A 144,179-nucleotide genomic window follows, 5' to 3' on the forward strand; every position below is an offset into this window, starting at 1 on the left:
TTAAGTCTGTGGTCCCTGTTATTGTTCAGTAACAGTTGATTTTCTGGTTAGACCATTATGTGCATACCCATCTAACCATTTAAGTTTTAAAATATTGATCAGTGCTTGTATAATGATATTGTGTTGTATTCTGATGCATTAATATTTCTGGCTGCCTGTAGTTCCATTTATATATTTGTATGTTCTTGTTACCCTTACTTTAAGTATATTGCTTTGTTAAATAAGCAGTGGATTCATTTACCCTAGACACTTAATTAAGTAGGCAAGGCCGTATTATTATATATTTTATAACCACGGCAACGGAGGAACTATACCCAGAGGTCAAGAGACGTAACACTACAAATGTACTAATTACCCCAATAGAGACACACGAATCAGGCGACTCAAACAATTACACAAATGTACTAGGTGTCTCAAACCACATAATGTTAACAGCTGTGACACCCCACTGAACACCTGCAATATGTGTAGAAGGGGCAAGCATCATGCTGCACTGTGCGAATTTGTCAAAACAAATTATATTAATCCTAGAATAGGAGGTAGAGAATCTACACATGTACAGTGCTAAAAGGTGCGAGATGTATACAGCGTAATTTCAATCTCAAGTTGATGCAACCTTGCCAACTGCAAGTAAAGAATAAAGGGATCAATATCATCACTCGTGGACTATTTCATCAAAGATCCCAGAGAACTTTCATTACTCAGAAAGCGGCAGAGACACTCAATTTACAACCAATCAGACAGGTAAAATTAAACCTGTCAGGGTTCATGATAAATCGAGGACCCCAAGAATACTCAGTAGTTCAACCGCTTGTAGGACAAGGTGGTCATGTCAAGGCTATCCAAGCCATTGTTGTAGATCAAATACCTTTTGACCTAAATATTAAAGGTCTGTGGTACACAGCCCACTTCTTGCAGGAACGTAAAATTAATTTGGCTGACAACAAGTTAACGTCTGACCGCCTTAACAATGTAAATGTACTAGTGGGAGCGGACTACTATTACCAGTTCATCATTGGACATGTTAAACGATTGCGCATGAATATGCTCTAATCTGCAGGTGGCTATTTACTGGATGGTAAACTTTTAAACCCGAAGAAGCCTATACCTGCCAACAATAATAAATTAGTTAGCAGTAAATCAATTCTCCAGCAACAAGCTGAATGAGAAACCCAGCTGAGTAATAAACCCAGATTGAATGTAGTACAGTTAGTATTCGCCGAGATGTTTCACAGCTCTCAGTGGAAAACCAGTGGTCCGTACCTAAACAAGTACATGTCACAGCGACCAAGCCACATAATCCATTGTAGACCTAGAATTATTCTCTACAAGTAATAATTGACCACACTCAGTCTCCCTAGGTAATCAATAATATTAGGCTAGAGAATCTTCCAGCCAGCATTTTCTGAATTTATCAATACCACGAAGTTATCAAGCAACTTCTATAACTATAAATTCACTATGACCAAGGTCCACAATACCTGCGCTTAAGGTTTGCCAAGAAAACCTTATTAATTTTTGTTTATCTTTATTTAAGAAAATACAATATAAATTACATATATATATAAGTTTTACAAGGCAATTATACATTACAGTTCATAGTGAACAAGTGTTTCAGTAGTACAGAACAAGATCTTTAAAAAAAAAACCTGAATGTTATACTTATTTACCTATAAACGATTTACAAAAATTGGAGAAGAAATTTACATTAAAATACAGGGGAAATTATTACATTTATATATATTTTATATAATTTTCAGTAAACAAATTTTCCATATCAGCACCGAGCATGAGCCTTAAACCCCAAATGTTATACCTGATCCTGCCTTGCAAGAACTTCAATATTTTGTCTACTGAGTAACCTTCCTGCCTGCCTATCCACACACAAAAAATGTAATCAGAAAGTACAACATAATTAGTGTATTCCTAATTTTCTTGCATTTAATGTCAATATGAAACATTAAAAACCTCATTAACTCCACTCTAATACTTGGTCCACATAAAGCTTTAAGAGTGTCTCTAATCCAGTTTACAAGAACAACTTTCTGCTTACAGAAATAAAATATATGCATATTATTTTCAATTTCAGTACATTGGTCACACCTATTGTTGTCCTTAATGCCCAACATCAACAACCTATCATTACTAGGAAGAGTCTCATGAATATAGCCATACAACAGCTCACGTTGTTTTGGGGCAATAAATTTAACATGAAGGTTCGCCCATATTACTTGCCAGCTGAAGAGTGGATATGCCTCCTCTACTCTAGGAACTATATTTGGTAGTATAACATCATGCACTTGTTTACTGTTCATCATTAAAAAAACCTTCAATATTACAAATCTGCCTGAGAACATCAATTGCACATGAATAAAAGTGCGGTGAAATAAAGGCAAGGTCAGTATACTCTGGCATATGTATCAAATAGCTAACACGTAATTTACAATAGTAATGTCCTAGTGCATTTACACTATCCCTCTGCATTATCTCCTTTCTAAAGGTAACACATAAGATTGCCAATGACTTATGGTACACATTCAGTATTTCTATTCCACCGTTTTTCTTACCTTTACATAGGGTAGTTCGTTTAATTGGTTGGTATCTACCATACCATACATATCTAAAAATAGTTTTGTTAATCACTATAGCACTTTTCTTGTCTATGGGAAAGCTGTGAGACAAATACCACACTTTAGACAAAATTTTGCTGGTGGGTGGATGTGTTTGTCGTCGCTGTTGGCCGGCGTGTTGACGGATGGGCGGATAGCGTCACGCTGGGGGTGGTACATCATGGGCCCCTACACACCTCCACTAAAGCGGAAGGAGCACATAGGACTCAAGTTTAGTTGTCATGCTGATCCCGACTTTGTATCCACGACGATCTTCGAAGTGTTACAGATCAAGCAGGAAGAAATATTTGGTTACCAACCACTGCCAGGGAACAGGGTGGTGATGAAAATTCAACGTTTTCTGCACTAAGAGATAGTGAAAAATATATGCATTAATTTTTGTTTGAGCTGTTTAATTTAGTTTCTGCTTATTACTGTAGGAGCGCAGCACGAACAAACTTGCAAACTTACCAATATGTAAGTGAGTCTACAGAGAACTAATAACCCGTGAAACATTTAGTTTGGGAAAATGTTACAAATTTTCTTTAAATAGGATTAATCGTAGCAGTAATTAAATTTCCAGCAACCTTAGGTTTCTCATCGTTTAATGCATTACCATTAAACCATAAGCATTGTTACTTAACATGCTTAATGAGCTCAATATAGCTCAACCCTGAGTTAGCGTAACAATTGAGCGCTTTAATGTTCCCCATGTTAATACGAGCACTGCTCGCCATGATAATTGAATGCTACAATGCTCCCCGCGCTAATTCGAGCACTGCTCACCAGGGAATCTGCATAGATTCCGTGCTTAGCTATCCTTCAGGAAGGCTCTTGCACTAATAACCCGAGCTGACCTTACAGCTCACCTGTGAATTAGCGTAATAATTGAGCGCTTTATTGTTCCCCTATGCTAATACGAGCACTGCTCGCCATGAAAACTGAGCGCTACAATGTTCCACCTCATTAATTCGAGCTCAATATAGCTCATCCTGTTAACGAGCTCAATATAGCTCACCCTGTTAACGAGCTCAATATAGCTCACCTTGTTAACGACCTCACTGTTAACGAGCTCAATATAGCTCATCCTGTTAACGAGCTCAGTATAGCTCACTGTTAACGAGCTCAATATAGCTCTCCCCTGTGAACGAGCTCAATATAGCTCACCCCTGTTAACGAGCTCAATATAGCTCACCCCTGTTAACGAGCTCAATATAGCTCACCATGTTAACTTTGAGTTATTATAGCTTACAATTTAGCTAGAGAGTAACTCTACTAAGAATTAGTGAGTTGTCACAATTAGCTTAGTCGTCTACTTAGGTAGGTTAGAAAGTTAAACCATCTATTTAGGTAGGTATTAGGGACTTAAGTTAGTGTCAACTGAGTACTAGCCTAGTCTGTACTCACAATTGAATTACAATTGACTATACATAGAGACTGATTTAATAAACTCAATTTTTCATCTAAAGTTGAGGATGTATTAATGAGTTTCCAATGTCAAGCCTATGAGCTGCAATTCAATTAGCTCATAAGTCAGAATGACTAGGCTACTAATCACACTTCGACTCAGAATCATCCTTTGATTTTAATGAATAACCTTTTCAGTTCTATAATATTATATTATCTATAGCTAGTTAGCAACTTAGTTATACTATTAGTCAGAATGAATACTGCACGGCAGTGCATATTAAATTAAATTTCCTCATTTGAGTTTGGGGTGATCATGATGCTCAGTGATGTTATTGTCTAGTAACTCAACAGTTACAAGTCACAACGACCCTAGACAGTGACCTTACAGTAGTATCGGAGTCTCCTTGATCATGAATGATCCAATGAATAATAATTACTGTATAATAATGTAGAATACAACTTATACAATAATGTTATCAGTTCTTGAGAACATTTTCTGAGCTTTCTAAGAGAAACTACGTAATGCAACCATTACATGTCACTGTGAACCTAGTTGTTGAGTCTACTGTAAACTATAGAGAGTTCTTGATTACAGGTAACTTAAATCATTTAATATTTCAAAGTTTAATTCATGTTCCCACAATGACTTAGAGTCTCATCTGTCTCTGACAGATTCGGGACATTCGTTACTTACGAACTAACGTACTAATTTACTAATCCATAATATAACTTCGGAATGGGTACGTCAGTACTCAGAACTGCAACATGTAAATGATCTCCCAAAGGGTATGGACTCATTACTCTCAATGTTTGGTGACGATTCCAAAATTATGAGAAAGATTAACACAGGAGACTGATTGAGGCATCAAGAAGACCTGGACATACCTGAAGGAATGGTCGAACAAATGGTTGTTAGAGTTTAACCCAAGCAAATGTAATGTAATGAAGATAGGTGTAGGAAACAGGAGGCCTGATTCAAGGTATCATTTGGTAGATGAAATTATTCAGGAGTCAGAGAGAGAGAGAGACTCTGGGGTTGATATCACGCCAGACCTGTCCCCTGAAGCCCATATCAAGAGGATAGCCTCAGCTGCATTCCAGGTTGGCCAACATAAGAACAGCTTTTAGAAACTTGTGAAAGTAATCATTCAAAACTTTGTATACCACATATGTCAGACCAATCCTGGAGTATGCAGCTCCAGCATGGAGGCCATATCTAGTCAAGGATAACACTTAACTGGAAAAGGTTCAAAGGTTTGCCACCAGGCTAGTACCCGAACTTAAGGGTATGAGCTACGAGGTGAGACTACGGGAATTAAACCTCACGTCACTGGGAGACAGAAGAGTTAGGGTGAACATGATCACCACATGCAAGATTCTAAAAAGAATTGATAGGGAAGATAAAGACAGGCTATTTACCACAAGGTATATACTCACTAGGGGACACAGGTGGAAATTGGGTGCCCAAATGAGTCACAAATATATTAGAAATAAATTGTTAGTATCAGAGTAGTAGACAAATGGAATGCATTTTGAAGTGATGTGGTGGAGGCTGACTTGATACACAGTTTCAAGTGTAGATATGATAGAGCCCAGTAGGCTCAGGAATCTGTGCATCAGTTGATTGACAGTTAAGAGGTGGGACCAAAGAGTCAGAGCTCAACCCCCGCAAGCAAAAATAGGTGAGTACACAAACAATCCCCCCCCCCTACCCTAGTTTCCTTCTACAGTCACTCAACAGTTGCTGCAGGACTCTACAGTCACCCAACAGTTGCTGCAGGACTCTACAGTCACCCAACAGTTGCTGCAGGACTCTACAGTCACCCAACAGTTGATGCAGGACTCTACAGTCACCCAACAGTTGCTGCAGGACCCTACAGTCACCCAACAGTTGCTGCAGGACCCTACAGTCACCCAACAGTTGCTGCAGGACTCTACAGTCACTCAACAGTTGCTGCAGGACTCTACAGTCACCCAACAGTTGCTGCAGGACTCTACAGTCACTCAACAGTTGCTGCAGGACTCTACAGTCACTCAACAGTTGCTGCAGGACTCTACAGTCACTCAACAGTTGCTGCAGGACTCTACAGTCACCCAACAGTTGCTGCAGGACTCTACAGTCACTCAACAGTTGCTGCAGGACTCTACAGTCACCCAACAGTTGCTGCAGGACTCTACAGTCACCCAACAGTTGCTGCAGGACTCTACAGTCACTCAACAGTTGCTGCAGGACTCTACAGTCACTCAACAGTTGCTGCAGGACTCTACAGTCACCCAACAGTTGCTGCAGGACTCTACAGTCACCCAACAGTTGCTGCAGGACTCTACAGTCACTCAACAGTTGCTGCAGGACTCTACAGTCACTCAACAGTTGCTGCAGGACTCTACAGTCACCCAACAGTTGCTGCAGGACTCTACAGTCACCCAACAGTTGCTGCAGGACTCTACAGTCACTCAACAGTTGCTGCAGGACTCTACAGTCACTCAACAGTTGCTGCAGGACTCTACAGACACCCAACAGTTGCTGCAGGACTCTACAGTCACCCAACAGTTGCTGCAGGACTCTACAGTCACCCAACAGTTGCTGCAGGACTCTACAGTCACCCAACAGTTGCTGCAGGACTCTACAGTCACCCAACAGTTGCTGCAGGACTCTACAGTCACTCAACAGTTGCTGCAGGACTCTACAGTCACCCAACAGTTGCTGCAGGACTCTACAGTCACTCAACAGTTGCTGCAGGACTCTACAGTCACCCAACAGTTGCTGCAGGACTCTACAGTCACTCAACAGTTGCTGCAGGACTCTACAGTCACTCAACAGTTGCTGCAGGACTCTACAGTCACCCAACAGTTGCTGCAGGACTCTACAGTCACCCAACAGTTGCTGCAGGACTCTACAGTCACTCAACAGTTGCTGCAGGACTCTACAGTCACTCAACAGTTGCTGCAGGACTCTACAGTCACTCAACAGTTGCTGCAGGACTCTACAGTCACTCAACAGTTGCTGCAGGACTCTACAGTCACTCAATAGTTGCTGCAAGACTCTACAGTCACCCAACAGTTGCTGCAGGACTCTACAGTCACCCAACAGTTGCTGCAGGACTCTACAGTCACTCAACAGTTGCTGCAGGACTCTACAGTCACTCAACAGTTGCTGCAGGACTCTACAGTCACTCAACAGTTGCTGCAGGACTCTACAGTCACTCAACAGTTGCTGCAGGACTCTACAGTCACCCAACAGTTGCTGCAGGACTCTACAGTCACCCAACAGTTGCTGCAGGACTCTACAGTCACCCAACAGTTGCTGCAGGACTCTACAGTCACCCAACAGTTGCTGCAGGACTCTACAGTCACCCAACAGTTGCTGCAGGACTCTACAGTCACCCAACAGTTGCTGCAGGACTCTACAGTCACCCAACAGTTGCTGCAGGACTCTACAGTCACCCAACAGTTGCTGCAGGACTCTACAGTCACCCAACAGTTGCTGCAGGACTCTACAGTCACCCAACAGTTGCTGCAGGACTCTACAGTCACCCAACAGTTGCTGCAGGACTCTACAGTCACTCAACAGTTGCTGCAGGACTCTACAGTCACTCAACAGTTGCTGCAGGACTCTACAGACACCCAACAGTTGCTGCAGGACTCTACAGTCACCCAACAGTTGCTGCAGGACTCTACAGTCACCCAACAGTTGCTGCAGGACTCTACAGTCACCCAACAGTTGCTGCAGGACTCTACAGTCACTCAACAGTTGCTGCAGGACTCTACAGTCACCCAACAGTTGCTGCAGGACTCTACAGTCACTCAACAGTTGCTGCAGGACTCTACAGTCACCCAACAGTTGCTGCAGGACTCTACAGTCACTCAACAGTTGCTGCAGGACTCTACAGTCACCCAACAGTTGCTGCAGGACTCTACAGTCACTCAACAGTTGCTGCAGGACTCTACAGTCACCCAACAGTTGCTGCAGGACTCTACAGTCACTCAACAGTTGCTGCAGGACTCTACAGTCACCCAACAGTTGCTGCAGGACTCTACAGTCACTCAACAGTTTGCTGCAGGACTCTACAGTCACTCAACAGTTGCTGCAGGACTCTACAGTCACTCAACAGTTGCTGCAGGACTCTACAGTCACCCAACAGTTGCTGCAGGACTCTACAGTCACTCAACAGTTGCTGCAGGACTCTACAGTCACCCAACAGTTGCTGCAGGACTCTACAGTCACCCAACAGTTGCTGCAGGACTCTACAGTCACCCAACAGTTGCTGCAGGACTCTACAGTCACCCAACAGTTGCTGCAGGACTCTACAGTCACTCAACAGTTGCTGCAGGACTCTACAGTCACCCAACAGTTGCTGCAGGACTCTACAGTCACCCAACAGTTGCTGCAGGACTCTACAGTCACTCAACAGTTGCTGCAGGACTCTACAGTCACCCAACAGTTGCTGCAGGACTCTACAGTCACCCAACAGTTGCTGCAGGACTCTACAGTCACCCAACAGTTGCTGCAGGACTCTACAGTCACTCAACAGTTGCTGCAGGACTCTACAGTCACCCAACAGTTGCTGCAGGACTCTACAGTCACCCAACAGTTGCTGCAGGACTCTACAGTCACCCAACAGTTGCTGCAGGACTCTACAGTCACTCAACAGTTGCTGCAGGACTCTACAGACACCCAACAGTTGCTGCAGGACTCTACAGACACCCAACAGTTGCTGCAGGACTCTACAGTCACCCAACAGTTGCTGCAGGAATCTACAGTCACCCAACAGTTGCTGCAGGACTCTACAGTCACTCAACAGTTGCTGCAGGACTCTACAGTCACCCAACAGTTGCTGCAGGACTCTACAGTCACCCAACAGTTGCTGCAGGACTCTACAGTCACTCAACAGTTGCTGCAGGACTCTACAGTCACTCAACAGTTGCTGCAGGACTCTACAGTCACTCAACAGTTGCTGCAGGACTCTACAGTCACTCAACAGTTGCTGCAGGACTCTACAGTCACTCAACAGTTGCTGCAGGACTCTACAGTCACTCAACAGTTGCTGCAGGACTCTACAGTCACCCAACAGTTGCTGCAGGACTCTACAGTCACTCAACAGTTGCTGCAGGACTCTACAGTCACTCAACAGTTGCTGCAGGACTCTACAGTCACTCAACAGTTGCTGCAGGACTCTACAGTCACTCAACAGTTGCTGCAGGACCCTACAGTCACTCAACAGTTGCTGCAGGACTCTACAGTCACTCAACAGTTGCTGCAGGACTCTACAGTCACTCAACAGTTGCTGCAGGACTCTACAGTCACCCAACAGTTGCTGCAGGACTCTACAGTCACTCAACAGTTGCTGCAGGACTCTACAGTCACTCAACAGTTGCTGCAGGACTCTACAGTCACTCAACAGTTGCTGCAGGACCTGCCTCCATATTATGTGTGTGACTATGGACGTCGACGGTGCCTCCTTTACCAGAGGACGTGTCCTGAGTCTTGTCTGTGTAAAGCAAGTCATTATCAGAAGCAGGCACCAAGCCCGGGAGACTATGTAGCGAAATGCTTGATGAATCCTAACCCAGTTCTCTACTTTACAGTTTGGTAATGATGCCACTAAGGTAAGGTAATCCTAGCCTCGGTCTCTACCCCACAGCCTGGCGATGATGCCACTAAGGTAAGGTAATCCTAGCCTCGGTCTCTACCTCTACTGGTGATAATACCACTAAGATATAGTAAGGTATTTATCAAGAAAATCTCTACGCCATTACGACTATATAACACTGGGAAGGGGTTCAGCGATAGATTCAGATTTTCAAATAGTCTACATAAAGAAACTCACACAGGAGCCATGGCAATGTGCTGTTCTGGCAGATTTCCTCTCTGGAACTATTGGTTCTAATCCTAATATTTTCTAATGTTTTTGATCCCCGTTTGAGCTTAATTTTCATATCTAAGAAGCGCTCAGCGTTGAATACTATTTGATTCTTAAATTCAAATTGATTCATTTCCTTACAGAAGTCTTCGTTATTCTTGCCGATGCTTTAGGAGAACTCAGTCGTGTATGTCTTAAGTAAAGGAAGGCAAGAGAGGCACGGTTTCTTAACTGAGACTTCCAGACGGTCTGGAAAACCATTCTTGCCGTTGTACAACCGAAACCCTTTGATCGCCAACACTTTCATTTTTGCTCCAGGTGCGAGTTGATGGCACACATCCACCTTCTAATATCCCACATAATTTAATTTAGTTAGTTGAGAATATGGTGATCTCTCACTCTAACACAATGTCAACATTGACGAAGTACTAACTATGATGTAAGACAAAGTAGTTAGATTGGAATACTCACCAAACACTGTCCATCATGAGAATACTCCTGCCCGACCTACACTAAATCACACCAACTATGGTCAAGGTCCGTGAAAATGGCGCTGGACGCCACCAAATTCTTTATGACGTACTGAAGTATACACTTATAGTGAAGTGAGGCGTGGGGCAGTGTAGGTGTTACACTGAGGTGAGACTTGGTCAGTGTAGTGATTGCACAGTGAGATAAGGTTAGGTTAGTGTAGTAATGGAACAGTGAGATAAGGTTAGGTTAGTGTAATAATGGAACAGTGAGATAAGGTTAGATAAGTGTTAGTGTCGAGATGATACAGCGAGGTGAGGCTGGTCAGTGTTAGTGCATGGAGGAAACAGTGCGCAAGGGTAGGTGACAGTCAAGGTAGTGGTGGGACGATTTGTTAGGATTTGTCAGTGTAGTGCTGGCATACTGAAGTGTGGCGCGGTCAGTGTAGTGATGACTTAGTGAGATAAGTCTAGGTTAGTGTAGTGATGGTACTGTCAGATAAGGCTAGGTCAGTGTACTGAAGTTATAGTGAGTTGCGTTTGTCCAATATCAGTGTAGTGATGGTACAGTGAGAGAAGACTAGCTCAGTGATGTAAATTTATAATGAGATAATGCTAGGTCAGTGTAGTGATTGGTAGTGTGGTACAAGTCAAGGGCACTTTAGTGATGGCATCGTGGGATAAGGCTAAGTCAGTGTAGTGATGTTACATTTAGATGCGCTTTAATTGGTCAATGCAGTGATGGTACAGTGAGATAAGGCTAGATCAGTGTAGTGATGGTACAGTGAGATAAGGCTAGATCAGTGTAGTGATGGTACAGTGAGATAAGGCTAGATCAGTGTAGTGTTGATACAGTGAGATAAGGCTAGATCAGTGTAGTGATGGTACAGTGAGATAAGGCTAGATCAGTGTAGTGTTGATACAGTGAGATAAGGCTAGATCAGTGTAGTGATGGTACAGTGAGATAAGGCTAGATCAGTGTAGTGATGGTACAGTGAGATAAGGTTAGATCAGTGCAGTGATGGTACAGTGAAGGCTAGATCAGTGTAGTGATGGTACAGTGAGATAAGGCTAGATCAGTGTAGTGATGGTACAGTGAGATAAAGTTAGATCAGTGTAGTGATGGTACAGTGAGATAAGGTTAGATCAGTGTAGTGATGGTACAGTGAAGGCTAGATCAGTGTATTGATGGTACAGTGAGATAAGGCTAGATCAGTGTAGTGATGGTACAGTGAGATAAGGCTAGATCAGTGTAGTGATGGTACAGTGAGATAAGGCTAGATCAGTGTAGAGATGGTACAGTGAAGGCTAGATCAGTGTAGTGATGGTACAGTGAGATAAGGCTAGATCAGTGTAGTGATGGTACAGTGAGATAAGGCTAGATCAGTGTAGTGATGGTACAGTGAGATAAGGCTAGATCAGTGTAGAGATGGTACAGTGAAGGCTAGATCAGTGTAGTGATGGTACAGTGAGATAAGGCTAGATCAGTGTAGTGATGGTACAGTGAGATAAGGCTAGATCAGTGTAGAGATGGTACAGTGAAGGCTAGATCAGTGTAGTGATGGTACAGTGAGATAAGGCTAGATCAGTGTAGTGATGGTACAGTGAGATAAGGCTAGATCAGTGTAGAGATGGTACAGTGAAGGCTAGATCAGTGTAGTGATGGTACAGTGAGATAAGGCTAGATCAGTGTAGTGATGGTACAGTGAGATAAGGCTAGATCAGTGTAGTGATGGTACAGTGAGATAAGGCTAGATCAGTGTAGAGATGGTACAGTGAAGGCTAGATCAGTGTAGTGATGGTACAGTGAGATAAGGCTAGATCAGTGTAGTGATGGTACAGTGAGATAAGGCTAGATCAGTGTAGAGATGGTACAGTGAAGGCTAGATCAGTGTAGTGATGGTACAGTGAGATAAGGCTAGATCAGTGTAGTGATGGTACAGTGAGATAAGGCTAGATCAGTGTAGAGATGGTACAGTGAAGGCTAGATCAGTGTAGTGTTGGTACAGTGAGATAAGGCTAGATCAGTGTAGTGATGGTACAGTGAGATAAGGTTAGATCAGTGTAGTGATGGTACAGTGAAGGCTAGATCAGTGTATTGATGGTACAGTGAGATAAGGCTAGATCAGTGTAGTGATGGTACAGTGAGATAAGGCTAGATCAGTGTAGTGATGGTACAGTGAGATAAGGCTAGATCAGTGTAGAGATGGTACAGTGAAGGCTAGATCAGTGTAGTGATGGTACAGTGAGATAAAGCTAGGACAGTGTAGTAATGGTACAGTGAAGGCTAGATCAGTGTAGTGATGGTACAGTGAGATAAAGCTAGGACAGTGTAGTAATGGTACAGTGAAGGCTAGATCAGTGTAGTGATGGTACAGTGAGATAAAGCTAGGACAGTGTAGTAATGGTACAGTGAAGGCTAGATCAGTGTAGTGATGGTACAGTGAGATAAGGCTAGGACAGTGTAGTAATGGTATGGTGAGGTGATGTTCGCCCAATGCCAATGTCAGTGGAAGGTTCGCCCAATGGAACTGTGGAAGACGGTTCTTTAGTTTAAGTGAGCAGGAGTTGGGTGGTGAGGCTTGGTCAGTACACTGATGGTCAGTGTTGAGATGACACAGTGAGGTGAGGTTAGGTCAATGTTAGTGTTGAGATGATACAGTGAGGTTAGGTTAGGTCAATGTTAGTGTTGAGATGACACAGTGAGGTGAGGTTAGGTCAATGTAGTGATGGAACAGTTGATGAGGATTCTATAGTTTTTGTGAGGCTAGGTCATTGTATGGTACAATGAGATAAAGCTAGGTCAGTGAAGTGATGGTAAAGGGAGATAATGGTAGGTAAGTTTAGTGTTGGTATACTGATTTGATGAATGACAAGTGAAAATGAATCAAAATTTCACTAAAGGTGGACTTAGTCAGTGTAGTGATGATACAGCGAGACAAGACTAGGTCAGTGTAATGATGGTACGGTGAGAAAAGGCTAGGTCAGTATTAGTGTTGAGATGAAACATTAAGGTGAGGCAATGTTAGTTTTTCAGATGATAGAGTGAGGTGAGGATGGGTCAGTGTTGATGTTGAGATGATACAGTGAGGTGGGGTTAGATCAGTGTTAGTTTTGAGATGATGCAGAGGTGAGGCAAGGTCAATATTAGCTTTGAGATGATACAGTGAGGTGAGGCTGGGTCAGTGTAGTGATGGGACAGTGAGGTGAGGCTAGGTCAGTGTAGTGATGGGACAGTGAGGTGAGGTTAGGTCAGGTAGTGATGGAACAATGAGGAGACGTTACGTCAGTATAGTGATGAGACAGTGATTTGATGCTTGACAAGTGTAAGTGCATTAATGTTACACTGAGGGGACTTGTTTAGTGTAGTGATGAAACTGTGGAAAAAGAATAGGTTAGTGAATTGAACAAATAGTGAGATAAAGTTAGGTCAGTGTAGGGATCGTACAGTGAGATAATGCTAGGTCAGTGTAATAATGTTACAAGATAAGGATAGGTCAGAGTAGTGATTATACAGTGAGGTGTGGTTTGACCAATGTCAGTATAGTCGTGGTACTGTGAAGTAATCTTAGGCAAGTGTAGAGATAGTACAGTGAAATAAAGCTTGATCAATGTTGTGATGATACAGTGAGGTGAGGCTATGTCAGTGTTAGTGTTGAGATAATACAGAGCGATGAGGCTATGCCAGTATTGGTGTTGAAATGATACAGTGAGGTGATGATGAGTCAGTGTTAGTGTTATGATGATTTAGTGAAGGCAGCTAGGTCACTGTTAGTGTTTAGATGCTACAGTGACGTGAGGCTAGATCACTGTTTAGATGATAAAGTGAGGTGAGGAGAGGTCATGTTAGTGATGAGAAGATGAAGTGAGGTGAGACTAGGTCTGTGTTAGCGTTAAGATGGTACAGTGAAGTGAGGCAGGGTTAGTGTTAGTGTGAGGTGAGGCTAGGACAGTTTTAGTGTTGAGATGATAAAGTGAGGTGAGGAGAGGTCATGTTAGTGATGAGAAGATGAAGTGAGATGAGGCTGGGTTAGAGTTAGTGTTGAAATGATAAAGAGAGGCAAGGCTATGTCAATGTTAGTGTTGACATGATCCAGAGAGGTGACGCTTTATCTATGTTAGAGTTCGAATGATACAGTGAGCTGAGGCTAGGTCACTGCTAGTGTTCACATGATGCAATGAGGTGAGGCTAGGTCATTGTTAGTGTAGAGATGAGACAGTAAGGTGAGGGAAAGTCAGTGTTAGTATAGAGTTGATACAGTAAGGTGAGGGAAGGTCAGTGTTAGTAGTGAAATGATACAGTGAGATGTGGCTAGATCAGTGTTAGTGTTCATATGATAGAGTGAGGTGAGGGTAGGTCAGTGTTAGTGTTGAAATGATAGAGTGAGGTGAGGCTGGGTCGTGTTAGTGATTAGAAGATGAAGTGATGTGAGACTTGGTCAGTGTTAGTGTTGAGATGATAAAGTGAGGTGAGACAAAATCAGTATTAATTTTATGATGATACAATGAGGTGAAGCTACGTCAGTGTTAGTGTAGAGTTGAGACAGTAAGGTGAGGCAAGGTCAGTGTTAGTGTTGAGATGATACAGTGAGGTGAGGCGAGGCTTTTATGACCACGCATACACCAGTATGATCATACCGAGACTGGTGTATAATGTGTTCAAACTATACAGTGATATCTTGGCTCCCTCTCCCCCTGTGATGTACCGACTTGCGTCAGCGTTACCATGTCTTACCAATACGAAATCTTTGTGTACAAATTTTTATATCTTGATAAATTCTCTAATGTACTGAATTCTTATTATGTAAGGTTGTGCCTAATACTCTTTAGAAGTTCATGAGTGAGTTATGTCTGTAAATGAGCTAGTGAGAATTGAAAGTTGAGGGTCAGTTGACTCAGGGAGTTTGGATACAGTGTCGCCCATGGGCAGGCTGGCTCAAGGCGCCATTACTCCTTGACTTTCCCAGACGAGCAACCAACACATTAGTTCTGGTCTTGTGAATATCAACAGTATATTTCGTTGATTTCGCTTTGACTCTTTCGGCAAGTCCCTCAACCGTCAATCAGTCAACTGATACTATTATTTTTTTTCTTCCACACACACACACACACACACACACACACACACACACACACACACACACACACACACACACACACACACACACACACACACACACACACACACAAAAAAAAAAAAAAAAAAAAAAAAAAAAAAGAACTAGGAATCAAAAGGCTGGCATACCGAAAGAGGAATTATGAACAGATGAGAAGTTTCCTAAGTGAAATACCTTGGGACACAGACCTCAGAGACAAGTCTGTACAGGGTATGATGGACTATGTTACCCAAAAGTGTCAGGAGGCAGTAAACAGGTTCATCCCGGCCCAAAGGGAAAAATCCGAGAAGCAACAGAAGAATCCATGGTATAATAGGGCATGTATGGAAGCGAAGAAACTGAACAAAAAGGCGTGGAGGAACTTCCGGAATAACCGAACACCAGAAAGCAGAGAGAGATACCAGAGAACCAGGAATGAGTACGTCAGGGTGAGAAGAGAAGCAGAGAAAATTTTTGAAAATGATATAGCAAACAAAGCCAAGACGGAACCAAAGCTACTCCACAGTCACATCAGAAGGAAAACAACAGTGAAAGAACAGGTATTGAAACTTAGAACAGGCGAGGACAGGTATACAGAGAATGACAGAGAGGTGTGTGAGGAACTCAACAAGAGGTTCCAGGAGGTCTTCACAATAGAACAGGGTGAGGTCACTGTGCTAGGAGAAAGGGAGGTAAACCAGGCGGCCTTGGAGGAGTTCGAAATTACGAGAGAGGAGGTCAAGAGACACCTGCTGGATCTGGATGTTAGAAAGGCTGTTGGTCCAGATGGGATCTCACCATGGGTACTGAAAGAGTGTGCAGAGGCACTTTGCTTGCCACTCTCCATAGTGTATAGTAGGTCACTAGAGACGGGAGACCTACCAGAAATATGGAAGACGGCGAATGCGGTCCCAATATACAAATAGGGCGACAGACAAGAGGCACTGAACTACAGGCCAGTGTCCTTGACTTGTATACCATGCAAGGTGATGGAGAAGATCGTGAGAAAAAACCTGGTAACACATCTGGAGAGAAGGGACTTCGTGACAAATGGCCAACATGGATTCAGGGAGGGTAAATCTTGCCTTACAGGCTTGATAGAATTCTACGATCAGGTGACACAGATTAAGCAAGAAAGAGAGGGCTGGGCGGACTACATTTTCTTGGATTGTCGGAAAGCCTTTGACACAGTACCGCATAAGAGGCTGGTACATAAGCTGGAGAGACAGGCAGGTGTAGCTGGTAAGGTGCTCCAGTGGATAAGGGAGTATCTAAGCAATAGGAAGCAGAGAGTTACGGTGAGGGGTGAGACCTCCGATTGGCGTGAAGTCACCAGTGGAGTCCCACAGGGCTCTGTACTCGGTCCTATCTTGTTTCTGATATATGTAAATGATCTCCCGGAGGGTATCGATTCATTTCTCTCAATGTTTGCGGACGATGCTAAAATTATGAGAAGGATTAAAACAGAAGAGGACTGTTTGAGGCTTCAAGAAGACCTAGACAAGCTGAAGGAATGGTCGAACAAATGGTTGTTAGAGTTTTACCCAACCAAATGTAATGTAATGAAGATAGGTGTAGGGAGCAGGAGGCCAGATACAAGGTATCATCTGGGAGAGGAAATTCTTCAGGAGTCAGAGAAGGAAAAAGACTTGGGGGTTGATATCACGCCAGACCTGTCTCCTGCAGCACATATCAAGCGGATAACATCAGTGGCATATGCCAGGCTGGCCAACATACGAACGGCATTCAGACACTTGTGTAAAGAATCATTCAGAACTTTGTATACCACATATGTCAGGCCAATCCTGGAGTATGCAGCCCCAGCATGGAGTCCATATCTAGTCAAGGATAAGACTAAACTGGAAAAGGTTCAAAGGTTTGCCACCAGACTAGTACCCGAGCTGAGGGGTATGAGCTACGAGGAGAGACTACGGGAATTAAACCTCACTTCGCTGGAAGACAGAAAAGTTAGGGGGGACATGATCACCACATTCAAGATTCTGAAGGGGATTGATAGGGTAGATAAAGACAGTCTATTTAACACAAGGGGAACACGCACAAGGGGACACAGGTGGAAACTGAGTGCCCAAATGAGCCACAGAGATATTAGAAAGAACTTTTTTAGTGTCAGAGTGGTTGACAAATGGAATGCATTAGGAAGTGATGTGGTGGAGGCTGACTCCATACACAGTTTCAAGTGTAGATATGACAGAGCCCGATATGCTCAGGAATCTGTACACCTGTTGATTGACGGTTGAGAGGCGGGACCAAAGAGCCAGAGCTCAACCCCCGCAAACACAACTAGGTGAGTACACACACACACACATGGCTGGTGTGAGGCTGGGTCAGTGGTAGTGGTGAGATGATACAGTGGGGTGAGGGTAGGTTAGTATTAGTTCTGATTTAATACAGTGAATTGAGGTGAGACTAGGTCATTGTTAAGGTTGAGATAATACAGAGATGTGAGGCTTGGTCAGTGTTAGTGTTAAGATGATACAGTGAGATAAGGAGAGGTCATGTTAGTGATGAGAAGATGAAGTAAGGTTAGGCTAGGTTATTGTTAGTGTTGAGATGATACAGAAAGGTTAGGCTAAGTCAGTGTTAGTGTCGAGGTGATACAGTAAGGGTAGGGAAGGTCAGTGTTAGTAGTGAGATGATAAAGTGAGGTGTGGCTAGGTCAGTGTTAGTGTTGAAATGATAGAGTGAGGTGAGGCTGGGTCGTGTTAGTGATCAGATAATAAAGTGAGGTGAGGCAAAATCAGTCTTAATTTTATGATGATACAATGAGTTGAAACTACGTCAGTATTAATGTTGAGATGATACAGGGAGGTGAGGCAGGTTCAGTGTTAGTGTTGAGATGATACAGTAAGGTGAGGTATTGTATGAATTAGAGTTGAGATGATAGAGTGAGGTGAGGCTAGGTCAGTGTTAGTGTTGAATTGATACAGTGGGGTGAGGGCAGGTGAGGTGAGGTGACCTAATATTTTCCACGTATAAATTATTATATATCTCTTCCGACTGCGCTCAAAAGAATACAGATTTAGGCTCTTTAGTCGGTCCCAATAGTTTACATGTTTTACTGAGTGGATTCTAGCAGTAAAGGATCTCTGCACGCTTTCCAGGTCAGCAATTTCTCAAGCTTTAAGAGGGGCTGTCATTGTGCAGCAGTACTCCACTCTAGAGAGCACTAGCGTCTTGAAAAGTATCATCATCGGTATAGCATCTCTAGTGTGAAAGTAAGTAATTATCAGAAAAAGGCACCAAACCGGGAAGGCTATGTAGCACCATCAAATGTGCGGGGTAATCAGAGGACACTAAATATCACCAAGGATGCCGGTCGGAAAACAAGACACACGCTCGTCCCGGAAGTCAGGACATTCAACAAGGATATGCACAACTGTAAGAGGGACAATGCAATTTGGACAATAAGGAGCCGGGCGACGCTCCATCAAGTGACCTTGAGTTAAGCGAGTATGGCCAATACGCCAGAGCAGTTTCCCATCGCCGGTTATGGTCGTAGGAGGACGGCCATGGGTAAGGATGGAGGAATGGATAACCGGGTAAAAATCTGAATAAGGAATACCTTTATGAGAGATGGGACAAGAGTGGACAGCTTCCCTGGCGGCAGCATCCACACGCTCATTTAAAGACACACCAATATGGCTGGGAACCCAACAAAACTCAAACGACTTAAATTTACTGTGAATAAGAAACAGTCAATGCTGGATCTCGACAACCACTGGATGAATTGGATTAAAGTACCCGAGAGCCATGAGGGTACTACGAGAGTCAACAACAACCACAAAGGAAGATTGACAACGAGAGAGCAGGAAACGAAGAGCATAGAGAATAGCATAAAGTTCCGCTGTGAAGATGCTAGTCTCCGGAGGTAAGTGACACATTTAAGTGCGATCAGGAAAAACAACAGAGTAGCCAACACCGTCCGCAGACTTAGACCCATCGGTGAAGACAGAAACGGAGCGGAAGTAAGATGAAAAGTGCTCAAGGAAAAGGCGTTTTAGAACCGTAGGAGGGGTAAAAGATTTAGTGATGCGAGTTAAGGATGTACAAAACTGCAGAAGGGGGACTCTCCACGGGAGCAAAGAAGGAACAACACGAGGAGAAATATTAGAAATACGAACTGAAAGAGAATCTAGTGTGAAAGGTTCTTGTTATCCAACCTGTCATTTTTCTTGCAGTTGTGAAAGTTACTTTATTGTGTTCTTTGAAGGTAAGGTCTTCCAAAATGAGTACACCCAAATCCTTAACATTGCCTTTTCATTCTATGTTATGATTTGACTGAGTTTTGTACGTGGTTTCCGTTTTTATATTTTCATTTTTTCCATAGCGCATGAGCTGGAACTTATCTTCGTTAAACACCATATTATTTTCTGTAGCCCATAGAAAGACCTGATCTACATCTGACTGGAGGTTCGCCGTGTCCTCTATGTTGTGTACTCTCATGAAAATCCTAGTGTCATCTGCAAAGGATGATACAGTGCTATAGGTTGTGTCCTTGTCTGTCCGATATGAGGATGAGAAAAAGTACTGGAGCAAGCACAGTACCCTGGGGCACTGGTTCTTCACGGTTGACGGACCGGATTTTATTTTATTGTCTATTACACATCGGGTTCTGTTAGTCAGGAAATTGTAGATCCATCTGCCTATTTTTCCGGTAATTTCTTTTGAACGTATTTTATGTGCAATAACACCATGGTCACATTTGTCAAAAGCTTTTGCGAAATCTGTGAAAATTACATCAACGTTTTATTTGTCTTCCGTAGCATCTAATGCCATGTCATAGTGGTCCAGAAACTGTGACAGGCAAGAGCGCCCTGTTCTGAACCATGTTGTCCGGGGTTATGGAGATGCTGTGATTCCATGTATTTTGTGATCTTACTTCTTACCACTTTCTCAAAGATTTTTATGATGTGCGATGTTAGTGCTATCGGTCTGTAATTTTTTGTCTCTGCCTTTTTACCTCCTTTATGGAGTGGTGCTATTTAAATATCTGCTGTTTTTAGCATGTCAGGGATAACACCAGTATCTAGGCATTGTCTCCAAAGAATGTGAAGGGCCTGCGATAGTGTTTTTTTTACAATTCTTGATGAATATGGAGTTCCAAGAATCAGGGCCTGGTGCAGAGTGTATAGGCATACTGTTCATGGCTTCTTCAAAATCCAGTGGGGATAGGGTGACGTCTGATATATGATTTGATGTTGGTATCATATCCATGAAAAAATCATTTATGTTATCAATCTTTAGTGTGTTTAGTGGCTCGCTGAAAACAGAATCATACTGCTTCCTCAGAATCTCACTCATTTCTTTGTTGTCATCAGTGAAAGTTCCATCTCCCTTTCGCAGGGGCCCGATACTAGATGTGTTTTTTATCTTAATTTTGCATAGGAGAAAAAGTATTTCGGATTTCTCTCTATTTCTCTGATGGCCTTTTGCTCTCTTTGTCTCTCCTGGGTTTTGTATGATTTTTGTAGCTTTAGTTCAATTGTTTCTATTTCTCTACCTAACCTTCTTCGCCGTTCTTGAGATAGGGTGCGACTCTCAAGTTGTTCCGCGATTCGTTTCGTTCGCCTATAGAGGGAACGACGTGTCCATTCCAGTCAGCATCTCTTCCTCTTTTTTTCTTAGGGGTATGCGGTTTGAGCATATTTCGAGTGCTACTGAGCTTATTTTTTCCAGGCACTGGTTCAGGTTTGCATTTTCTAGCTGTTCTTCCCAGCTTATTGGCAGTGAAGTCCTGGTTTATTTGCTCCAAGTTTATCTGTTTATTATTGAAGTTGAATTTGCTGAAATCTCCTCAACCAGGAATCGGGACTGCTTTTGAAGGTCTACTTCCCATGCTTGTCAGAACTTCAATTAAGTTGTGATCTGAGTAACAGGTATTTGTAATTATTATGTTCTTGATCATTTCATCATTATTTATGAAAATGAGGTCGTCTGTTCTCCTTCCTAGTTGGTTCTACTGTTTGTTGGTTTAAGGCAAACCTGTCGCACATCCATAGCAGGTCATTTGCATGTGTCTGTTCATTTAGGCTGCTCCCTGATATTCTTTCTGATATTACTGTACTAGCTAGGTTCTTCCATTTCAGGTGCCGTAGGTTGAAATCCCCAAGCAGAATGATGTTCGGGGCTGGATTTGTGAGGTTTTCCAAGCAGGGTTCTATTTTCATTAGTTGGTCTTTAAACTGCTGAGGGTTTACCTCCGGTGACTTATATACAAGGACAATAACTACATTTAGAATCTCTATTTTGATTATCAGGATTTCCACCATATCATTTGTGGTGTTTAGCAGCTCGGTACAGATGAGTGTCTTTGATGTAGAGGCTGACCTCACCCTGTAGCCTGTGTTTCCTGTCACATCTGAAAAGATTGTACTCTGAGATCTATATTTCACCATCATGGTAGTCCTTGGTGTGAGTTTCCGTTAGGGCTGCAAACTCTGCATTTGTCTCATGTAGGCCATCCTACTTGAGTGCTAGAAGGAATAATTTCTACATATTAATAGATCGAATTGAATCCAATCTCATTTACCTTTCTTTATTAAGGATAATCGATTAATAATAGATTTACTTTCATTCAATAATGTATATGGCCGTTTACTGGAAATAATTTATACAGTCTCGATCAGCTCTTCTGGTAAATAAAATGATTAACTTGATTTCCACTCTTAGTATTTTTCTGCGTTTAACGTGATCTAAATTAATTGACTTGCACTCCGAAATATCATTTGCTGTCTGATAAAACCCTGTATTATGACGTAAATATTCGTCATCCAAGTCTCCATCCTTTCGGTACCCCTGTTTGAAATATTAAAAATTATACCTGGAGTTCCAGCACAGGCGCGAATGCGCATGCGTCACAGGATGGAGGAGGAAAGAAAGACTCGCCATGTTTGAAATCTGGTGTTTGGATGTTCTGGAGCAGCACAATAGTAATCAATCAAAATAGACAGCATCCGTACTTCAGGAAGCTTCTGATCGAGTGTACAGCCTCTACAATTTCCGAACATCATGTTCGGCAATACAGAGTACCGCATTTGTATTTAATTTGGCCATATTTTATACCACATTGTTGGTGTCCTGTCGTTACGAAGCAGGAGAAAATATAATCCCTGGTAAGTGCTGATCTTCCTCTCCAATTTCTGCACGAATATAGAGTTTGGAGTTGAAATTACACAAGATTTGCCTTTCAGTGTGGAATTAACTGCGAGGGGGACAAGATTCTACTTGCATGTTCATGTATCATTGGGGACTCAGGAATAATCAGGTTAACGCTGCCGGACGTTAACTACGTTCATTTCTGGCAGCAAAGCTGTTTCTGTTTCTGTAATATCTTGTAGTTAGCTCATAGACTTGTCTTCTCACTGGAATTTAACTATTTGAATTTTATTATCAGAAGTGTATTAACTTCTTATTATCCAAAGTGTATTAACTTCTTATTATCCAAAGTGTATTAACTTCATGTTAATTTCCCCCAAAGTTGTAGAGTGTGCAGAGTTAGTTCTGAATTATCATTAATATTACAGTTCATTTCTCTAAATATATTTAATTACATATATGCATTTATTATTGGAGATCCATAAGCAACTGGTTCTCTGATCTTTAACATTCATTTTTCGTCATTTGAAGCATTTAATACAATTTTATTGTAGAACTAAATCCTCCCTTACATCTTTAAGTCTTTCGAACCAGGATCGAAAGGTTCTTTGTTGGACCTCTTGTCCGAGGTCCAACAAAAAAAAACTGAATTAATATTAAAAATTATATCGGTTCTCAGAACCAAATCTTTTGGTTCTTCGCAACCGGATGAATCAGCGTAACAAATTTAAACTACAGGTTCTTAGGAACCAGTGTAAACTCATAAATATTTTATGGTCCAGTACATCAAATTAAATTACTGGTCCTGTATAATCTATTATAACTCAACTAACCAATCACTAACCCTGATTATATTACACTCCTTGTTAAGCAGGATTGTCAGGTATTAGGCTATATATTTATTATTATTATTATTTACGGTCGTCAATAGACCACCACACAGATATATTATAGCCTAACCCCATTGTGACGATAATCTCTTTCAAGAGAGATTGAGCCTGCTCTTCCCTACATATTTACGTCGTTCAAGTACAAGATACTATATTGAAGATACGTCCACCAGTATCGCCAAACGTTTTGCCCAGGAAGCAAATCGTACCATGCACAACCCGACACACCTGCTACAGCCCGCAGTAAACCAGCAAACCACTTATTTTCCGCCTGCCTGTTGCTGATTGTCTGGTGTCTCGCCGCACCTGCACTCATGCCACCACAAGAGTCGACGTCTGGGTCAGCAGCACGCCGACTCCTCAGAATATCTCTGTGCTCCTTGGATTTGACATCTCTCGCTAGTAGACTAAGCCTTGGCTGTCGTGTACTAAGGGAGGTGGCAACTTGAAGCCAGTATTCCCAGCACCTCACTTATTTGATTTATTTTAACTTGCATTCTTGTCTTAGAGTAACTTTTCATTGCCAGTAATTATTCATGTTGTTTTGTTTGTTGACCTGTTTTGAATTTTACGAGATTGTCTTTATTCATGTCTTGTTTTATAGAGTAATTAAAATTTCATTGTTTATATACTTTGTGTTTTGTGTGTCTTCCCATTACCTTACCACAGACAAAAGGACAAACTTCTCTTCTTTTTTTTTTTTGTTATGTGACGAGGCCCTGCCTCCAGCTTTTGAAACAGCCGAACACCAACGCTTTACCGTCACACCATTATTTACACATTATAAATTTACTAAGCTGAAACCTAATGTTTAACCCTTAAATTGCGCATCGCATCATATGATGCTTTGACCGACTTGCAGTAAATTGCGCATCGCATCATATGATGCTTTGGAGTACTACCCAAGATTTAAACGGCCCGCGCGCAGGTCTCGTAATTCTGTGGCGCGGGTTCGATTCCCGCACGAGGCAGAAACAAATGGGCAAAGTTTCTTTCACCCTGAATGCCCCTGTTACCTAGCAGTAAATAGGTACCTAGGAGTTGGTCAGCTGTCACGGGCTGCTTCCTGGGGGTGGGAGCCTGGTCTATGACCGGGCCGCGGGGACACTAAAGCCCCGAAATCATCTCAAGATAACCTCAAGATAAGATAGCCTGGTGCTGGCAGAGAACATCAGCCTCGCGCTGCTGGGCCTCTACACGAACAAATACAAGGGGTTACCTTACCTTGAGGTTACCTTGAAGTGCTTCCGGGGCTTAGCGTCCCCGCGGCCCGGTCGTCGACCAGGCCTCCTGGTTGCTGGACTGATCAACCAGGCTGTTGGACGCGGCTGCTCGCAGCCTGACCTATGAGTCACAGCCTGGTTGATCAGGTATCCTTTGGAGGTGCTTATCCAGTTCTCTCTTGAACACTGTGAGGGGATTGCCAGTTATGCCCCTTATGTGTAGCGGAAGCGTGTTGAACAGCCTTGGGCCTCTGATGTTGATAGAGTTCTCTCTCAGAGTACCTGTTGCCTCGCGAACCCCTGGCAGGAGCTTCTTGCAACTAGCTAGTTACACTCTTCCGTAGCACCTTACTGTCGGTCGTCTCTTCCTCTAGCCAGTCCCGGGATACGCCGAATTCTGCAACCCGTTCTCGCACTTTCGTGTAGTCAATATTGACTTATTAAATACGTGCATATGTGACATACTAAACATACTAGTTTACCTTGAAAAGCTTCATAGAAAACACCAACCTTGCCTAACCTTCTTAGTATGTTAAGATAAGCATCTTATTGCTTCGTAATTACAATTATTACTTAACCTATTATAGGTATAGGTATTATAGGTATATTATAGGCATTAAGTCATATATGTGCTGTCTTGTGCGAGAGTGGGTTGTATGCTGGCGTGGTGAACTCCCTCCTCCCCCTCCTTCCTCTCCACTTCTCCCTCTCCATCTCTCTCTATCTCTCCTTTGTCTCTATCTTCTCCCTCTCTCTCTCCTTCTTCTCTCTCTCTCTCTCTCTCTCTCTCTCTCTCTCTCTCTCTCTCTCTCTCTCTCTCTCTCTCTCTCTCTCTCTCTCTCTCTCTCTCTCTCTCTCTTTCTCTCTCTCTCTCTCTCTCTCTCTCTCTCTCTCTCTCTCTCTCTCTCTCTCTCTCTCTCTCTCTCTCTCTCTCTCTCTGTCTTTCTTTTCTCTCTCCTCTCCCTCTCTCTTTCTCCTTATATCTCTCTCTTCTTCTTCTCTTTCCTTCCCTTCTTCTCTCTCTCTCTGTTTCTCCCTCTCTTCTCCTTCTGTCTTTCTCTCTCCTCTCTCCTTTTTCTCTCTCTTTCTGCTCTCTCTCTTCTCACTGTCTCTATCTTTCTAAATGCAATAAAGATAATTATACCTAATAAATTAAACCTTTGCTCCAAAACGTTATATCATGACATTTAAAATACGTTTTATTAACGCATTTTGACCTCACGTTTTAAAGTCGTCTTTACAAATTCTCAAAATACGTATTTTAGAAGTAATTTAAAACGTGCCCAAAACAATGAAATGTCGTTTTTAGGACGTTTTTAACACGCGAAAATGTTTGGTGGGATCTAGAAATGGCAAACATTTACCAATTTCAGTCTCCATAGTAAATTTTATAGAGGATACTTGATCATTAATTTTGGTTACAAATTCGTCTGTGTTTATATTTGTAGGCATATACACAAAATATCACCAAATATCTAAACTATGGAATGATTCCAGGGGTAATTTTTGAAACAAATTTCTTTTCGAAGAATTCCATGTAAAAGCTTGAAAACAATGGCGATAAAGGATTTCCCATTGTCATTCCAAAAGTCTGTAAATAATACTCATTATTAAAGGTAAATTAACATTCTTTAATGCACAACTTAACAAGATTGACAATAATATCAGCAGAAAGAGGTAAAACATGATACATTAGTTCACGTGCAAGATAATCAAGAATATTATCAACCGGTGCCTTTCTAAACAAAGAACAAACGTCAAAACTGATTAACTTTAAATCGGGAAAAAATCCTGTTTCAATTCTTCCTTCGTGGTCTGAGACTGTCTACATCCAAGGGATATTTTTACCGAAAAGCGGTGATAAAATTCTTAAAAACTGGCCGATACTCAGGACACATTCATTTTTCTGAAGTTCTAAGTTCAGTTGTAAGCAATATACCTATGTAATTTACTTATAAAGCAGGTACAAATAAAACACAATCTCTCATTAATCTGCTGAATCGTCTGATTTATTGATTTTCAACCATCTTGTGTTTGATTTGGCAAACTGCATTTGTGAAGTGTAAGAGGAATATTGAAGACCAAATCCACACACTAGAAAGTGAAGAGACGGCGACGTTTCGGTCTGTCCTGGACCATTCTGAAGTCGATTGTGATCACAATCGACTTTAGAACAGTTTAGGACTGACCGAAACGTCGTCGTCTCTTCACTTTCTAGTGTGTGGTTTGGTCAACTTATTTCAGCCACGTTATTGTGACTCCTCATATGCACAGGAGTATTGAACTACAAAGTGAATTATCTTCACCTCTGTTAGATCAGTTATGTTTTCTGTAGGATCAAATGCGATTCTTCATGATCAAATATGGCTCTTGCAGAATCAACAACGATTTAACCACCGAAGAGAGTGTCGTAGACCCAGGCTGGGAAGTGAGTGTTGACGAAAACTGCCATGTAGGTTTGGGCGCTCATTGGGCAGTAGCGGTCCTGCGGGAAGGTCTGCGTCAGCGCCTCTGTGAACGCGTTAATCACAGGACTGATATCCTTAGCCTGTGAAAATAAATTTACAGTCGTTAATGCTTAACACCACATAACATTGTTGCCCTGACACCGTTATTGAACTACTGCTCATTACTTCATATTAATGTTACTCAGCTATCGTTGGTAAGGCAATGTATGCCAAAACATGATTGGTCAGGGTCAAGAATTGTATATAACTGGTACACTGAGATGTGTGATCGGCTTCTTGGAGTATTTACACTATACGTATATTTGATTCTGAACTAATATAAAGACTAAACTGTTTTGCTGTTTAGCGTTGACTTATGCCATCTTACTGACTCAGAATCAGTTGAGTAGTAAATTGCTACTAAGGGGTCAAGGGCTCTGGCCAAAAAGGGAAGTATGGTGTTTTGTGGTACATTATATATATATATATATATATATATATATATATATATATATATATATATATATATATATATATATATATATATATATATATATATATATATTAGTATATTTTGATAGCAGTCTTTCCTGTAGACATATATTATTAAATATGACCGAAAAAGTAAGATTAATAATTCTAATACGAATTTTCTCAATCTTTCTTATATTTCTTTTCACTGTTGATGGTAACTGAAAAATCAATTCTCCAAAAATTCATTTTTATTTCTAGTCTGACGCGACACTTGAACGCGTTTTGTAAAACTTATTACATTTTCAAAGACTTTAGTTTACACACACACAACTATAACTGAACAGAGTTTAAACAGCTTCGATTTTATACCTGCATTTGGGTGAGGTGATATGTTACAACAGTTTTGGATGAGGTGAAAACAAACTTTCAACACAAGACAGAACACGAAACAATGGGTATAACATTTTGTAAGTTAAAGGGAAGAATGGAAGTAACTGCAAAGGGCCTATTGGCCCATATTTCTTGATGCTTCTATATTGGTGCGGAGTCTTGAAGTGGGTAGAATATAGTTGTGCATTAATTGGCTGTGCAATTGCTGTGCATTAATTATGGAAATCATCGATAGATACAGCGATAGCAGACGGCTTGATATCTGCAAGGCACTACACATTAAGAAGTCAACACCAGCAATCAACAGCCAATTAATGCACAACTATATTCTACCCACTTCATGACTCCGCACCAATAAAAGACACCAATATACATGCCTCACCTGTGACAGGAAAAAACATGTTTTTTTGAAAAACAGTGCCATCTGTTGGCTGTAGGAGCAACACACACAGAAATTTCCAAAAGTTCTTCACCAATTGCCTTGAAATTTTGACACAACGTTGCATTCAAACAGGCGCGTCTTTTTATATATCTGCTGTTTAGATGCCACCCCTGTGACAGGTAAAAACATGCGTTTTTGAAAAACAGCGCCATCTGTTACACAAAATAGGAACATGCACTATATACTAATTATGTCACGAATTTCATTTCAATGTTTCTGATTGCATTTATAAATAATTTTTTTTTTCGTAGATATCGATTTATTTTATTTTTTAGTGAATTATTTTGTGTGAAATTGTGTTGGAATTGAGCTGTGTTGTTTACCATACCGTTCATTTCGTGAGTATAGTTTATATATTTTTTTTTTCATTTTTTTTTTCATTTAGTTTTTTGAACAGGGGTGGCATCTTATAGTTCAGTGATGGGAACATCTAGGGCCAGATTCAGGAAGCAGTTACACAACGTGTACATCGTTCCTCAATCTTTGATGGCTTTGGTTACATTTATTAAACAGTTTACAAGCATGAAAATTTGCCAATTAACTGTTGTTATTGTTATAAACAGCCTCCTGGTGCTTCGGAACTCATTAACTTTTTTATAATTGCAAACAAAGCCGCCAAAGATTGAGAAAAGATGTACAGGTTCGTAAGTGTTTGTGTACGTTTTTCGTGAATCTGGCCCCAGATCATTTGATGTTCCCAATTTTCTGATGGGAACATCAGATCATTTGATCCTCAGACGAGGAAGTGGGGAATGGTGAGAAGGACGAGGTGATGGGAGTGGGGGATGGTGGGGAGGAAGAGGTGACAGGGGAGGAAGAGGTGACAGGGGAGGAGGGTAATGGTGTGGGGGGACGAGGGGGATAGGGGAGTTGGGGATGGTGGGGACGAGGGGAATGAAGAATGGTGGGGAGGACAAGGGGAATGGTTAGAAGGACGAGGGGATGCTGGAGTGGGGGATAATGGGGGAGGAAAAAGGGACGAAGGAGTGAGGAATAGTTGGGAGGACGAGGGGACAGGGAAGCGAGGAATGGGTGGCGGGGACTGGAAGACAGGAAAAGGCTGCTGTGGCCGGGTACAGCTACAACACATGATGTAGAAAATATGTTACGATTCCATTTAAATGTTTCTGATTGCATTGATAAATTGAATTTTCATAGATTTTGATCTATTTTCATTTTGATATATTTTTTTTGTTTTTGTGACGTTGTGTTGGAATTGAGCTGTGTTATTTAACATACTGTTCATTTCGTGGGTATTGCTTATTTGTTTGTTTTTCATTGTTTTTTATTTCACTTTTTATCTGTTCTTATTTTTCAGTGCAATTGGTGGTGAAATTGAGCTGTGTCGATTGATCTGCGTTTGAATTGAAATATTCGTTAGTTTTTTATGTTTTTGTTTTAAAAACAAGATAATGGACAACACGTTTATCTCACAGCTGCAAATGTACAACAAACAGGCATGAATTCACCGGCTACAATGTTAACTGCTTTCTTTACGTTATGTCAAAATGACGCGTTTGCGATAACACTGCTGTATTCGCAAGTGCCTACGTATTACACATGGAATGCCAGTAGAAAATAATTTGAACGATGCTAATGAGGAGATCAGTCGACGTACAACCTGGCATATTCAAATAAACTACGATAGGCAGACTGTACACCGTGCATCCAAATAATAAACAAGGTGGCACAGCTATTTATCTCCAAAATACTTTCATATGCACTTATGTCATCAGTGATGTACACAACTATAACTTTACTCAATTCTCGATTAAATCCCATGGTACCAGGATATAAGAAATTGTTGTAGGGTATTCATAATTTATTATCCTGATACATGTGAAAGGTGCTGCACCTAGGCCAAGTTTCAGCATCTCAGCCTAAAAAGAGAAGGAGAAAAAAAAAAAAAAAAAAAAAAAGAATTTTTCAACCATGTTCAATTGATTTCACAGCCCACAATTGTGAACCAAAATCATTTCTACGACACTCAGCTATGACCTTACTATATAATAAAGATTTGGATGTCACATCTTTATCCCAGATGTATTTAGTGCAATAATACAGATTTTTAAAAAGTTTCCCAAAAACGTATGCAACAAAATGAAGTGTATCATTATTTATAAAATCAATAAATCTACGTAGATAAGAATAATGGCATCCGTTTTTAGAGGCGTAAACTCTACATATAATGTGCAAGTTTCATGTAAATTGAATAATAAATAAAGGCTGTGAGAGCAGATCTAGTTGTAAAAGTTGGTGTGGCGTAAACGCGCCGCGACAAGATACTCACACTCGCTGTCACGATCTTCACTCGTGACAATGCGTGATTTACGCATTGCGGCCAGCTCGTACCTTCTATGGAGAGCTCGCATGCATCTAGCTTTCAATGCTTTACTCTTGTTCGTTTGGTAAGTCATATTGCAGTACAAATAGCAAAAATAGCATGAGTTCTGGGAGATATTGTGAGAGCGCGTCAGCGATACATCCACACCCTTTGAAACACACACAGTGACTGAGGGGCTGAGCCACGTACCACCCTCTCTCTCACTGTTGACTGTTGCCAATGAGTGAGTTTATATTCATTTTATGCATAACATGTTATTTTCATCGCTATTACGAAAAATAAGACTTCTACAACGTAAGATACAATACCCCGCGGCGCACCAACGCCGCGAGGACCAGATTCACGAAAGTTGCAGCGGGAAATTTGACTCTAATTACGTTATTTTTCAAGATAAGATAAAACGGTTTGTACCACAGTGTTGCCAGAACGTTGTAGTATTTTTCGTAATTTTTCGTAAATATTCCATTTTTCTTCGGATTTTCGGGTACCATGGCCCCTTTCCCTTAAATCCTACTTGACTGTTGGAGTTATCTTCAGATTTCCCAATACTAATACAACTGCATTTTCAAATAACCTGAGGAATCTTATCATAAACAACAACTCAACTAAAATCAAATCATTCTATGAGTTGACCTCAATATTGACCTGTCTCAACAAAATAGCTCTCCAGTCGAATATTCCCAAAACAGCATGAACTCCTATATACTAATCCCCACAATCACCAAGTCCACCTGAATCCCTCAAACATCCACTACTATCTTGGATCACTTATTGGATAACACAACAGCTCCCCTTGCATCTGGTATAATCACTGACAGAACTACTGACCACTATCCTTCCTTCTTCATAGTAAATATGTACATAACATTTTCAAATACCAAGAAAAGTATCTTCAGGATATACAGTGAAGCAGAAAAAGACAATCTCACAAATGCACTTTAAAATTATAAACTGATAATCTGAATTCAATAATACACAGGATATAAATTCATTAGCCAAGATCTTCCTTTTCAAAGCGCTAAGCCTCTACAATGCACACTGTTCTCACCTCACCAAGCAAGTAACTGCCAAAAGATTAACCAACCCCTGGCTCACAAGTGGCATACTCAAAGCAATCAACAAGGAAAAAACCTTTGGATTGGCTTAATTCTAAGTGAAATAGTTAAGACATACTTATCAATGCATACCCGTATAATAAGAAGAGCGAAACTGTCATATTATATGAGTAAATTCAAAGAAACAAAAGGAAACATGAAAAGCACATGGAAAGTTATCTCTAACATCCTAGGATCTAAACAGCAAAAACATAAGAAGCAGATAAAACTCTCTAAAGATGGTTACACAACTCCAACAGATTTAGAAATGGCAACTGAATTTAATACCTTCTTTTCATCAGTTGGTATAAACCGTGCTAGAAAAATCCCATAGACCCAGACACATGTTACTACATATCTTAAAGGTAGCTATCCTAACTCTCTTCTCCTTTTACCAGTCAGCCCGACAGATGCTATGTCCATCATTCACTCATTAAAAACCAAAGCTGGGAACATTAGTGAAATACCATCAATGGTATACAAGAGTGCTTCCCTAGCCCTTGTACCACCTATAGCTCTGTTGATAATCTTCTAATTTTACTACAATGTACCTATTAATTCTGTTAATATCTTCTTACAATGTATCTGTTAATGTTTTTCAAATGTTGCTACAAATTACCTACTTAAAATTATCCGTTAGATTTAGGGTGCCTTCTAGCAATCATTCTCCCACTAAAAGGAGAACTCCCAGTGGAGTTGATAATGGATGAAAATTTTCCCCTATTAGGTATATTACAAAATTCAGATACATGTACTCAGTAAGAACGGACGAGAAGTCATCCATGCCTCCCCTTACACATGGAGTGATATGCACTTCTATTATCCCCTTAAAAAAATTCAAATCGGGAGATTACACTTTCAGTACAATCCCGCAACACATGTACGGATAGACTCAACACACAATACATTACCAGCAGCGAAGTTGCCAGGCTCTACAATGCACACCTTGACACCGAACCCACTCATCTCTTGTCTGGTGGAAGGTAAAGAAAACACCATTAGTATATATCACTGCGGGCATCTGTTCTAAACATACTCCCTTACAGGGAGACAAACTTACAATATTGTGTCATCTACCGTGAGCACATCCCATAGAGGGAGATGAACACCCTCACCATCACTCTTATTACAGTGAACACAACAACAGACCAGACAGAAGACGAGTGATGAAAAAGAAATCAGACTCCCTGAGGATTTTTAGCTACGGACATAACAAATGCAGTTATGACAGTAAATTGTATCACTGTTCGATAAAGTGGCCCCGTCTTCCAGCGACGTGAGGATTAATTCCCGTAGTCTCTCCTCATAGCTCATATCTCTCAGCTCGGGTACTAGTCTGTTGGCAAACATTTGAACCTTTTCCAGTTTAGTCTTATGCTTGACTAGACATGGACTCCATGCTGGAGCTACATACTCCAGGATTGGTCTGACATATGTGGTATACAAAGACGATCATCAGTGCGGTGATCACGGTGCTGTGAACGTTTATTGGGGATCCTGGACGGCATGAGTTCGAATCCTGGCCGGGTCAATTCGAATTCATATATGTATATATATATATATATATATATATATATATATATATATATATATATATATATATATATATATATATATATATATATATATATATATATATATGTCGTACCTAGTAGCCAGAACGCACTTCTTAGCCTGCTATGCAAGGCCCGATTTGCCTAATAAGCCAAGTTTTCCTGAATTAATATATTTTCTCTAATTTTTTCTTATGGAATGATAAAGCTACCCATTTCATTATGTATGAGGTCAATATTTTTTTATGGGAGTTAAAAATAATGTAGATATATGACCGAACCTAACCAACCCTACCTCTTGGGTTGGTTAGGTTAGGTTGGCTACCTCTACCAATCTTGGGCATGGTATTTTGTCAAATCACCTCATTCTTTGGGGTACACGTGAGGAACACAAATGCGAACAAGCCTGAACGGTCTCCAGGACAATATGCAACTGAAAACTCACACCCCAAAAGTGACTCGAACCCATACTGCCAGAAGCACTCCGCATCTGATGTGAGTTTTCAGTTGCATATATGCCTGGAGACCGTTCAGGCTTGTTCGCATGTGTGTTCCTCACTTGTGCTTCAAAGAATTAGGTGATTTGATAAAATACCATGCCCAAAATTACCAACAGAGTTCCGGCGGGGGGATGGGGATTAGGCCTCGGCTACCATCCTCTTGTCCGGTCGTGTTGGTCGAGTGGTTAAGGAAGCCTGTACATCAGTTGCATTGCTTCTGGCAGTATGGGTTAGTCATTTCTGGGGTGTGAGTTTTCAGTTATATATATATATATATATATATATATATATATATATATATATATATATATATATATATATATATATATATATATATATATATGTCGTACCTAGTAGCCAGAACGCACTTTTCAGCCTATTATGCAAGGCCCGATTTGCCTAATAAGCCAAGTTTTCCTGAATTATTATATTTTTTCTAATTTTTTTCTTATGAAATGATAAAGCTACCTATTTCATTATGTATGAGGTAAACTCTTTTTTATTGGAGTTAAAATTATCGTAGATAAATGACCGAACCTAACCCTAACTAATAGCCTAAGCTACTCTATCCCTTTGAGATGTATTTATTGCTTATCTCAATAAACATACTTGAACTTGAACTTGAACCAACCCTACCTAACCTAACCTAACCTATCTTTAAAGGTTAGGTTAGGTTAGGTAGCCGAAAAAGTTAGGTTAGGTTAGGTTAGGTAGGTTAGGTAGTCGAAAAAATATTAATTCATGAAAACTTGGCTTATTAGGCAAATCGGGCCTTGCATAATAGGCTGAGAAGTGCGTTCTGGCTACTAGGTACGACATATATATATATATATATATATATATATATATATATATATATATATATATATATATATATATATATATATATATATATATATATATATATATATGTCGTACCTAGTAGCCAGAATGCACTTCTCAGCCTACTATGCAAGGCCTGATTTGCCTAATATGCCAAGTTTTCATGAATTAATTGTTTTTCGGCAACCTAACCTACCTAACCTAACCTAACCTAACTTTTTCAGCTACCTAACCTAACCTAACCTATAAAGATAGGTTAGGTTAGGTTAGGTAGGGTTGGTTAGGTTCCGTCATATATCTTCGTTAATTTTAACTCCAATAAAAAAAACCTGACCTCATACATAATGAAATGGGTAGCTTTATCATTTCATAAGAAAAAAATTAGAGAAAATATATTAATTCAGGAAAACTTGGCTTATTAGGCAAATCGGGCCTTGTATAGTAGGCTGAGAAGCGCGTTCTGGCTACTAGGTACGACATATATATATATATATATATATATATATATATATATATATATATATATATATATATATATATATATATATATATATATATATGTCGTACCTAGTAGCCAGAACTCACTTCTCAGCCTACTATTCAAGGCCCGATTTGCCTAGTAAGCCAAGTTTTCCTGAATTAATATATTTACTATAATTTTTTTCTTATGAAATGATAAAGCAACCCTTTTCTCTATGTATGAGGTCAATTTTATTTTATTGGAGTTAAAATTAACGTAGATATATGACCGAACCTAACCAACCCTACCTAACCTAACCTAACCTATATTTATAGGTAAGGTTAGGTTAGGTAGCCAAAAAAAGCTAGGTTAGGTTAGGTTAGGTAGGTTAGGTAGACGAAAAAACATTAATTCATGAAAACTTGGCTTATTAGGCAAATCGGGCCTTGAATAGTAGGCTGAGAAGTGCGTTCTGGCTATTAGGTACGACATATACATATATATATATATATATACATATACATATATATATATATATATATATATATATATATATATATATATATATATATATATATATATATATATATATATATATATGTCGTACCTAGTAGCCAGAACTCACTTTTTGGCCTACTATTCAAGGCCCGATTTGCCTAATAAGCCAAGTTTTCCTGAATTAATATATTTTCTCTAATTTTTTTCTTATGAAATGATAAAGCTACCCATTTCATTATGTATGAGGTCAATTTTTTTTTATTGGAGTTAAAATTAACGTAGATATATGACCGAACCTAACCAACCCTACCTAACCTAACCTAACCTATCTCTATAGGTTAGGTTAGGTTAGGTAGCCGAAAAAGTTAGGTTAGGTTAGGTTAGGTAGGTTAGGTAGTCGAAAAACAATTAATTCATGAAAACTTGGCTTATTAGGCAAATCGGGCCTTGCATAGTAGGCTGAGAAGTGCGTTCTGGCTACTAGGTACGACATATATATATATATATATATATATATATATATATATATATATATATATATATATATATATATATATATATATATATATATATATATAAAAGTTAGTGAGGGTACCACCTCTGGTGCCAATGTGGGGACCCATAGCCTCGGAGAAGAAAATAAAAAGTATTCAGAGGAGACCTTGTGGTTTCTCACTGAACACTAATATTATCTTCTACCACCCCCATTCTTTTGTATGTACACATATATATTTACTTTATTTGAATTTTGTTACAAAAAAGGAGTTACATATGGGTTACAAAGATGGTTGTCATAGGTTGTCGAGTTCCTCCAGCTCCTCAGATGGCGGGCAGGAACCCTGGATGCAGTGCGCATTTCCCCTCTGTATCGCCACACTGAGGCGCTGGAAAAGAAAGCTTTATATATATATATATATATATATATATATATATATATATATATATATATATATATATATATATATATATATATATATGTCGTACCTAGTAGCCAGAACTCACTTTTTGGCCTACTATGCAAGGCCCGATTTGCCTAATAAGCCAAGTTTTCATGAATTAATATATTTTCTCTAATTTTTTTCTTATGAAATGATAAAGCTACCCATTTCATTATGTATGAGGTCAATTTTTTTTTATTGGAGTTAAAATTAACGTAGATATATGACCGAACCTAACCAACCCTACCTAACCTAACCTAACCTATCTCTATCGGTTAGGTTAGGTTAGGTAGCAGAAAAAGTTAGGTTAGGTTAGGTTAGGTAGGTTAGGTAGTCGAAAAAACATTAATTCATGAAAACTTGGCTTATTAGGCAAATTGGGCCATGCATAGTTGGCTGAGAAGTGCGTTCTGGCTATTAGGTACGACATATATATATATATATATATATATATATATTAGTATATTTTGGTAGCAGTCTTTCCTGTAGACATATATTATTAAATATGACCGAAAAAGTAAGATTAATAATTCTAACACGAATTTTCTCAATCTTTCGTACATTACGCTTCACTGTTGGAGGTAAATCAAAAATCAATTCTCCAAAATTCATTTTTATTTCTAGTCTGACGCGACACGGGCGCGTTTCGTAAAACTTATTACATTTTCAAAGACTTTAGTTCACAAATACACAACTGAATAGAACTTACGTATCTCCGATTTTATGTCTACATTTGAGTGAGGTGGAAGGGGTGATGTGGCATTAGTACAAGACAGAACAAAATGTGGTATTAATAGGGTATTAATTTCATCAACACAAGACAGAACAAGGGTATTAATAGGGTATTAATTTCATCAACACAAGACAGAATACGAAACAATGGATATTGAATAGAAGTGTTTGTAGAAAGCCTATTGGTCCATATTTCTTGATGCTTCTATATTGGAGCGGAGTCTTGAGGTGGGTAGAATATAGTTGTGCAATAATTGGCTGTTGATTGCTGGTGTTGACTTCTTGATGTGTAGTGCCTCGCAAATGTCAAGCCGCCTGCTATCGCTGTATCTATCGATGATTTCTGTGTTGTTTACTAGGATTTCTCTGGCGATGGTTTGGTTGTGGGAAGAGATTATATGTTCCTTAATGGAGCCCTGTTGCTTATGCATCGTTAAACGCCTAGAAAGAGATGTTGTTGTCTTGCCTATATACTGGGTTTTTTGGAGCTTACAGTCCCCAAGTGGGCATTTGAAGGCATAGACGACGTTAGTCTCTTTTAAAGCGTTCTGTTTTGTGTCTGGAGAGTTTCTCATGAGTAGGCTGGCCGTTTTTCTGGTTTTATAGTAAATCGTCAGTTGTATCCTCTGATTTTTGTCTGTAGGGATAACGTTTCTATTAACAATATCTTTCAGGACCCTTTCCTCCGTTTTATGAGCTGTGGAAAAGAAGTTCCTGTAAAATAGTCTAATAGGGGGTATAGGTGTTGTGTTAGTTGTCTCTTCAGAGGTTGCATGGCTTTTCACTTTCCTTCTTATGATGTCTTCGACGAAACCATTGGAGAAGCCGTTATTGACTAGGACCTGCCTTACCCTACAGAGTTCTTCGTCGACTTGCTTCCATTCTGAGCTGTGGCTGAGAGCACGGTCGACATATGCGTTAACAACACTCCTCTTGTACCTGTCTGGGCAGTCGCTGTTGGCATTTAGGCACATTCCTATGTTTGTTTCCTTAGTGTAGACTGCAGTGTGGAAACCTCCGCCCTTTTCCATGACTGTTACATCTAGAAAGGGCAGCTTCCCATCCTTTTCCATCTCGTAAGTGAAACGCAGCACGGAACTCTGCTCAAATGCCTCCTTCAGCTCCTGCAGATGTCTGACATCAGGTACCTGTGTAAAAATGTCATCAACATACCTGCAGTATATGGCCGGTTTCAAGTTCATGTCGACTAAGACTTTTTGCTCGATGGTACCCATGTAGAAGTTTGCAAACAGGACACCTAGGGGAGAACCCATGGCGACCCCATCTACTTGCTTATACATGTGCCCATCCGGGCTCAAGAAGGGTGCCTCTTTAGTACAAGCTTGGAGTAGTTTCCTCAGAATATTTTTTGGTATGTCAAGAGGAGTACAGGCTGGATCACGATACACTCTGTCGGCTATCATTCCGATTGTCTCGTCCACAGGTACGTTGGTAAACAGCGATTCTACGTCCAACGAGGCTCTTATCCCTGTGGCCCGTGTGCCCCGCAGTAAGTCAACAAATTCCTTTGGAGACTTCACGCTGAAGGCGCAAGGAACATAAGGAGTCAGCAGGCCGTTGAGTCGCTTCGCCAGTCTGTACGTGGGTGTGGGTATCTGGCTAATGATTGGCCGAAGTGGGTTTCCAGGCTTGTGCGTCTTGACATTTCCATATGCGTATCCAGGTTTATATTCCCCAATGATCTTTGGCAGGTGGAGTCCGGATTTCTTGGCGTTCACAGTTTCGATCCGTTTGTTGACCTTTGCTTTTAATTCGGCTGTAGTGTCCTTCGTTACCCTTTGGAACTTAGTTTGGTCAGAGAGTATGATGTTCATTTTCGCCAGATATTCGTCTTTTTTAAGAATGACATATATTGGCGACTTGTCACCTCTCCTGACAACTATCTCCTTGTTCTCACGAAGGCTTTTAGCTGCCGCTTTAAGCTCGGGGGACAGTATGGTGCTTCTGTAGTTGCCTCGATTCTTTCCTCCTTCTGCAATAAGTTCTGCTTGTAAGGTATCTTTGGTAGTGACCTTCTTTTGTGTCTCGAGGTCGAATATGTCGTCCAACAGAATTTCCAACTCTACTTTCTGGAAAGTAGAGTTGGAAATTCTGTTGGACGACATATTCGATCATAAATCATATCATATCATAATAAAATCATAATTAAATTATGATTTTAAACTTGTTAGTTTTGATGTGACGGCTCTGTTTACTAGGGTTCCTGTTGATGATCTGTTGTCATTTTTACGGGATCTACTCCCAAGGTATAATTTAACTTTGCCTACTAACACCATTATTGAACTTATAAAATTGTGCATTAAAGATAATTATTTCAATTTTAATGATTCATTTTATAAACAAACATTTGGCATGGCGATGGGTAATCCCCTCTCCCCTGTTTTGAGCAATCTGTACATGGAATGTTTCGAAACAAATATCCTTCCCAGGATTTTACCCTCAAATTTGCTTTGGTACAGGTACGTTGACGATATTTTGTGCCTGTGGCCGGTTAATCATGACGAAACTGATTTTCTCAATCAAATTAATTCGCTGGTTCCGTCAATTAAATTCACAATTGAGAACGAAGTGAATGATGTTCTGCCTTTTTTAGACATCATGATTCATAGAATTGGTAGGAGTTTCAAATTCAATGTGTATAGGAAACCTACCAATGTGTGCTCGTATGTACATTTCTATTCAAATCATCATGTTCAGGTCAAGCGGGCAGTTTTTTCTGGTATGTTTCTCAGAGCCCTGAGAGTTTGCAGTCCGGAATTTTTTGACGAAGAAATAGCAAATATATTTGAAATTGGGAAGAAGTTAAAATACCCAAAATCGATCTTGGATCTTGCGTTTGGTCAAGCAAAAAGGACTTTCTACAAACAGACTACTAAGTCTAAACCAGAACTGAAAAATTCGTTGGTATTACCATATTCTGAGGGTCTAGTAAATCTTGCCCCAGCCCTGAAGAACCTTAATATTAATCTAGTGTTCAAAATTGATAATACAGTTAAGTCCATGTTAATTAAAAACTCGCCCTCGTCTGTAGCAGGTTGTGTGTATTCCATCCCTTGTAATGAGTGTGCATGTGTTTACATCGGCCAGACAGGTAAATCTCTTTCCTCGCGTTTAAAACAGCATTCATATGCTATTCGTGCAGCCCAGCAATCCAGTGCATTGTATTTACATTCCAGTTTATGTAATCATTCTATCGACTTCACAGGGGCAAAATGTATTGTTAAAAGTAAGGATTTTGTTGAACGAAACGTGATCGAGTCTGCTCTGATCAAACATTGTAAAAACAGCCTTAATGTGAGCCCCGGTATGTACAAGTTGGATCCCTATTTAAGCCTCAATATAGCACGTCAAAACAATATAGCAATCATTTAACACGTATGTCACTTGGAGATATTAATACGAGCTGCCTCGTATGGGCCAATAGGCCTTCTGCAGTATCCTTCTTTCTTATAATTCCTTTCCTCCACTTATTTTTGGTGGTCAGGTGATCTGCCCAGGCGGATATAAAGGTCTGATCAGCAATCTTATCTTCATTCTACTTTGCTCTGATGAAGGCGAATTAGCCGAAAACGCGTTAAGCATTTTCTATTTTTCACATGTGGTTATTCTGCATACTTGGATCAGTGTTTTTGTGATCATTGCTGCATATACATATATATAAAAATGAAAATGTTCGTTTGTTCAAAATCACTAATCTCCAAAAGTTCTTCACCGATTGCCTTGAAATTTTCACACAACGTTCCCTTTTCATCCGAGCGGGTTTTTATATACATACTATATAGATGTTACGTCTGTGACGGGAAAAAAACATGTTTTTTTTCAAGCTTTGTTTTCCGGGTGCTTTTCATGTCAAGGAAATCTTCGAAACCTCTTTATGGATTGCTTTGAAATTTTGACACAACATTGCATTCGAATAGGCGAGTCTTTTTACATACCTACTATATACATGCTTCACCTCTGACAGGAAAAAACATGCTTTTTTTTTTAAACAGCGTCATCTGTAGGACGTAGGAGCAGCACACGCTGTAATCTCCGAAAGTTTTTCACCGATTGCTTTGAAATTTTGACGCAACGTTCCCTTCGAATACGTGCGTGTTTTTATATACCTACTATTTAGATGCCACACCTGTGACAGGTAAAATCATGCATTTCTTTTTAAATAGCGCCATCTGTTGCACGTAAGAGTAACACATGATGTAGAAAATATGTTACGATTCCATTTCAATGTTTTCGATTGCATTGATAAATTGAATTTTCATAGATTTATTTATTTTCATTTTGATTTAATTATTTTTTAACGTTGCGTTAGGATTGAGCTGTGTTGTTTAACATACTGTTCATTTCGTGGGTATTGCTTATTTGTTTTGTTTTTTCATTGTTTTTATTTCGTTTTTTAACTATTCTTCTTTTTTCAGTGCAATTGGTGGTGAAATTGAGCTGTGTCGATTAATCTGCGTTTGAATTGAAATATTTCGTTAATATTTTTTGTTTTTGTTTTGAAAAGAAGAAAATGGACAACACGTTTATTTCACAGCTGCAAATGTGCAACAAACAGCTATGAATCCACCGGCTACAATGTTAACTGCTTTCTTCACGTTATGTCAAAATGACGCGTTTATGATAACACTGCTGTATTCGGAAGTGCCTACGTATTACACATGGAATGCCAGAAGAAAATCATTTGAACGACGCAAACGAGGAGAGCGAGTCGACGTACAACCTGGCATATTCAAATAAACTACGATAGGCAGACTGTACACCGTGCATCCCAATCAAGATGATTGCTTCTTTCTTCGCATGCTGTTGTAAATGTGCCTAGTCCAACGTCTTTCCAGACATTGAGATTTGTCAACGTCGTAACACATGCCACTTTCCGTAGTGCATGTCTAGCTTGGAATTTATTGGAGATGGACCGACACTGAGATGTATGCATTAAAGACGCGTCCAACACGTCACATTCAAATCAAGTTCGTTCATTGTTTGCAATCATATTGACCACTGGGTCTCCTTCATCTCCAACAGTGTTATGGGAGAAATATAAATCGCACATGGCTGAAGATAACCACCTCCTCCTTCCTCCTCCTTCCGTCCACCTCCTTCCATAACCCAGTTATGGAAGGTTTCGTAACAGCAATACTCCTTGTTAATCTACCTTATGGACCTTGGTACACGTAGAAATTTTTCCAGGAAAGATGTGGCCAAATTATATGAAATTATTACTCATGCTAAAAAATTAAAAGTGTCAGACTATAAAAAGTTAAGATTTATATGGGTGAAGGATCATGACAGTAATATTTGTGGTGTAAGAAAAAATATGTCAGTGGCAAGAGCGAACTGTCATCTCGTGCAATGCTCTGTAATGTTGCAGACGTAGAAACATGATCAGTTAGGAATATTGAAATGTCTTTAAGTTACATTATTTTTGTTTTTATAACAAGAATCATTAATCAGGAGTTCGAATCCAAAAATATATTTTAAGTTTTGTGATTCTGCGTGAAACTGTCCCGTAGATTTGTGATGCAAGAGCTTGTGGGTTGTGAACACAGGGAAATCTAACAATGATGAGAATAGTCACTTTGAAATTTTACTTTTTTTTATTTGTATACAATGGAAGTTACTAAATTTTTTATACATTTTCAGAATAAGAAATTTATATATGACGATAATGTGATTTCTCTCTTTACATTCAGAATATGAAAGAAGGAAAACAGTTAAAACAGAGATCACAAAATTAATGAAATGAAGCAGTGGGTAATAAAGGGAATCCATATGTGAAGAGAGAGAATAGATACAGGGAGATAATAGGGAATGGATAGGTAATGAGAGGGTAGATAGACGAAAAGAATAGGTTAAGTGAGAGGGAAGTGAAATGGGGAAAAATGGGTAACGTTATGGAGAAGAAAGGTAAATGCAGAGGAAAGTGATGAAGAAGATAATGGGTAAACGGATAGGAAAGCGATAAAGGAGAGGAATAATTAACCAAGGTAGGAGTAAAGGGAGAGATGAGAAGAATGAATGGAAGATAAAAGAACGGGAAAACAACACTGTTGCCACTATTTACCAAGAAAACAACAAAATTGGCTATTACTATAATCAATTTTGTATGTTATGTTTTTAATGCCTTAACTGTTTTACTGCAAAAAAAATGTACAGGAATTTCAGATAACTGCTTTAGTGTCTGTCTCAACATCAAAAGCATTGTCGGTACTGTTGTCGTGGAATATAAGTTGGGTCGTCTTGGGCAGCATGGTGAGCGGCGCCTCTTGGTCAGCATCATCATCCGAGATGCAAGTTTCATGACCACAGCATTCTTCAGGATCCTTCAGAGTCAACATGATGAGTTTCACTTCTTTGTCAGCATCGTCAGCAATAGCCATGGAATTCAATTCATCGAACTCAATCTCGCCAGATTTCCTGCTGGAGAGGCTGCCGTGCTCGTCGTGACTATGACACCTCCTCCATAACCAGCGGTATACCCGGGCACAAGCTGGAGATACAAGTCCATCATCAAGAGCCTTCGGGCTGAGAGCACCTGTAAGTACGTAAATGGCTGTCAGTATTTTTCTTTAGTGTCACTGTAAAGCCTTCTGGCTGCTGAGAAGCTCAATAAACAACACTTATTATATTGGCAAAAAATATTCTTTTAAGAACATGAACTACTAAATTAGTTCTGCTAGGTTAGGATTGGTTACATTCAGTTAGGTTAGGTTAGAATAGGTTAGGTAAAGGAAGATTAGGTGAAAATAGGTTAGGATACGTTAGGTTAGAATAGCATAGAGCATGTTAGGTTAGATTAGGGTAGGTTATATAAGGGTGATAATATTTTAACATTAGTTTTAGCTCAAATTAAATATATATATATATATATATATATATATATATATATATATATATATATATATATATATATATATATATATATATATATATATATATATATATATATTATTAAATATGACCGAAAAAGTAAGATTATTAATTCTAACACGAATTTTCTCGATCTTTCGTACGTTTCTTTTCACTGTTGGTGGTAATTCAAAAATCAATTCTCCAAAATTCATTTTTATTTCTAGTCTGACGCGACACTTGAGCGCGTTTCGTAAAACTTATTACATTTTCAAAGACTTTAGCTTAGACATACACAACTGAATAGAACTTACACATCTTCGATTTGTTTATATCTACATTTGAGTGAGGTGGATGGGGTGAGGTGGTATTAATAGGGCATTAAATTCCTAAACACAAGACAGAACACGAAACAATGGGTATTGAATGGAAGTGATTTGTAGAAAGCCTATTGGTCCATATTTCTTGATGCTTCTATATTGGAGCGGAGTCTTGAGGTGGGTAGAATATAGTTGTGCATTAATTGGCTGTTGATTGCTGGTGTTGACGTCTTGATGTGTAGAGCCTCGCAGACGTCAAGCCGCCTGCTATCGCTGTATATATCGATGATTTCTGTGTTGTTTACTAGGATTTCTCTGGCGATGGTTTGGTTGTGGGAAGAGATTATATGTTCCTTAATGGAGCCCTGTTGCTTATGCATCGTTAACGATGCATAAGCATCGTTATATATATATATTTTATATATATATATATATATATATATATATATATATATATATATATATATATATATATATATATATATATATATATATAATATATATATATATATTGTTACGGTGCCCTCTCCTATTTCTTTCGTTTGCCGGCTTAAAGAGTCATATCAGCTCTCCCTACTGACTCTCTGAGGTTCAGGGAGTCTAATGATATATGTGGCGACCAGACCGGCTGCCATTTAATGGAAGGAGGTTATATTATAAGTTGTAAATAAAGGAAAATTGGCGCCCTGTTATAAAATGAAACAGTATCCCCTACGGCAGATATGACCTTTTGGAAGGGAGACAAGCCGATCGCGGATTGGCCGACGTAGGTCGCGGGCGACAAATCAGGGCCCGCCATGACGTCACCGAGTGCCCCGGGCGGCGCCAACGTCAGAGTTGATCTGACCTGGGAAGCGACAGGACGCGCCTCGGTCTGCTCTCAAGGATTGGAGGCTCTGCAAGCCTTGTTCAGTGGATTGAGCTGGCCTTCACAGCCCATCACAGTTATTGGAGACCCTGCGCTTCTGGGAAGCAAAAGAGGGACCAAGTTCAGTGAGCAGAGAAGTGCCAAACTTGGAAAATAGTCGGCGACGACGCTGGGCGGCGCCGCTGGCTGGACGTTGAGGTCTGGAAGGTGGGGCGAGCAAGTCCAGCTGTGACTGGGGTCACATCCACTGAGAATCTTGGAAGGACGACACCGTGCCTAGGACAAGGAGCGACGCCCTGTGGGAGAGGCGAGTGTGGGGAAAAATAGTGATTAGCTCAGCGCCCATCGATGAACCAGGATTGGGGCAGCTGAATCTCAGGGATTGGAACGGCGACGACGCGAAGGCTTCACGACACCTGAGGACCTGTGGAACGTCCTGGATCGTCGAGGATCGACCCAAGGAAGCGTGGGAACCTCACACAATCGAGGGACAGGCGTCGTGAGCCAGGAGTGTAAGGTAGATCATTTTTCCCTCCCATTACCCCTTGTATGAGTAGGCTAGTTAGGCCACAATATTTACTCGTGTATGTGGCAGCAAGACTTTATTACTTTAATAGTAGAGTAGGCTGCAAGGCAGCTTGTGTTCAGGACCGTCAGAGAGGACAGTGTGTATGGATGGCAGGACAGTGAAGAAGAGGTGCCGACGTGGTGAAGAGGCCCTCCTGTGAGAGTGTGAGACTCCTGTCTTCCTGCCCAGTTGAAGGAGTGTTGGATGGTCGTGGAAGAAGAGGCTGACGATCTCCAGGCTCATTATCCATATTCCATATTCATGTATTACTTGTGATTGTGTGTGTGCGTTCATGTAATTTGCATCAGTAAATCCACACATTTTATTACTGTGTTTGAGTGTGCCTCCATTCATGATAATTCTCTATGAGCGTACATTTCTGGCTACAAACAATATATAATACACCCACTGACCTGCATTGCTGGGGTGCAGATATAATAACCCAGCTGGCGACCTTGCTAAGAGGAAGATAGAGAAGACAGGCGGGAAAGGAGTTCCTGCAACCTTTTTTTTGTCTGGCAGGCAAGACTCAGGGAGAACGGTTATGGTTATAGGTAAGCCTGAGTCTTCCTTCACTCCCCCACGGGTCTAGGCCGGAACTGTTAACAGCAGTTTCCCCGTGTTTGACTGAAGGGCTTCCAGGGTGAATCAGTGGCACCCCTTTGTGGTGGAAGCAAAGACCTGCGGAGGTGGGCATTGTTGGTCCTATCTTGTGTGACCAAGGAGACTCCGGTGAATCCCGGGAGTCGGAGGGGCTGAGTATTTGGGCCTTTTGAGCCCCTAGCAGTTAAGTGTTAGCAGAGCCCTGGACCGCCCACCCCCCACGTGACAAGAGAACTGGCGACCTCGCCAGGATTCGAACCCCAGTAGCCAAGAACTGGGAACCTCGCCAGGAAGCGTGGATCAAGCTACAGTGTGGACCAAATTTCAAGACAAGTGTTGCCAGGGTACTAATACAGTGTGGCCAGTGAATTCGGTGGTACTGTTACTCAACCAGCTAAGGGACTGAAACGGTGAAATTAGTGCCTACTAACTTGTCTGTGCTGTTGTGTATGCTTGATGATATAGAGATGGAGGAAGACAAAGTAAAGAAATTTATTGACACAAGGGACGAGAGAATTTTGGAAGAGTGTACCAAGGCCCAGCTCCAACAAGTGGCAAACCACTTTGGGATCAGGTTGAGGACGACTAAGGTAGCGGAGCGAAGGATAGAGATCATGGCACAGCTCACAGCTCGAGAGGAAGCGACGGGAGAGGAGCCATCTCAAGAGGAGCTGTCCCGAGGAGAGCCGTCGCAAGGTGAACCGTCCCGACTAGGGCCTCCCCAAGCGCCTACCAGTGTGGAGAGAATTCACAGTGAACATGGGAGCAGTGGAAGGTCCAGCTGTAGTAAGAGGAGCCTGCAACTGGAAATAATGAAGATGCAACTGGAAGCCCAGCTGCGACGAGAGGAGAGAGAAGCGCAAATGCAGCGAGAGGAACGTGCGGCTGAGCTGCAGCGAGAGGAACGTGCGGCTGAGCTGCAGCGAGAGGAACGTGCGGCTGAGCTGCAGCGAGAGGAACGTGCGGCTGAGCTGCAGCGAGAGGAACGTGCGGCTGAGCTGCAGCGAGAGGAGCGAGAAGCTCGGCTGCAGCGGGAAGAAGGAGAGAGACAACTGCGACTGGAGGAGATAAGGGCAAAGAAAGAAGTCGAATTGCGTCGCGTTGAACGTGGTCTGCCCTCACTACCTGCACGGCGGGATGACTTCAAGGTAAGGGAACGTGACTTACCTACGTTCGAACCACAAGAAGCTGAGGCGTTCTTCGAACACTTTGAACGGATAGCAACTCTGAAGGAGTGGCCGGAAGATGATTGGGCTGCTCTGGTCCAGGGCAGATTGACTGGTGAGGCCCGGGAAGCCTATAACATGCTGGACCTAGAGGAGTGTACTAGTTATGACGCGATTAAGAATGCGGTTCTCCACTCATTCCGGCTGACTCCGGAGATGTACCGGAAGCGGTTCAGAGAGTGTACAAGAGCGTCGGGAAAGACTTACGCCGAGACCGCCAGGGATATGGAACGGAAATTCCTACGATGGTTGAAGGCGGAGGAAGCGGAGTCGGTGGATGATGTTAAACGACTGATAGTGATGGAGAAGTTCATGTCGGTGCTCCATCCTGAATTGCGAGTAAGGGTGAGAGAAGCAGGTATTAAGGACCTGAAGGCTGCAGCGGATCGAGCCGACATGCTGGAGGAGGCACTACATATCAGGAGGGAGGGGCCGCCCAGACACTCGCCTTACCCCAGGTCGGGAGGGAACCTTAGGAGTTCAGGAGGAGCGAGGACGGGTGGGGACTCTCCCAAGAGTAGTGTGCCCGATGAAGTAACGTGGTTCAAGAGCTCAAGAGACGCGGGGAGGAAGCCCCAAGCTGTGAGCAGTGGACCTAACTCGGGAGCGAGTGCTGCAGTCCCGGATACGACGACAGGGAGTCCAAGGAGGACCCAGGGGACGTCTGCAAGTGGTACCGCCAGAGTGACTAGCGAGTGGCCGCCCAGGGGAGGCAGCCGATGCTACAACTGTGGCGTGAGAGGACATTATGCCCGCGAGTGTGAGGAGCACCAAAGGAATGTAGGATTAATGTTGGAAGAGGAGAGAGTGTTTGTTCACACTCCAAATTATGGTGGATCCAACGTGAATGGTTGGGAGATGAAGTTGGGTGAACATCCCTTCGTTTTCGGGGCCAACGTGAAGTTTGGAAAGTCAGACCCAGTGGAGGTTGCCGTGCTTCGAGATACGGGTGCTGACATAAGTATGGTGACCAGGAGTATTCTCCCCAAGGAATTTAATGATTCACCTGTGGGAGTGGTGAGGATACGCAGTGTGGGGGAGGAATACAGGTTGCCACTTCACGAAGTACAGCTGATTGCCGACTGCGGAGTCGAGAAAGCTATAGTAGCTGTAGCCCCTAAATTACCCCTAGAACATGTACAGATGGTGCTGGGTAATGACCTCGGAGGAGGCAGGATACAACCCGATTGGGCCAGGAGTGCCTATGTTGCAAGCAGCAGTACAACCCTGCCAGGTGAGGTATCGGTCGTTCCAGATGGTGGTGAGGAAGCCGACTTCGCCAGGGAAAACGTCGCCAGAGACGACGACAACGAGGGCGAGAGTGCAGAGAGGTCGTCGGAGGTTGTGGAAAACCCCGACGGGGACCTCCGACTAAGCCTGATGATGCGTGTGGAGGAGTGGCGAGGAGCAGCTGTACAAACGCCTGGGGCGGTGAAGAGGCTGCAGACCGCACTCCCTCCATACAGAAACGTGAATAAAGTAAGCTCAGTGGATGAGCGAACGGCAGTGAGGGGCAGAGTGGAGGAGCCACGATGCAGTGCACCCTATGCCGGCCGGATGAATAGTGTTAGGTACAAGATGAACCACCGTAGTGAGGTGAGCCACAGGGAGGTGGATGAGCCCAACCACGAACCGAAGAAGACGTCTGCAGGGAAGAGAATCTCATGGAGGAGTGAAGATGTTCGTCGGGGACGAAGGAGCGAGCGGTATAGGAAGGGCAATACGAAGAAAGCAGGGAATAGGTACACCCAGGGTAGGCGCCAGCCTAACCAGAGGGGCATTGGGCCATCGCAAAAGCCTAGTGTGGAAGAGAGGAAGCTGCTGGATGGAGTACAGGTTACAAGTGCCACTGTGAGGAGACAACGCACCTACGGGAGAAGAGGAACCGAGAAGAGAGAAGATTGGCGAAGAGGAGATCATGAGAGGAAACATGGAGTACCTGTAGGACGCAGTGGAAATGCAAGACTATCTCGGAGTGCACGACGCGGTGGAGGCGCCGCATGCACTGAATCTTACAGTGGTAACGAGCCGTGGGAGTACACTCGTAGCCACGGAGAGGGGATTTCTTGTAGATGTTCAGGGAACACCCATCACACCCGGTCCTATGCGAGGTGGAGATATAATGAGACAAGTGACTGGCAAGGTGGAACGAGCCACGTCACCAACTGGAGGAGTGACACTTCAGGAACGGAGAGAGCAAGAGTATAGGTTGCCCTCTTGAGTGCTGCTCTTCCGATATGACTCTTATTTTATGGGGAGGGGTATGTTACGGTGCCCTCTCCTATTTCTTTCGTTTGCCGGCTTAAAGAGTCATATCAGCTCTCCCTACTGACTCTCTGAGGTTCAGGGAGTCTAATGATATATGTGGCGACCAGACCGGCTGCCATTTAATGGAAGGAGGTTATATTATAAGTTGTAAATAAAGGAAAATTGGCGCCCTGTTATAAAATGAAACAGTATCCCCTACGGCAGATATGACCTTTTGGAAGGGAGACAAGCCGATCGCGGATTGGCCGACGTAGGTCGCGGGCGACAAATCAGGGCCCGCCATGACGTCACCGAGTGCCCCGGGCGGCGCCAACGTCAGAGTTGATCTGACCTGGGAAGCGACAGGACGCGCCTCGGTCTGCTCTCAAGGATTGGAGGCTCTGCAAGCCTTGTTCAGTGGATTGAGCTGGCCTTCACAGCCCATCACAGTTATTGGAGACCCTGCGCTTCTGGGAAGCAAAAGAGGGACCAAGTTCAGTGAGCAGAGAAGTGCCAAACTTGGAAAATAGTCGGCGACGACGCTGGGCGGCGCCGCTGGCTGGACGTTGAGGTCTGGAAGGTGGGGCGAGCAAGTCCAGCTGTGACTGGGGTCACATCCACTGAGAATCTTGGAAGGACGACACCGTGCCTAGGACAAGGAGCGACGCCCTGTGGGAGAGGCGAGTGTGGGGAAAAATAGTGATTAGCTCAGCGCCCATCGATGAACCAGGATTGGGGCAGCTGAATCTCAGGGATTGGAACGGCGACGACGCGAAGGCTTCACGACACCTGAGGACCTGTGGAACGTCCTGGATCGTCGAGGATCGACCCAAGGAAGCGTGGGAACCTCACACAATCGAGGGACAGGCGTCGTGAGCCAGGAGTGTAAGGTAGATCATTTTTCCCTCCCATTACCCCTTGTATGAGTAGGCTAGTTAGGCCACAATATTTACTCGTGTATGTGGCAGCAAGACTTTATTACTTTAATAGTAGAGTAGGCTGCAAGGCAGCTTGTGTTCAGGACCGTCAGAGAGGACAGTGTGTATGGATGGCAGGACAGTGAAGAAGAGGTGCCGACGTGGTGAAGAGGCCCTCCTGTGAGAGTGTGAGACTCCTGTCTTCCTGCCCAGTTGAAGGAGTGTTGGATGGTCGTGGAAGAAGAGGCTGACGATCTCCAGGCTCATTATCCATATTCCATATTCATGTATTACTTGTGATTGTGTGTGTGCGTTCATGTAATTTGCATCAGTAAATCCACACATTTTATTACTGTGTTTGAGTGTGCCTCCATTCATGATAATTCTCTATGAGCGTACATTTCTGGCTACAAACAATATATAATACACCCACTGACCTGCATTGCTGGGGTGCAGATATAATAACCCAGCTGGCGACCTTGCTAAGAGGAAGATAGAGAAGACAGGCGGGAAAGGAGTTCCTGCAACCTTTTTTTTGTCTGGCAGGCAAGACTCAGGGAGGTTATGGTTATAGGTAAGCCTGAGTCTTCCTTCACTCCCCCACGGGTCTAGGCCGGAACTGTTAACAGCAGTTTCCCCGTGTTTGACTGAAGGGCTTCCAGGGTGAATCAGTGGCACCCCTTTGTGGTGGAAGCAAAGACCTGCGGAGGTGGGCATTGTTGGTTCTATCTTGTGTGACCAAGGAGACTCCGGTGAATCCCGGGAGTCGGAGGGGCTGAGTATTTGGGCCTTTTGAGCCCCTAGCAGTTAAGTGTTAGCAGAGCCCCGGACCGCCCACCCCCCACGTGACAATATATATTTATTATATATATATATATATATATATATATATATATATATATATATATATATATATATATATATATATATATATATATGTCGTACCTAGTAGCCAGAACGCACTTATCAGCCTACTATGTAAGGAGCGATTTGCCTAATAAGCCAAGATTTCATGAATTAATTGTTTTTCGAGTACCTAACCTACCTAACCTAACCTAACTTAACTTTTTCGGCTACCTAACCTAACCTAACCTATAAAGATAGGTTAGGTAGGGTTGGTTAGGTTCGGTCATATATCTACTTGAATTTTAACTCCAATAAAAAAAATTGACCTCATACATAATGAAATGGGTAGCTTTATCATTTCATAAGAAAAAAATTAGAGAAAATATATTAATTCAGGAAAACATGGCTTATTAGGCAAATCGGGCCTTGCATAGTAGGCTGAGAAGTGCGTTCTTCTATTATATATTATATACATATATATATATATATATATATATATATATATATATATATATATATAATATATATATATCCTCATATATGTTCTTCTATTATATATTATATATATATATATATATATATATATATATATATATATATATATATATAAATATATATATATATATATATATATATATATATATATATATATATATATATATATATATATATATATATATATATATATATATATGTCGTACCTAGTAGCCAGAACGCACTTCTCAGCCTACTATGCAAGGCCCGATTTGCCTAATAAGCCAAGCTTTCATGAATTAATATATTTTCTCTAATTTTTTCTTATGAAATGATAAAGCTACCCATTTCATTATATATGAGGTCGATGTTTTTTATTGGAGTTAAAATTAACGTAGATATATGACCGAACCTAACCAACCCTACCTAACCTAACCTATCTTTATTGGTTAGGTTAGGTTAGGTAGCAAAAAAAGTTAGGTTAGGTTAGGTTAGGTAGGTTAGGTTGCCGAAAAACAATTAATTCATGAAAACTTCGCTTATTAGGCAAATCGGGCCTTGCATAGTAGGCTGAGAAGAGCGTTCTGGCTACTAGGTACGACATATATATATATATATATATATATATATATATATATATATATATATATATATATATATATATATATATATATATATATATATATATATAAATGTTGCATGTGGGAGTTTCAATACCCTATTAATATATATATATATATATATATATATATATATATATATATATATATATATATATATATATTTATATTTATATATATATATTTATATATATATGCTGTGGCTCAGTGTGGTTAAATGGAAAAGAAAGAAAGAAGAAAGTGCACGAGTCTAATATGATTAATTTCACAATGCTTGTGTGTATACAATATGTTTTGTTGTTCCATTGTCTGTGGAGATATAAAGATTGTCTGGTTTGCCGACTCTAGAACACGCCACACATAATTGTCTCTATGAGAAGCATTCTGTGTCTAGATGTAAACTGCACAATCCTAGAGATTGGCCCTGAGCTTTGTTGATGGTGATTGCAAACGCCAATCGAATTGGAAATTACAATATATTAAATTGAAATGCCATATCAGTTGGAATCATAGGAATGCGAGGAATGAGGACATCTTCACCTTTCAAAGGTCCTGTCAAGATTGTTGCTTCTACGGCGTCGCTGATAATTTTTTTACTGCAAGGCGCGTGGCGTTGCGAAGCTTTAGCTGTTTGATATTTCACAACATGATAATTGGCACGCAGATTTTCAATTGCCGTACGTGTGATGGTATCCCAGGCAGATCGAGTGAATTAAAAAATTCTGTTGGATAACTAACCGCTTCATCTGCTTCCTCAACATCATCTGCTTCCTCAACAGTGTCGACGGACTTGTATCAAGGAATTACAGATAATATTTGCCTGAAATCTCCTGCAAGCAATATTAATGCGTTCCCAAATGTTCTGATGTTTCCACACAAACCTTACAATGATTGATCAAGAGCCTAGAGCGATTTTTGTGGGCCATTGTGCATTCATCCCAAACAATAAGTTTACATTTCTGCAATACTTTTCCCATGCCGGATGCTTTGGAAATGTTGCATGTGGGAGTTTCAATGAATTGCTTGTTCAATGGCAATTTCAAAGCCGAAGTAGCAGTTCTTCCACCTGGTAACAATGCCGCAGCTATTCCGGACGATGCAAGAGCTAAGGTTATGCCATTTTGGGATCGAAATGCTGCCAGAATCAATTTAATTAGGAAGGATTTACAGTTCCTTCTGGCCCGTCTAAGAAGATTTCTGCAAACCTGTTATTGACAGTTTGAATTATTTGATTGTAAATGCCTTTTCGCTCAAGCATTAGCTTAGGAATATTTGATTGCATTTACGACAACAGATCACTCATGTTGTAATTTTGTTCACGACGCAATTCTACATCGAACGAAGCAGCAGCAGATCGATTCGGTGATGGCATTTACAATTGATTTAGAACTTTGTTCGCGATTTCTAAGCACAAATCTTCAATCATTATCAACGCTTCGTTGTAGTTTTCTACTGGGAAATCCATGTTCATATTTGAATTTTCCTTCGTATTCGACGGATAATATCTTCAGCCATGTGCGACTTATATTTTTCCCATAACACTGTTGGAGATGAAGGAGAGCCGGTGGTCAATATGATTGTAAACAATGCTCGAATTTGATTTAGATGTGACGTGTTAGACACGTCATTAATGCATACATCTCAGCATACATCTCAGTGTCGGTCGTTCTCCAATAAATTCCGTAGTGCTTGACATGCACTACGGAAAGTGACATGTGTTACGCCGTTGATAAATCTCAATGTCTGGAAAGACATTGGACCGAGCATATTTACAACAGCATGCGAAGAAAGAAACATTCATCTTGATTGGGATGCACGGTGTACAGTCTGCCTATCGTAGTTTATTTGAATATGCCAGGATGTCCGTCGACTCGCTCTCCTCGTTTGCGTCGTTCAAATGATTTTCTACTGGCATTCCATGTGTAATACGTAGGCACTTGCGAATACAGCAGTGTTATCGCAAACGCGTCATTTTGACATAACGTGAAGAAAGCAGTTAACATTGTAGCCGGTGGATTCATAGCTGTTTGTTGTACATTTGCAGCTGTGAAATAAACGTGTTGTCCATTATCTTGTTTTCAAAACAAAAACAAAAAAAAACTAACGAAATATTTCAATTCAAGCGCAGATCAATCGACATAGCTCAATTTAAATTTTTGCACTGAAAAATAAGAAGAACAGTTGAAAAACGAAATAAAAACAATGGAAAAAAACAAATGAGCTATACCCACGAAATGAACAGTATGTTAAACAACACAGCTCAATTCGAACACAACGTCACAAAAAAAATTAAATCAAAGTGAAAATAAATCAAAATCTATGAAAATTAAATTTATCACTGCATTCGGAAACATTGAAATGGAATCGCAACATATTTTCTACTTCGTGTGTTGCTTTTACAGACAACAGATGGCGCTGTTTTTCAAAAAAAGCATGATTTTACCTGTCACAGGTGTGGCATCTAAATAGTAGATATATAAAAACACGCACGTATTCGAATGGAACGTTGCGTCAAAATTTCAAAGCAATCGGTGAAGAACTTTCGGAGATTACAGCGTGTGCTGCTCCTACGTCCTACAGATGACGCTGTTTAAAAAAAAAAAAAGCATGTTTTTTCCTGTCAGAGGTGAAGCATGTATATAGTAGGTATGTAAAAAGACTCGCCTATTCGAATGCAATGTTGTGTCAAAATTTCAAAGCAATCCATAAAGAGGTTTCGAAGATTTCCTTGACATGAAAAGCACCCGGAAAACAAAGCTTGAAAAAAAGCATGTTTTTTTCCCGTCACAGACGTGACATCTATATAGTATGTATATAAAAAACCCGCTCGGATGAAAAGGGAACGTTGTGTGAAAATTTCAAGGCAATCGGTGAAGAACTTTTGGAGATTAGTGATTTTGAACAAACGAACATTTCCATTTTTATATATATATATATATATATATATATATATATATATATATATATATATATATATATATATATATATATATATATATATAAATATATATATATATAAATATATATATATATATATATATATATATATATATAAATATATATATATATATATATATATATATATATATAAATATATATATATATATATATATATATATATATATATATATATATATATATATATATATATATATATATATATATATATAAATATATATATATATATAATGCACAGACTACCCTATTCCAGTAGCTGAAGTTTATAACTTTTTAGACACTCAACCCACCAGGGGACTCGAACACTGGCCAACAAGGTGGCAGTTGCATGCTGTATCCACTACGCTATACTTCAAAGCCATAAGAGAGAGGTAGGAATTCTGGGGTATTTAACCAACCAGAATTCCAATCCTCTCCCAGGCGATGAGATAGTGTGGGACCTCGGATGCTCTTTCATCGGTTCCTGTTATATGGGAAAACTCAGTGCCAAATGCTTAATGCACAGACTACCCTATTCCAGTAGCTGAAGTTTATAACTTTTTAGACACTCAACCCACCAGGGGACTCGAACACTGGCCAACAAGGTGGCAGTTGCATGCTGTATCCACTACGCTATACTTCAAAGCCATAAGAGAGGTAGGAATTCTGGGGTATTTAACCAACCAGAATTCCAATCCTCTCCCAGGCGATGAGATAGTGTGGGACCTCGGATGCTCTTTCATCGGTTCCTGTTATATGGGAAAACTCAGTGCCAAATGCTTAATGCACAGACTACCCTATTCCAGTAGCTGAAGTTTATAACTTTTTAGACACTCAACCCACCAGGGGACTCGAACACTGGCCAACAAGGTGGCAGTTGCATGCTGTATCCACTACGCTATACTTCAAAGCCATAAGAGAGGTAGGAATTCTGGGGTATTTAACCAACCAGAATTCCAATCCTCTCCCAGGCGATGAGATAGTGTGGGACCTCGGATGCTCTTTCATCGGTTCCTGTTATCCCCTCTGAGTTTTCCCATATAACAGGAACCGATGAAAGAGCATCCGAGGTCCCACACTATCTCATCGCCTGGGAGAGGATTGGAATTCTGGTTGGTTAAATACCCCAGAATTCCTACCTCTCTTATGGCTTTGAAGTATAGCGTAGTGGATACAGCATGCAACTGCCACCTTGTTGGCCAGTGTTCGAGTCCCCTGGTGGGTTGAGTGTCTAAAAAGTTATAAACTTCAGCTACTGGAATAGGGTAGTCTGTGCATTAAGCATTTGGCACTGAGTTTTCCCATATAACAGGAACCGATGAAAGAGCATCCGAGGTCCCACACTATCTCATCGCCTGGGAGAGGATTGGAATTCTGGTTGGTTAAATACCCCAGAATTCCTACCTCTCTTATGGCTTTGAAGTATAGCGTAGTGGATACAGCATGCAACTGCCACCTTGTTGGCCAGTGTTCGAGTCCCCTGGTGGGTTGAGTGTCTAAAAAGTTATAAACTTCAGCTACTGGAATAGGGTAGTCTGTGCATTAAGCATTTGGCACTGAGTTTTCCCATATAACAGGAACCGATGAAAGAGCATCCGAGGTCCCACACTATCTCATCGCCTGGGAGAGGATTGGAATTCTGGTTGGTTAAATACCCCAGAATTCCTACCTCTCTTATGGCTTTGAAGTATAGCGTAGTGGATACAGCATGCAACTGCCACCTTGTTGGCCAGTGTTCGAGTCCCCTGGTGGGTTGAGTGTCTAAAAAGTTATATATATATATATATATATATATATATATATATATATATATATATATATATATATATATATATATATATATATATATATATATATATCCCTCTCTCACCTGTCCCCTCATTCTCCCTACCATTCCCCCCTCCCAAATCCCCTCGTCCTTTCCACCAATCCCCATGCCTCTGTCTCCTTGTCCTCTCCACCATTCTCCATTCCCCTATCCTCTCGTCCCTGACTGCCCCATCCCCTTGTCCTCCCTACTATTACCCCGTCCCCTGTCCTCTCGTCCTCCCAAAAATCCCCCACTCCCATCCCCTTGTCGTCCCCAACATTTCCCACTCCCTTGTTCGATGCATTTCCAAACGATCTGACGATGCCAACAGAAAATTAAGAACATCAAATGATCTGATGTTCCCATCACCGAAATGTAAGAAAAACAGATAAATAAAAAAAATAAAAAAAAATGAAAAAATACAAAAATAAACTATGCTCAGAAAATGAACGGTATGGTAAACAACACAGTTCAATTTCAATGCAATGTCACACAAAATAAATTAAATCAAAATGAAAATAAATCGAAATTCATGAAAGTTTAATTTATCAAAACAATCGGAAACATTGAAAAGGAATCCTAACATATTTAGTCTAGCGTGATTTGCTTTTACGTGCAACAGATGGCGTTGTTTTTCAAAAAAGCATGTTTTTACATGTCACGTGTGTGGCATCTATATAGTCGGTATATAAACATGCGTGTATTCAAATGGAACGTTGTATCAAAATTTCAAAGCAATCGATGATGAACTTTTGGAGATTTCAGCATGTGTTGCTCCTACGTCCAACAGATGGCGCTGTTTTTCAAAAACGCATGTTTTTACTTGTCACAAAGGTGGCATCTATATAGTAGGTATATAAAAACGTTGTGTCAGAATTTCAAAGGAATTGGCGAAGAACTTTGGGAGACTACAGCATGTGTTGGTCTTACATCCACCAGATGGCGATGTTTTTTTTTTAAAAGCATGTTTTCTCTGGTCACAGGTAAGGCATGTATATAGTAAGTATATAGAAACACGCGCCTATTCGCATGCAACGTCGTGTCAAAATTTGAAACCAATCGGTAAAGAGATTTCGAAGATTTCTCTCATTTGAAAAACTCATGAAAAACACAGTTTTTCAAATGAAGCATGTTTTTTTTTGGACTCTCACCGGAGGGCGAGTCCACATCAGTGAGGTGGAAGTTGGTGATTCTAGTTTCCCTCCCAATTCCCCTTTAGTCAGTTATATTTAGCCAGAGTATCTTATATGTCGTGAGCAAGGCTCACCGATGTCTGTCACAGTAAGGCACAGTTGTGCAGAGTGAGGCTGTACAGAGTTCTCACGATATTTATATATGTGGTTTGTGTAGGCACCTGTGTTTATTGAAGAGTTTGCTGTGTCAGGGATGATTTCTTTCATGTGACATAAATATTATAACTCATGCCAGAGAATATATATATATGTGTACCAGTTATTGGTGTTAGGCTGTGTGCCCAGTATTATCTTATTATTATTGATATTATTGAATTGATCTATATATATATATATATATGTGCTGGAAGGTTGGATAACATTTTCATGTGTACAGTGATATTCTGTGTTATCGCCTACGAAAGGAATTACTGTGTCTAAGGCCAGTACCGTAATTTAATTGCATTTATTATCATTAGTATGATCTGCCGTGTATAACGCCTTTACAGTGAGATATCGTGTTTATTGCTGTAGAAACGATTTATTGAGCTTGAGACCAGTGAAGTGACTCATAATGTTCTATTATCATTATAGCAAATATTGTGTTGATTGTAAATATAGTGATTACTGTGAATTTAAAGAAATAGGCGCATAACGCCAGGATACAAGTACATAAGCATTCACACGGTGAGGGGGGCCGCTCAGCTGATATTGACAGGAGGGGGAGTGTTGCCCTCTTGATGAGTTCCAGTTTTATGAAAAGAGAGTGACTTACTGCCAAGTACTTGTTGCTTCGTTGTTGATATACTACCTTGTGTGTTTTAAGTAAAATACAAAACTACCTTCGCGTTTGTATTATCCCTCCATATTCTTGTTGCTATAAAACAGTTGGAAAGAGTGAGAGTGATAGAGATACATACCTGCCTGTAACCAGTTATAACGAGTGAGCTCTCTGCCACTAGTACCACAATCCCACTATACCACTGATGTGTTACTGGACATGAGAAACACCAGTTGGCGACCTTGCAGTTAGTAGTAGAGCCCTTGTCGGGGCAGGCACACAGTTGGGAGAGAGCAAACTGTGTTCTCACTCATCTTTGGCTATAAGGCCAGCTGGAAATCGACTGGGATACTCTCCTGGTGAACAGTGGCGCCACGAGTGTCCTCCCCCCTTGACACTTCCAGGATGCTCCTGTTTTCTCTGATTCAATTCCCAGTTATAGGAGGAAGTTGTTTATTTAGTCATAATTTATTGTTATATCCAGTCTTTATAAATAATTTTCTTCGTCTTTTAACTCTTAAACTGGAAATATTATAAATTGAGAGAAACATTAGGTACCTCGGCTGCTTGGCTCATGCAACAATTTCCCACTATTTCCTGGGAGTCACCAGGTATAATTTCTTTAATAAATTTAGTAATGTTAGTACTATTAGTAAAAACTTGGCATAACCATTTTTACTAGATATGTCAAGGGTTAGTAATTTGATGTCGGAATTTCCGACAGAGTTGTCATCGTAATTAAGGGAGATAACATACGAAAATGAAATATCACAATTTTCATGTTATTTTACCCCAAGAGCTACTGGCCAGGATAACAACAGTCATGAAGAGACTTGATGAATCACTTATTAACGAAGCCTCTGAAACCATCAGACAAGACCTAGAAAGAAGAAATGATTGGGGCAAAGGTCGAAGAAGTAATTCTCATGTCAAGGTCGCCATCCATGATGAAGGTAAGATTTTATGAAAACTCCATGGTACAAGAGGCCCTCAGCCTAGGTCTCCAATGCAACTACTACCACCTGAACACAGCCAACAACAATTTAGAACAAAAATAATACTTCAACATAACCATGTGTTGGACATATTACAAGTACAGCCACACACCCACAGACTACCAACAGAGGGATATCAAAGTATGTTCAGAATGTAGGCAGCAGGGGTCACATTTTCTGGGGTGCACAGATAAAAAACAGTCAATTGTGAGGGGGTCTTCAGCACACAATGGCATCAATCTGTCCCACAAGGAAGACTATCCTAAAAACAAAAAAGGGACGAAACCGCAACAAAAAAAGTACTGGCTAACAATACCTATACAGTTATCACTACAACAAATGTTTAGACAAATAAGGCATCACACAATCTAGCAAACAGTCCGTTACAGGTAAATGGTAACCTAACAACAAAGATTCTGAGTAGTATGATCTATGCCCAACTAGAAAACTTACCAAAACCAGGATCATTCGGACCTGTGGTTAAAGAAATGTATAAGAACAATGGACTCCCCGAAGTGGACCTCCCAGAGATTGCCCATTCCCTTAATATCATAAAAGCCTTAGTGGCCAGAAATATTATCAGCACTTCCTTACTTAATAAAAACTCCAAACTCCAAACAAGGGCAAGGCCCCATGAATGCAGAAACCCTCACTGAGCCAGAGGTAATTGAAAGAACACAAGCAACGACAACACAAGACAATCGACTTGAGAATGGTCCAGGACGGACCAAAACGTCGTCGTCCCTTCACTTTCTAGTGTGTGGTTTGGTCAACATATTTCAGCCACGTCATTGTGCCTCCTCGTCTGCAATACAAGCGACCATTAATGACCCCCAAAATGGGGGCTACAAACATACAAGCACCACAGGAGACACAACAAATAGTGAATAACGATGAGATAACTGAGGCAGACCACGGACATGCAGTGGGCATCAATGCTAACCACACACCCCACATACAATGCTGCAGACTCAGACATAGAAACACAAGGTTTAGAAGAAACCTCAAACAAGAACGAATTCTTCTCGACAAACAAGAGCCATAAGATTAACCGCAAGACCCTTCAAGAGTATATAAAAGCTCAACACATAAAATTCCATTACGACCTACCGATGTTAGTATGGGTCTGGTTTATGTATACATAATGTCGCAAACTTTCAACCAAACTCTCGAAACCTTTCAGCAGATAATCATTAAGTTTAACACAATGAGCAACGAATAAACATCCCAAAAAATCCATGGTATGAGAGAGACCTATCGGTTTTAACATAGTTATCTAGTCATTAACAATAATACAACACAATGTTCTATGCTGGACTTCGCATAAAGCATTGGATCTCAGCACCTTGTACATAGACATAGACCCGGATATAATACTCATTGACAGCCATGGAAAAAAAAGGAAAGTGAGAAGATAAAGGTATTCAACTACAAAACTTACCAGATCAACGGAGATGACCAGGCCAGCGATGGAGCAGTAATTGCAGTCAGGAGAAATACACCACATAAAATTCTAAATAACCTTCAAGAAAACTTCCTACCAATTGAACTCCAAACGACGAAAGGTATAATCTTCATTGGAACGTGCTACCAATCACCAAGACGCTCTTGCCTTCCCCTGGTCGATACCATGAAACTCACCAGAAGGAACAGACCTGCCTTCTTCCTGGGAGATCTGAAGGCAAAACACAGAACCCTGGGACACACAAGGAACAACCAGGCAGGAGAAGCCATCCACAATACGATAAGGAACTGAAATCTAACCCATCTGGACCCAGACTTCCCAATTTATATCAAACAAGGACACAGTAGCAAACCAGACATAATACTGTCAAACAACCTTCCTAAACACCCGCATAGAAAGGGGCCCTGTGAGCTCAAGCGACCACCTACCAATAATAATGCTATCAACTAATGCTATTCAGATACCCACACCCCCAAGAGTCCAATACACTAAAACTGATTGAGAGGTGTTCAAAAGCAGTGCCTAGGAAATCAGTGTCATAGACTTTAATGGAAAGGAAACATCATGCATAAACACAGACCTAAACACATGGATTAGTACCATAGAAAAATGCATGGAACAAGCATATCCCCGAAGCTTGCAATATAACGCTGCCACCCCCACCCCCCCAATCACTGAGGCACTCACAACACTGCAAACCAGATATAACAATCTTCTACAACTCATAACGCACAATGGGTGGACGGACGAGCGCTAAATGGGTGAGCGCTAAAGACTACAAAGGGAACTTCAAGATGAGCTGCAAGATCTATAAAAAATAGAGTACACCAAAACATGGGATGACCTAATAAGCCAAATTCAAGTCGATTACAGAAACCCAAGAAAATTCTGGAAAAAAAATAAAAACCCTGAAGGTAACCTCTGCCGAGGAAATACGCTACATCAAATACATCATTAACATGGACTTGTTAAGTCCATGCTAATTAAGAACTCGCTATCGTCTGTAGCAGGTTGTGTGTACTCCATCCCATGCAATGAGTGTGCGTGCAATTACATTGGCCAGACTGGTAAATCTCTTTCTTCATGTTTAAGACAATATTCATATGCTATTCGTACAGCCCAGCACTGCAATGAATTGTATTTACATTCTAGTTTATTTGATCATTCTATCGACTTAAGAGGAGCAAAATGTATTGTTAAAAGTAAGAGGTTTCACTGAACGAAATGTGATTGAGTCTGCCCTGATCAAACAATGTAACAACAGCCTAAATTGTAAGCCATGTACAAATTAGATCCCCATATAAACTTCTATATAGCAAGTAAATACAATATATAGAATTCATTTAACCCTTTTTTTGTCCCCTTTTATCCGTAAGTTTCATTCCTGTTTCTTTATTTGAATATAGATCAATAGGCCTTTATTCTTATTTTCTTGGTGGTCGCGTGACCTGTCCTGGCGGGTATATAGGTGTACCTTCCACGGTTCCTTATTCAGTCTAAAATGCTCTGATAAAGGCAAATTGAGCCGAAAGCGCGTTTAGCATTCTTTATTTTTTTACACGTGGTTGCTCCGCATACTTGAATCAGTGTTTTTCTGATCGTTGCAGAAACTCTTTCCCCTATGAGAGAATTGAACTCAGGCTAACCCAGTGGCAAGCCAGTACACTAACCAATACACTACACAGATCGTTAAAAGAACTGGAAGTCGGGCGGCTATTCTACGACTCCAGTTCCCAGCTGCTCTAACTAATGGTGACAGATCAGAGATACGTTCTCAAAACTCAATCATATTTACTAGGGAAAAGTGGAGCCCGTATATATAACCACAATAAATATATCATTTATACCCCCATAAATATTCCTTGTGCAGAAATTTAACACAGAAACTCTTTTTCCCAATGAGAAAAACCTGTGACAAATATTTACTTTTATTAGATAAATGTTCCTTAGGTTTTATATTTTATCTATAGGATGTGAGACAGAGAGAGCGGAGCAGACGGGAGGAGTGTGGGGGTGTTGGAAAAGAGGGAAGGAGGAGGAAGAAAGGTAGAATGTGGGTGGGGGGGGAGGGGAAGATTGGACAAAGGAGGATAGGGGGTGAAAGAAGAGAAGAGGGGGGAAAGGTAGGGAGGGGAAGAGTGTGAGAGAGGGTATATGGGTCGAGTAGAAGGAGAAATTCTAAATAAGGGTGAGGGATATTAGGGGAAGAAGAGGGTGGAAAGTGGTGAAGGGGAGATAAAGGAGAGGAGGAATGGGGGGAAAGGGGGGAAGAGAGGAGGAGAAAGACGAGAAAGGAAGACAGGGGTGTTTGTTATTCTGTTTCTGTCATTCTCTTTTTCATATTTTTTTCCCCACATTATATCTGCCCCTTTTTGTCACATTGTGTGAGGCAATAAGTGCTGGGGGAGGGGGAGGGGGAATGAGATGAAGCATGAGGGATGTGGGGTGCTGGGGGAGGGGGAGGGGGAATGAGATGAAGCATGAGGGATGTGGGGTGCTGGGGGGGGGGGGGTACACGGTAGAGTGGTGACATCATAAATATTTACGTCATTATAACGTTTTTGTCTCTGCTAAAGCTAAGGTATGATGAATATAATGTTGTAATAATCCCGTAATTAGGTCATGATATTAATGATGTAGTAAAAAAGAAGAGTAGCGCAAAATATAAATAAAAATATTCGTCGTTGGGTAATCACATGTCACTGTCATATGGTACTGGCTACAATGATGCACTCCCTGGTCCGCATATGTTAGCTACTAACCCAACAGCAATATCTGCTAAAAATTACTATGGACAACAGCAGCAATTACCCACCTGTGGCCAAGGAGACGGCGCTGCTGACGACGAGGGTGATGAGGATCCCAGTGACGCCGCTGTAGCAGTAGGAGGTGTCGTACAAGGTCTTGCTTCCAGACCTGCTCCCGACCAACACACAAGTACATAATATTCAGTAATATTCATGCCAACTATCTTGAGGTTATCTTAGATGATTTCGGGGCTTTTTAGTGTCCCCGCGGCCCGGTCCTCGACCAGGCCTCCACCCTCAGGAAGCAGCCCGTGACAGCTGACTAACTCCCAGGTACCTATTTACTGCTAGGTAACAGGGGCATTCAGGGTGAAAGAAACTTTGCCCATTTGTTTCTGCCTCGTGCGGGAATCGAACCCGCGCCACAGAATTACGAGTCCTGCGCACTATCCACCAGGCTACGAGGCCCCAAACTACATACCAGTCTTAACGCTAATGATGCATTCTGCATAAATCAAGCAATCGTTAATAAAAACATGAAAAATGATGCAGTTTGATAGCTGCATGAAGAAGATGCAGCATCATTTTCCGGGGTATTAAAAGGACAGATGAAGAAGGGAATTGTCAGGTGAAAGCGCCAAGTCATTAGACTATATTGCACTTGGAATGGGGTCAGGATAAGGATTTGGGATGGGACGGAGGGGAAAGGAATGGTGCCCAACCACTTGGACGGTCAGGGATTGAACGTCGACCTGCATGAAGCGAGTCCGTCGCTGTACCGTCCAGGCCAAGTAGTTGGGCAGGACAGATGAAGAGATAGAGCGGTTGTGAAGGACAATCTAACACCTCACGTGCTTGAGAAGAAATATTGTTTGAACATTAATAACAACATGGAGTTGTTTTTGTCAGCTTTATGTTAAACTTTTCCTTGTCTGGAACACCACTTGGGATGGTTCTTTATATATATAATAATACAGAAAATTTAAGGACGAATAGGACAAAATTATGACGAAAATTTAAGGACAATATTATCCTGAAATGTCATTAATAAGAGTGAAAATGAACGGGAAATATTGCGAAAAGACATCATTGAGAGTGAATTATAAATAAATAAATTCTTTATAAGTTTAAATTTAAAAGAGAAAAAAAAATGATTAAGTTTCATAACAAATCTCTGATCCTAAAATACAATATGGAACTTTTCTGTTATTATATATAATCAGCCTATGTAATAATTATAATTGGCTATTAACTCACGTTAATCATTAGTGAAAAACAACAAGTAAAAACTCTAGCATCAACCAGCTGATTTTTTAATAATTAACTCTGTGCTTGCTGGTATTCATTATATTGCATTCCTAGGTACGTGTGTATCAGAATTGTAGTAGTTACCCTGTTAGAGTAAACTTGAACTTTTGGACCAGTGTGTGCTAGTCTCTGCGCCCATTACAGTGATATTTGTAATACAACACTGCATAATTGAGTTAAGTGTCTTTGAGCCAGTGGGGCCAGGCTAATTTTTTTTTTTTTTGTTGTTGTAGCAGTGTCATTGGTGAAAAATGAAGCATCAAGTGAAACTTTGTTGCTGGAGCCTAACTTTGAGTTGATCAAAGATCATACAAAATCTGCTTTCATCTATATGAGATGTAAATTAATCATAACAGTTTCAAATAATATGGTCACGGCTCAATTACCAACTCAGTTGGTAATTCATTTGGTAGAGGATCGTCAGCTCGAGGAAGAGGTTCTAGATGAGTGGTCTAAGGGATCAAGTGATCAACCTGCTTTGAAATGTCTTGAGTTAGAGTCTAAAACTGGCTAAATTTGAGGCTCAAAATAAGCAGAGAGAATTAAAAGTTCAGAATAAACAGAAACATAATTAGAGACTCAGATTAAGATTACAGCAGACATAAATAGCAGATAATTGAGGCGGGATATGGGAGTACTAGTAACTACTCAGGTATTTCCTCAATTACTTAATTAAATTAAGTAAATAAGAGTGTAGACTTGCCACATTTTAATGAGGGCCATGAGATATGTTCTCTTTGCCTTTTAAGAAGATATCCATTAGTATGAATTGGCCAGAGGAGCAATGGGTAGTCATACTGTAGGGTCAGTGTAGGGGAAAGGCTCTGGAGATTTGTTATTAATTACCTGATGCTAACAGTTATGATTTTGTGTTCATTAAGTAAAGTATTCTAATAGCATACGGTAAAATACCAGAAGCTGATAGACATATATTTCATGGCTTAAATAAAGGACATTACCAGACTATGACTGATTTTACTAGATTAATCACTGTTTATTGTGAGAGATGGCTTAACTTTCTTAATGTTACTAATTTATAATCATTAAAGAATTTAATAATCACGGAGGAAGTACTATTATGTTTACCAGACAAATTGTAAACATTTTTGGCCGGACAAAAACAGACCTAGTAGTATTTAGGAATTAGCAAAGCTAGTTGAGGCGCACGAACTCTTAACTAAAGTGCTTTTCAAAGCACAGACTTATAATTATTCTCATAATTATTCTTATAATTCTAAGAAAACTAATAGTTACCCCATCACAACCAGGTTGTGAACGCCAAGAAATCCTTAAACGATAGCAAAGATAAAAAAGTATGCTCTCAGTATGCACTCAGATGCATACTAGAGAGACTTGCATACTTGAAAGAGGGGTACAAGTCGGATCACGATACACTCTGTCCATCATCATCCTGATTGTTTCGTCCACAGGTACGTTGCTGAACAGCGACTCCACATCCAGAGAGGTTCTAATACCTGTGGCCCATTCTCCCCGCATTAAGTCAACGAATTCCTTTGGAAACTTGAGGCTTAAAGCACAATGCTCATAAGGAGTCAGCAGACAGTTTAGTCGCTTAGCCAGTCTGAATGTGGATATGGGTATCAGGCTGATGATAAGCCAAAGTGGATTTCCAGCCTTGTGGGTCTTGACATTCTCATATGCATAATCAGGGTTTGTATTCCCTGATAACCTTTTGCAGGTGGAGTCCACATTTCTTGGCGTTCACAGTTTCAATCATTCTGTTTACCTTCGTTTTAAGTTCGGCTGTAGGGTCCTTCGTTACCCTTTGGAATTTAGTTTAGTCGGAGAGGATGAGGTTCATTTTTGCAGACATTCGTCATTTTTTAAGAATAACGTATATTGGCGACCTGTCACCTCTCCTGACGACTATCTTCTTATTCTCACGAAGGAACTTAGCTGCTGTTTTGAGCTCGGGGGACAGTATGGTGCTTCTGTCGTTACCTCGAATCTTTCCTCCTTCTGCAATAAGTTCCGCTTGCACGGTATCTTTTAGAGGTAACCTTCTTTTGCGTCTCGAGGTCGAATATGTCGTCCAATAAAATCTCCAACTCCACTTTCCAGGCCATCTCACTTAGTCTAGACAACGTGACAGTTTATACCAAGTTTCAAGAGAGTGATTTGGTCGTCAAATAGGTTGATTCCAGCATTGTTTAAGAAGCCACCTCTGGATCGAGGAATCGCCATAGGTCCTCCAAATAATGTTGTCAGTTTCTTGATGATCCTGGTTTCGGTGCTGTGGCGATGTCGATCTGTAAGGATGTCGAGGTGTTGGTCGATTCGAGTACGGAGGTCTTCGTCGATGTTGGTGTGTCTCCATTGGTCTGTAGCATGAAGTAGTTGTGCTTTGCTGTCGTTGATCTCATTTTCTACCTTGTGTATCTGATTTCGAATCAGATCTTGGAGATATTTTATCGAGAAAGCATGGTTTCTTGCTGCTAGGTCGGGCGTTCTAATATCAGTATATTTTGATAGGAGTCTTTCTTGTAAACATATGTTGTTGAATATAACCGAAAGGGTAAGATTAATGATTCTAACACGAATCTTTTCTTACGTTTTTCTTCACTGTCGAGGGTAATTGAAAAATTAACTCTCCAAAGTTCATTTTCAAATTTTTTTATTCATGGTCAGACACGTAGAAGCGTTTTTTTCATTTCGTATATATAAGTAAAGATGCCACACCTGTGACAGGTAAAAACATTCTTTTTTTTAAGAAACAGCACCATCTGTTGTATCTAAGAGCAACACAAACTGTACTAAATATGTTACGATTCCATTTCAATGTTTCCAAATGCATTGACAAATTGAATTTTCAAGGATTTCGATTTATTTTCATTTTGATTTAATTACTTTGTGTGACATTGCATTGGAATTGAACTGTGTTGTTTACCATACCGTTCATTTCGTGAGTATAGTTTATTTGTTTATTTTTTCATTGTTTTATATTACTTTTTTTAACTGTTTTCCTTATATTCCATTGATGGGTTTCCTGATGGGAACATCAGATCATTTGGAAATGCATCAGATGAGGGAGTGGGGAATAGTGGACGAGGCGATGGGAGTGGCAGATAGTGGGGAGGACGAGAGTACAGGGGAGGGTGTAATGGTTTGGAGGACTAGGGGGATGGAGGAAGATGGGGATGGTGGGGACGAGAAGTCAGAGGAATGGAGAATGGTGGGGAGGACAAGGGTACTAGAGAGTTGGGGATGTTGGGGGAGGACGAGAGGGTGGCGGAAGGAGAGGACGTAGAGAGAGAGGACGAGAGGATAGAAGAGTGGGAGATGGTGGGGAGGACGAAGGGATGGTGGAGTGGGAAATGGTTAGGAGGACGAGGGGACGGTGGAGTGGGGTAAGGTAGGGAAAACAAATGGATGGGAGAGGATGGGGGATGGTGGGGAGGACGAGAGGCCTGGAGAGTGGGGAATACTTGGGAGAACGAGGGGACGGGGAAGTGAGGAATGGTTGGAAGGACAAGGGGATGGGGGAGGGGGGAATTGGAGAGGACTGGCAGACAGGGGAAGGTGGCTCCTCAACCCACATGTATTGCTGAGCCACAGCAATGCTTGGCCGGGTATATATATATATATATATATATATATATATATATATATATATATATATATATATATATATATATATATATATATATATAACTGAAAACTCACACCCCAGAAGTGACTCGAACCCATACCCTGGAAACACAAACCGAAACTGTCTCTATTTTCCGCTTGTTACAACTTGTAATAAAGTTGTTTCATCTTGGCTTAGCGTGTTTATGACGTATTAGAACGTTGTTACAACTTGCTATATTGGTTGTTATAACTGGTTAGGAGGTGTTAAAACTTGTTTGAACGTTGTACCAACGTCGTAGTTTCGGTGTGTGTTTGGCGGGTACTCCCAGGAGCAACGCAACTGGTATGTACAAGACGCCTTAATCCACTTGACCATCACGACCGGACATAATGAGGTGATAGTCGAGGCTATTTGAACCACCCCACCGCCGGCACTCGGATAGTAATCTTGGGCATAGCATTTTACCAAATCACCTCATTCTTTGGGGCACACGTGAGGAACACAAATGCGAACAAGCCTGAATGGTCCCCAGGACAATATGCAACTGAAAACTCACACCCAAACAACTGAAAACAACTGAGTTTTCAGTTGCATGTTGTCCTGGGGACCATTCAGGCTGGTTCGCATATATATATATATATATATTGGTGTATACTGGCAGCAGGTTTTCTTTCAAACATGTTTCATTAAATATGACCACATATTCTGTATTTATTATTTTCTGGTTTAGGGCTTCTATCCCTCTAACTATTTTCTTAGCATCAGGGCTTAATTGAAATAGGAGTTCTCCAAAACTCATTTTCGTACTTTTAAGGTGAAGAAAAGAAGTGATTTACTGTAGAGTGTATTACACTTATTTGTATAATTTGCACGACGTTTCGAACCTCCATGGTTCATTCTCAAGTGAACAGTTCTTACAATACTAGTTGATTTTATACCCGCATTAGGTCAGGTATGTACCTGACATACCAGGTACATACGGGTATGTACCTGGGTATTTATGCGGGTATAAAATCAACTAGTATTGTAAGATGTGTTCACTTGAGAATGAACCATGGAGGTTCGAAACGTCGTGCAAATTATACAAATAAGTGTAATACACTCTACAGTAAATCACTTCTTTTCTTCACCTTAAAAGTACGAAAATGAGTTTTGGAGAACTCCTATTTCAATTAAGCCCTGATGCTAAGAAAATAGTTAGAGGGATAGCAGCCCTAAACCAGAAAATAATAAATACAGAATATGCGGTCATATTCAATGAAATATATATATATATATATATATATATATATATATATATATATATATATATATATATATATATATATATATATATAATATATCCAGCTAGGATTTGGAATCCCCCTAGGCTGTGAAGCGGCTGCCCATGCAGCACGAGCATACATCACCAACATTTCTGATGAAAAGGCCCTCCTCAAACTGGACTTTAAGAATGCCTTCAACATGGTCAGAAGAGATGCAGTACTTTGTGCCGTACATCGCCATTTCCGGCCCCTCTACCCGTTCATACTATCGTGCTACAGTGGTGAGTCAAAACTGCTCTTTGGTGAACATGAAATCAGATCATGTGAAGGTGTTCAGCAAGGTGATCCTCTTGCTCCCCTTCTTTTCTGCTTAGTCTTAAAAGAAATCACCGAAAGCTTGTCCAGCGAGTTCAACATCTGGTTTTTGGATGATGGCACTATAGCTGGCACCGTTATCTTTAGGTTATCTTGAGATGATTTCGGGGCTTTAGTGTCCCCGCGGCCCGGTCCTCGACCAGGCCTCCACCCCCAGGAAGCAGCCCGTGACAGCTGACTAACACCCAGGTACCTATTTACTGCTAGGTAACAGGGGCATAGGGTGAAAGAAACATTGCCCATTGTTTCTCGCCGGCGCCCGGGATCGAACCTGGGACCACAGGATCACAAGTACAGTGTGCTGTCCGTTCGGCCGACCGGCTCCCCGTAGACCATCTATTGCCAAATATCAGGAAAATAAGGGAGCAAGAAGTAAGCCTGGGTCTTGTCCTGAATCCTTCCAAGTGTGAAGTAGTCTCCTCCAACCCAGACATCGTAGCTAGAATAAGGTCTGCCTTGCCTGGAGCCCATGTCATTAGGGCCGAGAACAGCACCCTCCTTGGAGCCCCCCTCGGGTCTAGCGCCATCGAGGAGATTCTCGACAAGAAAATCGCAGACCTTAGGAGGATGGAAGACAGAATAGGTGACATCGATGCCCACGATGCTTTTTATCTCCTCACCAAATGCCTATCCCTTCCGAGGCTAACCTACTTTCTGAGGTGTGCCCCATCTTACGACAGCCGAAAGCTTGAAGAGTATGATCTCTTACTGAAGACCATGCTGGAAAAAGTTGTTAACCTCTCCCTCAACGAATGCCAGTGGAAACAAGCCACTCTTCCTGTGAGGCTCGGTGGCTTGGGTGTCCGCACCGCCACCCAAATTGCTAACCCAGCCTTCCTGTCTTCCTAATCAGCATCAGATGACCTGGTTAAGGAAATTTTACCTGACACCCTGAGTGATGTAGCGGGAATACAAGACCCCCACTACACGGAATGCGACACGAAATGGGGTGCCATGGCAGATCCAGCACTCAGACCAGCCATGCCGAAAGCCAAGAAACAATCCAGTTGGGACAGTCCCATTGTAGACAAAGAAGCCACAGCTTTGCTGGAGGCAGCAACAACCCCCAGTGATCGTGCACGCCTCACAGCTGTGCAGGCTCCCCATGCAGGGGACTTCCTTTTGGCAGTCCCTATGTCTGCGACAGGAACACGTCTTGATCCGCAGGAGCTCCGTATTGCAGTCGCTCTCCGCCTTGCTGCCCCTATCCACACTGTTCATAGGTGTATTTGGGGCGAGGCAGATGCTGACGAATATGGATTGCATGGCCTGCACTGTGGAAAATCTGGTGAATGGCACACTAGACACGACGAAGTCAATGACATCATTAAAAGAAGCCTTGCCTCTGCTCAGTGTCCAGCGGAGAGAGAGCCCCGCAACCTACTGAACCGTGACTCTGTTAGCTTTGCCGGCCGACCAGACGGAATCACACTGCGACCGTGGAAGGGTGGCAGACAGCTGGCATGGGACTATACTTGTGTATAGGCAAGCAACCACATACATCAACCACATACATACACCCTGGCAACCACATACATCAACCTCTCTGCCGGCACAGCAGGAGCCGCGGCGACACGCAGAGAAAGAGACAAGTCAGCCAAGTACAGGCAATTAGATCATCGGTACAACTTCGTTCCAATAGGGTCTGAGACCCTAGGCCCATGGGGAGAGAGTGCAAGAAGGTTTCTTAAGGATCTTGGTTCCAAGCTCATTGACACCACAAGAGACCCTAGAGCAGCAAGTTTTCTCTTTCACCGCCTCAGTGTTGCGATCCAGAGGGGGAATGCTCGCTGCATCCTCGGTTCCTGTCCGGCGTCGGAGGAGTTCGAGGAAATCTACAGCCTCTAGGAAGCGAACTTTTTTTGTGTCCTCTTAATGTTAATTTTTTGTATAACATCAGATATTTAACTGTATAACCTTACATAATAAAGTGTACACCATAAAAAAGGGGGGTGGTAGGAGAAGCGAACACTCTTAAGTATTCAGAGTTAAATGGCAAGTTTTTCCCTGAATGCTCTGTGTTCTCTTCTCTGAGGCTGTGGGTCCCTATAATTGCACCAGAGGTGGTACCCCCCTATATATATATATATATATATATATATATATATATATATATATATATATATATATATATATATATATATATACATATAGTTGCATGGCATAGTAGCTTGGTGAAATGGTGTGGTGCATTGGCACTGTGTAGTAGCATGGTTCAGGAGCATGGTGTAGTAGCCTGGTGTGGTAGTGTGGCGAGAAGCAAGGTGTAGTGGTGTGGTGTAGTATCTTGAGGTTATCTTGAGATGATTTCGGGGCTTTAGTGTCCCCACGGCCCAGTCCTCGACCAGGCCACCACCCCCAGGAAGCAGCCCGTGACAGCTGACTAACACCCAGGTAACTATTTTACTGCTAGGTAACAGGGGCATAGGGTGAAAGAAACTTTGCCCATTGTTTCTCGCCGGGGCCTGGGATCGAACCCAGGACCACAGGATCACAACTCCAGTGTGCTGTCCGCTTAACCGACCGGCTCCTCAGTAGTAGCGTGGAATAGTAGCATGGTGTAGTAGCATGGTGCAGTAGCCTGGTGTAGTAGCCTGGTGTAGTAGCCTGGTGTAGTACCATGGTGTACCAGCATGGTGTAGTAGCGTGGTGTAGTAGCATGGTGTAGTAGCCTGGTGTAGTAGCATGGTGTAGTAGCCTGGTGTAGTAGCATGGTGTAGTAGCGTGGTGTAGTACCATGGTGTAGTAGCCTGGTGTAGTAGCATGGTGTAGTAGCATGGTGTAGTAGCCTGGTGTAGTAGCATGGTGTAGTAGCGTGGTGTAGTAGCATGGTGTAGTAGCGTGGTGTAGTAGCATGGTGTAGTAGCCTGGTGTAGTAGCCTGGTGTAGTAGCATGGTGTAGTAGCCTGGTGTAGTAGCATGGTGTAGTAGCATGGTGTAGTAGCATGGTGTAGTAGCGTGGTGTAGTAGCATGGTGTAGTAGCCTGGTGTAGTAGCATGGTGTAGTAGCCTGGTGTAGTAGCATGGTGTAGTAGCGTGGTGTAGTAGCATGGTGTAGTAGCCTGGTGTAGTAGCATGGTGTAGTAGCATGGTGTAGTAGCCTGGTGTAGTAGCATGGTGTAGTAGCGTGGTGTAGTAGCATGGTGTAGTAGCGTGGTGTAGTAGCATGGTGTAGTAGCCTGGTGTAGTAGCCTGGTGTAGTAGCATGGTGTAGTAGCCTGGTGTAGTAGCATGGTGTAGTAGCATGGTGTAGTAGCGTGGTGTAGTAGCGTGGTGTAGTAGCATGGTGTAGTAGCCTGGTGTAGTAGCGTGGTGTAGTAGCCTGGTGTAGTAGCATGGTGTAGTAGCATGGTGTAGTAGCGTGGTGTAGTAGCGTGGTGTAGTAGCATGGTGTAGTAGCATGGTGTAGTAGCGTGGTGTAGTAGCGTGGTGTAGTAGCGTGGTGTAGTAGCGTGGTGTAGTAGCGTGGTGTAGTAGCCTGGTGTAGTAGCGTGGTGTAGTAGCCTGGTGTAGTAGCATGGTGTAGTAGCATGGTGTAGTAGCGTGGTGTAGTAGCGTGGTGTAGTAGCATGGTGTAGTAGCGTGGTGTAGTAGCATGGTGTAGTAGCCTGGTGTAGTAGCATGGTGTAGTAGCATGGTGTAGTAGCCTGGTGTAGTAGCATGGTGTAGTAGCATGGTGTAGTAGCATGGTGTAGTAGCGTGGTGTAGTAGCATGGTGTAGTAGCATGGTGTAGTAGCATGGTGTAGTAGCATGGTGTAGTAGCGTGGTGTAGTAGCATGGTGTAGTAGCGTGGTGTAGTAGCATGGTGTAGTAGCCTGGTGTAGTAGCCTGGTGTAGTAGCATGGTGTAGTAGCCTGGTGTAGTAGCATGGTGTAGTAGCGTGGTGTAGTAGCATGGTGTAGTAGCCTGGTGTAGTAGCATGGTGTAGTAGCATGGTGTAGTAGCGTGGTGTAGTAGCATGGTGTAGTAGCATGGTGTAGTAGCCTGGTGTAGTAGCATGGTGTAGTAGCCTGGTGTAGTAGCATGGTGTAGTAGCATTGTGTAGTAGCCTGGTGTAGTAGCATGGTGTACCAGCATGGTGTAGTAGCGTGGTGTAGTAGCATGGTGTAGTAGCATGGTGTAGTAGCCTGGTGTAGTAGCATGGTGTAGTAGCCTGGTGTAGTAGCCTGGTGTAGTAGCATGGTGTAGTAGCATGGTGTAGTAGCCTGGTGTAGTAGCATGGTGTAGTAGCATGGTGTAGTAGCCTGGTGTAGTAGCATGGTGTACCAGCATGGTGTAGTAGCGTGGTGTAGTAGCGTGGTGTAGAAGCCTGGTGTAGTAGCATGGTGTAGTAGCGTGTTGTAGTAGCCTGGTGTAGTAGCATGGTGTAGTGGTGTGGTGTAGTAGCGTGGTGTAGTAGCGTGGTGTAGTAGCCTGGTGTAGTAGCATGGTGTAATAGCCTGGTGTAGTAGCATGGTGTAGTAGCATGGTGTAGTGGCCTGGTGTAGTAGCCTGGTGTAGTAGCCTGGTGTAGTAGCATGGTGTAGTGGCCTGGTGTAGTAGCCTGGTGTAGTAGCGTGGTGTAGTAGCGTGGTGTAGTAGCGTGGTGTAGTAGCATGGTGTAGTAGCATGGTGTAGTAGCCTGGTGTAGTAGCCTGGTGTAGTAGCCTGGTGTAGTAGCATGGTGTAGTGGCCTGGTGTAGTAGCCTGGTGTAGTAGCGTGGTGTAGTAGCCTGGTGTAGTAGCATGGTGTAGTAGCGTGGTGTAGTAGCATGGAGTAGTAGCATGGTGTAGTAGCATGGTGTAGTAGCGTGGTGTAGTAGCATGGTGTAGTAGCATGGTGTAGTAGCCTGGTGTAGTACAATGGTGTAGTAGCATGGTGTAGAAGCATGGTGTAGTAGCCTGGTGTAGTAGCATGGTGTAGTAGCATGGTGTAGTAGCGTGGTGTAGTAGCCTGGTGTAGTAGCCTGGTGTAGTAGCCTGGTGTAGTAGCCTGGTGTAGTAGCCTGGTGTAGTAGCCTGGTGCAGTAGCCTGGTGCAGTAGCATGGTGTAGTACCATGGTGTAGTAGCGTGGTGTAGTAGCCTGGTGTAGTAGCCTGGTGTAGTAGCATGGTGTAGTAGCCTGGTGTAGTAGCCTGGTGTAGTAGCATGGTGTAGTAGCCTGGTGTAGTAGCATGGTGTAGTAGCCTGGTGTAGTACTATGGTGTAGTAGCATGGTGTAGTAGCCTGGTGTAGTAGCATGGTGTAGTAGCCTGGTGTAGTAGCCTGGTGTAGTAGCCTGGTGTAGTAGCATGGTGTAGTAGCCTGGTGTAGTAGCATGGTGTAGTAGCCTGGTGTAGTACTATGGTGTAGTAGCATGGTGTAGTAGCCTGGTGTAGTAGCCTGGTGTAGTAGCGTGGTGTAGTAGCCTGGTGTAGTAGCGTGGTGTAGTAGTCTGGTGTAGTAGCCTGGTGTAGTAGCCTGGTGTAGTAGCCTGGTGTAGTAGCATGGTGTAGTAGCATGGTGTAGTAGCATGGTGTAGTAGCGTGGTGTAGTAGCATGGTGTAGTAGCATGGTGTAGTAGCGTGGTGTAGTAGCGTGGTGTAGTAGCATGGTGTAGTAGCGTGGTGTAGTAGCCTGGTGTAGTAGCCTGGTGTAGTAGCCTGGTGTAGTAGCCTGGTGTAGTAGCCTGGTGTAGTAGCCTGGTGTAGTAGCATGGTGTAGTAGTATGGTGTAGTAGCGTGGTGTAGTAGCGTGGTGTAGTAGCCTGGTGTAGTAGCCTGGTGTAGTAGCCTGGTGTAGTAGCATGGTGTAGTAGCATGGTGTAGTAGCATGGTGTAGTAGCATGGTGTAGTAGCCTGGTGTAGTAGCCTGGTGTAGTAGCATGGTGTAGTAGCATGGTGTAGTAGCCTGGTGTAGTAGCGTGGTGTAGTAGTCTGGTGTAGTAGCATGGTGTAGTAGCATGGTGTAGTAGCGTGGTGTAGTAGTCTGGTGTAGTAGCATGGTGTAGTAGCCTGGTGTAGTAGCATGGTGTAGTACAATGGTGTAGTAGCATGGTGTAGTAGCATGGTGTAGTAGCCTGGTGTAGTAGCATGGTGTAGTAAGATGGTGTAGTAGCCTGGTGTAGTACTATGGTGTAGTAGCCAGGTGTAGTAGCATGGTGTAGTAGCCTGGTGTAGTAGCGTGGTGTAGTAGCGTGGTGTAGTAGCATGGAGTAGTAGCCTGGTGTAGTAGCGTGGTGTAGTAGCATGGTGTAGTAGCATGGTGTAGTAGCCTGGTGTAGTAGCGTGGTTTAGTAGCATGGTGTAGTAGCATGGTGTAGTAGCCTGGTGTAGTAGCATGGTGTAGTAGCCTGGTGTAGTAGCCTGGTGTAGTAGCATGGTGTAGTAGCCTGGTGTAGTAGCCTGGTGTAGTAGCATGGTGTAGTAGCCTGGTGTAGTAGCCTGGTGTAGTAGCATGGTGTAGTAGCCTGGTGTAGTAGCCTGGTGTAGTAGCCTGGTGTAGTAGCGTGGTTTAGTAGCATGGTGTAGTAGCATGGTGTAGTAGCCTGGTGTAGTAGCGTGGTGTAGTAGCATGGTGTAGTAGCATGGTGTAGTAGCATGGTGTAGTACAATGGTGTAGTAGCATGGTGTAGTAGCATGGTGTAGTAGCATGGTGTAGTAGCATGGTGTAGTAGCATGGTGTAGTAGCATGGTGTAGTACAATGGTGTAGTAGCATGGTGTAGTAGCATGGTGTAGTAGCCTGGTGTAGTAGCATGGTGTAGTAGCCTGGTGTAGTAGCGTGGTGTAGTAGCCTGGTGTAGTAGCATGGTGTAGTAGCCTGGTGTAGTAGCATGGTGTAGTAGCCTGGTGTGGGATATTTGGGTTTGATTCTGATTAATTAATAATTAAAGTAGTAAATTAAATTACGAAGGACCACCCGCTTTTTAAGTAAAGAGGGAAACTGAGAATTTCAGATCATTAGATAAAATTCTAGAAGAAACCAGTGACTATGGATATGACTAGAAAGTATGATCATAAGAATAATTAATGGGCTGTATTATTAAAACCAAACCTCAAACACCTACATTGGGGGGTTATTACTGGAGGTCAGTACGTCCAGGAATCAGTGTGGTTCGTTCACTAATTCTATTAATAATAATCTAATCCTATAATTAATGTTGAATATAATATTATTCATACAAAGAAGAACATGAATATGAGCATAATAATGAATTACAGTAAATCACACATTATGTTGAAAACATTCTGAATGTATCAAATTGCAATGTTATGAGTAAAAGAAATAAGCCTTAGCTGGTAATAGATTCCTTTAGATAACCCTGGCAGTCCTCTTAATCTCCAAGTCTGGTACACCGACGTCTGACACGGTTAACATGGAGAAGACAGCATGAGGAATTCGTCTCTCGAGCTGCAAAATAAATAACTACCAGTAGCAATTGATTTAACTACTCAATACATATTCAAGATTATTGATATCTACAGAGAAATTTCTAATCACCTGTTATTAGGTGTTGTCGTGCCGCGTGACGCGCAATCACCCCGCTATTATTAAACCTGTAAATGATGCATCAAATAAAAGGTACTTAGCTGTGGGCACTGTGTAAGTATTAAGATTGCCGTAATTTCGCATCCCAGGCTCCGGTGAACCTATCCTGGATTGATGCGTTTCAAGCTGGCTGATCACGTGTCGTCAGGAACCAAGTCTAGGGGTCCCTTATTTAACACCAGCACTAGTTGAAGATATTATCTGCAAGGTCGTTCACGCCTCACAGTGGCGGCTTTCATCTGTAGATAGACACACGTGTCCTATTTACTGGACAATGGCGTCTTTTGTGCGTACGTTAAGCGCAGGTCTGCCTCTCTTCGGTTCCCCACGTGTACGCGCACCGACTCCCCCACCGAGTGCGCATGGCGTCGCGTCCCTCCCCCCACGCCGAGTCGACGTTCATTACACAAATTATTGGCATGAACCTTAATATTTCTCGCATTCGCGCTTGAAACTCTAAAGACTGGACGGGTTTATTATTTAGAGGAACGAAATATTATTATTTAACTATTTAAGAATAGTAAAGATACAAGGGAGAGGAATTAATGTCTCCCCATAGCATTCATTGATGACGTTAACACTATCGCGAGGTAGACGGTATAATTCTAACGCTCTATTCGGCTTTTAGTTAGAGAACAATTCGTCTGCAATCAGTTGTCATACAGAATGCCTTAATTATGGAGAATCGTATTTAATTCTCACACAAATTGTATATAATGTGTTTTACTGTAAAGAAATCTGACGCAATACTAGCGTTAGATGACGTGAGAATTCTAGCCTAATGCACAGATGAATTATTAGTACAGGAGAATTCTACGAGTTGTTAATTTTACTTACTACAATATTAATATGATTAGTAATAAGTAATGAGAATACAACAATGTTGTATTCGATGTTGGAAATATCCAACATAACTCCGGGGGGGGATTCCCAGGGTCGCAGTGTACTGTGTTGTACTGACCTATCCCGAAGTAATATTAAGATTAACACATTAGTATGTTAGTATGTTAGTACACACATAACGAACGTCCCGGATTTATCAAGGACTTACAAGAATTTAAGTCTTGTTATTCACATGTCAACTAAAACATGTTTGTAGCCTACACAATATTTATAAATTTAACTCTCCCAATTTAAACTAACAGAATCTACAGTGATGCGATATCTTGGGTCATAGTGACGTGTAATGTTTCGTTACGCGATATCACATCGTAGTATCAGTACAGTTTCCTTAGGGGGAAATGAAGGAAATTATTCTTCTTCAGAGTTATAATAGGCTCGCAAATTCCGCCTACATTGTTGAGCTGCAGCTCTAGTGGGACGGTTGCTTGGAGGAACAGATTCATTGTCCTCTGAAATTACTGGGGAAGCTGGATTTGGCTGATATTCTTGTTCAGTCAGTTCTAGGGGAACCAGCTTCTCTAAAGTTTTTAGAGTAGTGTTGCCCTTGCATAAGACTTTAACCACTCTTAGGACACCTTGTCGATCTGGGTGGATGGTGACGATTTTTCCTATAGGCCACTCGGACCTTGGTCCATCACTGTCGACTAGTACAAGGTCTCCAGGTTTTAATTGTACCTTATTGTAAGGACTCGAAGCTCCGTAGTGGTATTCTCGTAGAGCTGTGAGGTATTCTCGAGTCCACACCTCATTCCACCTGTTGATAACTCTAGAAAGATGTTGGTAGCTTTCCACCAAGTCTCCTCGAGTCACATGGGATGGGTCTACTGGGTCCTCTTCGACTAAGGGGATGAGAGGGCTCAATAGACCTCCATGGATCAAGTGAGAGGGGCTCAGTGGTTCTCTCTGGGTGTAATCATCAGACAGGTAGGTGATCGGGCGGTTATTGACTCGCGTCTCGATTTCTACAACAATAGTTTGGAGTTCTGAGTAACTGACCCTTTGTCGGTGTAACGTTTTCCTTAGACATCTTTTGACTGTGCCTACCATTCGCTCATAGAACCCACCTTGCCAAGGGGCTCTTGGTGCTATGAATTTCCAGTGACATTGTCTTCTTTGTAAGACTGATTGCACTTCAGGGTGGTTCCAGACTTCTCGTAAACAGCTTTCTCCCGCTACAAAATTAGATCCGTTGTCTGATATCATTAATCTAGGACATGATCGACGGGCAGCAAATCTGCGGAAAGCTTGAATGAACGCTTCAGCACTCATGTCTGGGGTGACCTCTAAGTGTACACCTCTGGTTGTAGCACAGGTAAAGAGACAAATGTACGCTTTCACTGGTATATTATCTGGGTTACCAGTGAGGAGTAAGGCTCCTGTATAATCTACTCCAGTGGTTTCGAATGGACGAAGATGAACTACTCGCTCTTCTGGGAGTGGAGGAGGTCCTGGGTAAGGACAGACTCTAGCGTCGTATCTCTTACAGATTACACAAGATTTAATAATGGTCTTAACAGTCTGACGACCTTGAGGAAGCCAGTACTTTTGTCTAAGATCGGTGAGAGTATCTAAAACTCCACCATGTAGGGTACCATATTGATGGTGATGTAGGACAAAAAGTTTAGTTATGATGTGGTGGCGAGGTAAAAGGATTGGGTTCTTAGTGTCTAAGTCAATCTTTGCATGTAGCAAACGTCCTCCACATCGTAGTATGTTATGAGTGTTGACATCGTACCAGATGCCCAGAGATTTAGTGAGTTTATCCGGAAGATTCTCAAATTCGCTTCCGTAAGTCTCTTGCTGCGCCCGCTTAATCCAATAATGAACAGGATTGGGGAATTTGTGTCGTATTCCTATTTTAGAGAGGAAATCAAACACGTGTGCAGTCACTCGTAACAATTTGCTTAAATTAGAATAATGATGAGGATTAATGGCTAATGTTCGCTGAGGCTCTGGGTCCTTCATGGGAGTGGTGATATTGGTCACGATGACTTGTGGCTTTTGTTTGGGCCACTGACCACCAACAAGCCATGAAGGTCCGTTGAACCACAGTGAAGATTTGACAAGTTGTTTTAATGTCAATCCTCTCGACAAATAATCTGCAGGATTGTCCTTAGTAGGGACATGTCTAAACTTATAACCTGCGGATAAATCATGAATCTCCCTGACGCGATTACTGACGTAAGGAGTTTTGTTGTTATTGTTTCTTACCCATTGTAAGACTGCCTCGTTGTCTGACCACACTACAATCTCACCAAAGTGGATATTACTGAGTGTCTTTGCCAGGCAATGGGCTAACCTTACTCCCACTAGCAACGCAGTCAATTCCATCTGAGGTAAGGATCTCTTTTTGATGGGAGCAACTCTTGCTTTTGATGTGAGTAAAATTGATTGAGCACTGTTAACTAAATAGGCTACTGCGCCATATGCTTTGCCAGAGGCATCGCAAAAAACGTGCAAATTGGTGGGTAAGTTTGGTCCCGAGGCATTACGTGGAAATTTCAAAACACCTAACTGATTAAAATCCGTTGAGAGTATTTGCCATTTGGCTTGTAACTCACTTGGTAACGGGTCATCCCATCCCATATGTTGTTGCCAGCACTCCTGCATTAGGAGTTTGCCCCTTATTAATATAGGACTAAGTAGGCCTAAAGGGTCAAATGGTTGACTGACAAATGAGAGCAGTGTTCTCATGGTAAGGGTGGAGTTATCAGTTTGCACTGACTTGACATTCATTTCGTCAGTGTTGGTGTTCCATTCCACGCCTAGAACCTTTAAGCTACTGGGTACCTGATAATCGGGAAATTCCTTCTCAATTAACTGGTTAAGTAGTTTATTATTTGAGGCCCATGACTGTAGAGGCATATTAGCTCCTAACAGTTCACGGTTAGCCTCATGGTAGATTTCTACCAGATCAGCTTGATCATTAGTTGTCCCTTGGAAATTGTCGACATACAAGTTGTCGCTAATGGTTGCCTTATAAGGGCTGTCTGATTTCCTCAAATGCGTGTCTAATGTGGCTTGCAAAAGAAACGGTGAGGATGTAGCACCAAATAATACAGAGGCGAACCGATAGGTGATTATTTCACTGTTAGGATCCAGTGGATCCTTGTACCAGAGGAATTTTGTGTAGTCATGATCTTCCTCCTGCAAACCTACTCGGAGAAAGGCTTTGCTGATGTCAGCAGTGTAGGCAAAAATGCCTGTACGGAATCGTAACAATACGTCGTGTAGCCTTTGTGTTAGGCTAGGTCCCGTTTGGAGACATTCATTTAGAGACACACTATCAGGCTTTACTTTAGCACTGCAATTAAAGACAATACGAATAGGTGTTGTCAGTGAGTCTTTCACCACAGCATGGTGAGGTAAATAATGACCTGCTTTTCGGTCATCGTGTTCCACAACTTCAATGAACTTATTGTTAAGTTGTTGTTGGATAAGTTGGTGATACATGGTTAATTTCTCTGGCTGCTTCTGCAGTCGTGTTAATTGAGACCGCAATTGTGAGGCTGCCATAAAATAATTCACTGGAAGTTGGGGATGATGTAACTTCCATGGGAGTCTTACCCAGTATTGTTTATTTGAGTAGACAACCGTATCCAGATATTGCTGGTAAGTCCATGTATCATCAGGACTTGGTTGCTCAGGGATGATGCCTAACGTATCTAGATCCCACAAACGATGTATCGGCGGGTCAGACTCAATGTCCTCGGCTATTTCCCTGAAGCGTAGGGGTGACTGCTCTAAGCCTAGTCACGCCACAATTACATTATTGGTTTGTTGGTTTGTGGGCGCTGGACCTTGTCTGAAAAGCACGGGTCCTGTGAGCAATTTGCCCCCTGCGGACGACAACAAATTCATACCATGTTGCCTAGTGCATCCAGTGATAAACTTGTAATAATGATCCGCGCCTATTAATATTAAAATATCTGTGAGACAATCGGAATTTATTTTATGATCCGCTAGCCTCATGCGGTTTCGCTTAAGGTGTCTCGCAGTTCGAGCTAATCCTGTGACTTGCAAGTCCGTAGGAATCTTATCTACGACCACAGCATGAATTGGGCTAGCAGAGGATCCTAATCTAACTAGTAATTTGACTACCTTGTAGTCACGTGGTCCACTATTTGATAGGAAACCAGAAATGTTTAACTTCACACTTTTGGTAGGTTTTAAATTTAAATCATCTACCAACTGTTGTGTGATGAAAGTTTTTTGGGAACCTTGGTCAAAGAGACCTCTACTGTTAATTCTAGATTTTCGGTTTATTAATTTAAGCTGAGCAGTAGGCAAGGTAGTACTGTTGCCTGACTCAGTAGCGAGTACATTCACTTCGTGATGTACCTTACAGTATTGCACTGATGTAGAATTAGTAAAATTCTCTCCAATGGGCATAGTTGGTGTAGGGGATTTCCTACATAAGGCGTAGTGGTGTACACCCTGTTTACAACGGTTGCAAGTACGTAGTGGTACTGCACATTCCTTGGGATCATGAGAACCCATACATTTAGTGCATTTGTGCAATTCCTGTAACCTTTTAACTCTAGCATTATACGTAGGATAAGCAGAGCATTGATAAGTGGTGTGTTCCTGATTGCAGAACAGACACTTTCTTTGATTAATAGACCTAGTCTCTTTAGTAGACAAGTCATGAGTTATCTCTGAAGGAGATACTGAATATGTACCTACATTTCCACTTCTTTTCCTGGTGGATGGAGTAGGTTTGGATTTATATTTATTAGACTTACTTGGAGTCTGTTTAGGTTTGACTGAATTATCAGTATTAATTGGTTTGGACTCAGGTTTAATTTTGTCATGAGTCTTTAACCTATTAACTGTGATCCTCAACCCCTCGAAAATCTGATCGAGAGTAAGAAACTCAGTATTATAATGTGAGCAGAGCTCTGTCAAGACATTCCGAGGTAATTTCCTCTGTAACAATAGCTTGATAGACCATTCAGAACTAGGTATATTAACCTTGGTACCTAAGGCCTTTACTAGAGACTCTACTTCTAGTCTGAAGCTTTGAAGTGACTCTGGTCTACTGTTTGGTGCATTCAGATCTAGTAATTGATAATAAAGGGTGGCTATACTTAACTCTTTGTTGCAATAGTTCAACTTCAGGAGTTTTAAAGCTTCCTCATAATTACTCTCATCAAGAGTAAGGTTATGTATGACCTTTTTAGCCTCTCCTGTGAGAAGACTGAGTAGGTATGAAAATTTAGAAACCTTGTCTAGAGACTGTTTCTTATGGATGTGAACTTCAAAGGAAGTCCAAAAATTGTCCCAATTTTCTGTATCTAATCCTGAAAAGGTGGGCAAGTCTAGAGTAGGTAAACGAACCTCAGGTAAGTGATTATTGAAGTGAGACCCAGTGTTGCTGGCATTGGATCCAGACTGTTTGGCTAATTTAGAAAGCTTGAAAATTTTATCATGAGTCTCCTCTTCATATTGGGAGAGGTCGTTTACTATTTGACTTACTTCATCAGGATCAATTTCTACAGTATTTAGCAGAGCAAGATAAGATTGACCTGCAGTTCTGACTTGATCAAACTTCAGATCAGCCAATCTAACTGTTGACTCTAAGTGATAAGAGTCAATGGGATTATCTTTAGTTAAGTCATCAGCCTTATTGATTAATCTGGTCAAGTGACCTTTAAGGCCAATGTAGGTTCTCATCAATTGTTCAGGAGTAGCCATGTTGGGCTTAGGTTCAAACTTCACAGTGTTAGGGTATGTATTACTAATGAAGCTTGGATACTTGTTCATTAGTGAACAGGTAACATTAATTGTAGCCTAAATTAAGGTGACTACTTTATGGTTTACCTCACTTGAGGTTGAATGTACCTACCTACCTAACAACAAATAGCTAGATATTTTGTGCACTGTCTGAACTCCACCATTAGTTCTCGTCCGGTTAGCTCATCCTTATCACCATCAGAGTTAATGGAGATAATCCAGCAATACACAAAATAGATACACAAAATAATGTATACAAGAGAAATATTATGGAGATACTCCAATCAGAGTTATCTCAAAAATTTATCCCACCCTGTAGAGGGTCAGCACAATAATGTAATATATACACAACACTGACTAGTTTTAGATCTAGTCATAATAATTCCTAGCTAAAAACTATAAAATTATTTAGTCTGGGCTTGTACCAAATTCAGCACAATCTCAGCCTAAATTCTACCTAATAACATGGGTAAAGATTATTGTGGTGCAATAAGGTAAATATAGTTGTGCTGTATTTTTGGGTTTTTTGTTTTATAAGAGTGCTCTTGCACACACAGGTGAATAATTATGTACAGTTAAGTTTGGCTTGCTAGCCACAGCCTTTTGTGATGGTTGATGGTGTTAATTAACTTGTCAACCACATGCAACCTAGATTCCCCTGACAAATGTACACCGTCTCTGGTCAGGTTCTGTCTGTAAGGTCTGGCTGTAAATTGTATATATGTGGCATCTAATCTCACTCGTTTTTTCAGCCTGAAATTTATGTACTTAGCAGCTCTCAGGTAGTATTCCGGAGTTACTCCCCAACGATTATCTTGGCTAGGTTGGTGAGGCTCCACTAATGTGAATACTACTGATTCACTGATGAGCTTGAAAGAAGAAATTATGTTTTTGAGGTGTTTGATCACCTCGGCTGGATGACGAGTGGGGTGGATGTCATTACCACCTAAGTATATGATAGTTAGGTGGTGAGGCCACTCTAACGCAGGTGTTAGGGTGGTGTTATTGTAAAAGTTGTGAGCTGTTGCTCCTGGTGACCTAAAGATTCTCACCTCGGTGTGAGGTATAGGTCTAAGTGTTGTGGGTAATTGGCTATGACCCACTAAAGCCACTTTATACATGAGATAAAAGTAGCAATATGTTAGTGTGATCTAGACTAACTGATGTGTTACAATGTTAGTTGACACAATTGATTAAATAGTTAGTCTAGCTTCTATCACACAAGGATTAGTTATTAATGGTTAATATTTTAATTATAAATTTAATGCCTATCCGGTTCGAAAAGGACCATAATGTGGGATATTTGGGTTTGATTCTGATTAATTAATAATTAAAGTAGTAAATTAAATTACGAAGGACCACCCGCTTTTTAAGTAAAGAGGGAAACTGAGAATTTCAGATCATTAGATAAAATTCTAGAAGAAACCAGTGACTATGGATATGACTAGAAAGTATGATCATAAGAATAATTAATGGGCTGTATTATTAAAACCAAACCTCAAACACCTACATTGGGGGGTTATTACTGGAGGTCAGTACGTCCAGGAATCAGTGTGGTTCGTTCACTAATTCTATTAATAATAATCTAATCCTATAATTAATGTAGAATATAATATTATTCATACAAAGAAGAACATGAATATGAGCATAATAATGAATTACAGTAAATCACACATTATGTTGAAAACATTCTGAATGTATCAAATTGCAATGTTATGAGTAAAAGAAATAAGCCTTAGCTGGTAATAGATTCCTTTAGATAACCCTGGCAGTCCTCTTAATCTCCAAGTCTGGTACACCGACGTCTGACACGGTTAACATGGAGAAGACAGCATGAGGAATTCGTCTCTCGAGCTGCAAAATAAATAACTACCAGTAGCAATTGATTTAACTACTCAATACATATTCAAGATTATTGATATCTACAGAGAAATTTCTAATCACCTGTTATTAGGTGTTGTCGTGCCGCGTGACGCGCAATCACCCCGCTATTATTAAACCTGTAAATGATGCATCAAATAAAAGGTACTTAGCTGTGGGCACTGTGTAAGTATTAAGATTGCCGTAATTTCGCATCCCAGGCTCCGGTGAACCTATCCTGGATTGATGCGTTTCAAGCTGGCTGATCACGTGTCGTCAGGAACCAAGTCTAGGGGTCCCTTATTTAACACCAGCACTAGTTGAAGATATTATCTGCAAGGTCGTTCACGCCTCACAGTGGCGGCTTTCATCTGTAGATAGACACACGTGTCCTATTTACTGGACAATGGCGTCTTTTGTGCGTACGTTAAGCGCAGGTCTGCCTCTCTTCGGTTCCCCACGTGTACGCGCACCGACTCCCCCACCGAGTGCGCATGGCGTCGCGTCCCTCCCCCCACGCCGAGTCGACGTTCATTACACAAATTATTGGCATGAACCTTAATATTTCTCGCATTCGCGCTTGAAACTCTAAAGACTGGACGGGTTTATTATTTAGAGGAACGAAATATTATTATTTAACTATTTAAGAATAGTAAAGATACAAGGGAGAGGAATTAATGTCTCCCCATAGCATTCATTGATGACGTTAACACTATCGCGAGGTAGACGGTATAATTCTAACGCTCTATTCGGCTTTTAGTTAGAGAACAATTCGTCTGCAATCAGTTGTCATACAGAATGCCTTAATTATGGAGAATCGTATTTAATTCTCACACAAATTGTATATAATGTGTTTTACTGTAAAGAAATCTGACGCAATACTAGCGTTAGATGACGTGAGAATTCTAGCCTAATGCACAGATGAATTATTAGTACAGGAGAATTCTACGAGTTGTTAATTTTACTTACTACAATATTAATATGATTAGTAATAAGTAATGAGAATACAACAATGTTGTATTCGATGTTGGAAATATCCAACACCTGGTGTAGTAGCCTGGTGTAGTAGCCTGGTATAGTAGCATGGTGTAGTGGTGTGGTGTAGTAGCGTGGTGTAGTAGCCTGGTGTAGTAGCATGGTGTAGTAGCCTGGTGTAGAAGCCTGGTGTAGTAGCGTGGTGTAGTAGCCTGGTGTAGTAGCATGGTGTAGTAGCGTGGTGTAGTAGCATGGTGTAGTAGCCTGGTGTAGTAGCGTGGTGTAGTAGCCTGGTGTAGTAGCGTGGTGTAGTAGCCTGGTGTAGTAGCATGGTGTAGTAGCGTGGTGTAGTAGCCTGGTGTAGTAGCCTGGTGTAGTAGCCTGGTGTAGTAGCGTGGTGTAGTAGCGTGGTGTAGTAGCCTGGTGTAGTAGCGTGGTGTAGTAGCATGGTGTAGTAGCCTGGTGTAGTAGCCTGGTGTAGTAGCATGGTGTAGTAGCGTGGTGTAGTAGCCTGGTGTAGTAGCCTGGTGTAGTAGCATGGTGTAGTAGCATGGTGTAGTAGCCTGGTGTAGTAGCCTGGTGTAGTAGCGTGGTGTAGTGGTGTGGTGTAGTAGCGTGGTGTAGTAGCCTGGTGTAGTAGCATGGTGTAGTAGCGTGGTGTAGTAGCCTGGTGTAGTAGCGTGGTGTAGTAGCCTGGTGTAGTAGCCTGGTGTAGTAGCATGGTGTAGTAGCCTGGTGTAGTAGCCTGGTGTAGTAGCCTGGTGTAGTAGCATGGTGTAGTGGTGTGGTGTAGTAGCGTGGTGTAGTAGCCTGGTGTAGTAGCATGGTGTAGTAGCGTGGTGTAGTAGCGTGGTGTAGTAGCGTGGTGTAGTAGCCTGGTGTAGTAGCGTGGTGTAGTAGCATGGTGTAGTAGCCTGGTGTAGTAGCCTGGTGTAGTAGCATGGTGTAGTAGCGTGGTGTAGTAGCCTGGTGTAGTAGCCTGGTGTAGTAGCATGGTGTAGTAGCATGGTGTAGTAGCCTGGTGTAGTAGCCTGGTGTAGTAGCGTGGTGTAGTGGTGTGGTGTAGTAGCGTGGTGTAGTAGCCTGGTGTAGTAGCATGGTGTAGTAGCCTGGTGTAGTAGCCTGGTGTAGTAGCGTGGTGTAGTAGCCTGGTGTAGTAGCCTGGTGTAGTAGCATGGTGTAGTAGCCTGGTGTAGTAGCCTGGTGTAGTAGCCTGGTGTAGTAGCATGGTGTAGTGGTGTGGTGTAGTAGCGTGGTGTAGTAGCCTGGTGTAGTAGCATGGTGTAGTAGCGTGGTGTAGTAGCCTGGTGTAGTAGCGTGGTGTGTTGTAATCCACAAGTTAGTAGGAATTATTAGCTAGAGGATCATTACTACAACACTTAACGAATGATGATTGGAAGTACATGTAAGTAGACAGACTATGGATCACATATCTAAGAAAGGTCAATGGATTAAGACCGAAGCTGTTTAGCCAAATGATTAATTCCTGGAAAGAGGAATTATTCTTCGTCAGGCTTCTAGGAACAAGATTACCTCTCTAGGGATAAGGTTAATCGGATTATACCTTCCTTGAGAGGTGGGGTGAAATGGTTGAGGGAGATGGCTGACTGGAGTCAGTCTGGTTGTGGAAGTGGAACTAGCAAGTCCTGTGGATCTCCGTTTGTGGCAGCAGCGAAGTGTAGCAGACAGCTATGCGAGAGCCTGTTGTGATCTTAGTGACCAAGTTAAGTCTGCAGTATGTGAGTATTGAATGTAAGACTAACCGGGTGTGGAGCGTTGTAGTAATCATTCCGTATTAGGGACTTAGGCGGAAGTTACGAGTGTGGGTGGTGATCGCGGAGGTCAAGTGGTCTATGGGTATTGGAAGTGTATTGACCTAATAGAGTATGTTAATTAATATAGTATTATTTGTCAGAGTCTATTCTTTGTAATTAAATGACAAAACCCGACGGCCTTTAAATACCTTCCATATGTCCACTCATTGTGTTCCAGTACAAACCTAGTGGTACGCCTCAAGGGTCTGGTGTGTGTAGGAGTACACGGTGGTAGTAACGGTTGCTGAGGCAAGGTGTTATGTGTTGTGTAATTGCTGTGTTCGGAATGAACCGGGGTTCAGCGTCACAACATATTTGGTGGCAGCGCAAACAGGTTTGGAACACTTTGAGAGATGAAGGAAGTGTGTTACCGGTTTAGTTGGTGAGGGAATGTTCGGGAAATGGTAGACGTCGGGTTGTGGTGAGAATGGGGGTTACTAGACGGAGGAAAGAAGGGTCAGGTGAGACCAGGTCAGAGGAGTTAGTTAATTAAAGGGACTAGGCCATTGTGGGGCACATGTGGGGTTTATTTCTTTCTTTCCAGATTCCCGCAACGAGAGACGGCTAAGAGGCAAGTCTGGACCACTGAAGCATCGGGATCCAAAACAAGTGCAGTGTTCGTAGTGCGGATTATACAGTGTTCGTAGTGCGGATTATACAGTGTTCGTAGTGCGGATTATACTGCGTGGCGAGGTAAACTAGCGCGGGTGAATGTGGGCCAGCGTTGGCCATGTGCGGCCATGTGCGGGCCAAGCGATGGGTGGGCCAAGCAAGCCTCACCTTGGAGCTTGTTTTATATCGTTGGTAAGGCGGAAATAGTGAGAAACCGTTGCTAAGGTGAAATTAATCGTGTAAACTACGTAATTTAAAGTTAATTATATTTCATGTAAAGTGTAAATCGAATATTTTAAAGATAATAAAATATTGAGCGATTTTTGGTGTTGTCAGACGAAGATACAAAAAAATAGGCGCAGTGAATTATTGACGCCTTGGCATAGCGAGCGACGCATAATTTGACGTCTGGGGTTCGCCGTCTAGTGTACCCTGGAGAGGGCCATGGAGATTTTTAGTGGGTGCAGGTAGCATTATGGAGAGTGTTACCTTGGGACACGGGGAGCGTGTCCCGTTGGTGGGGGTGTGTGGCGCCGGGAGTAGTGCATGGTTGTGTATTGGTGTTTGGACGCCAAGTGTAGTGCATGGTTGTATATTGGCGTTTGTATTAGACGCCAGCGTAATGACTAGTTTACTGTAGTGTAATGTGCATCTTTTGACTGTTGATATTATGGATGTAGTATAGTGCATGACATTGTTGGCATTGTAGCGCCATGGTGTAGCATGTGTAGCATAACTGGTTGTTGTAACACCGGGTGTATTGTAGACATTAGCGTTGTAGTATGTTAACGCAGGTGGTAGAGTGTGACGGGTGGCCACTACACAAGATATTATACCTGACGACTGTGGGTCAGGTAATTAACGGATTACCAGAGAAAAGGGACAGTGTGTGTTGCGTTTGGTGATGTCTCGTGGTGTTTTGATGCGCTCTGGCGCAAGGCATATGCCTGTGGTGGTGATGGTGTTGAGGGCGTTAGAGACGCCGTGTGTGGTGTTGAGGGCGTTGGGGACGCCGGGTGTTGTGTTGAGGGCGTTGGGGACGCCGTGTGTTGTGTTGAGGGCGTTAGGGACGCCGTGTGTTGTATTGAGGGCGTTGGGGACGCCGGGTGTTGTGTTGAGGGCGTTGGGGACGCCGTGTGTTGTGTTGAGGGCGTTGGGGACGCCGTGTGTTGTGTTGAGGGCGTTGGGGACGCCGTGTGTTGTGTTGAGGGCGTTGGGGACGCCGTGTGTGTTGTGTTGAGGGTGTTGGGGACGCCGGGTGTTGTGTTGAGGGCGTTGGGGACGCCGGGTGTTGTGTTGAGGGCGTTGGGGACGCCGGGTGTTGTGTTGAGGGCGTTGGGGACGCCGTGTGTTGTGTTGAGGGCGTTGGGGACGCCGGGTGTTGTGTTGAGGGCGTTGGGGACGCCGGGTGTTGTGTTGAGGGCGTTGGGGACGCCGGGTGTTGTGTTGAGGGCGTTGGGGACGCCATTGGGTGGTGTAGTGTAGTGGCGTTTGGACGCCTGGTATGGAGTGTGGTGTTGTGGAGTATATGGTGGCGCAGGGGCGCCAGGTAGTGGTCGGTAAGGTGAGTATTGGCGTAGCAAGGTCGGTGCGTTAGGACGCAGGAAGTGGTTGTAGGGATGTGTGGCGTTATATTGAGGTCATCAGTGGTTGGGATGACCAGTGGTAATGGTGTGTCGGAGTAAGTAAGTCTTATGGATAAGATGAAATGTGGATAATTGCAGGAGTTGGTGGCTGCAGTAGGCGAATCAAGTCGATATCTCTAGCAAGACTCATAAAAGACTAATAAAAATTCATTATTTTCATTAAAATTTTCATTAATTAAGTCGGAGTGGGTAAGTCTTATGGATAAGATTATAAGGTAGAATTTCAAATTTCAGCCAAGTAGATATACTAATCTCTTATTAATTAAGTTGTTACAGGAATCTCGCTAGAAGCGAGCCAGTGGCAGTATGATGCTTTAGTGACATTAGTTGTGAAATTATTTTAATGAGGTATTTATTGTGATAATGTATGTGTATGTATATACTGTATATTACCTCATCGGCACCATTACTGAGTGTTAGGCATGAGAAGGTCCCCCGGGATCATGTCACAGAGCTTCAGGTAGAGTAGAAGGGAAGCTATGAGGCTACACTCAGTTATTCTAGAAAAAAAAGGGGGGTGGAAGTGAAGCCAACGTGACGTTATAGGCGAAATTCGCCCCCTGACATCAAAGCAGGGATAAGGGCCAGCTGCAATGGTTTTGCAGCTGCGCTCAGGCTATATACGGGGAGAGAGTAAGGAGCCGAGGGGGTTATGTAATAATGGGATCGAGCCAGGGGGCTCCGAGGGAATATTTTGCAGGTACAGCGGTCGGGAAGGTGTGAATACAGGTGGACACACTCTGGGCGGATGGGCCTAGACCAGAGAGCTGTGAGGTATCTACAGCGTTCTGGGATTGGTGCCCTGGAACGAGACGTCAGCACAGACCCGAGGGAACATGACCCTGGGGTAGGAATCTCCGTTGCTCTGGAGGCCAGGATCACGTTAGCTCAGAGCAACGATGGGACATTGACAACATTCACCAGGCTGGACAGCCTGGGTTTTGTCTGGGTCATGGAGGATCTATGACCTAGCAACCATGGGACACGAAGACAAGAGAGGTGATGCTGCCAATTGTGGAGGAGGCCAGTGAAACATTGTGTAATCATTGTAAGCCCTTATGTCAACAGTACAGGGCAAGATGTTAAATTGTAATTAACTTATTACTAAGGATGAAGAACCTTAGATATATATGTGTTGTGTATATATTAATGACTAGTGTCATTTCTGTTTAAGTGCCAGCATTCTGGTCAATGTAATTTTATGGCTATGTTTGTATGTAATTATATGTCAGCAGTTTAGGTATATGTGCATTGTTGGAGATGGGAAAAATTATTACAGACTATTTTACCTGTGCTATGATGTGAATATAATGTATATGTTGGAGAAGTGTTGTGAGTCATGTCGGGGAAAATTTTAATTTATTTCATCGTGTGTATGATGAACTTATTGGATGATTTTTTAGTTGTACACATATGGTGGGTGCATCCTCCAGGTCCTTACACTAATGGAACCATTGCAATGATGCATATGGGGACATATGCGTGTTTAAGGAGGGGAGTGGTGTTGTAATCCACAAGTTAGTAGGAATTATTAGCTAGAGGATCATTACTACAACACTTAACGAATGATGATTGGAAGTACATGTAAGTAGACAGACTATGGATCACATATCTAAGAAAGGTCAATGGATTAAGACCGAAGCTGTTTAGCCAAATGATTAATTCCTGGAAAGAGGAATTATTCTTCGTCAGGCTTCTAGGAACAAGATTACCTCTCTAGGGATAAGGTTAATCGGATTATACCTTCCTTGAGAGGTGGGGTGAAATGGTTGAGGGAGATGGCTGACTGGAGTCAGTCTGGTTGTGGAAGTGGAACTAGCAAGTCCTGTGGATCTCCGTTTGTGGCAGCAGCGAAGTGTAGCAGACAGCTATGCGAGAGCCTGTTGTGATCTTAGTGACCAAGTTAAGTCTGCAGTATGTGAGTATTGAATGTAAGACTAACCGGGTGTGGAGCGTTGTAGTAATCATTCCGTATTAGGGACTTAGGCGGAAGTTACGAGTGTGGGTGGTGATCGCGGAGGTCAAGTGGTCTATGGGTATTGGAAGTGTATTGACCTAATAGAGTATGTTAATTAATATAGTATTATTTGTCAGAGTCTATTCTTTGTAATTAAATGACAAAACCCGACAGCCTTTAAATACCTTCCATATGTCCACTCATTGTGTTCCAGTACAAACCTAGTGGTACGCCTCAAGGGTCTGGTGTGTGTAGGAGTACACGGTGGTAGTAACGGTTGCTGAGGCAAGGTGTTATGTGTTGTGTAATTGCTGTGTTCGGAATGAACCGGGGTTCAGCGTCACAACAGGTGTAGTAGCCTGGTGTAGTAGCGTGGTGTAGTAGCCTGGTGTAGTAGCCTGGTGCAGTAGCCTGGTGTAGTAGCCTGGTGTAGTAGCGTGGTGTAGTAGCGTGGTGTAGTAGCGTGGTGTAGTAGCCTGGTGTAGTAGCGTGGTGTAGTAGCATGGTGTAGTAGCCTGGTGTAGTAGCCTGGTGTAGCAGCATGGGGTAGTAGCGTGGTGTAGTAGCCTGGTGTAGTAGCGTGGTGTAGTAGCCTGGTGTAGTAGCCTGGTGTAGTAGCATGGTGTAGTAGCCTGGTGTAGTAGCATGGTGTAGTAGCGTGGTGTAGTAGCGTGGTGTAGTAGCATGGTGTAGTGGTGTGGTGTAGTAGCCTGGTGTAGTAGCATGGTGTAGTGGTGTGGTGTAGTAGCATGGTGTAGTAGCCTGGTGTAGTAGCATGGTGTAGTGGTGTGGTGTAGTAGCCTGGTGTAGTAGCATGGTGTAGTAGCCTGGTGTAGTAGCCTGGTGTAGTGGTGTGGTGTAGTAGCCTGGTGTAGTAGCGTGGTGTAGTAGCCTGGTGTAGTAGCGTGGTGTAGTGGTGTGGTGTAGTAGCATGGTGTAGTGGTGTGGTGTAGTGGTGTGGTGTAGTAGCATGGTGTAGTAGCCTGGTGTAGTAGCCTGGTGTAGTAGCGTGGTGTAGTAGCCTGGTGTAGTAGCGTGGTGTAGTGGTGTGGTGTAGTAGCCTGGTGTAGTAGCGTGGTGTAGCAGCCTGGTGTAGTAGCATGGTGTAGTGGTGTGGTGTAGTAGCCTGGTGTAGTAGCCTGGTGTAGTAGCCTGGTGTAGTAGCATGGTGTAGTGGTGTGGTATAGTAGCCTGGTGTAGTAGCCTGGTGTAGTAGCATGGTGTAGTGGTGTGGTGTAGTAGCGTGGTGTAGTAGCATGGTGTAGTAGCCTGGTGTAGTAGCATGGTGTAGTGGTGTGGTGTAGTAGCGTGGTGTAGTAGCATGGTGTAGTAGCCTGGTGTAGTAGCATGGTGTAGTAGCGTGGCGTAGTAGCGTGGTGTAGTAGCATGGTGTAGTAGCCTGGTGTAGTAGCGTGGTGTAGTAGCGTGGTGTAGTGGTGTGGTGTAGTAGCCTGGTGTAGTAGCCTGGTGTAGTAGCATGGTGTAGTAGCATGGTGTAGTAGCCTGGTGTAGTAGCGTGGTGTAGTAGCGTGGTGTAGTGGTGTGGTGTAGTAGCCTGGTGTAGTAGCCTGGTGTAGTAGCCTGGTGTAGTAGCATGGTGTAGTGGTGTGGTGTAGTAGCGTGGTGTAGATGCGTTGTGTAGTTGCATGGTGTTCTAGCGTGGTGTAGGCCACTATACACCACCCCACTACTTACCCGCAATTAGACCATGCCTTACAGCACGCCACTATACACCCCGTAATAATACCACGCCACTATACACCATGCTAATATACACCATTTTATTACGCTATGCCTTACACCACGCTACTACACACCACTCCACTATACACCACGCCCCTATACACAACATCACTCTACATCATGCCACTATACATAACACCTTAAAACTATGCCTTTCACCACACCACCTTAAAACTATGCCTTTCACCACACCACCATACACCTTGCCACTATACAACACACAACTATATACTACGCCACTATACACCACGCCACTATACACCACACCACTATATACCACGACACTATGCACAACACCACTATACACCACATCACTATATACCATGCACTATACACCACGCCACTATACACCCCGTAATAACACAACGCCACTATACACCACGCCACTATATTCCACACCACCATACACCATGCCACTATATAACACGCCACAATACACCACGACACTATACACCACGCCATTATATACCACACAACTATACACCACGCACCATATACCATGCCACTATATACCACGCCACCATACACCATGCCACTATACACCACGCCACTATACACCACGCCACTATACACCATGCCACTATACACTACTCCACCATACACCACACCATTATATACAACCCACTATACACCACGTAATTACACCATGCCACTATATACCACACCACCATACACCATGCCACCACGCCAATATACACCACGCCACCATACACCACGCCACCATACACCACGCCACCATACACCACGTAACCATACACCACGTAACCATATACCACGCCACTATACATTACGCCACTATACACCACGCCACCATACACCACGCCACTATATACCACGCCACCATACACCACGCCACCATACACCACGCCACCATACACCACGCCACCATACACCACGCCACCATACACCACGCCACCATACACCACGCCACCATACACCACGCCACCATACACCACGCCACCATACACCAAGTAACCATACACCACGCCACCATACACCACGCCACCATACACCACGTAACCATACACCACGCCACCATACACCACGCCACCATGCACCACGTCACCATACACCACGCCACCATACACCACGCCACTATATACCACGCCACCATACACCACGCCACTATACACCACGCCACCATACACCACGCCACCATACACCACGCCACTATACACCACGCCACCATACACCACGCAACCATACACCACGTAACCATACACCACGCCACCATAGACCACGCCACCATAGACCACGCCACCATACACCACGCCACCATACACCACGCCACCATACACCACGCCACCATACACCACGCCACCATACACCACGCCACCATACACCACGCCACCATACACCACGCCACCATACACCACGCCACCATACACCACGCCACCATACACCACGCCACCATACACCACGCCACCATACACCACGCCACTATATACCACACCAATATACACCACGCCACCATACAACACGCCACCATACACCACGCCACCATACACCACGCCACTATATACCACACCAATATACACCACGCCACCATACACCACGCCACTATATACCACACCAATATACACCACGCCACCATACACCACGCCACCATACACCACGCCACTATATACCACACCAATATACACCACGCCACCATATACCACGCCACTATATACCACACCAATATACACCACGCCACCATACACCACGCCACCATACACCACGCCAATATACGCCACGCCACTATACACCACGCCACTATATACCACACCAATATACACCACGCCACCATACACCACGCCACCATACACCACGCCACCATACACCACGCCAATATACGCCACGCCACTATACAATACGCCACTATATACCACACCAATATACACCACGCCACCATACACCACGCCACCATACACCACGCCACCATACAACACGCCACTATATACCACGCTACCATACACCACGCCACCATACACCACGCCACCATACACCACGCCAATATACACCACGCCACCATACAACACGCCACTATATACCACGCCACCATACACCACGCCACCATACACCACGCCAATATACACCACGCCACCATACACCACGCCACCATACAACACGCCACTATATACCACGCCAATATACACCACGCCACCATACACCACGCCACCATACACCACGCCACCATACACCACGCCAATATACACCACGCTACCATACACCACGCCACCATACACCACGCCACCATACACCACGCCAATATACACCACGCCACCATACACCACGCCACCATACACCACGCCACCATACACCACGCCACCATACACCACGCCAATATACACCACGCCACCATACACCACGCCACCATACACCACGCCACCATACAACACGCCACTATATACCACGCCAATATACACCACGCCACCATACACCACGCCACCATACACCACGCCACCATACACCACGCCAATATACACCACGCCACCATACACCACGCCACCATACATCACGCCACCATACACCACGCCACCATACACCACGCCACCATACACTACGCCACCATACGCCACGCCACCATACACCACGCCACTATACACCACCTTACCATGACTTGAGGTTACCTTGAGGTGCTTCCGGGTTTTAGCATCCCCGCGGCCCAGTCGTCGACCAGGCCACCTGGTTGCTGAACTGGTCAACAAGACTTTTGGACGCGGCTGCTCGCAGCCTGACGTATAATTCACAGCCTGGCTGATCAAGTATCCTTTGGAGGTGTTTTTCAAGTTCTCTCTTGAACACTGTGAGGGGATTGCCAGTTGTGTCCCTTATGTGTAGTGGAAGCGTGTTGAACAGTCCTGGGCCTCTGATGTTGATAGAGTTCTCTCTCAGAGTACCTGTTGCACCTCTGCTTTTCAACGGGGGTATTCTGCACATCCTGCCATGCCTTCTGGTCTTATGTGATGTTATTTCTTTGTGCAGGTTTGGGACCAGCCCCTCTACTATTTTCCACGTGCATATTATTATGTAGCTCTCCCGCCTGTGCTCAAGGGACTACAGATTTAGGCTCTTTAGTCGGTCCCAATAGTTTACATGTTTTACTGAGTGTATTCTAGCAGTAAAGGATCTCTGCATGCTCTCCAGGTCAGTAATTTATCCAGCTTTGAAAGGGGCTGTCATTGTGCAGCAGTACTCCACTCTAGAGAGCACTAGCATTTTGAAGAGCATCATCATCGGTATTGCATCTCTAGTGTGAAAAGTTCTTGTTATCCAACCTGTCATTTTTCTTGCAGTTGTGACGGCTACCTTATTGTGTTCTTTACAGGTACGGTCTTCCGACATGCGTACACCCAGATCCTTTACATTGCCTTTTCATTTTGTTATGATTTGCCTGAGTTTTGTACGTGGTTTCCGTTTATATATTTTCATTTTATCCGTAGTGCATGAGCTGGAACTTATCTTCGTTAAACACCATTTTGTAGTGCACAGAAAAAATTTATTCTTTGTAGTGCACAGAAAGACCTAATCTGCATCTGATGACTACTATATATTATATATATAATATATATTATATTATATATATATAATATATATATATATATATATATATATATATATATATATATATATATATATATATATATATATATATATATATATATATATATATCTTATATATATATAATATATATGTAAATATATATATATATATATATATATATATATATATATATATATATATATATATATATATATAATAAATGACAGTGTCAGACCACGGAGGAAAATTGAAACAGGAATTTCCTTAAGTACTTACGTATATTAATACATCTTCAGAAGAAAATATCTTCAATTCCTGTTCCTCTGTAGTCTGACAGTCACATTTTTAATCACGTGTTTATTTTTCGTGATTTACACACACACACACACACACACACACACACACACACACACACATACATATATTTATATATATATATATATATATATATATATATATATATATATATATATATATATGTATATATATATATATATATATTGTGACGATAATCTCTTTCAAGAGAGATTGAGCCTGCTCTTCCCTCCAAAGTACGTCACATGTCACATCAAAAGATAATATAGAAGATATACCCAGCAAGTATCTCCAAAACGTTTTGCCCAGAGAGCAAAACGTATCCAGCCCACCGGCGCACCTGCTCGCCTCCGCCACCGTTAACCGGCAAACTGCTTGTCCATCGCCTGCCTGTCGCTGATTGGCTGGTGACCAGTCGCACCTGCCCCACCACCATCCGCCACGAGATGATGTCTGGGCTGCAGCGACCCAGAGAAGGCAGAATATCTTAGTGCTCCTTGCAGTTGACACGTCTCATTGGTAGACTAAGCCTTGGCTTACGTGTACTAAGGGAGGTGGCAGCTCGAAGCCAATATTCTGGCACTATCATCATTTACTTTGCTATTACTCACTTGTCTTAACGTAACTTTTCATTTGCCAGTGATTATTCTTATTATTTTGTTTGTTGACTTGTCTGTTACATTTTATACTCAATTTTATTCATGTCTTGTTTTTCTAACGTAATTAAAATCTCATTGTTAAATTTACTTGTGTTTTGTGTGTCTTCCCATTACCTTACCACAGACGAAAGTTCCAGCTTTTCTCTTTTTTTTTTCTTTATGTGACAAGGCCCTGCCCCTAGCTTTTGAAACAGCCGAACACCAACGCTTTACCGTCACAATATATATATATAAATGTCGTACCTAGTAGCCTGAACGCACTTCTCAGCCTACTATGCAAGGCCCGATTTACCTAATAAGCCAAGTTTTCCTGAATTAATATATTTTCTCTAATTTTTTTCTTATGAAATGATAAAGCTACCCATTTCATTATGTATAAGGTCAATTTTTGTTATTGGAGTTAAAATTAACGTAGATATATGACCGAACCTAACCAACCCTACCTAACCTAAGCTAACCTATCTTTATAAGTTAGGTTAGGATAGGTAGCAGAAAAAGTTAGGTTAGGTAAGGTAGGTTAGGTTTTCGAAAAAACATTAATTCATGAAAACTTGGCTTATTAGGCAAATCGGGCCTTGCATATTAGGCTGAGAAGTGCGTTCTGGCTACTAGGTACGACATATATATATATATATATATATATATATATATATATATATATATATATATATATATATATATATATATATATATATATATATATATGTCGTATCTAGTAGCCAGAATGCACTTCTGAGCCTACTATGCAAGGCCCGATTTGCCTAATAAGCCAAGTTTTCCTGAATTAATATATTTTCTCTAATTTTTTTCTTATGAAATGATAAAGCTACCCATTTCATTATGTATGAGGTCAATTTTTTGTTATTGGAATTAAAATTAACGTAGATATATGACCGAACCTAACCAACCCTACCTAACCTAACCTAACCTATCTCTATAGGTTAGGTTCGGTTAGGTAGCCGAAAAAGTTAGGTTAGGTTAGGTAGGTTAGGTAGTCGAAAAACAATTATTTCATGAAAATTTGGCTTATTAGGCAAATCGGGCCTTGCATAGTAGGCTGAGAAGTGTGTTTTGGCTATTAGGTACGACATATATATATATATATATATATATATATATATATATATATATATGTCGTACCTAGTAGCCAGAACGCACTTCTCAGCCTACTATGCAAGGCCCGATTTGCCTAATAAGCCAAGTTTTCATGAATTAATTGTTTTTCGACTACCTAACCTACCTAACCTAACCTAACCTAACTTTCTCGGCTACCTAACCTAACCTAACCTATAAAGATAGGTTAGGTTAGGTTAGGTAGGGTTGGTTAGGTTCGGACATATATCTACGTTAATTTTAACTCCAATAAAAAAAAATTGACCTCATACATAATGAAATGGGTAGCTTTATCATTTCATAAGAAAAAAATTAGAGAAAATATATTAATTCAGGAAAACTTTGCTTATTAGGCAAATCGGGCCTTGCATAGTAGGCCAAAAAGTGTGTTCTGGCTACTAGGTACGACATATATATATATATATATATATATATATATATATATATATATATATATATATATATATATATATATATATGTCGTACCTAATAGCCAGAACGCACTTCTCTGCCTACTATGCAAGGCCCGATTTGCCTAATAAACCAAGTTTTCATGAATTAATTGTTTTTCGACTACCTAACCTACTTAACCAAACCTAATCTAACTTTTTCGGCTACCTAACCTAACCTAACCTAAAAAGATAGGTTAGGTTAGGTTAGGTAGGGTTGGTTAGGTTTGGTCATATATCTACGTTAATTTTAACTCCAATAAAAAAATATTGACCTCATACATAATGAAATGGGTAGCTTTATCATTTCATAAGAAAAAAATAGAGAAAATATATTAATTCAGGAAAACTTGGCTTATTAGGCAAATCGGGACCGGCATAGTAGGCTGAGAAGTGCGTTCTGGCTACTAGGTACGACATACATATATATATTACATGAACCGGAAAGATAAGAATAATAATTCTAACAGGAATTTTCTCAATATTTCTTATGTTTTTCGTCACTGTCGATGATAATTTAAATATCCATTCTCCATAATTCATTTTTATTTATGGTCTGACGCTGAACGCGTTTCGTAATTCTTATTACATTTTCAAAGACTTAGATTACACATAAAAATTCATTGTACTTATACTCGTTTTGGGTGAGGTGATATGGCAAAAAAGTTTTGGGTGAGGTGACAAACACAAGACAGAACCAAAAACAATAGGTATAAATTGGGTATGAAAAGAAAAGATTGGAAGTAACTGCAGAAGGCCTCTTAGCCCATACCTCCTCTTGCTGCTTCTATGTTGGGCTGGGGTCTTGAAGTGGGTAGAATATAGTTGTGCATTAACTGGCTGTTCATTGCTGGTGTTGACTTTTTGATGTGTACTGCCTCGCTGATGTCGAGCCTCCTGCTATCGCTGAATCTATCTATGATTTTTGTGTTGTTTGTTAAGATTTCTCTGGTGATTGTCTGGTTGTGGGAAGAGATTATATGTTCCTTAATGGAGCCCTGTTGCTTATGCATCGTTAATCGCCTGGAAAGAGACGTTGTTGTCTTGCCTATATACTAAGTTCTTTGGGGCTTACAGTCCCCAAGTGGGCATTTGAAGGCATAGATGACGTTGGTTTACTTCACGGCGTGCTGTTTGGTGTCTGAGAAGTTTTTCATGAGTAGGTTGGCCGTTTTTTTGGTTTTATAGTATCTAGTCAGTTGTATTTTCTGATTTTTGTCTGTAGGGATAACGTTTCTATCAACAATATCTTTAGGACCCTTTTCTCCGTTTTATGAACCGTCGAGAAGAAGTTCCTGTAAAATAGTCTAATAGGGGTTACAAGTGTTGTTTTGGTTGACTCTTCAGAGGTTGCTATGCATTTTACCTTTCTTATGATGTCTTTAACAAAACCTTTAGAGAAGCCGTTGTTGACTAGGACTTGCCTTACCCTAGAGAGTTCTTCATCGACTTGCTTCCATCCTAAGCTGTGGCTGACAGCCTGGTCGACGTAAGCGTTGACGACACTCCTCTTGTACCTGTCTGGGCAGTCACTATTGGCATTGAGGCACATTTCTATGTTTATTTCCTTAGTGTAGACTGCAGTGTAGAAGCCTCCGCTCCTTTCCGTGACTGTTACATCTAGAAAGGGCAGCTTCCCATCCTTCTCCATCTCGTAAGTGAAACTCAACACAGAATTCCGCTCGAATGCCTCCTTCAGCTGCTGCAGACATCTGGCATCTGGTACCTGTGTAAAAATGTCGTCAACATACCTGCAGTATATGGTGGGTCTCAAGTCCATGTCAACTAAGATCCTCTGCTCGATGGTACCCATGTAGAAGTTCGCAAACAGGACACCTAGGGGAGAACCCATGGCGACCCCACATATGGCCATGAATTTGGGTTCGGATCGCAAACAAGACCCAAATATAGGCCTTCTGCAGTTACTTTCATTCTTATGTTTTCATACCCAATTAATATCCAATGTTTTGTGTTCTGTCTTGTGTTTGTCACCTCACCCAAAACTTTTGTGTCATATCACCTCACCCAAAAAGAGTAGAAGTACAATGAATTTTGATGTGTAAACTAAGTCTTTGAAAATGTAATAAGAATTATGAAACGCATTCATGAATTAGACCATGAATAAAAATGAATTTTGGGGAACTGATATTTCAATTTCCTTCGACAGTGAAGAAAAACATAAGAAATATTGAGGAAATTCTTGTTAGAATTATTAATCTTACCTTTTCGGTCATATTCAACAACATATGTTTACTAGAAAGACTGCTACCAATATATATATATATATATATATATATATATATATATATATTGGTAGCAGTCTTTCTAGTATATATATATATATATATATATATATATATATATATATATATATATATATATATATATATATATATATATATATATATATACATTTGAGTGAAGTGGATGGGGTGAGGTGGCATTAATAGGGTATTAATTTCATCAACACAAGACAGAACAAGAGGTGGTATTAATAGGGTATTAATTTCATCAACACAAGACAGAACACGAAACAATGGGTATTGAATAGAAGTGTTTGTAGAAAGCCTATTGGTCCATATTTCTTGATGCTTCTATATTGGAGTGGAGTCTTGAGGTGGGTAGAATATAGTTGTGCATTAATTGGCTGTTGATTGCTGGTGTTGACTTCTTGATGTGTAGTGCCTCACAAACGTCAAGCCGCCTGCTATCGCTGTATCTATCAATCATATCGCTGTATATATATATATAAATCATATCGCTGTATATATATATATATATATATATATATATATATATATATATATATATATATATATATATATATATATATATATATATATATATATATATATATATTGGGTAATTTAAAGGGAAGAATGGAAGTAACTGCAAAGGGCCTATTGGCCGATATTTCTTGATGCTTCTATATTGGTGCGGAGTCTTGAAGTGGGTAGAATATAGTTGTGCATTAATTGGCTGTTGATTGCTGGTGTCGACTTCTTAATGTGTAGTGCCTCGCAGATATCAAGCCGCCTGCTATCGCTGTATCTATCCATGATTTCCGTGTTTTTTGTTAAGACTTCTCTGGTGACGGTCTGGTTGTGGGAAGAGATTATATGTTCCTTAATGGAGCCCTGTTGCTTATGCATCGTTAATTGCCTGGAAAGAGATGTTGTAGTCTTGCCTATATACTGAGTTCTTTGAGGCTTACAGTCCCCAAGTGGGCATTTGAAGGCATAGACGACATTGGTCTCTTTTAAAGTGTTCTGCTTTGTGTCTGGAGAGTTTCTCATGAGTAGGTTGGCCGTTTTCTTGGTTTTATAGTAAATCGTCAGTTGTATCTTCTGATTTTTGTCTGTAGGGATAACGTTTCTATTAACAATATTTTTCAGGACCCTTTCCTCTGTTTTATGAGCTGTGGAAAAGAAGTTCCTGTAAAATAGTCTAATAGGGGGCACAGGTGTTGTGTTAGTTGTCTCTTCAGAGGTTGCATGGCGTTTCAACGTCGTTCTTATGATGTCTTCAACGAAACCATTGGAGAAGCCGTTGTTGACTAGGACCTGCCTTACCCTACAGAGTTCTTCATCGACTTTCTTCCATCCTGAGCTGTGGCTGAGAGCACGGTCGACATAAGCGTTAACAACACTCCTCTTGTACCTGTCTGGGCAGTCACTGTTGGCATTGAGGCACATTCCTATGTTCGTTTCCTTAGTGTAGACTGCAGTGTGGAAACCTCTGCTCTTTTCCATGACTGTTACATCTAGAAAGGGCAGCTTCCCATCCTTCTCCATCTCGTAAGTGAAACGCAGCACAGAATTCCGCTCAAATGCCTCCTTCAGCTCCTGCAGATGTCTGACATTAGGTACCTGTGTAAAAATGTCGTCAACATACCTGCAGTATATGGCCGGTTTCAAGTTCATGTCGACTAAGACCTTTTGTTCGATGGTACCCATGTAGATGTTCGCAAACAGGACACCTAGGGGAGAACCCATGGCGACCCCATTTACTTGCTTATACATGTGCCCATCCGGGCTCAAGAAGGGTGCCTCTTTAGTACAAGCTTGGAGTAGTTTCCTTAGAATGTTTTCTGGTATGTCAAGAGGAGTACAGGCCGGATCATGATACACTCTGTCCGCTATCATCCCGATTGTTTCATCCACAGGTACGTTGGTAAACAGTGATTCTACGTCCAACGAGGCTCTTATCCCTGAGGCCCGTGTTCCTTGCAGTAAGTTAACAAATTCCTTTGGAGATTCCAGGCTGAAGGCGCAAGGGACATAAGGAGTCAGCAAGCCATTGAGTCGCTTCGCCAGTCTGTACGTGGGTGTGGGTATCTGGCTGATGATTGGCCGAAGTGGGTTTCCAGGCTTGTGTGTCTTGACATTTCCATACGCGTATCCAGGTTTGTATTCCCCAATAATCTTTGGCAGGTGTAGTCCGGATTTCTTGGCGTTCACAGTTTCGATCAATTTGTTGACCGTTGCTTTCAATTCGGCTGTAGTGTCTTTCGTTAACCTTTGGAATTTAGTTTGGTCAGAGAGTATGAGGTTCATTTTCGCCCGATATTCGTCTTTTTTTTTTTTTTTAAGAATGACGTATATTGGAGACTTGTCACCTCTCCTGACGACTATCTCCTTGTTCTCACAAAGGCTCTTAGCTGCCGCTTTGAGCTCGGGGCTCAAAGATATATATATATATATATATAAATATATATATATATATATATATATATATATATATATATATATATATATATATATATATATATATATTGTGATGGTAACGCGTTGGTGTTCGGCTGTTTAAGGCTAGGGGTATGGCCTCGTCACATAGTTATAAAAAAAAAATAGAAAAACTGGAACTTCGTCTGTGGTAAGGTAAGGAGAAGACACACAAAACACAAGTAAATTTTAACAATGAAATTTTAATTACGTTAAATAAATCAAAACATGAAAAAATGGACAAACAAATTTGTATAATAAAATCAATCAATCAAAATAATAAGAATAATTAAATGACACAATGAAAAGTTACGTTAAGATAAAATAACAAGAAGTGCAACACAAAATAAAGGGAAGGTGCTGGAATATTGGCTTTAAGCTACCACCTCTCTCAGTACACGCTAACGTCTAGCCGGGAGGAGTGGTAACCACGAAAGCACTGAACATTCTGAGGTCTGAGGTCGTGGCGACCCCAGACATCAAGTAGTATGGGGGGGCGAGTGCAGTTGCAGCCAGACCGGCGACCAATCAGCGGAGCCGGTAGCGATCAACAGGTAGTTTGGCGGTTTGAGTCTGAACAGGTGTCTCTGGCTGCAACGTTTTGCGCTCTGGCAAACCTTGCTGGTGTTGTTGTCGTTGTTGGACATTTCTTCCATAGTAGTTTTATATAATTTCAACGACGTAATTGTGGAGGGAAGAGCAGGCTCAATCTCTTGAAGGAGATTATCGTCACAACTCTCCCCCGAAGCCTGCGGTTCTGGAAGAAGTACGTCGTTATGTGGTGGAGTATTAGATGAAGTCGCTTCTACTTCATAAACTCTGGAGAGATCATGGGCTAAGATGTTGTCAGACTCTTGGTATAGCGTGTCTCCAGGTTGAATTTCTGCAGTTAGCAAGCCCATAGTAGAAGACGTTGAGATGAGAAGTGGGCGTGCTGCAGGAGGTGTAGGGTGGTGTGGTCCGTATTGATGGTGGACCGAGCACTTTTCAGGTGTGGAGTGAAGTGCTGAAGCTTCAGGATGAGGAAGAGTAGCTCCTTGCCAATTGTTCCGTAGTTCTTTGTAGCAGTAGTCGCTGACAGGTGTACTCTTCTCGCCTCGTTGCTGCATCACGACACCACCAACGTCGGTACCATTGGCGTCGACATGGAGGATGAAGGGCTTATCTGACGAGGTGAGAGTGGAATTAGAAGAGGGCAAAGGAGCACGATTATTATCCTGAAAGCATTTGGGAAGATCATTAAGGATTTCGGAATTAGAAAGTGCTGACTCCTTGTCAGTGCTTTCGGGAGGAGAAGCTGGGATGGTCTCACTGTGGATGTAGGGTTCTGTGAAGGTAGAACAATTAGTCAAGACAGTGGGAGGAGTACCATTATATTGCTTCAGGAGGTTGACGTGGCACAGCTGGGTCTTCCGCCGCCTATCTGGAGTCTCTATCACGTAGTTGTTATTATTCCTGCACTCTTTGACGCGGTAGGGTCCTGAAAACCTGTTTTGTAATGGTGAACCTGGGATAGGGAAATAGGCAAGGATGAAGTCTCCCGGCTTGAATTTTCTTACTTTGCTGGTCTGGTCGTAATGAGTCTTCATTCTCACCTGGGCTTTCAATAGATTATCATGGGCAAAGCGGTGGACTCTCTCTAGAATGTGTTGAAGGTTTTGAAGAAACTGGGGCACATTCTGATGCTCACTGAAGGTGGCATCTCTGAGAGAGTCTTTGAAAGCCTTAAGGGGAGTACGGCACTTACGGCCGTAGAGCATCTCATAAGGAGATACTCCTAGGGACTCATTGGGGAGACTTCTGAAAATACACATTATAAGGTCAATCTGCTTATCCCAATCCTTTGAGGTTTCACTACAAAACTTTTTCAAGAGTGCTTTGATGGTCTGATGACTACGTTCAAGAGAACCCTGTGAAGCAGGATGATAGGGGCTGGACAATACCTGTTTGATGTTGAACTCCTCCAGTGTCCTTTTGAAGAGATCACTGGTGAAGTTGGTACCACAGTCACTTTGAATCTCCCTGGGAAATCCGTATTGAGTGAAGATCTTCAATAGATGTTTTATAACCGTAGCAGCCGTGATATTCTTCACTGGAACTGCTATGGGAAATCTGGTGGTAGGACACAGGATGGTTAGGATGTAGGCGTTACCTGAACTGGTCCGAGGTAAAGGACCAACACAGTCTATTATGAGTCTGTGGAAAGGTTCCGCAGGCACCTGTATGGGAATCAGTGGTGCTCTGGGAATGGAGACGTTCGGTTTGCCTGCCATCTGACATGTATGACACTGTTTTACGTACTGTTTGACGTTATTTACCATACCTGGCCAGTAGTAGTCTTGACGAATCCCATGGTAAGTCTTGTTGAAGCCGTAGTGGGAGAATGCTCCGTGGGCCAGGTGTAGAATAGTGGGCCGCAGGCTGGTGGGAATCACAAGTTGTTCGATGTTGGCCCAATCGTCCTCCTCCTTCAGTTTACTGGGTCTATATCTGCGGTAGAGCAAGTCGTTCTCTAGGAAGAACCCAGGAATACTGTCGGGTTGAGTCTCAGCCTGGAAAAACAATGGTGTTAAAGTAAGATCTTCCCTCTGCAACTTACGGAACTCCAACTTGGTCAGATGCGGGGGTAGTTTCTGAGGGTCTTGAGGGACAGCGGTAGCAGTAGAGTCAGCTGGCTGTGGACGTGCGGCTTGTGCACGGGTGGTCACGAGAACCGGAGGAGAAACTTCATCACTCTCTTGAATCTCTGCTGGAACATACTCAAGAATAGGGTTTAGTGGCACAGAGTTACACACCTGGGGTTTGTCCATGACGATCAGGTTGGTCGGTTGCAGGTCTTCTGCCAAGTCGTTGCCTAGGAGAAGTTGCACTCCAGGCATGGGAAAAGGCTTTTCCCTGACGGCGACTTGGACTTCCCCGTTCACGTAGGGACAATCCAGGTGGACTCTGGCGAGAGGGTATGGAGTGGTAGCAGTGAGGTCAGTGATGAAGACAGTTTCTCCGGTGTAGACGATGTTGGGCACAGCCGACTTCAAGATGATCGATTGTAGAGCCGCTGTGTCCCTCAAGATCTTCAATTTGAAACGTCCCTCCGGATTTGAACCGTTGGCAGAGACAGTTCCAGTATACAGGTGGTTACTGAAAAGAGAAAGATCATTAACATCAACACCAACATTCATCACAGGCTTACCGGACTTAGGAGGAGTTGGTTTGGGTCTTTGTTGGTCAGTGGTTCCCTTGTATTGAGACTTACCACACTTGTCTATGGTATGTCCATAGAGTCTACAATACTTGCAGTACAGTTGTGAACCAGCTTGATCGGGGCTCACCTTCTCGTAACTGTACCACGACTTCTTACTGGAGGATGGTTCGGGTGTCAGCCGGTGGATGAGGCTGTAAGTGTCAGCCGACTTAGCACACTTCAGGTAGTCGGTTTCTTCTTTATCTGCTAAGTAGAGGCGGACAGGAGGTGGCACACGTCTCAAGAATTCTTCAACAAGCATCAGGTTGACGAGTTCTGTAAAAGTAGAGACATGTGCTGCCTCCAGCCATTTCATGAAATACCTCCGTTTCGTGTTAGCAAACTCGAGGAAGGTAGTGGTACTTGCCTTCAGGTGGTCACGGAATTTCCTTCTATAACTTTCAGTAGAGAGGAGGTAGGCGTCCAACACTGCTTGTTTCAGAGTGTGGTAGTCATTCTCAGACGCCAAAGTACTGAGTGTGACTGCAGCTCTACCTGTAAGATGGACTCTGAGAAGTGTGGCCCATTGGTCGACAGGCCAACTGAGTTGATTAGCAAGGGTTTCAAAGGTGGTAAAGAACACATCAACTTCTGCTTCTACAAAGGATGGCATTAACTTACTTGCATGTGATATATTAAAACTGACGGGAAGATTGGCAGTAGCTTGCTGGCGTTGAGTGAAGTGGGAAGTTTCCAAGGCGATTTCGCGTTGACGACACTCTAGAGCCAGAGTCGCTTGTTGCTTGTCATGTTCGCGTTGCATCTCCAACTCGCGTTGTTTGGTTTCAAGCTGTACTCGTTCACGTTCACGGAGTAATGCGACCTCACGTTCGTGTTCTTCTCTCCTCAAAGCAGCTTCGCGTTCTTGTTCGTCTCTCCTCAAAGCGGCTTCGCGTTCGTGTTCTTCCCTTCGTATGGCAGCTGCTTCTCTTTGCTGCTCACGTTCAATCTTGGCCAGCTCTAGTTTAAGTTTCATCGTTGCCAAGTCAGTTTTCTCTGCAATATAGTAAGTTTCATGAGTTTCAGAGTCTATCTTACCTTGCTCTAAATAGTAATCCAGCAACAGGTTGTGTAGGTCATTTTTGTTGGCTTGGTAGGGAACTTCTAGTTGATACTCATGTGCAAGAGTTTGTAATTCAGTCCTCTTGGCACGACTTAAAGTCCCTATTTCATCTGCTGGATTTGTACGGAAAGCTTGGAGACGAAACATGGTGAAATTAGCAAATAAAGGTACACGAATATTCAATAGTGAATGTCAGAAACAGGACAACGTGGCAACTGGTACCTATCCTGTGAGATCTTTAACAATTAAAGTTAAGTAAAAGATGTTAAATGATTAAATTAAATCAAGGGCGCAGGAAATCTTGTACCCGGTACTCATGTAAGAGGATAAGGGCAAGAAAATCCTACTAACAAATGAAACAGAGTTTCGAAAACAAATGAAACAGTTAAATGCTTCAAAAGTAAAATTGGTAGTCCAAGGATGTAGGCATACCTTGCCGAGTCTCTATAGGACATAAAGCAAGTTTTTCCTACTGAATTTAATATGATACTTACAGAATTAGCGAACTTTTGTGCTCTGAAAAAATAAGCTAATTCCCTACCGTTGTATATATCATCATCTCTGACTGACGTGTAGGGGTGCGAGGTGTCAACTGGTGACGAGAACTGCTGCTGAGGTCCCAATTCAGCAACTAAAGTTCGAGCTAGAGGAACTATGGCCCTCTTTGTCCTCCTACAGTCAGATTGCAGAAGATTGGGTTCTCTTGACCCGGGGCAGACCACAGTACCAGGGTACCAATATGATGATCTGTCAGAAATGAGAAATATTCAAGGGACAAAGATGGTAAACACGAGTAATAACACGGAGGGAGAGATGACCAATTAAGAGTATGACTGCGGCCTACAGTCACCACGTAATCCAAAGTTATCTCACCTTCACCATATGTTACTCTCGTAATGCACAATACACCGCACCTTATAAAAAATGAAATTGAATATGAAAAATAGTAAAGCTACGTTAACAAAGTTAAATACGCTTACCATAAATTACCACTTGGCACCAGTACCTGAGTGAAGCTCCTAGGACAGGCCCCCATATAACTTGTGACGGTAACGCGTTGGTGTTCGGCTGTTTAAGGCTAGGGGTATGGCCTCGTCACATAGTTATAAAAAAAAATAGAAAAACTGGAACTTCGTCTGTGGTAAGGTAAGGAGAAGACACACAAAACACAAGTAAATTTTAACAATGAAATTTTAATTACGTTAAATAAATCAAAACATGAAAAAATGGACAAACAAATTTGTATAATAAAATCAATCAATCAAAATAATAAGAATAATTAAATGACACAATGAAAAGTTACGTTAAGATAAAATAACAAGAAGTGCAACACAAAATAAAGGGAAGGTGCTGGAATATTGGCTTTAAGCTACCACCTCTCTCAGTACACGCTAACGTCTAGCCGGGAGGAGTGGTAACCACGAAAGCACTGAACATTCTGAGGTCTGAGGTCGTGGCGACCCCAGACATCAAGTAGTATGGGGGGGCGAGTGCAGTTGCAGCCAGACCGGCGACCAATCAGCGGAGCCGGTAGCGATCAACAGGTAGTTTGGCGGTTTGAGTCTGAACAGGTGTCTCTGGCTGCAACGTTTTGCGCTCTGGCAAACCTTGCTGGTGTTGTTGTCGTTGTTGGACATTTCTTCCATAGTAGTTTTATATAATTTCAACGACGTAATTGTGGAGGGAAGAGCAGGCTCAATCTCTTGAAGGAGATTATCGTCACAATATATATATATATATATATATATATATATATATATATATATATATATATATATATATATATATATATATATATATATATATAACTGAAAACTCACACCCCAGAAGTGACTCGAACCCATACTCCCAGGAGCAACGCAACTGGTATGTACAATACGCCTTAATCCACTTGACCATCACGACCGGACAAAATGAGGTGATAGCCGAGGCTATTTGAACCACCCCACCGCCGGCACTCGGATAGTAATCTTGGGCATAGCATTTTACCAAATCACCTCATTCTTTGGGGCACACGTGAGGAACACAAATGCGAACAAGCCTTCTGCAGGATCGTTAATTATGTTCTCATCTTTTCCTCAACAAGGATTTAGACATGGGCCCACTGACGACATCTCATAATGTTTATGCAGACTTAGAATATATATGCAATATAATATATACTTGATGGAGAGATGTCAACAAACGTGATGCAGAGATATCAACAAACACTTTTCAACAAACACTTTGAAAATATCCACCTGTGTTAATACAGAATAAAGTAATACATGTGGTGGAACTAACTTGACAGTAGAAGAAGCGTTGAGCGTCAGATCATGCGTCACTGTGGTGTTAGTGAGAAAGGCGAGGATGGTTGTGTTAGCATGCATGACGACGTCCTCCAGGCAACCGCTAGTGGAGAGCGGCAGGCGGGGCGGAGACCCTCCTCCACGCATGAACTTGCCGACCACCAGCCACATGTTGTAGGCGAAGGCCGTCACAAACCCCACCACGGCGCCCTGTCAAACAATGTTGATCTATAGGATCTATAGGAGAGTGTCTTTTTTTTTTTGTTCGAAGAAGTTGGAGGCCACATGCTTGTAGATAGCCTCACTTCACAGCATTTTCAAAACAAACTTTTCAAACCAGTTTTGTCTTAAAGTAATATGCACCAGTATTGGTGCAGATTAATGTCGAAAAAATTAACATAAATTTCTTGTTGTCAATAATTTACCTGCATCTTGGATAAAACACATGATTCTTCCAGAACTTCAATGTTTTTTATAGTATTTCTCACACCATGCTTCTCTCACTGGCGCCCACCAATACAATAGGAACTTATACTTTTTTGCAAAAGAGACAGACCGAGACAGAAACGGACAAATGAAGAGAATGACACAGGGAGAGAGAGAGAGAGAGATAAATATAGTTAGTTACAGAGAGGCAGAGACACAGACAGATGGATGGATGGATAGATGGACTTGCAGATGGTTGGATAGACAGATGGATGGATAGATAGATTATTTGACAGATGGATAAATGTATAGATGGATAGAGAGATGTGTGTAGATGAAAAGTCACAATAACATGTCTGAAAAATGTTGACCAATCGACAATCAACAACACCGACTTGATAATGGTCCGGGACCGACCGAAACGTCGCCATCTCTTCAATTTTTAGTGCGTGGTTTGGTCAACACGTGAGATATATGGATTGATAGATGGGGAGTTGGATAGATAGCAAATAGATAGTTGGATAAATAGTTGAATAGATGGATGATTAGATACTTCGATTGATAAATTAATAGATAGATGGACAAATATATCGAAAGATAGATTGATGGATGGAGAGATGGAGAAATAGATGGCTAGATGGGTGGATGGATGGATAGATAGACGGACAGATGGGAAACATACAGACTGACCCAAGGAACAGATTGATTGATTAATGAAGATTAAGCCATCCAAAAGGTGGCACAGGCATGAATAGCCCGTAAGTGGTGGCCCTTTTGAGCCATCAACAGTATCAACAGATGATACTGGAGATCTGTGGAGGTGCGACTGCACCCTGCGTGACGGGAGATGTCTCCCATAACCAAGGAACACTTGGTAACCCCTTAAATTATTATATAAATGCATTTGCACCAGGTGACGGAAAGAGGACGGGTGGGCCACTGGGTGACGGGAAGAAGACCTGTCGGAAAATCCGACACCATTTAATAATATCAATGCAATTGCAGATAATATTGCTGCGTTGTATACACAAGTTAACCCATATAAAATGTAACTTGTAGTGGAATTTTCCGTCTATAGAAAACGGGATATCATTGCCACATACTATTATAAATTCACCAGCTATTCTGCTGGGAATTATTCTTAAATACATTAGTCTTTGGACTTTACCATCATCATAACATCTCATTTCAATTAACTTAATTATCAATATTAAAATAGAGTAAATGTGACCCTTCTATCACTTACTGTCATCTGGACAATGTAGGCCATTAGCGTCAGTGGTGAGGGAGTGGTCAGCCATTGTTGTTTAAGACCAGAGGCAGGGAGCAAATTCGGCTCCTGTTAATTTCTCTTGGACGAAGTGTTATGGAAACCAAAGGTCTTCCATCATCAACACGCTGTCAACATAATCAAGGAAAGTGTTCTGCCGAAACCCGTTTATCTAATCATTTTTGGCCATTAATGTCAGTAGATAGGGCGACTGGTTAGAATGCGAACAGCCTCTTAAAATAAGGTAATTAAGCCTTGGTCTTTATGATTCATTGTACAGTGTTTTCTCTGATATAGCTGTCATATATTAGGATTCTGACTTTTAGCTAGCGCCCTTTTGACAGGTCAAGAAGAGGAAGCAAACTTTGTGTACCAGTTACTTGGTGATGGAAGCTGCCTCACAGAGGATAATTTGGTGTCTACATCCTAGTTATATCTGGTGAACTAAGGCCTGCTGTACAATAAGATAAGGAACCTCCTCAATGTATACTAATATATGTAGTTTAATACTGTAGTTTGATTGGCTGCATATATATAAATTCAATATAAACCCCCCCCCTACTGTGTAGAGGATCGATTTGTGAGATTATTGCAGAAATAGTCAACTTAACATCATACAAATTGCTATCGAAATATATAAATTAACGTATATATAAATTCTATATAAATTCATATAAATTAAATAAATATAAATCTCACAGGTCGGTTCCCACAGGACCACCAGGTGACGGGAAGAGGGCGGGTGGGCCACCGGGTGACGGGAAGAGGGCGGGTGGGCCACCGGGTGACGGGAAGAGGGCGGGTGGGCCACCGGGTGACGGGAAGAGGGCGGGTGGGCCACCGGGTGACGGGAAGAGGGCGGGTGGGCCACCGGGTGATGGGAAGAGGGCGGGTGGGCCACCGGATGGCGGGAAAAGGGCGGGTGGGCCAAACGTGGCGGGAAGAGGGCGGGTGGGGCAAATGTGGCGGGAAGAGGGCGGGTGGGCCACCGGGTGGCGGGAAGAGGGCGGGTGGGCCACCGGGTGGCGGGAAAAGGGCGGGTGGGTAACCACCCAGTTTTCATGATTTGTGCCTACAATTTCATGTCCTAGAAATTTCCATTGACTGTAGTGTCACGAGGTCCCACAGCATCGGTGGTAGCATAATCTTTCCCGTAAATCATGAATAAGCCACCTGGCCTCAACACGTGTCTAGGGGTACAGTGAGAGGCTACAATGTTAAACACTACCTGTTTCTAGGGGGAAATTATATACATGACACCGCTCTATATACAACACATATTCACATCTAGTAACTGAAATAATCATAGCACTTGTCGGAAATTTCCGACACCCCCATTTACTAACCCCTAGTACTATAAGATGAATTTATTTTGCTAGGAAATCAAATTTACTAACACTACTAACCAGTAGCGTAGTACAACTAAATTCTCCCTAACATTATTGCCGCAGTTTCATCAGCTGCCCAGTTTCTATGAGAACTAACTATTTATATAAATCAAATTAAACCCAGTCTAACCTTTGGTTCAATTTACTAGGTAATATCGACTGGAAATTGATTTAATATATTAGAACAAATTATACATCTGTTTCTAAATAAAGTTTCGCCAGCTGCGATCAGTGGATTCCAGGTAGGTAAATGTCGCAAACTGAATATCATCTATATACAGTATATCAATTATTCATCTAACAACACTTCGGTTCAATAATAAACACAGCGGAAAACCGTCTGTTGATACCAGGAATGCGGTATTATGATGTAAAATAACGTCAGCAATGTTTTAATCAGATAGCAAACTAGAATAAAATATTGTGGCTTATATGCCAAGTTCATACTCAGTCTGGGATCCTATTGGCACGCACGTCACTCCCACACTTGCCGAGAGACTTGGTTGAGGAGCAGCCATCTTGATCTGTGTCCAGAAGCTGGCTATTATCATTGTCTGTTATACGGATCGTCCGAGCATTATCGAGTCATTGACTTTGCTGCCAACTTCATCTGTCATTGTGGTCACTGCGTCCGGATGAATGAGAATACCATGTCACGGTTTATGGCCATATTTCGTGTTATAGGTTGTCCAATCGTTAAGCTGCTAGATCATTAAAGAACACCAGTAAGCCTGTTTCCCCAGTCAACCCGCCTTTCCATGTATATTAGTGGAAAAACTAGTAGGCATGTCGAAATTACATACTATAAATTTTACAGAGTGGCGTCTGTCTATGAGAGAAGATTGTTCTTTCTGGTGAATCACAGGTCTGCCACGAAAACACGCCCAGACAATATTAGACTGGTTACGGAAGGCTGTCTGATGCATTCTCCTTAATCTTAACTGGTTGACAACTAAGACATTGTTTCTAATTATAATATTGTAGTTAGTCTACTAACTCTATAATAGGGATTTACTAATGAAATTTATTATTGAAATTATTTCAACATTGATGTATTCCGGTTCCCACATTATTAGTTCTACCCCCCCCCCCCAAAAAAAAAGGTGTACAGGGGAAATAATCCAAATATCATTTAGAAGTTTTTACAGTCCACTTCTCTAATATTTATTTGAATCAATTATTTACTTTATTATTATATCAGATTATGTGTTGGAGAATTTTCCCCCACATTTGTTATGGTCCTTCGACCCAAGATAATACAGAACCGGTTCGTGCCCATAAAATATTTTTTATGGTTCTTCGAACCGGGATGGTCTAGAGATCTAGACTATTATTATATATCAGTGTAACAAATAAACTAACAAATTATTAACAGTAAAACAAATACCTAACTTATTAGAAACAACTCATCAATTTTTAACTCCAGTGCATGCAGTAGTGTCACTAATATTATAGTAATATAGTTCCAAACCTTTATATAGGTAAATCAGGAACTAAATAAAATTTATCAATATAATACGCAGTACAGATATATGCTGCTAAATTTAATGCAGCATTTCGTACGTCACATCTGCTAAAATTAATGTTGTTTTAAATCGGCAGAGTTGAAGCACATTATAAAATCCCACCAACTTGTGAATAAACCCCTCACGTAAAATTATCCGATATTTGGGTAGGTTATTTTCGCGTGAATCACTAATAATTAATAAACTTTAAACAAGTAATAGAACTGATGAGAAGTTACCAACACTTATCATATTATATCTCTTTGATTAAGAGTCTTACCAGGAGTTAGGCTATCCACAATTAAATTAATATTTAAAGGCAATCAGTAGACCGCCACATATCATATCCTAACTCAGTTAATTTACAACAACAATTCACGTAACCATCTCCATCTCTGCTAGGCTAAGGCTTGATGTATAAATGGCAATAGTGGGACAAAGTCAGCTGCCCACAACACTGAGTCACATACCTAACACTGAAGTGAAAATATTTAGGTCTCCTGGAGCAACAGCTCGTAACTTTTATAACGATCCTGTATTAACACCAGCTTTAGACTGGCCACACCATCTAACAATTATTTATCTTGGTAGCAATGATATACATCCAACTCGACACCCAGCCGAAACACTTAATAATCTCAGAAATATAATCAATTCCTTTTAGGAAAATAACTGCAAAGTTGTCTTTACTTTAGTGGAACCTCTGCAACCAATAAGCAGTAATTGTTGGGGAGTAAGTCCAGAATTTTACAAACGTGCAGCCAACTATATAAATTTTCGGCTAAGAAGAAGGGTGAGACTGGAGGCTACCTACATACAGTTTTCTGCTAGACCATTTCGTGAAAACCAGACGGAGTACACTTGTCACGAGAGTCTAGGACACATGTGGCCAACAAATTAATCAATACAATTAACCATCACAGGAGATTGTGGCAAGAAAGCAAACATTAACTAGTATATATATAAATGTCACTCATGTATTTCCTATAACTGTGTATTTTCTTGTATAAACAAAAATCACAAAACCCAAAAACATAGCACTATTGTAAATTTACATATTATTATTATTGTATTATATGCCAACCCATATAAGGTAGGATTTCTTAGACTGGAATTGTACTGAAGCATGTACAACTCTTCATGCTAATACTAATAACCACACTAATAATCCATTTTTAGTAACCACCTAGTTAGGTAGGCTTAATATCAGACTAGTGCTGTATCCAGCAGTACTGGTTAATCAACATTTAATAATGTGCAGACCCTAAATAGGGTGGGACTCATTAATCACACGAATTGTGTGCTCATATCTTTATCATATCTAATTGTGTTCATCTTTGAGTGTTACAAAGTACCACTACCCATCCGAAGGCAAATGAGAAGGACTAACCCTAGGAATCTCCTGTAGGGATACAGAGCATTATTCAAATCTAATATATAATTAATCTTTAATCTGGATGCCAACCCCCACAAGAGGTAGGATTTATATAGCCCAATGTAGAAACTAAATACTAGATATTATCATAACAAAATCTGCTCTACATATATGAGCAGGTAACTTAGTTAAAATAATAGTCATTAAGCCCTATAAGGCTCGAACCCATAGCCGACATGGCTACACCAGAAAAGGTAGAACTAGTTTTGAAAGACCTTAAAAGTCACCTGACAAGGCTACTCAACAAATGTGACTGCTGGATAGAAGTGTATCCAGTTGATGTCATGATGCTAAAATTCTCCGCTAAGATGGCTAGCCAAAAATTCGAACAAGTAAAAGAAATGATAACATAGGTGCACTCAATGTCAGTAACACTAACCCAGATGAAATAGATCTAATCATATCTGACCTAGCCAACTATGAAGATTAAATTCAGGCCAGGTTAAATCACTATAATAAGGTGCTTGCAACAGAGATTATTCATGCAGGGCAGAATCCCTTTAGCAGCAAACTCACACCAAAGCAAGCTCACAGCTCATCAGATAAAATAAAAGAGCTGAATCAATATGAGGATACTCCTCTAATAAAGTTAGATCCGTATGCAGGCGATGAGTCACAATAACGTGGCTAAAGTATGTTGTCCAGATCACACACTAGAAGGTGAAGAGACGACGACGTTTCGGTCCGTCCTGGACCATTCTCAAGTCGATTGTGACTTGAGAATGGTCCAGGACGGACCGAAACGTCGTTGTCCCTTCACCTTCTAGTGTGTAGTCTGGTCAAAAGTTAGATCCCTTCACTGGATCAATAATTGAGGTTAAAAATTCATTCTCTGCATCCTCATCTAATACAGCTTTACCTAATGACTCACTTACAGAAACTGAACAGTTTTCAGAAGCTTTATCCACATATTCTATGGATTCCGAGAACTAAATACATGAGGCTACTGAACTATTATGCCTCCAAAGTAAACATAAGGGAGTAAATAAAGCAGAGGCTGAAGCTGAAATTACAGCTGAAGCTAAACAAGAAACTTTAAACCAAAATAGTGGTAGTCCTAATCACCCAAACCAGCCTTCTAAAGGTAATGCTGACAATGATAGTCCTAATCAAGCAATTCAGCTCCCTAGGAAATGTGCTGACAAAGAGAGGGCTATCATATCACTCGTACACCAGTTACTGGACTTAATCCAGCCAGATCAATCAGTTGACTTCTTGCAAGCCATTAGCCTAAAACTTAAGCAACTGTTAAAATCATTCAGCAGTGAAGTGGATCAACCCACTGCCGAGTGGATGACTAAAATTGTCATTCAAAAAAAATTGTCCAACGGGGTGCTAGACGAGTTATATCCATATAAAAATAACACCATCCTGACAATGCAGGATATCACTGAAGGTTTGTGTTCTGTTGTAAAGAAAAAACAAGCAAACCCGGCACTTAAAGCCTATACTAAATCTACAGAAACAGTACCCACATCAAATTCTTTAACCGAACCTCCTAAAGTGACACGATCATTAAGTAATACAGGTACTAACAATCAGTCTAACACTAGAAGGTCAAACACTGATTTATCAGTGAGACCTAAGAGTACAACAAGTACTCCCAAGAAACAACAGCCAAACACTTCCACACCAAGGTGGAAGAAACAAGGCAGTAGGAGCATGAAAGCAGCAATCCCTCAAAACCTGTAGTTATTGTTTCACCTAAACCGGTGACCCTTAAGCATGCTGTAGGCTGGGGGTTATGTCTGTTTTGCCATCAAAATCATTCCTTATATCACTGAACAATTTATCCTAACAGAGGCATCCGAGTCAGATGACTCAAGCAATTACACAGATGCACCAGGTGTCTCAAACCAATACTAACAACTGTGAGACCCCATTAAACACATGCAATAGGTGTCGAAGGGGCCAGCATCATGCTGCACTGTGCAAGTATACTAAATCAAAATATTCTAACCCCGGGGTGAGAGATAGAAATTCCACCCAAGTACAGCGCTGCAAGGTGCGAGAAAATTACAGCATACAGTCACCAACATCTCAAGTTAATGCAACAGTGCCCACTGCCCAACTCCTAGTCAAGAATAAAGGGACCAAGATCGCCATTTGTGGCCTATTTGATCAAGGTTGCCAGAAAAACCTTTATCACACAGAAAGCGGCAGAGGCACTTAAACTTAAACCAGTAACACAAGTTAAATTAAACCTGTCAGTGTTAATGATAAACAGAGGACCCCAAGACTACACAGTAGTCCAGTCACTAGTATGTCTAGGCGCTTATATCCGACCTATCCAGGTCATAGTAGTCGATCAAATCCCTTTTGACCTAAATGTTAAGGGTCTAGGGAAAACAGCCAGATTTCTACAGAAAAATGGAGTCAAATTTGCTGACAGCAAGATAACATCTGACCGCCTCATCAATATTGGTCTACTTGTACGGGCAGACCACTACTACCAGTTTATTACTGGACAAACCAAACAACAGAGCATGAACCTGTTGAGATCAGCAGGAGGCTATCTACTTACAGGTACAGTTTTTAAACCTGAAGAAGCCTATGCCTGCTGACAATTGATGTTAATAGAAAATTAAACTGTCAGCTGAATATAAATCTCTAGCAACCAAGCATAAAGGAGAAAACAGCTGACTAAATAAAACACAGATTGAGTTTGGGTACAAATAATATTAGCTGAGATGTTTCTATGCATCTCGGTAGATAATCGGTGGCCAGCAGCCTAAAAGTTGCAAGTCACAGCGACCAAGCCTCTGACCCCACTGTAGACCCAGAACTATTCTCGGTGGTAATAATTGACCACATTCAGTCCTTTAAGCAAAATACAAAAAATAAAGCTAGAAAATCTAGCACCCAAGGAATTTCGTGGGAAGATGAAGTCATAAAGAAACTTTCCATACCTGCAAATCCTACAGGGATAAAAGTCTAATACAAGCTGGCACCTAAGGTCAGCCAACAAAGTCTTTGATTAGTCTTCACAAGAAGACCGCAGTTAAAATGCTTTCGGGTAATTCTTCACAAGAGAAGACCAAAACCCCACGAAATTTCTCTGAACTACGAGCTTAGTAATCCACCTGATTAAATTTTACCTGCAGGATTGCATCAGTTTTGTTTTGGCTATTTCTTTCTGGTTTCTACCCTTAAGCAACCTTAGAAACATTTTTTAAAGATGCATCTTATCTCAAGCAAAATTTAAAACTTACAATAGCTTGTAGGAGAACTCTAACCAGAGATCAATAAATTGTGAAACATATAGATTGGGATGATCCATTACTAAATATTGTTCAAGAAATATTGTTCGTAGTAATCATGAGTCAAATTCTCTCCATAACCTTAAGTTTCTCATAACATAATAAACATAAAAAAACTATTAATTAATTATTAACACGAGCCAAAGGCACACCCCTCCCGAAGCTGCCGCCAGAAACGACGCAATGCTGCGTCGTTACTGGACTACCCTCTAGTAAACAAATAATGCAGTGCTGAGTCGTTACCGAGCCAAAGTGTTAAGTCACTTTGGCTCTGTAACGACTCTGCGCTGAGTTGTTCGTTTACTAGTGGGTTGTCCAGTAACGACGCAGCATTGCGTCGTTTCTGGTGGCAAATTGGCAGCAGCTTCGGTAGGGGTGTGCCGTGGTTTTTGGACGTCATATGCATATACACCTGTAGGGAATTTCATTGCGAATTACAATGATACCAAAATGAAAGACCTAGGACCAGAATTGAGGTAACAAAGTTGAAAAAGAGTATACCCATTTTATTGCTATTTATTAGTGCTCACTGCGGTAACGCACTGTCACGTTCTCTGTTTGCTGTGGGTAGGGACACCGGGCTTTTGGACTTCATATTTGCATATACTCCTGTAGGGAATTCTATTACGAAACACAGTGATACCAAAATGAAAGATCTAGGACGAGAATTGAGATTTCCAAAGTGAAGCGAGTGTACACATTTTATTGCTCTTGCGCACTCCTGGGTAACACGCTCTCACCTTTCTCGCCTGGCTTTTGGGCTTTATATGCATTTAGTCCTGTAGAGAATTATATTGCGAACACATTGATATCAAATTGAAAAACCTAGGACGAGAATTGAAATGACCAAGTTGAAAAGAGTATACACATTTCGGTATAACCGCGCTCTCTCTTGTAATGAGAGGCACCTTGTGGTGGCGCAGCCCTCTTTTTCTGATAACTTTCATATTGTCGGCGGGTGGAGCGCGCCGCTGTTTTTGACATTATATGCATATACTCCTGTTGGAAATTCTATTGCGAACATATTGATGTCAAAACTGCCCTGCCAGTTTGGCTTCCGGTCCCAAAAGAGCACCAATGATGTAATCATTAGTCTCCGTGACGTAATCTACTCAGCCCTTGACAAAAATGAGTTTCCGATTGGACTCTTCATTGACCTAAGAAAAGCCTTTGATACTGTTAATTACAACTACCTTTTACTTAAGCTCCAGCATTATGGAATCCGAGGCCTTGCCCTGGACTATATCCGATCCTATCTTAGTGACAGACACCAATATGTAACCATCAATGATACAACCTCTTCCACTCTACCAATAACCGTTGGAGTGCCACAAGGCAGCATCTTAGGACCTCTTCTATTTCTTATATATATCAATGGTCTGCCTAATGTTTCTAATATTCTTAAACCTATATTATTTGCTGATGATACTACCCTCATCTATTCAGACCCCAACTCACATTCACTAAATAATGTTGTGAATAATGAATTAAAAAAAAGTCCACTTATGGATGTCAACTAACAAACTAACACTAAATATAGAAAAGACCTACTACATCTTATTTGGAAGCAAATCATCGAATGCAATTCAGCTACAGATAGACAACATTAACATCAGTAATAAAAATGATGGAAAGTTTCTTGGCCTATTCCTAGACAAGAGACTCAACTTCAGCACCCACATTCAACACATAACTAAGAAAGTCTCTAAAACAGTTGGAATACTCTCCAAAATCAGATATTATGTTCCTAACTCTGCTCTCCTCTCACTATATTATGCACTAATCTATCCCTATCCTAATTATGGTATCTGTGCATGGGGGTCTACCACTGCAAACCACCTTAAGTCCATTATCACCCAGCAAAAATCTGCTATCAGAATAATAACAAACTCTGCTTTCAGACAACACTCAGCTCCATTGTTTAAATCCCTTAACTTGCTAAATATTAACTCCCTCCACACATTCTCTAGGGTGTCAACTACATTTACAAAACCCTGTTCTTAAATGCAAACCATGCTCTGAAACTCTCCCTAGACAGATGTAATAGGACCCATTATCACACACCAGAAATAAATCTCTTTGATATTCTCAGGGTCAAACTTAATCTGTGTAAACACACTATGCAAATTAAGGGACCTAGTGTATGGAACTCACTCACTAGTGAATTGAAAAGCTGTCAAACTTTTGCCTCGTTTAAAAACAAAAACAAAAAGTACATAATTTCATCTTCGTAGTTTCCTACACTGAGCTTTAAATTTGCTCTGTATGTAGTGTTACCCAATCTCCCAATCTTTATGTACTTAATCCAAACAACTTTATCATTGTGTTCATTGCTGTCTTCTTTTATGTGCTAGCCATATGCTGTATTGTGCCTGCTAAGTTTTGTTAAACTACCATTCAAGCTGTCATTGCCATCATTCTGAGCTATCTATGTGCTTTAATATACCTACAATTTTTCTCTCATCTCTTATTTTTTTCATGCTATGTAACTATTATCATTTTTATAAATTTTGCAAGTATTTACCTACTTATAAGTTTCTTAGATTAAGGACCTGCCCGGAATGCTGCGCGTACTAGTGGCTTTACAAGAATGTAATTATTATGCTATGTATCCTCACAAACCAAATGTACCTTCTTGTATATATATAAATAAATAATAAATAAATAAATAAATAAAATGAATGATCTAGGACGAGAATTAAGGTGACCAAAGTGAAAAGAGTGTACACATTTTATCGGTCTTGCGCGCTCCCGGGTAACACGCTCTCACTTTCTCTGTTGCAGATGGTACGCTAGGCATTTGGACTTAATATGCCTTTAGTCCTATAAAGAATTTTATTGCGAACACAATGATACCAAGTTGAAAAACGTAGGACGAGAATTGAGGTAACAAAATTGAAAAGATTATACACTTTTCAGAATTACCGAGCGCTCCCGGGAAATTCCCAAACCCACCCGGAGTAGTGTGGTGCACGCGCGCCCAGAGCATCAAAGCATTAAGTTACTGTGCTAAGTTATGCCTCAAGAGAATGTTATAGCACTGTAACATAACATATATAAACCGAGCAGACCCCACAGCTCACAAATAAACCTTTTAAGTTAGTATGTGCTCAGTTATGCCTCAAGAGAAGGTTACAGCACTGTAACTTACCATGTATAAATCGAGCAGATCCCACTGCTCACAAATAAACCTTTAAGCTATGTGCTCTGTTGTGCCTCTAGAGGGTTATATCACTGTAGCCAAACATACACAAACGAGCAGGCCTCACTGCTCCCAAATTAGCTATGGTGATGCTGTTAAAGGAAATAGTAAATTGTCACAATTAGCATTAACATTCTACTTAGGTAGACTTTAGGCCAATTAATTAGGGTCTGCAGAGTTTGTACTCAGTATTAAATATAGCAGACTATTAACAGAGACTGATTTAAATAAAAATGATGATATTTAATGATGATCAATAAAAAATTAAATCCTCATTTAAAGTGGAGGATGAATTAATAAGTCTTCAGTGACAAGTAGTTAGGCTGTAGCCTAACTTTCTACAAGTCACAACGAACAAGCCACTAGCCTCACTGTCGCCTCCAAGTCATCCTTGATTTTAATGAATAAACATACTCACCTTGCACTCAAGCACACCCTCATTCTTCTTCTTCAACCTCCCATAAACCTATCTCATCACCAACAGCATCAGCCACCTCAATGTCCTATGTCAGTGTCCTTAATGCTTCACCTCACCAGCAACATCATCTCCATAATACTACACACACACTCAGTCCTCTCCACCTCTCTTCCCTCACCCACCACCTCCACCTTATTCTCCTCTGCAAAACCTTTCATATGAACGAGTCACTGCTGTGTACAAGCTGCTTACTTTTTTTTTTTTTTGAGATATATACAAGAGTTGTTACATTCTTGTACAGCCACTAGTACGCGTAGCGTTTCGGGCAGGTCCCTGGAATACGATCCCTGCCGCGAAGAATGGTTGTTACAACCAAGTACACATTTTACTGTTGCGTTAAACAGAGGCTACAGTTAAGGAATTGCGCCCAGTAAATCCTCCCCGGCCAGGATACGAACCCATGACATAGCGCTCGCGGAACGCCAGGCCTAACTTTGACTTGAAGGCCAAGGACAATGGCCGTGACTTTGCTGACTATCTTCCTATTTTTCTCACTCATAACTGCCTTCCTAGTATCTCTGTTCCTCCTACTCAGCTATTGCGCTCTGCTCCATTCTCGCCTACAGTCCTCACTCCACAAAACACCACGACTTCAGCTGAGGAAAATACTACAGTTCCCCCACAATGTTCTCCCAACCCACTCCTGACTGCTACAGAAAACGGTGCCACTGACCAAACAGCACATCCCGGACTATCCCAAACTGTATCATCCATGTCAAAAGCACCTTCACCCTCTTCTCCCAACATTGTCCCCTCCACTTCTAATCTGACTTCAAAACACTACAACCTCTGATACCTCTCACCCGGTTCCTGCCAACAAGCCTTCTGCCTTCCTTCATCCCCAACAACTCCAGCGATTTCTTCTGTAACTCATCTCGTCTCGTCCCGAGCCCGCTCAGCAACCCGTTGTCTTACTCCCACCTCCCGCTGTCAATTTCCCACAATTCCTACCACCCTCCTCCAAGATGCACCCTCCTCAGTAACTGCCCAAGTCATTGAATCACGCAAACCTCATGCTCCTGTGCATGCACAAAACCCCACCAGCACCCCATCAAAACCTAAAAATTCATAAAGATCATCCAATTTAATGTGCGGGCATATTTCTCCATTAGACACATGGTGTCAGATTTTATTGAGATCGAGAGACCTGATGTGCTATTATTAAATAGCACATACATTACGAACTCATATAAAATCAAACATTATTGCTACTCCTCTTACCGTCACCAGATGAAGCACATGAAGGAGTAGCAATACTCATCCGTTCTTCATACATTCCTAGCCATTAAAGTTCATACACAAATGGGGTCTCACATCATCTGTCACAACCTACACCCGTCCTAACACCGACATTCCCATGCAAGATTTCATAACTCTCTTCAACCACACTCACTTGCCTGTTTTTCTGCTTGCAGACCTCAATGCACAACATCCTACATTCCACCACAATACCACAAATCAGCATGGCAGACAGCTTCACCAAATATACACCCAAAAACATCTATTCTTTCTTGGCCCTGATTTCCCCACTTGTTTCACACATGCAGGTTCTGGCCGGCCTGATCTCATATTCACCAACAGACACGGCAGCAACTTGCAACACTTCATTTCACCAGGGCCCATTACGGGCTCTGATCATATTCCCTTAATTCTCACAGTCTCCACAAATCCTATTCTCATCCCCAGCACTCCTCAATTCTCATACCTTAGGGCACACTGGGACATGTTCAAACAACACATTGATGACACTGATCTCACTTATGAATACAATGACAAACATCACACTGACATCGACACACAAGCACGCAACATACAAGACACCATCATTCGTGCAGCAAACATCTCCATTCCTAAAACAACACACAAACCACATTTCACTTTCACCCCCTCCATTCGCACAAAACGCCTCTTAGCTTGCTATCACACTAGATTCTTACAAAATATGCATCGTCATGGACAAATACTATGGGACCTAACAGCATTAAAAAACCACATCCTTAACAGCCTAGATGAAGATCACACAAAACACTGGAGACACCTCATAGAACAAGCAGAACAACACAGAAAACTGACACCTCAAGAATTCTGGAAACGAATCAAACGATTACAAGGATCAACTCACACACCGTTTAAATACCTTCTACATAATAACAACAAAATCACTGATCCTGAAGCAGTTCTCAACATTTTTAAACACCACTGGGAACAAATCTTTCACCCACATCCTCCTGAACCATTTGCACGCCCCAACATTGAAGTAGTCGAAGACTGGATACACCAAAATAGACAAGCAACTACACCAGACGACCTCATCCACCTTGAAAATCTCAAACCAAACACTGAACTACAGACTCCCCTAACTCTAGCTGATGTCAAGACAGCTCTCATGGGCACTCGTCGTAGAGACCCTGGTGCGTCTGGCATTGGACATATCCTTCTTAGACAACTCCCTGCTTCTATCATTACTGCTATCACTAACCTATTCAACCCCTCCCTTGCCTCTGGATACTTTCCACTCAACTTTAAGTCTGCCACAGCCGTTCTTATTCCAAAACCTGGGAAACCCTACACTGACCCAAAGAACTATAGACCCATCAGCCTTCTAGAGACACTTGGCAAAGTCTTTGAAAGGCTGATCAACCAGAGACTTAGAACCCACCTTGAACACAATGACTTACTCACTAACAAACAATTTGGATTTCGGCCTCACCGCTTCACTCACGACGCCTTAAACATCATGACTAACTACGTCAGTATCAATCAGCACCAAAGACTTAAGACTGCACTCATCACTAAGGACGTTGAGAAGGCCTTTGACACTGTTTGGCATGACGGCTTAAAATTCAAACTATGCAACAACTTTAATCTTCCTCTTATCACCACCAAACTTCTTTCTAACTACTTAGACAATAGGACAATGAGAATTAAGTTCCTCCGACAACACTCTGACTACTTCAACTTACATGCCGGTGTTCCCAAGGTTCTATTCTTGCCCCGACACTCTACATCTTATACATAAACGACATTCCTGACCCTGTTCATCACACTTCATTAACCATATGTTATGCCGATGATGTCTCTCACCTTGTCACCAGCAACACCATTGATACACTAAATAACAGAGCACAAACAGAACTTGATGTCGTCACTGAGTGGGAGTACAAATGGCGTATAAAAACCAACTCCAGCAAATCTAAAATCACCTACTTTTTCTGTAAAAGAACTATTCGCCCAATTCCTCTCAAACTCTATTCATACACTCCAAATCCTACTTATATCTCTGTATCTCCCTCCTCCACAGTCCTTGGACTCACATTTGATCGACAACTACTCTTTCACACACACATTACACAGAAACATGCAATAGCTCTTCAAGCCATGAAAACTGTACAGACTTAGATTTACAAAACCTGACACAAAAATGCACCTTTACAAAGCACTTATTAGACCTCTCCTAACATACGCTCCACTAGCTCTTTCTCTATCTGCACGTACTAACAAAATAAAACTTCAAAGAATACAGAATAGAGCACTAAGATGGGTACTCAACACCCGATGGCAAGAGTTAAATACCAATCAAAGTCTCCATGAAAGTACGAACATTCCTGCCCTAAATACCTACTGGAAAACTTTATCTGACAAACAAATTGATAGACTACTCACTTATCATGAACAACACATTGACTTTCTCCTACACACTCTCGGACTACCACGACACACTCATGACCTCTTCTCTACCATCCACACTCCTCCTAACTCTGTATTTCGTTAAACTTTAGCTCTCAACACCCAGCATCCACTATCATTACATATTCAGCTCTCAACAACCAGCACAAACAATCCGTAAAGGGTTCAGCCCTGACGCTCTTGAGCCAATCACTGTGATGTTGTGAGTTTGTGATGTCCCGATGTTGTCACTGAAAACACCCGACTGAGTTCCTGCCTCGAAAGCCGCAACCTAACGACACGCAGCTGGGTTTAGCCCTGGCACTTTTTCTCTTACAAATCTTCTTCCTCTCACCCCCCCTTATCTTCTTCTGTCCCCACTTCCAAGCTCGCCCCTATGGGCATCTTCTCCTGTATTATTCTGATTCTGATTCTCAGTTTCCTGAATGAAATAAAATTTAGCTAGGTTAAAAACTTAGTAAGACTATGATGTAACCTAAAATAACCGTCCCAAAGTATTACTGCACAACAGTGCAAACTTAGCCAATATTTAATTCTGCATAGGAGCAGACAATTCCTCGTCTGAGATTGAGGTGACCTTATGAGTCTCCAGTGATGAGTTAGTATCTAGTAACTCGCCCAGTTACAAGTCACAGCCACCCTAGACAATGACCTCACTGTAAACCTGGAGTCTCATGGATCTTAAAGGACATAATGATTAAAACTTTAACCACTAAGTAAACGTTTCCATGACGACAGAACACTTTAGCCCTCCTGGCAAACGAAAAAAAAAAACTAGCGCAAAGTGCTCTCTTTGAGAGCACTTTGCTGAGCCACAGCAACCATCCTTGTCCCCCAGTCCTCCCCACCATTCTCTCCTCAGCCTCCCAACCATTCCCCACTCCACCATCCCCTCTTCCTCCCACCATGTCCCACTCCCCTGTCCCTTCGTCCTTCCCAGCCATTACCCCCCCTCCCTTGTCCCCTCATCCTCCCCACCATCTCTCACTTCCGTCCCCTCGTCATCTCTCCAGCTTATGTACCAGCCTCTTATGCGGTACTGTGAGCCTGGCACATAAGCTGGAGAGACAGGCAGGTGTAGCTGGTAAGGTGCTCCAGTGGATAAGGGAGTATCTAAGCAATAGGAAGCAGAGAGTTACGGTGAGGGGTGAGACCTCCGATTGGCGTGAAGTCACCAGTGGAGTCCCTCAGGGCTCTGTACTCGGTCCTATCTTGTTTCTGATATATGTAAATGATCTCCCGGAGGGTATCGATTCATTTCTCTCAATGTTTGCGGACGATGCCAAAATTATGAGAAGGATTAAGACAGAGGAGGACTATTTGAGGTTTCAAGAAGACCTAGACAAGCTGAAGGAATGGTCAAACAAATGGTTGTTAGAGTTTAACCCAAGCAAATGTAATGTAATGAAGATAGGTGTAGGGAGTAGGAGGCCAGATACAAGGTACCATCTGGGAGATGAAATACTTCAAGAGTCAGAAAAAGAAAAGACTTGGGGTTGATATCATGCCAGACGTGTCTCCTGCAGCCCATATGAAGAGGATAACATCAGCGGCATATGCAGGCTGGCCAACATAAGAACGGTATTCAGAAACTTGTGTAAAGAATCATTCAGAACTTTGTATACCACATATGTCAGGCCAATCCTGGAGTATGCAGCCCCAGCATGGAGTCCATATCTAGTTAAGGATAAGACCAAACTGGAAAAGGTTCAAAGGTGTGCCACCAGACTAGTACCCGAGCTGAGTGTGTGTGTACTCACCTATTTGTGCTTGCGGGAAGTTGAGCTATGGCTCTTTGGTCCCGCTTCTCAACTGTCATTCAACTGGTATATAGGTTCCTGAGCCTATTGGACTACACCTATCATATCTACACTTGAAACTGTGCAAGGAGTCAACCTCCACCACATCACTGCCTAATGCATTCCATTTGTCAACCACTCTGACACTAAAAAATTCTTTCTAATATATCAGTGGCTCATTTGGGCACTCAGTTTCCACCTGTGTCCCCTTGTGCGTCTGCCCCTTATGTTAAATAGCCAGTCTTTATCTACCCTGTCAATTCCTCTGAGAATCTTGTACGTGGTGATCATATCTCCCCTAACTCTTCTGTCTTCTAGCAGTGTGAGGTTTAATTCCCGTAGTCTCTCCTCGTAGCTCATACCTCTCAGCCCGGGTACTAGTCTGGTGGCAAACCTTTGAACCTTTTCCAGTTTAATCTTACGCTTGACTATGTGTGTGTGTGTGTGTGTATTCACCTAGTTGTGTTTGCGGGGGTTGAGCTTTGCTCTTTCGGCCCGCCTCTCAACTGTCAACCAACTGTTTACTACTTTTTTTCCCCACACCACACACACACACACACCAGGAAGCAGCCCGTGACAGCTGACTAACTCCAAGGTACCTATTTACTGCTAGGTAACAGGGGCATTCAGGGTGAAAGAAACTTTGCCCATTTGTTTCTGCTCGGTGCGGGAATCGAAACCCTCCCACAGAATTACGAGTCCAGTGTGATATCCACCAGGCTACCAGGCCCCCCTAGCCTGTGTGTGTGTGTGTGTGTGTGTGTGTGTGTGTGTGTGTGTGTGTGTGTGTGTGTGTGTGTGTGTGTGTGTGTATTTGTGTGTGTGTGTGTGTGTGTGTACTCACCTAGTTGTGCTTGCGGGGGTTGAGCTCTGGCTCTTTGGTCCCGCCTCTCAACTGTCAATCAACAGGTGTACAGATTCCTGAGCCTATTGGGCTCTATCATATCTACACTTGAAACTGTGTATGGAGTCAGCCTCCACCACATCACTTCCTAATGCATTCCATTTGTCAACCACTCTGACACTAAAAAAGATCTTTCTAATATCTCTGTGGCTCATTTGGGCACTCAGTTTCCACCTGTGTCCCCTAGTGCGTGTGCCCCTTGTGTTAAACAGCCTGTCTTTATCAACCCTGTCAATTCCCTTGAGGATCTTGAATGTGGTGACCATGTCCCCCCTAACTCTTCTGTCTTCCAACGAAGTGAGGTTTAATTCCCGTAGTCTCTCCTCGTAGCTCATACCTCTCAGCTCGGGTACAAGTCTGGTGGCAAACCTTTGAACCTTTTCCATTTTAGTCTTATGCTTGACTAGATATGGACTCTATGCTGGTGCCGCATACTCCAGGATTGGTCTGACATATGTGGTATATAATGTTCTGAATGATTCCTTACACAAGTTTCTAAAGGCCGTTCTTATGTTAGCCAACCTGGCATATGCTGCTGCTGTTATCCTCTTGATGTGAGCATCAGGGGACAGGTCTGGCGTGATATCAACCCCCAGGTCTTTCTCTCTCTCGGACTCTTGAAGTATTTCATCTCCCAAGTGATACCTTGTATTTGGTCTCCTGCTTCCTACCCCTATCTTCATTACATTACATTTGCTTGGATTAAACTCTAACAGCCATTTGTTCGACCATTCCTGCAGCTTGTCCAGGTCTTCTTGAAGCCTCAAGCTGTCCTCCTCTGTCTTAATCCTTCTCATAATTTTGGCGTCGTCAGCAAACATTGAGAGGAATGAGTCTATACCCTCTGGGAGATCATTTACGTATATCAGAAACAGGATAGGTCCAAGTACAGAGCCCTGTGGGACTCCACTGGTGACTTCACGCCAGTCTGAGGTCTCACCCCTCACTGTAACTCTCTGCTTCCTATTGTTTAGGTACTCCCTTATCCACTGGAGCGCCCTACCAGTTACTCCTGCCTGTTTCTCCAGCTTATGCATCAACCTTTTATGGGTACTGTGTCAAAGGCTTTCCGACAGTCCAAAAAATGCAGTCCGCCCACCCTTCTCTTTCTTGTTTAATCTTTGTCACCTGATCGTAGAATTCTATCAATCCTGTAAGGCAAGATTTACCCTCCCTGAACCCATGTTGATGGGTTGTCACGAAGTCTCTTCTCGCCAGATGTGTTACTAGGTTTTTTCTCACAATCTTCTCCATCACCTTGCATGGTATACAAGTTAAGGACACTGGCCTGTAGTTCAGTGCCTCTTGTCTGTTGCCCTTTTTGTATATTGGGACTACATTAGCAGTCTTCCATATTTCTGGTAGGTCTCCCGTTTCCAGTGACCTACTATACACTATGGAGAGTGGTAGGCAAAGTGCTCCTGCACACTCTTTCAATACCCATGGCGAGATTCCATCTGGCCCAACAGCTTTTCTCACATCCAGCTCCAATAGGTGCTTCTTGACCTCATCTCTTGTAATTTCGAACCTATCCAAGGTCACCTGGTTTCCTGCCACCTCTTCTAGCGCCGCGACATCTCCCTGTTCTATTGTAAAGACCTCCTGGAACTTTTGTTGAGTTCTTCACACACCTCTTTGTCATTCTCTGTGTACCTGTCCTCGCCCACCCTAAGTTTCATCACCTGTTCCTTCACTGTTGTCTTCCTCCTGATGTGACTGTGTAGTAGCTTGGGTTCGATCTTGGCTTTATTAGCTATATCATTTTCATACCTTTTCTCAGCTGCTCTTCTCACACTGACATACTCGTTCCTGGTTCTCTGGTATCTCTCTCTACTTTCTGGTGTTCTGTTATTACGGAAGTTCCTCCATGCCCTTTTGTTCAGCTCCTTTGCTTTCATACATTCCTTATTAAACCACGGATTCTTCCTTTGCTTCTCTGTTTTTTTCCTGTCGGGCTGGGACAAACCTGCTTACAGCCTCCTGACATTTTTGGGTGACATAGTCCATCATGTCTTGTACGGACATGGTTCCGAGTTCTGTGTCCCAATGTATATCCCATAGGAATTTATTCATTTCCTCATAATTTCCCTTTCGGTACGCCAGCCCTTTGGTTCCCAGTTCTTTTTGGGGGTGATAATTCCCAGCTCAACCAGGTACTCAAAGCTCAATACACTGTGATCACTCATTCCCAAGGGGGCTTCCAACTTAACTTCCCTTATATCCGACTCATTTAGGGTAATATCAGATCAAGCAAGGCTGGTTCATCCCCTCCTCTCATTCTTGTCGGTCCTTTGACGTGTTGACTTAGAAAGTTTCTTGTTGCCACATCCAGCAGCTTAGCTCTCCATGTGTCTGGGCCTCCATGTGGGTCTCTGTTCCCCCAATCTATCTTCCCATGGTTGAAGTCTCCCATGATTAGAAGTCTGGATCCGTTCCTGCTAGCCACAGAAGCTGCTCTCTCCATTATATTGATGGTGGCCAAGTTGTTTCTATCATATTCCTGTCAGGGTCTTCTGACATTCGGTGCGGGGTTATATATGACTACTATTATAATTTTCTGTCCTCCAGTTGCTATGGTGCCTGATATGTAGTCACTGAAACCTTCACAGTTCTGAATTACCATCTCTTCGAAACTCCAACCTTCTCTTAGTAGCAGAGCTACCCCACCTCGTCCTCTCCCTTCTCTCTCTTTCCTCACTACATAGTAGCCCTGTGGAAACACTGCGTTTGTTATGATTTTCGTTAACTTTGTTTCTGTGAGTGCTATTATGTCTGGGTTTTCTTCTAGTGCCCATTCTCCAAGTTCACTTGTTTTTATTTGTAATTCCATCTAAGTTAGTGTACATTGCCTTGAAGCTCACTTTCTTCTGTTCATTTTCTTGTCCCTTTCTTGGCGAGCATTCTGCTGGTGTGGGAAGCTGTTCCGTGGGTGAGAAGATCTGTGAGGTGGTTTGCAGGGTCTCAGGGGATTTTAGGGTGGGGGGTGGGGGTTTAAGGGAAGGGGGGACAGGTAGGGTGTGGGTTAAGGAGGTAGGGGGGACATGGAGGATACGGGGTGAGGGGGGAGGAGGGATAGGGAGGGTCTGGGATGAAGGGGGAGGGGAGACAGGGGGGAAAAAGGTGCGAGGGGGGACATGATGGGAATGGGGAAGGGGTGTCAGGGTCAGAATGGGGTGGGGTGGGAGGGAGGGTTGGGTGGGGGCAGGTAGGGTGAGGGGAAGGGAGGGTTTCTATGCAGAGGGGGGTGGTGGTGTGGCCCCCCCCCCTCCCCTCTGGTGTTGCTGGGATGCTGGTTTTGGGTTCTCCTCTTGTCTCTGGGACTGTTGTGTTGAGGGCTGTGATTTACTGGTTTGCTCCTCTCTCCCTGCGCTTCCTCCTTGCCTCTGCTGCCCTGGCTCTCTCCTCCTTCGTCGTATCCCTCCATATGCTGCAGACGACTCTTCCTTTCGAGAATGTCCTCCTTTGTGGTTTCGTTTGTAAACACCACCTTTACAAGTCGGTTTCTGTCCTTGTTGTACCAGCCCAACCTGAAAACCTTCTCTATGTTATGTACAGCCCCTTCCATCGGCAACCCCTTCAGTAGCCCATGTACTGCCTCTCTATCCTTGCAGTTCCATTCTTGCCTGTTGGATCCTTCCTGTTCTTTGATGCCTACAACTACCACTGATCTTTTCCTCTCCAGCAGCTGAGTGGTGCATCTTGCTGCTTCCTGTGACGTAGCTGCTTGCATCGCTACCTCCCTCACTGTGTCCATTGCTTCTGAGCTCTTTTCAGTATATCTGCAAATGTATCAGGTACAGAGGCATTTCCTTCCAATGTAACATTCCCACCTTTCCTTTGGATGATAATCTGATGCTCGGTCTCTTTATTTTCTCTGTGAGAGATTTGATCTCCTCCCTTGCTGATGTCAGCTCACTTTGCAGATTGTTAATTGTAATCCTCATTTCATTCATCTCCCTCCTGAATTCCTCCAGAACTTGGGTTAGCAATTCCTTTGTTTGATCTCCCTGGCTGCTTTCCTTGTCCTTGTTGCGGCCTCCTGCCATTTTGTCCCTTGTCAAGAGAGAGAGCAAGAGAGAGCAAACAAGAGAGAGAGAGAGAGCAAGAGAGAGAGGGCAAGAGAGAGAGAGAGCAAGAGAGAGAGAGAGCAAGAGAGAGAGAGAGCAAGAGAGAGAGAGAGAGAGAGAGAGAGAGAGAGAGAGAGAGAGAGAGAGAGAGAGAGAGAGAGAGAGAGAGAGAGAGAGAGAGAGAGAGAGAGAAAGAGAGAGAACGTGTGTCTCTTGGGATGGGGTTACTAGGAGGTGAGGTGTTCAGCTTACAGCAGGTAAGAGAGGGGGGTGGATTATGAGAGGTTTTATCTCCTTTCCACGAAAGGTGTTAATCCCTTCTAGCCTGTGTGTGCGTGTATGTGTGCGTGCATACGTACGTGGGCTTGAGTGCGTGCGTGCGTGTGCGTGCGTGCGTGCGCGTGCGTGTGTCACTAGTTCACAGAAGCGGTAACTTCTACCCAGAATGAGCCACACCGAGATTTTAAATATATATACTATCCTGAACAAGAATTTGATAATATTTTACCTCACACTGTACACCTGATTACTTGACCAGAGAGGGGGTACATACCAGTATGATTCCCGCTCACACAACTAGATGAGTAATGATGATGTATGGTTGACGATGGTGCTCCGTCGTCGCCTTTCCACTTGGTGATTCTCTAAGTGCTAGTAGATTGACGATGTCGATTCTTTTCTACACAAATCTCTGGAGTCGCAGTCACCACCCAACAAACACAGTCACAGTTCCACGGCGGGCCGTCCCACCTGGCCGTCAGGTCAGGTCAGGTCAGGTCACTACTCGGTCCTCCACACTGTATGCACCAGTGATTTCACTAGTTACACTTTGGTTTTTTCGCACTATCGCTAGTGATAAATATGCTATGTAGCACCCTGCTAGCTACACACTGCGAGAGGCCAAATACTATGATCTAGCCTCAATAATCCTTCAATGTCCCGAGAAATTGACGAATTTCCGTGGACCTCGCTAATCGCGTGTCTCTCCTACCGTCGTTCGTGTGTGTAAATACGTGTGTGTGTGTGTGTGTGTGTGTGTGTGTGTGTGTGTGTGTGTGTGTGTGTGTGTGTGTGTGTGTGTGTGTGTGTGTGTGTGTGTATTTGTGTGTGTGTGTGTACTCACCTATTGGTGCTTGCGGGGGTTGAGCTTTGCCTCTTTGGTCCCGCCTCTCAACTGTCAATTAGCTGGTGTACAGATCCCTGAGCCTACTGGGCTCTATCATATCTACATTTGAAACTGTGAATGGAGTTAGCCTCCACCACATCACTGCCTAATGCATTCCATCCGTTAACTACTCTGACACTGAAAAAGTTCCTTATGACGTCCCTGTGGCTCATGTGGGTACTCAGTTTCCACCTGTGTCCCCTTGTTCGCGTCCCACCAGTGTTGAATAGTGTATCCTTGTTTACCCGGTCGATTCCCCTGAGGATTTTGTAGGTTGTGATCATGTCTCCCCTTACTATTCTATCTTCCAGTGTCGTAAGGTGCATTTTCCGCAGCCTTTCCTCGTAACTCATGCCTCTTAGTTCTGGGACTAGTCTAGTAGCATACCTTTGAGCTTTTTCCAGCTTCGTCTTGTGCTTGACAAGGTACGGGCTCCATGCTGGGGCCGCATACTCCAGGATTGGTCTTACATATGTGGTGTACAAGATTCTGAATGATTCCTTACACAGGTTCCTGAACGCTGTTCTGATGTTAGCCAGCCTCGCATATGCCGCAGACGTTATTCTTTTTATGTGGGCTTCAGGAGACAGGTTTGGTGTGATATTAACTCCTAGATCTTTCTCTCTGTCTGTTTCATTAAGTACTTCATCTCCTATTCTGTATCCTGTGTCTGGCCTCCTGTTTCCACTGCCTAGTTTCAATACTTTGCATTTACTCGGGTTGAACTTCAACAACCATTTGTTGGACCATTCACTCAGTCTGTCTAGGTCATCTTGTAGCCTCCTACTATCATCCTCTTTTTCAATCCTCCTCATAATTTTTGCATCATCAGCAAACATTGAGAGAAACGAGTCTATACCCTCTGGAAGATCATTTACATATATTAGAAACATTATAAGTCCAAGGACAGACCCCAGCAGTACTCCACTTGTAACGTCTCGCCAATCTGAGACCTCACCCCTCACACTGACTCGTTGTCTCCTGTTGCTTAGGTACTCCTTTATCCAATGGAGTACCTTCCCTTTTATTCTAGCCTGCATCTCCAGCTTTTTCACTAGCCTCTTATGTGGTACTGTATCAAAAGCTTTCTGGCAAATAAAAAATATGTAGTCTGCCCATCCTTCTCTTTCTTGCCTTATTTTTGTTGCCTGGTCGTAGAATTCAAGTAACCCTGTGAGGCAGGACCTGCCATTCCTGAACTCATGTTGATGCTGTGTTACAAAGTTCTTTCGCTCCAGATGTTCCACTATCTTTCTTCGCACAATCTTCTCCATTAGCTTGCTTGGTATGCAGGTTATGGACACTGGCCTGTAGTTCAGGGCCTCCTGTCTATCCCCCTTTCTTGTATATCGGGAGTACGTTAGCTGCTTTCCAAATTTCTGGCAGTTCCCCTGTTGCCAGTGATTTGTTAAACACTATGGAGAGTGGTAGGCACAGTTCTTCTGCTGCTCCTTCCTTTAGTATCCAAGGGGAGATTCCATCTGGGCCTATAGCCTTTGTCACATCCAACTCTAGTAAAACACTTCCATACTTCCCTGCTGGTAATCTCAAACTCTTCCAGTGGTTCCTGGTTAACTATTCCCTCTTTTATCTCTGGAATTTTTCCTTGCTCTAAGGTGAAGACCTCCTGGAACTTCTTATTCAGTTCCTCACTCACTTTCTTGTCGTTTGTAGTGAAACCTTCTGCCCCTATCCTTAATTTCATAACCTGTTCCTTTACTGTTGTTTTTCTCCTGATGTGTGTGTGTGTGTGTGTGTGTGTGTGTGTGTGTGTGTGTGTGTGTGTGTGTGTGTGTGTGTGTGTGTGTGTGTGCTCACCTAGTTGTGCTCACCTAGTTGTGTTGGCGGGGATTGAACTATAGCTCTTTGGTCCCACCTCTCAACCGTCAATCAACAGGTGTACAGATTCCTGAGCCTATTGGGCTCTATCATATCTACACTTGAAACTGTGTATGGAGTCAGCCTCCACCACATCACTTCCTAATGCATTCCATTTGTCAACCACTCTGACACTAAAAAAGTTCTTTCTAATATCTCTGTGGCGCATTTGGGCACTCAGTTTTCACCTGTGTCCCCTTGTGCGTGTGCCCCTTGTGTTAAATAGACTGTCTTTATCTACCCTATCAATTCCCTTCAGAATCTTGAATGTGATGATCATGTCCCCCTAACTCTTCTGTCTTCCAGCAAAGTGAGGTTTAATTCCCGTAGTCTCTCCTCATAGCTCATACCTCTCAGCTCGGGTACTAGTCTGGTGGCAAACCTTTGAACCTTTTCCAGTTTAGTCTTATCCTTGACTAGATATAGACTCCATGCTGGGGCTGCATACTCCAGGATTGGCCTGACATATGTGGTATACAAAGTTCTGAATGATTCTTTACACAAGTTTCTGAATGCCGATCGTATGTTGGCCAGCCTGGCATATGCCGCTGATGTTATCCTCTTGATATGGGCTGCAGGAGACAGGTCTGGCGTGATATCAACTCCCAAGTCTTTTTCTTTCTCTGACTCCTGAAGAATTTCCTCTCCCAGATGATACCTTGTATCTGGCCTCCTGCTCCCTACACCTATCTTCATTACATTACATTTGGTTGGGTTAAACTCTAACAACCATTTGTTCGACCATTCCTTCAGTTTGTCTAATTCTTCTTGAAGCCTCAAACAGTCCTCTTCTGTCTTAATCCTTCTCATAATTTTGACATTGTCCGCAAACATTGAGAGAAATGAATCTATACCCTCTGGGAGATCATTTACATATATCAGAAACAAGATAGGACCGAGTACAGAGCCCTGTGGGACTTCACTGGTGACTTCACGCCAATCGGAGGTCTCACCCCTCACCGTAACTCTCTGCTTCCTATTGCTTAGGTACTTCCTTATCCACTGGAGCACCATACCAGCTACACCTGCCTGTCTCTCCAGCTTATTTACCAGCCTCTTATGCGGTACTGTGTCAAAGGCTTATCTTGAGGTTATCTTGAGATGATTTCGGGGCTTTAGTGTCCCCGCGGCCCGGTCCTCGACCAGGCCTCCACCCCCAGGAAGCAGCCCGTGACAGCTGACTAACTCCCAGGTACCTATTTACTGCTAGGTAACAGGGGAATTCAGGGTGAAAGAAACTTTGCCCATTTGTTTCTGCCTCGTGCGGGAATCGAACCCGCGCCACAGAATTACGAGTCCTGCGCGCTATCCACCAGGCTACGAGGCCCCCTTTCCTACGGCCTACGAGGCTTTCCGACAGTCCAAGAAAATGCAGTCCGCCAAGCCCTCTCTTTCTTGCTTAATCTTTGTCACCTGGTCGTAGAATTCTATTAAGCCAGTCAGGCAAGATTTACCCTCCCTGAACCCATGTTGGAGATTTGTCACGAAGTCCCTTCTCTCCAGATGGGCTACCAGGTTTTTTCTCACGATCTTCTCCATCACCTTGCATGGTATACAAGTCAAGGACATTGGCCTGTAGCTCAGTGCCTCTTGCCTGTCGCCCTTTTTGTATATTGGGACCACATTCGCCATCTTCCATATTTCTGGTAGGTCTCCAGTCTCCAGTGACCTACTATACACTATGGAGAGTGGCAAGCAAAGTGCCTCTGCGCACTCTTTCAGTACCCATGGCGAGATCCCGTCTGGACCAACAGCCTTTCTAACATCCAGATCCAGCAGGTGTCTCATGACCTCCTGTCTCGTAATTTCGAACTCTCCCAAGGCCGACTGGTTTACTTCCCTTTCTCCTAGCACAGTGACCTCACCTTGTTCTGTTGTGAAGACCTCTTGGAACCTCTCCTTGAGGTTATCTTGAGGTTATCCTGAGATGATTTCGGGGCTTTAGTGTCCCCTCGGCCCGGTCCTCGACCAGGCCTCCACCTCCAGGAAGCAGCCCGTGACAGCTGACTAACACCCAGGTATCTATTTTACTGCTAGGTAACAGGGGCATAGGGTGAAAGAAACTTAACCCATTGTTTCTCGCCGGCGCCTGGGATCGAACCCGGGACCACAGGAGCACAAGTCCAGTGTGCTGTCCGCTCGGCCGACCTCTTGTTGAGTTCATCACACACCTCTTTGTCATTCTCTGTATACCTGTCCTCGCCTGTTCAAAGTTTCACTACCTGTTCTTTCACTGTTGTTTTCCTTCTGATGTGACTGTGGCGTAGCTTTGGTTCGGTCTTGGCTTTGTTTGCTATATAATTTTCATAACTTTTCTCTGCTTCTCTTCTCACCCTGACATACTCATTCCTGGTTCTCTGGTATCTCTCTCTGCTTTCTGGTGTTCTGTTATTCCGGAAGTTCCTCCATGCCCTTTTGTTCAGTACCTTTGCTTCCACACATGCCCTATTATACCATGGATTCTTCTTTTGCTTCTCGGATTTTTCCTTTTGGGCCGGGATGTATCTGTTTACTGCCTCCTGACACTTTTGGGTGACATAGTCCATCATATCTTGTACAGACTTAGCTCTGAGGTCTGTGTCCCAAGGTATTTCCCTTAGGAAGCTTCTCATCTCCTCATAATTTCCCTTTTAGTATGCCAGCCTTTTGTTTCATAGTTCTTTTTCGGGGGGATAATTCCTAGCTCTACCAGGTACTCAAAGTTCAATACACTCTGATCACTCATTCCCAAGGGTGCTTCCATCTTGACTTCCCTTATATCCCACTCATTTAGGGTAAATATCTGATCCAGCATTGCTGGTTCATCTTCTCCTCTCATTCTTGTTGGATCCTTGATGTGCTGGCTTAGAAAGTTTCTTGTTGCCACGTCCAGCAGCTTAGCTCTCCATGTTTCTGGTCCTCCATGCGGGTCTCTGTTCTCCCAATCTATCTTCCCATGGTTGAAGTCTCCCATGATTAGTAATCCAAATACATTCCTACTAGCAACAGAAGCTGCTCTCTCTCTATTATGTTAATGGTGGCCATATTGTTTCTATCATATTCCTGTCTGGGTCTTCTGTCATTAGATGGCGGATTATATATGACTACGACTATAATTTGTTGCCCTCCAGTTGTTATTTTTCCTATTATGTAGTCACTGAAACCTTCACATCCCTGAACAACCAACTCCTCAAAATCCCAGCCTTTTCTTACCAGCAGAGCTACACCACCACCACCTCTTCCTTTTCTCTCTTTCCTCATAACATAATAGTCCTGCGGGAACACTGCATTTGTTATGGTTTTCGTCAGCCTTGTTTCTGTGAGAGCTATTATGTCTGGGTTTTCCTCTAGGGGCCTCGTAGCCTGGTGGATAGCGCGCAGGATTCGTAATTCTGTGGCGCGGGTTCGATTCCCGCACGAGGCAGAAACAAATGGGCAAAGTTTCTTTCACCCTGAATGCCCCTGTTACCTAGCAGTAAATAGGTACCTCTGAGTTAGTCAGCTGTCACGGGCTGCTTCCTGGGGGTGGAGGCCTGGTCGAGGACCGGGCCGCGGGGACACTAAAGCCCCGAAATCATCTCAAGATATCCTCAAGATAACCCATTCTCCAAGTTCATTTGCTTTATTTGTAATACCGTCTATGTTAGTGTACATTGCCTTGCGGCTCACTTTCTTCTGTCCCTTCTCAAATCTCCTCCTTGGTGAATGTTCTGCTGGTGGAGGAAGCTGTGCCATGGGTGTGAGGATTTGTGAGGTGCATACCAGGGTTGTAGAGGATACTGGAATGAGGGGTGGGGGGTCAAGTGAAGGGGGAGGGATAGGGAGGGTATGGGGGTGAAAGGGGTGGGAGGACAGGAAGGAAAGGGGAGTTTTCTATGCAGAGGAGGGTAGTGGGGTTGCCCTCCCTGCTGGTGTTACTGGGTAGCTGGTTGTGGGTTCCCCCCTCGCTTCTGGGGGTGATGTGCTGGGAGCTGTGGTTTCTTGGTTTTCCTCTCTCGCTCTGCGCTTCTTCCTTGCTTCTGTCGCCATGGCCCTCTCCTCCCATGTCATGTCCCTCTGGAGGAATACTTTTTTGAATTCTCCCACATGTTGCAGGTGGCTTTTCTTTGTTAGAATCGTGTCCTTTGTGTTCTCGTTTGCAAACACTATCTTTAACACACGGTCTCGGTCTTTTTTGTACCAGCCTAACCTGAAAACCTTCTCAATGCTATTCTCAGCCCCTTCCATGTCT

The 144,179-nt window shown here is 42.3% G+C and overlaps 1 protein-coding gene across 1 annotated transcript; it reads right to left on the minus strand.

Moving 5' to 3' along the window:
- Positions 1 to 64,616: 64,616 nt before the first annotated feature.
- LOC138360835 (sodium-coupled monocarboxylate transporter 1-like) lies at positions 64,617 to 113,936 on the minus strand. The gene is made up of 3 exons (XM_069320351.1): positions 113,931 to 113,936; positions 113,501 to 113,715; positions 64,617 to 65,001 (listed from the first exon to the last, which is right to left on the minus strand). Exons 1-3 carry the CDS (start codon positions 113,934 to 113,936, stop codon positions 64,893 to 64,895), a joined length of 330 nt encoding a protein of 109 aa, XP_069176452.1. The 3' UTR covers positions 64,617 to 64,892.
- Positions 113,937 to 144,179: the final 30,243 nt, after the last annotated feature.

The sequence above is a fragment of the Procambarus clarkii genome, unplaced genomic scaffold (genome assembly GCF_040958095.1).
Source record: "Procambarus clarkii isolate CNS0578487 unplaced genomic scaffold, FALCON_Pclarkii_2.0 HiC_scaffold_123, whole genome shotgun sequence".
NCBI classification, from domain to species: domain Eukaryota; kingdom Metazoa; phylum Arthropoda; class Malacostraca; order Decapoda; family Cambaridae; genus Procambarus; species Procambarus clarkii.

Excerpts from the sequence above, each read along its gene's own strand:
- LOC138360835 (XM_069320351.1), bottom strand. Across the intron at positions 65,002-113,500 it reads AACGCTTCTTCTACTGTCAA|GTCTGGAAGCAAGACCTTGT; the intron begins GTTAGTTCCACC and ends GGTCGGGAGCAG.